Source organism: Antechinus flavipes, chromosome 2 (assembly GCF_016432865.1).
Source record: "Antechinus flavipes isolate AdamAnt ecotype Samford, QLD, Australia chromosome 2, AdamAnt_v2, whole genome shotgun sequence".
NCBI lineage: Eukaryota > Metazoa > Chordata > Mammalia > Dasyuromorphia > Dasyuridae > Antechinus > Antechinus flavipes.
Window position 1 is genome coordinate 339,543,763 of NC_067399.1, and position 109,878 is coordinate 339,653,640.

A 109,878-nucleotide genomic window follows, 5' to 3' on the forward strand; every position below is an offset into this window, starting at 1 on the left:
GTCCAGATCTGGACAAAATTTTACAAACGGAGTCAGATAAAAAGAGCAGATAGTGGAATCAGTTCCTTTCTGGTTCTGGACTCTGCCTATGCATTAGTTCTTTGGGCTGGCCCAACCAGCAGTTGACTCATATTGTTCTTAAAATCCCTAAAACCCCCAGGGCTTTTTCACATGAACTGTCTCCTAGCCAGTTCTTTCCCATCCTGAACTTGTGCAGCTGATGTTTTGAACTTAAGTGCAGCATTTTCCTCGGGAACAAACCCAATAAAGAGTGGCAATGGAAAATTAGAATGTTGAGGTGGGCCTTCCCTCTTCGTTTGGGGTTGATGTTATGGACAATTAGGGCATTCTGCAGCACATCCTTGATGTCTTTGTTTTTCCCCAATTTTTGTACAATAATTTGCATCTGGAGTGAAAAGGGATTTCAGAATTCATCTGATTCAACCCTTTGATTTTATAGTTGAGAAAACTGGGGCCCATTGCAGTTAGATGACTTATCCAAAATCACATAGGAAGTAAGCATCAGGTCCTCCAGGTGACTCCACAGCCCCACCATTGACTTTGTCTTTTTTTTTTTTATTATGAACTTGACAAGCACCAACAAACATGAACATTTCCACACACAAAGAACAGAAAAAAGATTGCATATGAAACTTTAAATCTCTATTATATATAATTTCTCTTTTTTAAACATATGTTAAACTCAACGCAATAGTACCAGTACTGCCTTGCTTATCTATTTCCTTCTGAACATCTCAATTTTCTTCTGTGTATTTTTAAAATAATTCATTGATATTCTTTTCTTTTTTCATATCTCAATGACAACCTTTCTACCCCCCAATTCTCTCCACTATTTAAAAATCCCCCTCTATAACAAATAAATAAGCAAATTCATACATTTAAAACATGTTTGAAGGTATGACTCATTCAGCATCTAATGTACATCAACTTTCCATCAAGGGTGTAGTAAGGACATCAGTTTTGTGTAATTGTGACTAGTCATTGGAACTGATCTGAGCGCTTAAGTGTCCCAAAGATGTTTCCCTCTATAACATTACAATCATTAAATACATTGTTCTCCTTGTTCTATTTCACTCTATCAGTTCATATAAATCTCTTTTGAATCCATTTCTTTTGCTATTTCTTACAGTGTAATAACATTTCATTACATTCATATGTCATAATTTGCCATTCCCTAGTTGTGGGATGCTCATTTTGTTTCCAGTTCTTTGCTACAACCAAAAAAATGCTGCTATATTTTTGTAGAGATAGCTTCTTTCCCTTAATTTTATTATCTCTTTAAGGGTATATATATATATCTAGTAGTCATATTGTAGGGTCAAAGTCTAGTGAGTTTGGGATATTTTTTTTCAAATTACTTCCAAAATGATTGGACCACTTCACAAACAATATACTAATATGTATATTCTCTGATACCAAAAATTGTCATTTTATGTTTTTGTCATCCTTGCTAATCTGGTGTGTGTGTGATATGGAACTTCAGAACTATTTTAATTTACACTTTTTATTTTTAGAATGTAGAACAATTATCATGGTTATTGTTTAGATTTTTATTTAAATTTTTTTTGGTTTAGATTTTTAAAAGAAATGTCAGTCTGTATCCCATGACTATCTATTGAGGAATGGCTCTTTTTCTAATATATTTGATCAATTTTCTATATATCCTGGATATCAATTCTTTATCTGAGAAATTTGCTGCAAAGACTCTCTGCTTACTATTGTTTTCTAATTATGATGTCAATAATTTTAATTTTATGTAATCAAAATTGTCTGTTAAATTTTGTGATGATCTCTATTTCCTTATTTGATTAAAAAATCCTACTCCCTTTACCCACAGTTATAAAAGGTATCTCCATCTGAGCCATATATCTATTTGGAATTTATTGTATTATATGAGTGTGACCTATTGATCCAAAGCTAATATCTGCTAGATATCTGCTTTCTAGTTCTGCCCAAAATTTTTAATGAGTAAGTCCTTTCCCCTAAAGTTGGTGTCCTTGGATTTTTGGAATGATCTGTTATGTTGAATTGTTTCTGAGACTTGTCCTAATTTGTCCCACTGATCAACTTTTCTATTTTTTAAATCAACACTGAATAGGTTTTTTTTTTTTAATGACTCTTGCTTTGTAGTAAAGTTTAGGATCCATTCTCATTTCTAAAACAAATTATTTAAAAATTTTATTTTTTTGTTTTTCCAGATAATTTTGTTATTATTTTGTCTAGTTCTATAAAGTAGTTTAATTGGTATGGCACTGAATAAGTAAATAGATTTATGTAGCATCAGCATTTTGATTATATTAGAATGATCTAACCATAAGAAATTAATATCTTTCCAATTACTTAAGTATTTTATTTTTCAAAAATGTTTTGTAGTTGCATTCACATAATTCCTAGTTATATCTGTTGGTAGTTGATATTTTTATATATTCTGCTGTTATTTTAAATGAAATTTCCTTTTAAAAAAATATCTTCCTGCTTGATTTTGTTGGTAATATATAGAAAAGCTAATGATTTGAGTGTGTTCATTTTATATCCTGAGAGCTTATCTAAATTATTATTTTAATTTTTTTAGTATCTTTAGGGTTCTGCAATTAAATCATGTCATTTGTGAAAAGTGATAATTTTGTTTCCTCTTTGCCTATGCTTATTCCCTCAACTTTATTATATTGTCTTATTGCTGTAACTAGCATTTATAGAATTATATCAAATAATAGTGCTAATAATAGATATTGTTACTTTATCTCAACCTAATTAGGATGGACTCTGGTGTTTCTCCTCCAGTGCAATTAATGCTAGTTCCTGGTTTTAAATGGATACTATTTAATATATTAAGGAACAGTCCATTTTTCCTATGCTTTTAAAAAAATATAAATGGGTGTCATGTTTTATCAAAATCTCTTCTGAATCTACTGATATCATCATATAATTTCTTTTTTTTCAATATGACTGTTGTTTACAGTTTTCCTAATGGTGAACAGACTTTGCACTCTTTATATAAATTCAACCTGAATATATTGTATAACCTCTGAAGTTTAAGCTGGTTTTGTTTGTAATTATTTCTTCCCAAATATATGTTCCCTCTTGATCCCCTTCCTCTCTCCTTGTCCCCATAAGATTTGCAATCAAATTTAATTAATGTCTATCCCGAACTTGGGTGCATTCAATCCTCTTGTTACCCCAATTATGAAAAATGGTGAGTTCTTCCTCAGTCATCCTCATTTCTTCCCAAGGTGTTCCCCTTTCCCTCCCTTTTCTTTTCTCTTTAAAAACCAACAAAATAGAATAAAACCACACCAAGTAAGTGTGTTTTCTTAGTCTTTAGCATTATATAGGTTCCAATTACCATTGCCTTGCTTTTGACTCAGGACAACTCACCTTCTTTTCAAAGATTTCTGATTATATCATTTTCACTGTGGTAGAAGAACCTCTTAAAAAATTCCTCTCTAACCCTCCCTCCCAACATATATTACTGTTCAAATCCCATTTATACTTTAACAACTAATCCAAGCAGCAGGCTTCTCTGAACTTCCATCTCCTTTTTCCAATATCAGGAATAGATAGGACCTTAAAGATCACTTAGCTCAACTTCTTCATTCTAAGAAAATCAAAATATAAGGAAATACACAGAAGTTGGCCACATATTAGCTAGAATCCCGACTATATCACATTGCCTTCCTACTTGTTTCAAATGGATAAATGCCCAAGGACAAAAATACATAACAAAAGTAGGACAGTCTTTTTGATACATGGATCCCATGGAAGGGGCTTCAATATAATAAAATCATCCCCATTAGTGGCCATCCAGGCAAGAGTAGGGGATCCATGTGAGCAAAATCATGATGATAGAAGTTGGTGGAATCCTCAAGGAATCCCTAAAAAAAAAATCAACATTTTGGGGGATGTCATAAGGGATAGAAAACTGAACTTAGATTCAGGGAACACCTGAGTTCAAATCTTGCCCTTGTAATATAGTACTTCTGTGATTCTGGGTAAGTTACAACCTCTCAGTTGCCCCAGGAATTCTTCAAGGCTTATATAAAAATTGCAGAAAAGGTACCCACTGAATCAGCAGAAAAAGTAGAGCAGGGAGCTTTCTCCATTGAAGAAATATTAGGTTGGGGACGGGAGGTGGGAATAAGGGAAGATTATTAGACTTAGAAGGCTTGGGATTTAGTGCTAGCTTTGTGCTAAGCACTGATCACCATATCACTTTCCTTCTATCAGACTTAATTTCTTCATTTGTAAAATGAACAGTTGGCTTAGGTTATCCCTGAAGTCCCTTCCAGCCTTAACATTGTACAAATCTATCAGAAGGCAGGCCCAGGTGCCTTGAACTCATTAGGACATCAGATGAGGATAATGTCTCAACTTCCGAGAGCTCTCCAGTCATTTATTCATGATTCATTAGCCTCCAGAGGGGTATTAGACAGAGCTAGAGGGCCCAGGGCCCTTAGCTTTGGGAATACAAGGGGAATTCCACTAATGCCATCTTGACCATTTCATTTGAGTAGGACTCGGGGAATGAGGAGTGAGGAAAAGAGCCCACTGTGGAGGACTAATCTCAGGCAAGTGGTGAAATCTCAGAGGTTTGTCTTAGGTGTTTTTATCTTCCCCTTTTTGTGTCCTTTTTAATCCTCCTTAAGCAACTTGTCCTCTCTTTGCTTTTTCCTATCAAAATCTGCTTTTAAGAAAGAAATATGGAAAACCCCCTCATACTCAAGTCCTGGTCAATTTTCACTGCTCATCATCCTTTAATGGTTATGTAATGCCCAAAAAGCTTGGTCTGGTATTTTTGCTGCTGCTTCTACAGCTTTATTTCACATACTCTATTCCATGAACTGGCTGATCTGCAATCTTGTCTTGCCACTTTGTGCACACAGTAGGGCTTAATAGCTGTTTGTTGAATTACTAAATACATACTGAAGTGTGAATGATCTGATGAAGCTTAATAAGGGAACCCCTTGAGGTATTTACATTTTGACAACGTATAGTTTTTGGATCCCCTTTAATTAGTGGCATTTGCCACATTTGTGAGCCAATGGGAATAAGTGTCTTAAAAAGGAAGGAGTCATCTACTCAGAAAACTCATGGTATAAGTTGGCAGATACCAGGCCCTAGCTAACTAGTGAGCCCAAGTCCCACTTGGTTCACAACCAAAAAGTTTTCTAGTGTGGCCTTAACTTCTGAGTCTCAGTTTCTTCATTTATAAGATGTCAACCTTTTTAGGATTGTTGTGAGGATAAAATGAAACTGTGTGTGTGTGTGTATACATATATACACATAGATATACATATATGAGAATATATTATATATGAGCTTTGCAAACTTTAAAGCTCTAGATAAATATTAGTTATTATTTTTATTATTATCTTGGACTTCATTGTGGAAAGAGCGTGCTGGTATACCATCATTCAGCTTGGAGGCTGGTGGTGGGCTGGGCAAGGGGCAAGGAGAAGAGTAGGTCAGAGAAGGGCCACTTTCTTGAGTTAACTGGCAAGAGTAAGGAAAGCATCTTTTCTGGTTTAAAAGTCTTTTAGGACTATTCAACTGAGGTGGGGGGGAGGAAAAGAAAACTTATCATCCTCTTCTCATCTGCCCAGGGCCCCATTCTTGAGAAGAAACAGGGCTCATAAAACAGAGAAAACCCTTCCTTTGAGTTCACAAAGCCACTCTTTCTCCATAGCAGAAAGCATTATAGCTCAATTAAGCTCATCCAAGGAGATTCTTGGAATTTTCTCCCTCACGTAATTAAGTAAGACTGCTTAGGCTCCCAGCCCCATCATGGTGGGTGGTGTAAATGACATCCAAATCAGTTTATACTTACCTAACTGAGATGGACACTAGACAACGTTAAGCAAAGATACTCTAGTAGAGTGTCAAAAAGTTCCAAAGAAAAAGTTCCCTAAGAAAAGCCAGGAGGCAGTCCCAAGAACTACTATGAGATGAGGATAGTCCCATGCAGTGGGTGGGTTGAGAAAGGTCCCTGTCTATTAGCACCTTTGTCAGAAATGGGCTTTGTTTAATGAAACATGAAGTGTGGCCTTAATGGTACTTGACTGAAACAGGCCCCCACAAATCCTACATAGAAGGAACAAAAACAGTCCTAGAATACAGATTTCAGCTTAATTTATGTTTATAAAGTAAAGGCAGTGTGGTGGGGGCAGAAGACTGGAATTGTGGTAAAGAAGACCTGACTCAAACTAATGATGTGATCCTGGACCATTCACTTAACACCTGGAAGTCCCAGGTGTCTCTCTTTGAAACTATAAATTAGAAATGGGCTATCTGCATTCTTCTAGGATGGAGGGGAAAAAAAAACATATCAATGTAATCATCAGTGCTAACTTGTTGATGTATGTGTAAAAGAGGAAGAGAGAGTAGAGGCCATGGGGGTGTGTGGGATGGGGGACATGGAAGTCTAATGAGCCCCTGTATTTAGTTCTAGAGCTGTATTCAGCTGTACTAAATTCCTTTCAAAGGACTCCCTAGCCAGGGGCCTTTAGACTAGATATAGAATTCTGGGAGGAATGGAAGGCATTGGCCAAACATAAATAACCTACCAATCTAGCTCAGGGGCCGTCTTCTCAGGTATGGAGGACAATCATTATTGCTACAAATAAGCCCAGGCCATTGTGAGTCATTAGCATCAAAGCGAGAAGAGTGGAGTAAGAGAATAGGAAGTGGCTCACCCAAACTGAAGAATGACTCACTCTCCAGCTCACCTGGGGAGGGAGGAAAGGAGGGCATAAAAACCAGAAGCAGCTTTTCCTCTAGAGAAATCTGGGGATTTCCACGAGAATCCTAGGGCCAACTATCTGTAATGCAGCACAAGGTTCTTGGAGTAAGCAGATGGGGCTTCCATTTCTAGGTTTGTGGGCAAGCAAATATGAGTAAGGAAAGGGATCAAAAGGAAGAGGAAAAAAGGGGAGTTGTTTGATGATAGAAGTGGATTATGTGGCAAACTAGAAAGTTTGGAATCCGAAGACGCGGGTTCAAATTTTAGTCACTTAAAATGAGCTGTTGGACAAGATGACGAAAGATCCCTTTCAACTCTAAATCCAGCTGGAAAGGTTGCTGATTAAGGAGTCCCCGATCAATTTGACAGGTAGCCCAATCAAACTGATAAAATTACAGGATCTGTGTCAGAAGAGCATCTTCTATAGTAGCCCCTTACTGAAAAGACACAAGATTCTCCTCTGAATGGTCTCAGGGACTACAGCTGTCTCTAAGATGCCTGGTGCCCAGCAGTCTCTTGGCAGAAAAATCCCCTCTTCCTCATGGTGTTTTATGATGAGCTCAGATGTCAATTTGGCTTTTTGGGAGGTACTCTTTTGGATTTCCAGACTAAAATGCCAAATGATAGGGAAAGGTGGGAAAAGAGATTTCCACCCTTCTCACTCCCTGTAAGCAGAATGTATTAATCGCAGCAGAAGCACTTGGCAATTTCTGTTCACCCTGGCAAGACTGAGTTCCTGTCTGTCTCCTTTTTTTTTCCTGAGCTCAGGTCAGGGACTAGTGATCTTGAGAATGGATATTTCCAGTTTTGGGGTTATTACCTTAAGGATAATCCTGAGTTAGAGAGTTTTCCAAGTTCTAGATTCCCAAACAAGAGTTCCTGAGTTTTATAGATTTTCTCAGTGTATGCAATTTGAAAAGGATAATCCTAAATTGGAAAACTAAAGCCACGTTACATGGGCTAAGAGATCTGGACATTGCCAATACTAAGTAATATTGCTACAAGTTGCTTGTTTTGTGATAGAAGGTAAATGGGGAGCGTTTATTAAGCAGTCTCAAAATGCCTTTTCCTTTAGGGAGTTAGGACATTATATGAGTGCTTTATCTGTATCTGTACTTGGGCTCTGGTGATACCCTCTTTATTCATTTTAATTAAAATTATCCAAATGCATTTTTTTTTGTGATAGAGGAAATATAGTCTCATACCTATCCTGGATACAGAATACCTGTGCAGAAGTGGAGAAACTTATTACCCACATATGGGAACACTTAAGACACAAGCCATACCTAAGCTTTATTCAGGATATCTACCTCAGAGTTGGGTTAGGAGCCAAAGAGTGACAAGGACCCTTTTGGGGTCAGCCCCCAGGATGAAGCCTGGTTTCTGAGAATCCAGAGTCTTTGAAGAGAGCCCTGGGGCACAGGATACACTATGATTCTTACAGTGGCATTAGCAGTGACTCGGTCCAGACTATAACTATATGAAGATTGGGTGATTGGTGGAAGGTGGGTAGCAATTATGAAATTTATAGCTAAAGGAACTACATGCTTCCCTCTCTAATCACAGGGGTCCTCAAACTTTTTAAATAGGGGGCCAATTCACTGTCCCTCAGATTGTTGGAGGGCCGGACTATAGTAAAAACAAAAACTTTGTTTTGTGGGCCTTTAAATAAACTTCATAGCCCTGGGTGAGGGGGATAAACGTCCTCAGCTGCTGCATTTGGCACGCGGGCCATTGTTTGAGGACCCCTGTTAGGCAGTCTGACATAAGGACTATAAGAAGCTAATATGGAAGTCAGGAAAACCTAGATTAAAGTCTTTTTTCTGACACATACTACACAAATCACTTAATTTCTTAGTGCCATAGGAAGTTTTTAAGACTCAAGTTATAGATGAGTTGCATCAAGTTTCTTCAACATTGACAGTTCCCAATGTTGATGAAATCATAGGCCCAATCTCGCCCCTCAACCACCAATTCTCATGATTGATTGATAGAAAGCAATTTATACCCCATAACCCACTTTCACCCAGGAAGAAATGAGTGTTCTATGTCCTTGTGGGAGGGGAGGACAATCTTCAAATAGGATTAATCCCTATTTTTGGAGAATTTTTCCAGGAAGCAAAACCCAGAACTTCTTATGTCATTGCTCTAAGCCTAGGACAACAGCAAACATTTGTGCGCTAAATTAATCCCTCCAAGCTATTTTTTCCTACTCCCCTCCATATTCCCCACCCCCAACCTCCAAACTTTGGTCCCACCTGTGAGTGATGCTGTCTATACAGACTGGGTAGGACAGCAAGGACGAGGAGTTTCTTTCTACAGTTGGTAGTCTTGGCATTTTTAATGATTTATAAAAAGGGATGATACTAATTTCTACCTAAGTGTCCTGGAATCAGGAAACACTGTACCACAGGGCATAGTAGGGTTAATTAACTCCTTTGTGCTGGTTGGGTGAGCTGGAAGTGAGCTAGGGTGAATACCTGTCCACTGCCAGCAATGGACACGTCCCAGGAGTGGAAGGGCTTTAGGGGCTGGGGGACTAAAATCATGCCTCCATAGAGTACAGTTAATACTGAATAAGGAGTTCACAGAGAGAGCCCTGTTTATGGGGACAAAGGGCTAGAAGTAGCAGCCCTGAGAAGGCAACATGGAATTGGGGGCTGTGAGATAATGAAAACCAGCACCAAGTTCTGAGCCTGTTCTCATCTGAATATTCCAAAGTATCACCTAAGCCTAAAATATTACCTCTCTCCTTTGGGCTCCTTTCTCAAATTCTGATTTCCTAAAGTAGAATCAATCTCATATTCATTCTCTCTCTCTCTCTCTCTCTCTCTCTCTCTCTCTCTCTCTCTCTCATTCAATCATGGCACAGATATTCTACAAATATCCTTCATCTTTTAGATCCCATCCTCCATCTCTGCCCCTTTCTCCCTTCTCCCTACAATCTTTATTTGGAAAACCTCTCAAAAATTCTTCCAGGACACAAGATACTACCTCTTCAGGCCCTACTGGACCTAATTCTTACATGGATTCAATGGGTTGTGAACCTCCAGCAAGGCTGTTAGAGAGTGGCTATGAGAAGGGAGAAGGGAGCCAGCACCGGGGGACACCGTCACAAGCCCAGTGCCCATGATGCCAGATGCTTTCACAGTAGACAATTTGGGAGGGAAGATGCTGCCTGTGTCGTCTCCCTAGAACATATGGCAAATAAGCAAAAAATAAAGATGGGTAGGAGCAGGTGGAGAAGATTTCTCAGGTTTCTATCTCTGGGAATTTTTCTGTTGGCTTGTAAGGGAAGGAGACAAGAAAGGCAGGCCGCCCTTAGTTCAAAAATAAAAAGGAAGAAGAGGGGAAAAAGGGGAAACTCCATGGAGCACTTGAAGATTAAGTCCTTCAAAAGTCCAAGTTTGATGGGGATCCAGCACCAGAGTGCCCCAGAAAACACCAAGAAAGCAGCTTTGGGGCTACAGGGAAGGGGGCAGCAGGGAGGGCCTCTGCCTCCATCTCCTGTGCATGCAGAGCATGGCTGCCAAGCTGTCTCTCAGCCATGGCCAAGCTCTTTCTGATCCTTCAGCTCCTCGGGCCCCATGGGAGGTATTGGTTGCAAGCAAGCACCTGAATATTGCCTAATAGAACAAGCCAACTGCTAACTTCACCCAGACCAAAGGGCAGTGGTGGGTGTGGGGGGAGGGAGCCCAGGAAAAGGGGTGAGGGAGGTCTCCTGGGTGACCTCCAGGAATCACCTGTCACCCAGTTTTTAAAGCCCACAGTCAGTGGGTGGGGGCATTATTTTTCCAAGTCCCAGGACTCTGCTCTCCTCTTCTGCCCTAGGGAGCTATTCGTGCCCACCGCCTGTGTTACCCCTGCGCACACACACACACACACAGGGCTCTGGTGAGGGGCACGGGTGCAGACTGTGTGTGTCTGTGTGTGTGCAGGGCAGGGAGAAGCCCTGGGGGAGGGAGAGCAGCTCCTCCCGTTTGGTTTTGTTCACGGGGCCGCTGTCCAGGCCGGGGGACACCCCTCAGTCCGTCTTGACGTGGCCATTGGCCAGCGCCAGCGGGGCGGTGGGGCCGCTGGGCTCAGCGTGCTGCTCGAAGCGCAGGCGCAGGGTGTTGCGGATGATGAACTGCTCCATGATGAGGGCTCCACAGAACCAGGGCACGGCATACTCCAGGGTGATGAGACCCATGAAGTCAAAGTCAAACTGGGAGTAGTCCCAGGGGCAGGCATTAAACTGGCGAAGGATGTAGCCCGTGGTGAACTCCCAGAGGTATGTCCAGAGGGTGTAGATGAGGCAGCGGACCAGGATGTGGCAGCGGCCCCGCAGGCGCAGGTACATCTTCTCCACGATCAGGATGGAGGTGCCGTAGATGAAGAGGGCCCAGACACTGGTGACCCCCGGGAACTTCCAATTAAAGTTCACCACAAACTCCCAGGCAGCCGTGAACATCACCTCGCAGAAGTAGCCATGGATGGCGTAGAGGTACCAGCGCGACAGTGCCGTCAGGGGCTCCGCAGAGGCCATGCTGCCTCCTCACAGTCCCCAGCCCAAATGCTAGGGGACAACAAAGGAGACAAATCAGCAGTCAAAGAGTCAATCAGCCTTCCCTCCCCCTTACATCGCCAGCTCTCAGGCACTAGCTTATCGTGCAATATGGCGGTGATCTGAGTTCTTTGTTTCTCCTTCTGCTCCCAGTGGCCACCTCAGAGTCACAGAATCAGAACTTTAGGGTTGGGAGGGACCTTAGAGACCACACCGTGTAACCCTCTTATTTCTTTTAATTTCATTTTAATTTTAAGGAATTCTTTGTTTAATTTTTAAATTGATAATGGTTTGTTTTTATATCACCTACATTTATATCCCTTTCCCATCCCAGAAAGTTTTTCCTTATAACAAATAATAAATTCCAATATTCCTTATTCTAATGACACAAAAAAAGAGGGGAAAGAAGAATTCTGACAAAACTAAACAGCGTATCAACCTTGTTTGGTAAATATCTGTAGCTCTCCAAATCTATACTCCCTCATCTCTACAAAGAAGGGAGAGAATATATTTTGTCTTCTCTTTTTCAAGCCAAATTGTATCCTTAAAATTATACAACCCAACCCACTTATTTTAAAGATGAAGAAACTAAAATTCAGAGTTAAAGGGACTTACCCAAAGTCACACAGCTGATTAATGGCAGGGCCAGTAGAACCCAGGTCCCCAGATCTTTTGACTCCCAATCCAGGGCTTTTTCCGCTGAGCTATGATGCTTGTTTCAGGAGTTGCCTGGTGCCATTTTGGGGGAATATTTTATCACTCATTAGCAAGGGCAGATATGGATAATATATTTGAAAGTGCTTTGAAAACTATCAAGTGCTATTATAAATGGTAAGAAATGAGTATTACAGATGGACAGGAAAGGAAGAAATCAAATGACTTAATGCTGTAAGGATTCATAGAGATCAAGACAAGGAGTCAGCATGGACCTTTCCCTTCAAATGAAGGCTGAATGACTAACTTGTTAGGGTTATAGTCTAGGGTGTTTCCATGCAGATAGGAGATGGTTTCTGAGGTCTCTTCTAATTCTAGATTCAGCCTTTCTTGTGTAGATGCAAAGGTTCCCAAACTTTGTTATTTCATGCTGTCCTTAGCATCTAATTTTTTTCAGAAGCAATCCCTTGCCAGTTTCATTAGGTCGAAAACTTTAAAGTATCTGATGGTGCCCCTGTAAGTTTGCTACTGCATCCTCACATGTTGAGGCACATGGTTTGGGGACCATGGATGTAATGGAAAGAACAATGCAGGAGCTCTCAATCTACTGACTAATTCAAATCTCACTGACTGTATAATCACAAACAAGTAACTTTCCTCCTCTGCATCTCAGTTTCCTTATTTGTAAAATGAGGACAATGGCATAGGTCAGAGGTTCTTAACTTGGAGCCTGTGAAGTAGTTTAGATAGCTAGCTAGATGGATGGATGGATGGATGGATGGACAGATGGAGAGATGGATTTCTATCTATCTAGATTATAGATGGATAAATAGATAATTGTATTTCAGTATATTCCTTTGTAATTCAATTCTATATATTTTGTTTTAGGTATCTTAAGTCACTAACTTAAAAATAAGGCTTTCAATTTCACTAGATTGCCAAAGAAGTCCATGATACATAAAAAAGTTAAGAATCCCTGGTCTAGATAATGGCTAAGATTCTTTGCCAACTCTAATGTGTGTATATTTTTTAAAAGGGGAAATTCCCCAACAGCTCATTAGTTTCTTATAAACTTTGATAACTTACTAGTTGGGATTAAGATTAAGCTATTAGCTAATTTTTGTTTTCTACATTCCTACTTTAGTATCAATAAGGCAGCCAGGTAGTGTAGTATTGGAGTAAGGAAGACCTGAGTTTATCCAGCCTCAGATACTTATTAGCTATGTGACTCTGGGTGTATCACTTAACCTTTGTCTATCTTCCTTTCCTCAAATGTAAAATGGGCATGGTAATAGACCCATTTCCCAGAGATGTTCTGAGGATCAAATGAGATATTTGTAAAGCACTTAGCATAGTGCCTGGCACAGAGGAAGCATTTAATAAATGCTCAATCTCTTTCAACTATATGGCTAGTAAGTGACAAGCCATGAACAAGTTGACTGGCTCATTAAGAGATTACATTGCATGCTTCTGAACTTCGGTGTTCCCTCACTCTTCATGCCCCATGGTGACTCTCCATCTTTATTTTAACCTGGGCTCATCATGACTCCTTCAAGCATTTTTGCAACAATTTCCGACTTCAGAATACTTTACAACCAACTCTTCCTTTACATTTGTCTCTAATAGCTGAATTACACAGATGTTAGATACCCAGTTTCACGATAGCCTGAGTTTTAATTGGTTGAAAGCTTATTGGACATAGGTAAAAAAAAATTAAGAGATAAAAAAATAAGACGACATACTTTTGTTTTTCTTTCTCATCCTTAATTACCTCCCTTCTCTAGTCTAGTTATCTTTGGGTTTTTTTTAAATCATATATTGTTTTTTTTATGTGGGAGCTATAATAGAGGATTCATCATAGAGTCAGGAAGACCTAAATTCAAATCCAGGCCGATACACTTACTAGCTGTATGACACTGGGCAAGTCACTTCACCCTGTTTGCCTCAGTTTTCTCATTTATAAAATGGGCTGGAGGAAAGAATGGCAAACCATAACAGTATCTTTGCCAAGAAAACCCCAAGTGGGCACAACTGAAATGAATGAACAACAACAAAGTCTAAAACCATAAGTTATAGATGAGTTGCTTTAACAGTAGAGGAATTTTCTATGATGGGTCCAAACATTGATGAAATCACAGAGCTAGGCCAAAAAAGAATGTTGTCACCTCTGTAGCTATAGCTGTATCCCCATTCTATCAATCTCCTAGTTCAAGCCCCCTTATCACCCTGAAAATCTTCCTATTCCTGCCTATAACATTTGCCTCCTCTGAGCTTATGCTCAATTAAAAGCACAGCTAATAAATAGCTAATATATGCAGAATTCAGTGATGAGTCCTTAGAAGATACTGTAATACTTGGAATATTTCATCAATATGGGAGAGTTCCCAATGTGAGAACACTCTTTACCAATACAGATCACAGATTGACCATCTACTACAACTTAGTAGATAAATTTCAGGGACTTGCCTGAGGCCCAAACAGGTTATATATTTGGCCCGGGATCAAAAAGTTAGCAAATGTCAGATTATAACTAGTTTTTTTCTGATTATAAGCTCATTTTAAAAATCCAACTTTTATGTAAAAAAAAACCCAAATTGATTATATTTGTAATTTGTTCTGGTTGAAAGTTTATTTAAAATTGTCTAGCAAATAAGTTAGCATGAACTTATTTCAGAATCAGGAAAATCTGGGTTCTAGTTCTCACTTCAATATACATTGGGTATGTAACTCTAGGCCTGGACTGGGTACACTACAGCCCAAGGGTCAAATCTAACCCTTCACCTATTTTTGTATGCCAAAATTAAGAATGGCTTTCTTTCTCTTGTTCATTTTTAAACATATTTAAATGTGATAAAGCTTTATTTAAAAATACAAAAGCCATTTTTAGTTCTTTGACCTTACAAAATTTGACCCCCTCTGTCATTTGCCAACTCCTTTTGCTGTTCAGTCAAACCCTACTCTTCACAACCTCATTTGGAGTTTTCTTGGCAAAGACCCTAGTGTAGTTTGCCATTTCCTTTTCTGGTTCATTTTACAGATGAGAAAACTGAGTCAAATAAGGTTACAGAGCTATTAAGTGTCTGAGATCAGATTTGAACTCTGGAAGATGAGATCTTCCTTACTTTCAGGCCTGATCCTCTATCAACAACTGTCCAGACTCTACTCTAAGAGAGTTCTCTACTCTAAGAAAGTTACTTAACCACTTAGTATTCCAGCCAACTCTCTAAGAATATATAAGTTAAAGGTCTACAGTCCTCATTGAGGATTCCCTGGTTCCAGCCAATTCCCTCCCCACACTGTAGCTGCTTTGTATGTACTTCATTTATAGCTGTTTGCATTGTCTCCTTATTAGAATGTAAGCTCCCTGACAGCAGGAATCATTTACTTTTGTCTTTATATCTTGAGCACAGTGCTTGACACACTGAAGGAACTTAAAGAATGTTTGTTGATCCATACCACCAAAATCACAGGTCTGGTTCAAAAAGAAAAACAAAATAATGATAATGATTACCCCTTATATTTTGTATAGTGCTTTGTCTCTTACAACCATCTTGTAAAGAAGATATCACTGTGCCCATTCTCGTTAAATGTTGGAGATGGGAGAAAAAAAAAACAACCCCAAAACAACCTTGGAGATCAAGACCTTAACCCTCTCAATTTACAAATGAGGTTAGAGAGCCAGGCCTAGATCTCAGGTGTCTTAAGTGACTCCTAGTTATTCTCTTAGCAAGGTGGCAGAGTGATTAGGGCACTAACTCTAGAGTCAGGAAAACCCGAGTTCAAATCCAACCTTGGACACTTTCTAGCCGTGTGTCCCTATGCAAAGCCTTTTAATCTGTCTGCTTCAATTTCTTCATCTGTGAAATCAGGATAAGAATAGCACATAAAGAGCAGGTTTGACCATCTCTCTCTGCCTGTCTCCCTGTCTCTCCATCTCTCTGTCTCTGCCTGTCTCCCTGTCTCTCTCTCTCTCTCTCTCTCTCTCTCTCTCTCTCTCTCTCTCTCTCTCTCTCTCTCTCTCTGTCTCTCTCTCTCTCTGTCTCTCTGTCTCTCTCTCTCTCTCTCTATCTCCCTGTCTCTGTCTCTCTCTGTTTCTCTCTCTCTGTCTCTCTGTCTCTCTGTCTCTCTCTCCATCTCTCTCTCTCTCTCTCTCTCTCTCTCTCTCTCTCTCTCTCTCTCTCTCTATCTCCCTGTCTCTGTCTCTCTCTGTTTCTCTCTCTCTCTCTCTGTCTCTGCCTGTCTCCCTGTCTCTCTCTCCATGTTTCTCTCTCTCTCTCCATGTTTCTCTCTCTCTCTCTCTCTCTCTCTCTCTCTCTCTCTCTCTCACACACACACACACACACACACACACACACACACACACACAGAGTCAATAAATTCTACTGGCTGTTTATCAACTGTAGGATCGAATATAAAATCCTATTGGGCTTTCAGATCCCTTCACAAACTGCCCTTCCCTGCCCTACCCCCAACATCCCTGATCTTCCCAGACTTCTTACATCCTACCCCCTTCCAATCCAGTGACACTGACCTCCTTTTGGTTCCCCAAATAAGACTGTCTCCTGAAGCTGACGTTTTTACTGACAGTTGCTCATGGCCTAGAATGCTCTCCTTCCTCCTCTCCACTTCCTGGCTTCCTTCAAGATTCCACCTTTTACAGGAAATCTTTCCTTTATTCTAGCGCCTTCCCTTTGTGGATTGTACTATCCCGTACATGGCTTGTGTGTACACTGTTGCTCACATGTTGTTTTTGTCCCTGGACTATGAGCTCCTTGAGGGCAGGCTCTGTTGTTTGTTTGTTTTAATATTCCCAGTACTTAATATAGATCCTGGCACATAATAGGTACTTAATAGTGTTGACTGATTGACTTATCTTCCTTTAAGAGTTGTTGTGAGGTTAAAATGAGATATTTGTAAACCACTTTGAAAACCTTAATGTACTAATATTATAATTATAATTATATATTTGTGCAATATATAATTATAATAGCTAGATCAATAATAATCATATAATTGATATAATAAAAAATATAAAATTATTATTAGTAATGATTATTATATCAAAGCTGTCCCTTTCCTCAGCTAAGGTTGGCTAAGATTCATCTAGGAAACACTAGAGCAATAGGAGACTAATGTAGTCTTCCATCTTTGGAGTCAGGTGCACTGTAAGGCAGTACCTGAGGTCACTGATTTTATCAGAGATCCTGGCTGATATGGACCTAGCCTTCCCAAGTAAGCCTCCAGTCCAACTAATTCACCCTTCAAGGTCATCTTCCATTTGAAGTCTAGTCTCCCACATACTCTGATTCAAACAACAATGATAGGCTAGCCACTTCCACTAAATTATAAACTTGTTTTGACTTTTGTATTGATACCTCCAATGGCCTAGTACATTATTTGACATATTGTAAGCACTTAATAAATGCTTGTCCATTGAATAAAGAAAATAATCCCATTATCTATGCAGGAGGAAAAAAATTATTTTAGATGAGAACAAATATGATTTTCTAGCACCTGAGTGACAGATGGGGAAAGGCTTCATTAAATAGGGCAATTGGGCTTAAGAGAAGATAGATTGGACTCTTGAGCTGTCTTGGAAAGAAATGGGGATCTTGTAATTTGATCATTATAGTCTTGGTACTGAATAAACTAACAAGGAAAAAAGGAATTAACAAGAGGCATTTGCCTCCAACTTGATGTATAATAAAGATTAGAAACAGATAGTATTAAGGTCAAAATATGCTAAAATGATTTCCTCAGACCAGAGAAGTGATTTCTTAGTTCAGGAAGAATGAAGAATTCAAGACTCAAAAAAAAAAAAAAATGGAGCCCGCTCTAGGGAACAGATTCTTAAAGATATTTGAAAGTGGGAGGAATGATCCTAGAGGATAGATTTTTGAAGAAATTATTTAAGAAAATGGCTGGGGAGAAGAGTTCATTTGGGAAATAATAGAGATTTTTATTTCCTCTCCTAGGTAGGCAACTCCCAGACAAAGTTCCCACTGAGCTTCAGCCACATCTATATTCATCTATGATCTTATACTTTTCAACTATCCAACACAAAAAGGATTTGGGCCAGGACCTTCAAGATGAAAATGGATTTTTGTTCTCATTATAAGAGAACTGACTTATTTGGTACCTTGGGCATAGAGGACCTGGCCTAGGAACTCTTACTGGACTGGATGCCAGATGCTAAATTCTATATAATGACTTCCTTCTTCATTCAACTAAAAACTCTATCTTTATTTGATCTATGGGGAAAAAATTCTCTGAGCACTCAAGAATTTCTGCTTCTCCCCACTCTGTTCCTGAGGTTTGCCAAGAGCAGATGAGATATAGAAATATCAACCTTAGAGTCTTCAATGGTTTCCTTCCAAGATCAGATGAGTTAGAGTAGAGCAAGAAATCTCTAATGGAATAAAGAAATACAAAGGAAAGGAAAATAAGCAGAAAAGAAAAAGAAAAGGTGGGAAAAAATGAGATGAAAAGCTTGGTTTCAGTTTCTCAGCAGTAAGAAAGAACAGGATGGGAGAGAATGGTTTGTTATTGTTATGTCTGACTCTTTATGACCCCATTTGAGGTTTTTTTTTTTTTTTTTTTTAGCAAGGATACTGAAGTGGTTTGCCATTTCCTCTTCTGAGGAACTGAGGCAAACAAAGTTAAGTGACTTGCTTGGAGTCACACAGCTAGTAAATGTCTAAGGCCAGATTTGAACTCCTGACTCCAGGCCCAGGGCTCTATGCCTAGAGAATGGTATAGGCAAGGTAGACAATACTAATTCAATAACTACACCCCTATCTCAGAGGGTGATCACCCTGGGGGTGGGAGGTAAGAAAGATTTAAATACCAGACTAAGGTCAGAGGAGTGAAAGTCAGGGAAAGAAGACTGAAATAGTATCACTGTTATTTGAGACAGATTATCTAGAGTGGGGGGTTGTGGTGAGGAGAGGCAGACTTGTCCAAGTTTTTAGAACTCAACTTCCCCAAGACCCTACTAATTACCATATGGACTATGCTTGAATCTTAAACTATTGGGAGCCAATTCACCCTCTGTGTCAGGGTTTATCATGCCCAAATTCCTGCCCCTGGCTCTCCACCCAGATGGACCCCAATTGAGTTGATTCTTCCAAGAGATAGAAATGCTTATTTTGAGAACTCAGTAGCATCTGGGCTCCATGCAGGATGACAAATACAGAATGGGGGTGGGGAGGAGAGAAGGATGGGAGTATAAGAAGAAAAGTGGGATGGTGTGGTATGGGGTATTTGCTTCAGGGAGCAGCACTCTCAAATTCAAGGACCTCCTCAAAAAGGGGAATAGAAACACAGGTACTAAGGAAGGGTGTGGAATCCAAAGTGCCATTATAAGGGCAGGTGAATTATTGCCCCTTAAGTATAGGAAATCATAAGGTGAAGGGAGAGGAGTGTTTATACTTAAGAGGTTCCTGTCCTTATGGTCCTTGAGTTCTCTCACCTAATGCCTTTTCTTGGAGTTTGACTCTTACGTCACCTTGGGAATGAGGTATTGTTTGGACTCCTTCTATAAATTAGTGGAGCTGAGACACAGCAGGTGATTGAAAGAGAGCAGAAGATACAGGCATGGATATGAGGCTGAAACCAGGGAGAAATATCTTTCCTTTCTTTCATCAAAAGCTCTCAATTCATGGCAGATTTGGTTGTCTCTCCTTCTCCCTAAAAGGAAAGGGCATCACTATCAGATCACTCAGTAGGAATTTCTCCCACCAAATAGGACTATATTACTTTAAAAAGAGTATTTCTTCCATTTTTACCCCCTTTCAGCTCAGGACCTCCTCAAGGACCTCTTATTTGTTTTAGCTCTTACCATCCTCATCCTGAGGCACCAAAATCACTTCAGTTCCATGCATTATGCATGTGAGTTGTCCTTCCAGATGGAGATCACAAGAGAGAGATCCAGAGACATGGGATGGAATGGGGTGAGAAGCTAGAAGAAGACTATGGTTTCTCCATCTGAGAAGCCAAAACTTACTTGAATTTCTCCTATAGTTTCTGAGACTTGACCAAGTTCAGGGAGAGTATCTGACCATTTAGGCTAGATGAGAAGAAAATACACGTAGTCATCTTAGACACAAAAGATGGATACGTGAAGAAAAACGGAATCAGAATTTCAGAGTTAGATGGGACTTCAGTCTCTGTCTAATCCAACTCATATAATCTACCAAGAAAGTGGCCATCCAGTCTGAAACCTCCCAATGAAGCGAGAACGCTCTACCTCCTAATGCAGCTCACCTGTGACTTTGGGATGTCCAGGTGTTAAGAGTCGAGCAGCTCTCCAAGGTAGCTATCATTCTCAAGGTTTACAGGAAAATCCCCCACAAGCAGCACTCTCTGTTTTACTGTTAGGTTCCTTCCTCCAATTCAGTGAATCAGGACCATTGAGTATTTTTCATTCCCAAGAAATTAGGGTTGGGAAGTGGGGAAGGAGTGCATTAGGAAGCAAGAGACATGGACCTCAGTTTCTATGATATGTCTCTGTCTCTCCTGGAGGCTGAATTTTCATATGTTTCAGATGAGGTCCTTCCAGGAAACAAAGTTTATTACACACAGGATTATATGTGCTAAATATACACAGGTCTCCGTGAGTTAAATACACTCTGCCCTTTCCTCCTCCTTGTGAGACACACACACACACAGGTGGCCATGAGCCCACACACCAGGACACACCTCTAACACACTCATAGAATATTTCAGGAAAGCTCTGATATTTTGTATCAAGGCTTAGATGATGCTGTCCCAGAGAAGACAGGGTGGGCTGCCTTTTGGCTTGCCAAGGGGCAGACAGGGTGGTAAGCCTGCTTAGGAACATTCTAAATTTGGCAGCAGAGTGGGAGGGGAGATTATTCAGGGGAATCATGGACTAAGCAGAGCCAACTGCCGAACAAAGGGTATGTTTGGTTTGGGTGGGGCTAGAGCCACCTAGAGCTGGAGGGCTGGAGTCATCTCTAAAATAGGATGAAGGTATATTACAGGTCTATACTGCTTTAACCCACTCACCTGTTCCCTCCCCACTTTGAGATACAAAAATTCCAGCCATACCATGCTTTATGGAATGAGATATTTTTATCAGCACCTAGAAGGTACAAGAAGGCACCTCAGGCAACAACTAAGGGACCTCCCCAGACAGTCTATCCTCTAAGCAGAAAACTATCACAGACATCCTATTAGTTAGCTCTGTCTCAGGCTTTCTCTTCTCAGGGATAGAATGCCTCTTAGATACTAAGTGCAAGATTGTGGTCCCTTTTCAGAGTCAGACAAATAAAACAAACCATTTTGTGACATCCCGAGGTTAGAAAACACTAGAGAGATCCTATAGGGATAAATTTGATTATAATAACCTGGGTGAAAAGGTAACTAAGATTCAGACACTTGGTTTTAAACTCCCATCTACAGGGAGAAATACCTTTCTACTCTTTCAACAAAAGTCCTCAATTCATGACAGATCTGGCTGCCTCTCCCTCTCCCTAAAAGGAAAGGGCATCACTATCAGATTACCCAGGAGGAATTTCTCCCACCAGATAGGACTATATTGCTTTAAAAAGACCCTCTGATTTGCTTGAGGCATCTGACTTGAGATCCCCAAAGACACTAATTTCTAAACTTAAAACATTCCTATATTTGCCCCGGATCCAAGCTGTTTCCCAGTCTCTGAGGTGGGAGGGGTACAAGAGCCCCTCACTCATCATACACTGGTCTGTGGATGGCAGAATCAGACAGAACTAGAACTCAGAACATCCAACTCCTGTGGCTGGTTCAGACTAGGGAGCCCAATGTCTCACAGAATTAGGGACGAGCAGCAGGGGCTGTAACATACTCACTTATCACACACTTGAACGCTCTGCACAGCAGAGACATCAGGATCACTGTCCAGGAGTATCCTGAGTCAGGCTTCTTCCTAGTGGGAAACGGGGACGTGGTGCCATCCTCAGAACGGGCAAGCATCAGCCCCAGGATTGGGAAGCTCCTTGGTTACTGCAGGGGAGTGGGCTCCATGTGTCTCTGGGGACAAAAGCAGAGATCCCTGATTACCTATTAGATTGTCTTTGCCCCTTTGCTCTCCAGAATAAGATGATTCCCAGTTCCAGGCTGCCAGCCCAACTGGAAGAACCAGGATACAAACTTGCACGATATTCCAGACTGCCCAGCTTCCTCTGGCCTAGCAAGGCCTCTTCCCCAGAACTCCACAGCCCTGTTTCTCCCACCCTGTTCTGTTGTCCGGTTGCCAGTGAGGTCAGAGGGTTAGGACAGGATTTTTCTAAGTATTCCACAGACAGAGCGCTAATATTCCACAGAAACATGCCATTGGTATTTCCCAAGCAGAGCTAGTCCTTACCCGCTTTTGCACAATTATTTTAAGTTTGAATGAGGAGATTATTTCTAAATATAGCTCCTTTCTCTTTGGGTCTCTGTTCGTGTCCCTATTTCATCTTGCCTCTTAAGACCATAAGCTCCTAGAGCAAGGTTTGTGTGTCCTGGACCCCACTGGCAGTCTGGTGAAACCTAGACTCCTCAAAATAATGTTTTAGATGTTTACACTAAAATACATAAGATCACAAAGGAAACCAATTATGTTAAAACACAATTATGACATTTTTTTTACACATTCATAAACTCCTAGATTAAGAATCCCTCCCTCCCAATCCTCATTAGGTAAAGAACAGGCATATTAATTAGTCAGCTATGTTGTAAATGGGTCCAATACTGAAGTCAGGAAGTCCTGAATTCAAATCCAAACTTACTGTTTAATGTTTAATTTAGGTCACTTAATTTCTGTCTGCCTCTGTTCTGTCAACTGCTAAATGGAGATGAAAACAGCATCCATCTCTTAGGATTGCTGAAAGAATTAAATGAAATAAAGTGTGTGTGTGTGTGTGTATGCTTTGTTATTATTTGTCTTACAAGAAGCTGCCTGGCATAGTACTTACAGGACCTTAGCTTTGGGAAGACCTGGATTCAGGTACTATTTCTCACACATATGAGTAGGAGGAAAGACACTTAATATCTCTGTGCCTCTACATCCATAGAGGGAATTTCCGGAAAAGGGGACAAGTATTATTAAGTGCCTACTATGCGACAGGCATTCTGTCTAGGTACTTTACAACTATTATCTCATATGAATTTCCCACATTAGTGAAATTATAGACTGGACTCTCACTCTTTCATACCCCAACACTTCATTTATATTTATACTTTGCAACTTGATTGAGTTACTATAATTTTTAAGTCATATAAAATTTCTGTGATTTCTCCCTTTTCCTCTTTCCCCTTTGAGCTTATCTCCAAATTATCCAGTATATGTCTTTTGTTCATAGTTGTTTATATTCTATAAACTCCTTGAGGGCAAGGACAATTTTTGCCTTTTAAAGAAAAATCCCCTGCATTTAGCACAGTACCTAGCACACAGTAGGTGCTTGTTGAGTTGACTCGGAAAGATCTAAAAATCTCTGAGCTTCAGAATTGTACTGAGACTAAAGTTGCAGGTTCCATCTCCGTATAGACCAATAAAAAGCCTTACATACCAGGTGCTTCCCTAAAGCCTGGCCTTTGCAGAGTTGGAGCCATTCCCAATGCATAGACATGTTTTGTAGTTATGGGAAGCAGGGTGGTCTGTAGAAGAGCTTCTCTACAACTACTGTCTTTATTTCCCTGGCTTCAACTTGGAAGAATGGTGGTAAAAAAAAATTCACCACCATATCTGATCTCTAGCCTTGGCAAAATGGAGGACTAGCTGAGTTCTCGAGAGGAATTTCTTTCCAGCAGAAGCAATTTCCAGACACTTCTCAAGGTCCTTCTTCATCTATTAAAATGAGGAACATTAGAATAGGTAATCTCTACCATTTTATGACTACCAACTGCCTCCTTGAGTGACCTCTTTCAGAGAACCCAGAAGAAGGAAGAAGGGAGAGGGGAGAGATCACAGAAGGAAAGAGGGAAAGAAGAAGTAACGACAGAGAAATTGAGATGAAGGGATCCAGGTCTCCAGGGGGAGTGTAGTTCCCATGCTCCCTTTCACTCCATTAATGAATAAAGCCTAGGGCTATAGCCTTGGAGCTGTCCAGGGGCTAGGTCTAATAGGCTGGAGGGTAGAATACCAAACACCTCCCAATGCTTTCCTTTACCGAAGGAACTCTCTATTCTTCATCTGCCACCCTGTTTGGTATCCTAAAGCCTGCTTTCCTACCTCTTTTTGTGTGGTGTTGGATTGAAGTGGATGGACTTAGGACTGTCCAATGGGATAAAACAATCACAAAAAAGTCACCCATCATGAGCTATCTGGGCACTGGGGAGGATGTAGGAAAAGAACTGCTCTGCATTCTTTTGCCTTCAACATAAAATCATTTTTCCTCCCTCGCCTCCTCCATAATCAGGAGCCCTTCCCCACCCACTCTGGACAGCAACTCTCTGCCACCCTTGACCCATCTGCAGACATACCTCCAGCTTGGTTCTGAGGGTAGATTTTGCTTTATGAACAAGGAAGGAAGAAGTGGGAGGTCTCGCTGGGCACACTCCTGTCCCCTGGAAGGAGGAAGGGGCATTTCCTGGATATTTCCCATACATCCCCTCCCTGCTTTAGATCTTTAGAATCTAGTTTTGCCCACTGGCACTGACTCCATTTCTTGAGGCCTTAGCATATCACATCTGCTGCAAGAGCCAGGAACTACCAACATGAAGCAGAAACCTGGGGGCCACATCCTGTTAGTGAAGCCCTCTGGGATCTGTAGTCAGGCCCATAGCAGCAGTCGGCCTACTAGGAAGCTCTGACTGAGAGTCAATGCAACAAACATTTATTGGACAGTTTGTATGCTTAAGATTGTGTTAAAATGTGATAGGTAGGATGCTCGGTGTGGCTTAGTGGACTAGATCGGGGTTCAAAATACTGCCTCTGTCACTTACAAGCTACATGGCTCTAGAATTTTACTTAATCTCTCTGAATTTCAGATTTTTTTTAAAAAAAAGCTCATCTATTAAGTTAGAGATAAACTTTATGTCAAATGAGTTGGTGGAGGGAGTTTTTTGACTAGTGAAGTCAGCACAAGGCACTGTGTAGGCACTAGGGACCAACAGTTCAAAAAGCCATAGCTCTACTTAAGAAAATCTTAATCTAGGGAAGTAGGAAGAAGAAGGGAGGCATGAATGAAGAAAGGAAAGAAAGAAGAAAAAAGAAGGAGGGAGAAATGGAGAAAGGGGAGGTGGGATGGAGGAAGGAAGAGAAGGAAGGGAGGAAGGAAGGGAGTGAGGGAGGAAAGGAAGAAAGGAAGGGAGAAAAGAGGGAGGGGAAGAAAAGAGAAAAAAGAACAGGGAGGAAAGAAGGAAGAAAAAGTGAAATGGAAGGAAGGAAGGAAGGAAGGAAAGAAGCATTTATTAAGTATCAACTGTGTGCCAGATACTGAATCAACAAACAGTCCCTAGAGAAATAAGCAAGAACTTCAGGAACTTTCACCTAACAAATCTTTATCCGAAGAATAGCAGATGCTGAGTGAGGGATGATTGAACCCCATGCTGTTTCTGCAAATCAGGTTTATCATCCTGGCTGTTACTGTGGGCAAGTGTGGGACTACAGGAACAAGAATATTTTCAGAACAGCATGGCTAGAGCTTACAAGAGGAAGAAAGGAGTCTTTAAGGCTGAGGCCCCAGACAGAATTCAGAAAACAACAGTAAGCAGGATTTGAAGCCTGGGGTAAATTACCCACAATTTGGGATTAAAACTTAATAATATTATTAAACTGCTAAAAATAAAAGAAGCCAAATCAAAAATAAAAATGAGTAAGCAAAGTGAAAATAACTTGACCATTTTGGTGTAAAAGAAGATCTGTTTAAAAAAATCACTTTTACCCTAAAGAGTAATGGTCACAAACTAAAAGGAAATTCTGGAAGAACTTAAAAAAGGAATTCAAAAATCAAATAATAGAGAATGAGGAAAAATTAGGGAAAAAAGTAAGAGAAATCAGAGAAAAATTAGAGGAGGAAGCAATCCAAGAAAACTATGAAAAGATAATTAACCAATTGGAAAAGGAAATACAAAATATTAAGGTAGAAAATAATTTCTTGAAAACTAGAATCAGGAAAGTGGAAGCAAATGACATTATAAGATACCAAGATATAATAAAACTAGAAAAAGATACTTAAATATTTTATTAGAAAAACAACTGATCTGGAGACTAGATATTAGATAACCAAAAAGTTATGATTAAAAAAGTCTTGGATACAAAATTATAAGAAATTATTAAAGGAAATTGCCCTAAAGTTCTAGAACAATGAGGTAAAGTAGAAATAGAATACATCAATCATCACTTAAAAGAGAACCTAGGGAAAAAAAACTTACAGAAATGTCATAGTCAAGTTTCAAAACTCCCTGGTTAAAAAGAAAATATTGCAAGCAACAGCAACAAAACAATTTCAATACTGTGAAAAAATAATCAGGATTTTATCAAACCTAGCAGCTTCTACACTAAAAGACCATAGGTCTTAGAACATTATATTTTAAAGAATAAAGGAGCTGGGGTTTTATCCAAGATAATCCAACAAAACTAAGTTATCCTGAATGAAATAAAATACACATTTGATGAACTGAAAGATTTTCATGCATTTGTAGCAAAAATATCAGTACTCAATTGAAAATTTAATATAAAAGATCCAGAAGAAATAGAAGGAAATCATTAAAAACTAATTATAAATTACTGATAAAGATTAAACTTTACTTATACTACATGAAAATGTTATCGGTATTCTTAAAACTGTTATCATTACTAACGTAGTTTGAAAGAAAGGTTGTAACTGAGTTGTGTATGATGGAGTGATTCTAAAAAGCAAAATTGGATGGGGAAAGGTAAAAAGGAGCAATTATAAATATAAAACAACGGGAAAGGAAGAACTAAATAGCAGAAACAGGTAGGAGTAGAGGGCTTGGAACCTTCTCTCCCCTGACTGGGAGAGAAAACAAAATGTACATCTGAAGAGGTTTAGAAATCTTTCAAACTTCTAAAGAGGAGAATTGGGTGGGAAAGGGGCTTTTAAATAGTATATAGAATAAGATTAAGAGGACTGAACCTCTAGGGAGAAGACAGACAGGATGTGCAGTTTTGGGTTTTATTTGCATAAATATGGTTGTTGTTCATTTAGGTCTGATTCTTCCTAACACCATACTGTTCATGGGATTTTCTTGACATAAATACCAGAATGTTTTGCATGATTACACACATATAACCTATATCTAAATGCTTGCCTTCTCAATGAGGGGATTGGAAAGGAAGGCGAAAAATTGGAATTTAAAGCCTTATAAATAAATGAAAATTTTTTTATGTAGAACTATGAAAAATAAAATATTATATATATTAAAAAGACATAAGATACTGCAATGATTTTGCCATTTTCTTCTCCTGTGGATTAAGGCAAATAGACTTCCTCTAGGGTCACACAGTTAGCGAGTATCTGAGACCACATTTGAACTCAGTTCTTTTTGATTATGGATCTAGCACTCTATCCATTGAACCATCTAGCTGCATCCATAAAGGTCATAACTGAAGTCATAAGCATAAGAGATCACTAAAGGAGCAAGAATATTGAGAGAAGTGAGGGTAAGGACGGAGCCTCCAGAGGCATCCACACTTGGGGAGAAGGAAAAAAAAAAGATGAATCAGAGCACATGAAGAAACAGTGGTCAGATAAGTAGGAAGAAGGAAAGTAGCCATCAAAGCCAAAAATTCAGAAAATAGCAAAAGATGGGGGTAGTTAATAGTAACCAGTGCTATGTGGATGTCAGCTGAAAGAAGACTATTGGATTAAGAATTCCAGAGATCTCTAATGATTCTGCAGACATGGAAAATCTACTAGGGAACAAGGCAAAAGAGGGAAAATGTCAAGAGGCTTTGACTTACCAACTAGTGTACCTGGTTCCAGCAACAAAGGGTGGAGAGGGTGATGCTTCTCAACGAGGACTTTGTCATTAACCTGACTCAATTAATCTTTAAGACTCCTGATGGGAGAGGGGAATGATTTTATTTTTTAAAAAAATCTCTCTATGTCTGTCTCTGTCTTTTATATTATCTGCTTGTTTTTTTTTAAATTTTATTTCTATAACATTAACTAAAAATAAAATTCTTTATAAATTTAATTTTTATTCTTTAAAAAAAAATGTTGAGTTTCAAATTTTCTTCCTTCCTCCATCCCCTCCCCCATCCACTGTAAAGGCAAAAAATATACTCCTTGTGCAAGGGAAGCCAACCACAGTAACGTATGAGTTTGCTTACATTTACTTACACTCCTAGCTCTCTATCCCACTTGGCCATCGCTGTGTCCAATTTAAATTTCATTTCTCCTTACAGGTGTAGAGTTAGCTAGCCTTTTTCAGGGGCAGAACTCAGAAATGAAGGTCAGATTAACAGCTATAAAGTCCCAGCTCTCCTCTCAGATCTCCTCTCATATATATCTATTATTTCTCAGCTCTCAAACCTTAGGGAACCTGATGGAGCACTCAAGCCACCCAGGAAAAACCCAGATGCTGGTCCAGGTTCCTGACTGCCTTCTTCAGAAACATAAACAAAGTAGCCCGAAGTCACACACCACGCCAAAGAACTTGGAAAGGAAGCAGGGGGAGTGACCACAGCTGAGTTGCTGCAAGTTCCTTACCTGCGATCTACTTCCTTATGCTGATATGGTACACTTGACAATCGCTGCCTAGGGTTGGGTGGCTCTGACTGGGGTAACAGCAGCACAAGGCAGATTTAAATAGCTGCCCCGGCCCTCCTGGGGGTGGGTGGAGCTCCAAAGCCGACTTCTGGGGCACGGCTCCTTGCCCCTCTGCTTGCCATTAACTTGTACTTCACCTTCAATCCTTGCCATTTATGTCATCTATTTAAACTATCTATACCAACTATTTGTATTAGTCCCTTTACCTTATCTCTCCAATAGATTATAAAATCATTGAAATACCTTTTGGGAGACTTGATGGAAACATAAATAAAAGGAAACACAAGTATTTCTTAAAATTATAAGTAATAGATAGGAAGCAGTCTGACATAATATTGTCAGAAAGTATGTATTTAGCACCTACCAAAAGGCAGGTACATGGCTAAGTACTTTACACATACTATTTCATTTGATTCTCACAACAAAATGTTCCAAGATAGGTGTTAGTATTATTCCCATTTTACAGTTGAGGAAACTGAGACAGAATCAGAAAATATCTGAAATTGGACTCAAACTCGGTTTTCCTGACTCCAGTCCCAGTGCTTTGCTCATTGCACCACATCACTGATGTGGAATTAAGAAGAACTGGGTCTGAATTCCACCTCTTACACTGCATAATCATAGGCAAATCACTTTACTTCTGAGCCTCAGTTTCTCCATTTGTAAAAGGAGAATAACAATACTTATTATATATGATATATATGACACATATGACATATATAACAAATATAACATATATGCATATATAATAAATATTATTAATATTGATGATATGACAATGACAATGATAGCTATCTCACAGGACTATTTTGGATCATGTATATAAAGTACTTTGCAAAACCTGAAGGGCTCTAAAAATGCCAGTTATTATTTTATTCTGTAGAATCCATTACCTTCATTACCTTGTCATGCAAACAAACATGCTAGAGCTGGTTTTAAATTTCTGGATGATAGCTCCATCATCTGAGTATTAAGAAAAAATTAAAATATTCAGGACACCTCCCTGAAGGAATATTCATCCGGAAGATGTAAAAAAGAAGCCTGGATAAGGAAGAGATTGGCTTTAGGAACACAAATTAGGAAGTTATGACCAAAGAAGAGATGAGGAAATTTGGGGAATTGTGGGTACAGAAAGGTACATATAGCACCAGCTATGATAACAGTGTTGTCTGGTTTAATTCTATTTTTCTTACAAAGTAGGGGTGGGATATTCAGAAATTATTGTAAAAAGACATCAATAAAATATTAATTTTAAACCTATCTAGGGAAGAGATAATGTGGAGTTGAAAGAGAAAAATGGCCATGTGAATAGAAAAAGAAAGCTTTTGCAAGAGTTATGGCTGTAGCAGATTTGACAGGACCTGCCAACCAACTGGATGTGGAGGGTGAAAGACAGGGGAAAGATGACCTGATATTTGAGGGCTAGGTTACTGAGAAGTTAGCACTGCCATCAATAGAAGTGGGAATGTTGAAAGGAAAGACAGAGTTTTTTTGGGGGGAAAGATGAGTTCACTTTTGAAGATGTTGAATTTCACATATTAGGGGGAGATAAACATTTATAAGGCAGTAAAAACTCAGGAGAAAGAACAACATAGAATGTATGGATTGAGAATGTGATAGAAGAAAAATGATCAGAATCTCCCACAAAATGCATTTCTCAGAGATAGAGACACACAGAGAAAAAACAGAGAGACAGGGAGGGAGGGATGGAAAGAGGGAAATATTTCTTGAACTTTTAACTATAAGAAAAAGTGAAAGAAGGGATAAAGGGAGTAAGGTCAAGAGGCAAGGTCAAAGCAAATACGGAAAGATTTGTTTTCTCATAGTTTCTTTGGCTATAAAGATTTCCTGGCATCCCAACACATCCCAAGAGCTCAGGCTCTTGCCTGGGTGAAGTGCTGACCTCAGGTTTAGGTTAAGGAAATAATAAATGATCACTCTCCTAATTATTACCACATGTTTACATGTTGAGTAAATATCTAATTATCACACATGACAAAATCATTTTCCTAAGAGACTTAATCAGCAACTGCTGGTGGAAAATTGTTTCTGCCTCTATTCATGTAGTAAAAAGCATCTGATTCAGGAGTCAGAGCACCTGAATTCAAATCCCTATGTGATGTCAGGCAAATCACTTTACTTAGCTGGGACTCAGTTTCCCCATCTGTAAAATGGATTAGATCATCTCTGAAATCTCTTCCAGCTTTTAGATATAAGATTCTATGATCTTTCTCTTCTACTGAGGACTAGCTATGTAAGCTAAGGTATGTAATTGATTCTTTCTTATTTGAACTATTACTAAAAAGAAACAAATAAAAAAAATTCTAAGCCCTAGAGTTTGAAAACTGAGAAAGCTCAGGCATTGTTAGGAAGACTTTTGGAAATAAGCTTAAATTGTCCCTCCTCTCTCTTACACTCCCTCAACTCCTTTTTCTCTTTCTCAAAACAAAGATTAGGCAGCCACAGAGTAAAAGGAGATCACTATATAATAAGGAATAGATCTTGGCTTATTTAGACCAATATCCTCTTTTTAGAAATGAAGAGAATGAGTCCCAGAGAAATGAAATGATTTTGCCCAAGGTCACACAGGTAGAAAAAAAAAACGAATGAAAATTTGAAGCCAGGTTTTCTGACTTAAGATTAAGCCATACCATCCAAAATAAACAAAAAATAATGTTGCACAAATTTCATAACTAACAAAAGCTAGGAATGGATGAAGTTCCTATATATATATTTATGAAAATAGCTGGCATTTATTATTTAACCAAAGTTATTTGGTTTAATCCTCACAACAACCCTGGGAGGCGGGTGCTATTACTAACTCTGTCTTACAGAAAAGGAAACTAAAGCACATAGAAGTTGAATGACTTGCCCAGAATTACATAGCCTGTATCTGAGCCTAGATTTGAACTCAGGACTTTTTAACTCCAGGCCCAATACCTTATCCACTGTATTACCTAATTAGTAATATTAGCACCTACCAAATTGCCTCAATTCTTTCCATTAAAGTATCTATCTTCTTTAAGCCTTCTAAGGGAGTCTTAAAGTATAAAAATTATTCCACAAAATCCCTCCATCGCTCTCTCCACAAGGCCCAAGGCAATTACTTTTATTTAGTCTTCAGTAAGGCTGGTCCTAAATACAAACAATTTTTTAAAAGATGCCTTTTATTTTTATATGTCATTTCTAGATCTTTGCTTCTACATCCTCCCAAGAATTGTGTCCTCCCTTTTAATATGAACAGTTAAAACAAAAACTAACGATATAGCAAATATCTGACAATGCATGCAAATTCTTTCCTTATTTTCCTCCCCCTCCCCATGCTGAAAAGAGAGCAACATTTCATCTCAGGACCAAAGCCAGTCATTACAATTATTCAGTTCGGCTTTTTTTTTGACCTCTTCATTCACATTATTGTGAAAAATGTGAATATTGGATCTGCTCATTTTGCTCTATATTAGTTCATACAAATCTTCCCTAATTCCTCATATTTATCTACATTTCTAACTGCATAATATTATTTCATTACATTTATTCAGCTATTCCCTAATAGATGAAAATCTATATTGTTTTTGATTCTCTATTAACAAAAAAAGTGCACATATTTCATAAGTAAAAAAGCTAAGATTGGATGGATCCAGCTAAAATATATATTTTTCACTAGGGGCATACTGCCCCTATTCCTCTTGGTCCCTTCTATTTGGGGGAAAAGGGAATACAAATGAATGATGTCTGGCCCTATTACATCTTAGCTGGAGGAAGGAAGGTCTGCAGGGACTCTGCCTCATCATTTTTGGCTGACTGCTCATACCCCATTCTTCAGACACCTGGCTCTTCCATTCTACCATATGCTTTTTAGTCTGAGAACCAAGATCACACTAACTTCTCAATATCTCTCCCCCTTTTTCCTGCCTTTAGTCTCTCAACTTCCTAGCTTTATCATCTTGCACTCACCAATCCATACCTCCCTTTCCCCTTCCTTCTTCTCCATTCTGCAAAACATGACAAACCCGAATGTCCCTGTTTAGAAATAAATCAATCCCTTGAATTATGGCCCTTAACTTCATTCCCCTTTTTTCTCCTACTTCCATCCCAATCTTTGGCACTCCAGATAGGGCACACTGCTGATCCTTCACTGAAAGGGTGGACAGCTGCCGTGTTCCCTAATTAGATCTCTGGCTGTCCACAGGGGAAGCAAGGCATGTTACTGTAAAGAGACATTTCAACTGTTCTTCATCAGCAATCTCCTATGCAGATAGCCATTAGGCAGCAGCTGGGCCGTGCTGATCATCCTTCTCATGTGAGGCAGGACTTGGCTGCTGGTACTAACTCTGCTGGAAAAGAAAAGGTGGCGGGCGGATTGTTTTGCCCTAATTTTCCTGTAGCACACAACAGTACGGTGAAAAGAAATCTCTCTGGGCTCTTTCCACTCAGAGCCCCAGGCCCTTCTGGGCTACCCAAGAAATCTACTCAGACTCCTGGTATCCACATAAGTAATGACAAAGACCCTGTCATAGTCCTACTATGGGCAGAGAGAGCCTGACAGGATGGGCCCAGGACCATGGGCCTACTTCTCCAGGGCCACTGAGGGTCATATGTTATATGACCAAGTTAACCAGGAAGAGGGATATCACCTTGGGCCATCCTATAGCAAGAACTCCTATAGCTTTTGGCATTTCTATACGAATGCTTCCTAATTAACTTTGCTTGCATAGAACCTTATTTCCAAAACTTCATTTCCTGACTTGGCAGAAGCTGCTTCACATCTGGCTGTGTGTGCAATGTCTAAAGATTCCACCTCAGCTGCTCTGGGCCAGGGGATGGGGATGGGAATGGGGAGAAATATGATATGGTGAAAAAAAATCATTTAATTTGGAGTCAAGGAGACAAATTCAAGTCTCAGCTTTGCCAACAATTTTGTATAACCTTGGGCCACTATCTTAACCCTTCTGAGTATCAGTTTTCTTATCTGTTAAAAAAAAAAGGTCTAAAAAAAAGATGATCTAATCTTTTTGATGGATCTCTAATCCATTCTGGCTTGAGCATATAAAAAGAAATGGTTTATCCCCTTGTGAACTCTATAGAATGGAGGAATTGGGGATAAGAAATGTTAGATTTTGGGGAAGATGGATCAGATCCCAATATAATAGCTGTGGCCAATTACTGTTGATGTCCAGGTTTCCTTGATTGGTAAATCTATCTCCCTTCCCCACCAGGAGCTGTAAATATTTTTTTTCACCTGTAGTTCTGGATTTCAGCAGCAAATATCTTCTGAAATTTTAACATATTTTATTTAACTGGCAGCTGAAGGTTGACATGACTTATGATGGGATCCCATGGTGTAACACTCTTTTAGGAGAAATCAGAGAGGTGGAAAAACTCTTATGAACAAAATTCTAAAGATAAAATAAAAATGAACAAGGGACAGGGTAAGCTGTCCAGATCTGTGTTGATTAGGGTTATATGTGGTTGAGTGAGGAAATGATTTATATATATATTTTTTATTTTTAACTAATTTTTATTTTTAAAATATAAAATTTATATTTTAAAATTTATTTATGGAATTAAGAATTGGTAATTAACGTTGAATATGAAAGAGTAGCATAAGGAGTCCTAAAGCTCAGAATGAGATAAGGCTAGTAATGGGGGACAAGAAAAATGATGATTTTGAATTATACTAGGGAAAAGAGAAAGACAAAGGAGAGGTAGATGGGAAGAAACTCAGGGAGATGGGAAAAGAATTGACAACAGAAGGAATCTAGAGCTACTTGAATGATTTTGCTTGATTTCTCTGCCAAGAAGAATGACCTTTGGACTGGGACGAATAGAACAAAAACATTTAATATAGTATTGCAACCCAGATAAGTGAGGAGACAGTAACAGAACCCTTAATTGCCTTCAAATAGTACAGACATCCTATAACTTGAGAGTTCCACAATCTCTTCAGTCACCCAGATTTATCATTCCAGTTCATCTTTGATACTTCCCTTATCTCACCAGATACATTCTATAATGCTGTCATAGATTTTGGGTTGTAGATAGAATGTGGGATTTGGAGTCAGGAAGACTCAGATTCATCTTCCTAAGTTCCAGTCTGCCCTCAGACACTTCCTAGTTGTGTGACCCTGAGTAAGTCACTTAACCCTGTTTGCCTCAATTTTCTCTGAGCTAGAGAAGGAAATGGCAAATCATTCCAATATCTCTGCCAAGAAAATCTCAAGAGGGATGACAAAGACTGAACATGACAGAAAAAAACTAAACAACAAGAACTTGTTAGATAGGTTTTCTTTACTTTAAGCTGAAGTTTTCCCTGAAAATCCCACTCAGTATTCCTCTGTTGCCAAACAGAATTAGGCCTCCTCACTAGGAGAGAAAAGGTCTATCTCATTTCTGTCTCTGAATCAGCAAAACCTAGCATAGTGCCCTGTACACAGCACGCTTAAGTGTGTGCTGAATTGAAGTAATAAGACCCAGAATAAAGATGTCCTGGGTTATGCAAACAGCTGGCATTGAGAGTTGAGCTTCCATCAGTCATTTCTAAAAGGTTGCTGTAGAATGGGGCACCAGCAAATTTTGTTTGGATTTCAAAAATGGGCAAGAAGGTAGAATTTGCAAATTACAGGCTGTTAAGCTTGACCTCAATCCTTAGTAAAAATTCTAGAACACATTGCTAAATATTAAATGAGATGGTTCGTGAACATTTCAGAAAAGAAAAGCAACAATCACTAAGAGTTGGCAGGACTTTATTAGAGAACAGGGTGTGCTAAACTCATCTTGCTTCCTTTTTGACAAGATCCCTGGGTTTAAAGCAAAGGGAGGGGGCTGCTCTAAGTCTAGCATACCTAAGTTTCAACAAATCATTTCACGAAGGCACTCATACTAATCTTTTGGATAGGATATAGGCTATATATTGATTAAATGCATTCAGAGCTAGTTGATTGGCCAGATTCAGAGTAGTCATTAACAAGCTGATGTTAATTTATAGGGTGGTTAATGTTAATGGTATATGCCCATTTGGAGTACCTCAGTCATACATCTCTGCTTGGTCCTGAACTATTTCATATTTCTATTGAGGTCTATGTTAGGGGCCTCTGCTGCAATTTGGTGAAACCTATGGACTTATTCGCAAAATAATATTTTTAAATGCATCTAATAAAATCCACAAAAGATTGCAAAGAAAACCAATTTTCTTTCTTTCTTTCTTTTTTGCTGGGGCAACTGGGCTTAAGTGACTTGCCCAAGGTCACACAGCTAAGAAGTGTTAAGTGTCTGAGATCAGATTTGAACTCAGGTCCTCCTGTCTTCATGGCTGGTGCTCTATCCACTACATCACGTAGTTGCCCCAGAAACCAATTTTCTTAAAATACAATTATCATAATTTTAAAATAAACAAGGTCACAGATCCCAGGTTAAGAAGTCTTGATTCAGACCAATAGACAAATGATATGCTTATTAAATTTTGCAGATGACAAAGTTGGAAGGGATCACTAACAAATTACATGACGTAGTCGAGATCTGGAAAGGGTGACGAGAAAGATGGTCAGGGTTCTAGACACTTAATGTATGAGAGTCAAATGGAAGAACTAAAAGTATTTATCCTGAAGGTGAGATGGGAAATAAGACAGACATCTTCAAAAGTGAAGGGCTGTCATGTGGGGAGGGAAATTTGTGATGTTCCTTTTGATCCCAGAGGGCAGGACTCAGAATGGAAGATGCAAAGATACCAATTTGAGTAAAGGAAACACTTCATGGTGATTTTATTGTTGTTGTCACGTCCAGTATGATTCTTCCTGACCCCATTCGGGCTTTTCTTGACAAGATACTGGTGTGGTTGGCCGTTTCTTTCTCCAGCTTATTTTACAGATGAGGACACTGAGACAATAGAGTTTAAGTTAATTACACAGGTAGGTAGTGTTTGAGGATTTGAATGCAAGTCTCCTTGACTCTAGGCATTCTATCCACTGAGCCACCTAGCACCCTTCATGACAATTACAGCTGTCCAAAAGTGAAATGGGCTTCTTCAGGAAACAATGGGTTCTTGCTCACTGGAAAGTCTTCTAGCAAACTAATTTGTGTCGTGTTGTGATACTCCCTCCCATCTTGACAATTCTCTGATTATTGCTGACATCCAAACACTACAAACCTTCTCAAAAATGTACCAAGCAACTGGAGGCCACTAAAAGAATCAAAAGTAACATAATAAGCAAATGATAAAAAATTGGCTGACATTTATATACTGCTTTGAGATTTTTAAAGTGCTTTATTAATGCTCATTATTTTATTTGATCCTCACAATAACTGTCTAAGGTGGGTGCTATTATCAGCTCATATTACAGATGATGGAAATTGAGGATGTAAAGCGATTTGTTCAAGGTCACACACCTTCTGTGCATCACAGAAAAGTTACCTGGAAGGTAACAATCAAACATATCACCCAAACACTGTCCTTGGAAATTGACCCCAAAACTTCTTAAAAGATACTTCTCTTTCAATTTTCTGCCTTGAGACTTAGACAATTCAGAGTGTGCTACAGGCAAAATAGCAAAACTAGTACTATTGAAGTATAAGTGTAACTTTCAGGCACAGAAACTGTTTGCAGTCTATACGAAAAAAAGCGTCAGAAGGGTCAGAAGAGGAAATGGGGTTCTTAGTGGACCTTGGCTACTAGCTGCTGATATCAATCCCTAAGTCCTGCTCCTGTGTACACCATGGGTGTCAAGAGAGGGGTAGACAGGGATTGCCTTATTGTAGGAATGGAAGAGATTTTTTAGGGTTCAACTGTATACTTGATCACAGATTCAGACAGTAACAAATATATGTGAATAAGTGTAAAACAGAAGAAGAAATTAATCTATCAGCCAACATTTAATAAATGCATATGATGTTTCAAGTACTCTGCTAGGTCTCAGAAATACAAAGACAAAAATGAAACAGTTCTTTATCCTCATTTGGGAAGTCAGCATCTAGAATCAGAAGGACTTGGGTTTGTTCTGGCTTTGCTACCTGTGTATCCTTGAACAAATCACTTATCCGGTGTGGGTCTCAAAGAGAGGGGCCAAGAATAGATGTCTTTTAAGATCCTTTCAATTTTCCTATATGATAGCTGATAGAGCTGAAGTCCACCCCAGCCTTCCTAACTTAGCATCTAAGTTTCCAAAGGGTATCCATAGCTGAAGCAGAGGAAAGTTTCAATCACTACCATTATTAGCTCATGAAGGAGTTTCTGGGAGAAAGATCTTGACTTAAGTGTTCATTCCCCAAAGATTAAAAGGTAAAAGGCCATTTTTGCAAAGAAGGAAATATAAATATGACTTGGGGAAAAAAGTGTTCAAACTTTTAAAATAATTAAAATAAAAATAACTGGTAGGATGCTACTTTCATTTATCAAATTGAGAAAAAAACAGAAAATAAAAAGTAAAACCCAATGCCAATGGGGCTTAGGGAAAGAGGCACACTATATTTAGTGTGGCAGTACTGTGAACTGATGTCTTCATTTTTAAAAGCAAGCTAAATTACCAAACTGATCATTCCTTTTGACCCAGTGATCCCATTACTAGGGCTAGGGCTACAGCCTTAGGATGTTATTCAAAGGAAAAAAAAAAAAAAAGAACCAGGTTTTCTCTGTCCAAAAATACTTGTAACTGTTGTACTTGCAATAATGGAAAAACTGGGAACTACCTATATAATTGACAGTTGAGTGATGACTGAATAAGTAATGGTATATTAGTGTAATGGAATGTTATTAAGCCATAAGAAATAACAAATACAAAGAATATAAATAAAATAAAAGCTCTTACAAAGTAATGCCAAGCAAAAGAAGTAAAACTGTAACACCACACACACACATAACATACACACCACACCACCACACACATTGACTGTGACTATATTAAAAACACACACACACACACACACACACACACACACAATAAAATTTGATACACAAAAGAAAAAGATGGGAAAGGTATGCAAAAGTGAATGACATATTATTGATTATTTTGTTCAAGTTGATCTACTTTAACAAAACAGAAACAACTTATTTGTTTAATTTTTTTATTTATTTGAACAATTAATGAGGAAGCAGTATGGTGTTAACAAATAGAGTACAGCACTTGGGATCAGGAAGACCTGACTTTATACAAATCTCAGATAGCAGGTTGATACCTTCCATAAATCACTTAATCTCCTATGGCCTATTCAACTCCCTGAGGCTTGTCTACTAAGTCATGGAGGAGTTTTTAAAATTTTTAAGAAAAATTTAATTTTTTAAAGAAAAAAAAGGAATATGTAATATCAAGAGACAAATATTAGAATGAAGGAATAAAAAATGAATTAGGAAAAAGTAGGGGCTGAGGGGCTTTAGGCCGAGGCTTTCTTGCTGTCTGTTTGGATTTAATTCTGTTGATTATTTTTGACTTTCAAGGATGGTATGACTGTGAGTATATCAAAAGTCAGAAAAAAGTAGGTGCAAGCTTGACCCAGGACAGCTCTCAATAACCATGCAGTTCTGGCCCCCAGCCTAGTCTCTCTCCTTGGGGAGCCCCATCCACAGGGCAGGCACCTGGTCTCAATGACATGCTCAAAATATGGCTTGAGACAGCACTTAGGCAAGAGTAATTAAAGGGGATGTTATCTCAGTACAGCCTCTTATTACTGAGTAATTAGACTGCTGAAAATAATTAACATTCCTTTTGACAAAGAAAACAAAGGGCCCATTACATGCATTAAGACAGCACCTAACCATAGAAGGAATGACTGGAGGAGGGTGAATTCACCCCTCAAGCTCTACACACACCCAGGAAGGTATCTTGGTGATTCAAACCAACCTGGGCTTTGAGCCAGGCCACAGGACAATTCAATGGGCCTGATCCTCCAGGTGAATGTGGTTCAAAATGGCTGTCAGATGGAATGAATAAAATGAAGGACTGTAGAGATACCACAACTGTAATAAAACTTGACATTTATTGTATACCAACATTGCAGAATCATTGGGAGATATATAATATTTAAATAAGATAGGGTTGCCCTCAAGAAGCCTGTAATCTAGAAGGCTAATATCAACACTGATTATTAAAATAGACAATATTATATGATGCATTAAAGATACAGAAATCAAAGTTTTATATGACATCCAAGGGACCAATCCTATTTATTACTGAGAGAGACAGATAATGTCTTTTCCTTTAGATTGTGAGCTCCTTGAGGGCAGGGACTATCTTCTGTCTCAATTTGTACACTACCACAGTACCTGGTACATACTTTATAAGTGTTTATTGACTGATTGCCTGTAGTAGAAAAAGAGCACTGGGCCTGGGGAAAGAAAAAAACCAGGTTCAGATCAAATCTTGTATAAGACTCTGTATAAGAGAGAATATTGTATCTAGCCTCACAGAGTTGGATGAGGATTAAGGAAACTAATTATATAATGCTTTGCAAACCTGAAAGGATCAGATTCATGTCAACTATTTTGCCAAAAAAATTGGTAAAAAACTATTCAACTGTATTTTCTTCTTTTGCATGAATCCACCCCAACCCATTTAAGTAGGTTGGGGTAGATTCATGCAAAAGTCACTCATGATATCTTAAGCATGGCAGGCTCCTTTCTACCTATATACCTTAGTTTGCCATGGTTCCTCCTATCTAGAATGCCCTCTTCCCATCTATTTCTCAGTCTTATTCATCTTTCATTAACTCTTTGCTGAGTCTACTGCAAATCCAATAACTTTCTGTCTTCTGAGTTCCTATGGCCCTCTCCATCCAAACTAGCCATTAGGATTCAACTACATGTTGTGTCATGATACTTCTTGAAGAATTGTTTTATATTACTTACACTTGTTTCACTAACTAAACTGGAAATGCAAATCAGCCATGTAGAATCTGCAGAATATTGGGAGGCCAAAGGGAAGGAATAGGCATTTATTAAGCATCTACTATGTGCCAGACATTTAGTGATTTACAAATATTGTCTCATTTAATCTTCACATCAACCTTGGGAGGTAGGTGCTAGGATGATAATACATCCCCCTTTTACAATGAGGAACTTGAGGTAGACAGGTAAAGTGACTTCTACAGTGTCACAAAAGCTAATAAGTGTCTGAGATTTGAACTCAGCTCTTATTGGTATTAAGATGGTCTTTTATTTCAGAGGAAAACATGAGTTTGTTAAAAGTACTATATAATCTCAAATGCAATTCACCTCTTTTAATTCAATTCCAGATCCAGTTCATTTTTTATACGCAATATAATTGCTATGGGCAATTCACCCGACATAGTATGACCATCAGGACAACAGAACTACTTCATCCATTTGAGTTTTTCCTGTATAAGTAGTTAGAACAACTATTTAAAACTGATTATAGATCTCATAAAAGAAGCTTTGAGTATTCTGAAGTACGATGTAAATAATAAGATCCAAACACTAGCATCTGGAGGACCTTCATCTGGACTGAGCCAGACATCCATCTTCCATGGCAGTGGCAAATATTTTTGGTGAGCACATGCGTCCCTGTTTTATGCCTCATTTGATAGCTGACAGTTTTCCAACAAAGTTATCTCTGTTGTTGCATCTTTCGAGAAATTTTAAGTATACTGTGCTGGATATGCTTTGCTAAAACATAATTTTTTTTTTAAGAAATTAATTTCTGTTGAGAAGTAAGAGAGAAATATGATCAGTTTAATTCAAACAAACATTTGCTAAACACCTACTCTGTGCAGAGCACTGTGCTAAGCACTAGGGGAAGATACAAAGTTCAGTTAATACACTTATAAATTCAATTTAGTAAGTATTCTTACTTGATTTTACCTTAAGTGTAAGGTGTCAACCTTGCCCTCACAGAGCTTACAATCTAGCAAGTAAGGCTCTGAGGCTGAGCTGTACTGTAGAAAGTCTTTTTCTTAGAGGGATTATCAATCAGGCAAATGAATCAAGCCAGCTCAAGGTGGACTGAGAAGATCAGAGTGGGCTCTGCCCCCCACCTCTTGTGCTGGGATCAAGTCATACCTCATAAAGCTACTCTAATTCAATTACTGTCTCGTTTCTCTCTGTCTCTGTGTACAGCTGTTTTGTATTGGATTATGTGATTTGATACATGGAAAAAATAATTTTAAAGCTACAGTTTTCATATTCTCTATTTCACCTTGCAAAGCAGTTTCAACTCAATCAACCAGAATTTATTAAGTACTTACTAAGTGCCAGACACACTTCTAGACTCTGGGAGCACAAATACAAAGGGAAGAAAATCAATTTTTGATTTTCAAAAACCACCTTGAAGATGGTGGTGGGAGACAGGGAAAAGAATGACTGTTCTGGTGGAGTCAGAACCTGGATTCAAACCCTACCCGTGAGCTTGGACAAGTCATTTAACTTATTCTTCAGTTTCCTCAGCTGTAATCTAATTCCCTTTGACTTTTTCACGGAGTCTATATTCTCCTGGAAGTTGATCCTCTGCTTCTCCTAATTATCTTCAGGTTATGATCTGCTTCCACCCACCATCTTTAATCCTGCTTTAATCTGCTTCCACCCACCAACTTTAATCCCCATAGCCCAAATGATCATTCTAGTATTTATTACATACCTATTATATGCCACAATAATAAAAGTTATACGACTAATATAAAATAGGGCATAATATAACATAGGACAGCTGGATGGTACAATGGATATAATGTTGAACCTGAAGTCAGGAAGATATCTTTCTGAGTTAAAATCTGGCTTCATCCACTTACTATATGTGTGATCCTGGGCAAGTCACTTAACTCTGATTACCTTGCAACCAAAAAAAAAAATGCCTTAGTTTCCTCATCTGTAAAATGAGCTGGAGAAGGAAAAAAAAAAAACTATTCCAAGATCTTTGCCAAGAAAACCTTAAATGAGGTCATGAAGAGTTGGACATGACTGAAAAAATGACTGAACAACACTACTCCACTTTGTTAGGTGCCAGGATACAAATGCAAGTAATGAAACAATTCTTGTTTACAGAGAAACAAGAACATTTACAGAGTGTCCCAAAAGTCTGTGTGATTTTAAGTTATTAAAGCTTAAAGTGTATACAGAATAAATATAAAGGGAATAAACACAGCTTAATAGATATTAAGTTTATAGTGACTATACAGAATATGAAGATAATAAATACAAATAAATAGAAAGTAGTTAAATACAAGAAAGTATAAGTACATTGAATATAAATATAAAGAGAATAAATACAAAGAAGTAGAAAGTTCTTAAATGCAAGGAAATTTAAGAGGAATGGAGAGATTATTGAGATTAACAGTCTCTTCACTCTATATTTTTGGGAAGAAGTCAATAGCCTTCATCATCTTATGTTAGTGTATTCAAAATCTAGTCACTTTAATGTGCAAACAAATATAAAACAAAACAAAATGCTTCAAAGGGTAGTCCTGCCAAGGAGAAAAAGGAAATTAAAATAAATATTACTCAGGCAAACATCAAGTACCTATCATATTTTGCAAAGTACTATGCTAGATTGCTATATCATCAATGGAGGCTGTTAGCAGAACAGAACAGTGGAGCTGAAAGAAAACAAAGGAAAAAATAATTTTCAAAACTGTGAAAATGTAGTAAAACCTTTTTCCAGTGGAGAGTGAAATACATTATATTTGTATTTTCAAACCATACCCAGGCACATTATCTCCTTTCATACTAACAATCCTCAAAGGTAGAACAGGTATCCCCATTTTAGAGAAGAAGAAACTATGATGCAGATGGCTTGAATAAACATATAACTAATTGTTGGAGCCAGACTCAACTCCTTTCCTTGTGTCTTTTCCTCTAGTTCTAGAATTCTTTTACAACACAGACCACGTTAGCAATCCGGGGAAACTTGTAGATACCCTTCTGAGAATAGTTGGTTGGTTGTTTTTTTTTTTTTTTTTAATGTGTGGAATAAAATAAGATTACATAGGAAACCGATTATATTAAAAAGTTATCAAAATAATTTTAAATATCCACAGACTCTATGAAATCTATTCATGAATCACTTAGGGATGCCCTTAACCCCAGATTAAGAATTCCTCTACTGGTTCATTAGGTTGTCTCTAGTAAAGGAGGGAAAAATCTGGAAGTAAAAACAATATTCAGAACTAAGTCATTTTCAATAATTCAAGTCCCCAACCTCACAGTAAACTAAGGGGCCTTTTTTTTTATGTTATTTTGAAGACATTAAGCTAGAAGAATCACAGTTTAACTACAGTACTTTAAAAGGCTGTCCACATGTAGTTGTCTTGGGACATATTGCCTCTTATGATTAATTCAATGGTCATTTTAGCATCACATTAGAACTACAAAAAGGTAAGAGACCACAAGTCAGACATGGGACCAGCAAATAATAGATGGCTAGATGCCCTGGAAGCAAAGGCATGTTTAATGGAAAATCAAATATATTAGTGTTAGGTTTGGTCTGGGTGGAGCAAGTATTTTCCTTGAATGCCTGGAGAGAATGCTACAGGACAATTGTCTGTCCTGTGTGCTTCATAGGTGTTATAGCATCTAGAAGAATTGTAAACAACAAAAGGAATCAATAAATTTTCTCAAGGAACCTCTAAGGAAATATTAAGTAAGGTATATGTTCTGAAAAGTTGTAATCATATTAGGAGAGGAGGAACAACAATAATAATGAGAGAAATTTGAAAAAACAACCCCAACCAAAGCAGGGGGAAGGTGAGAATAGACAGATGATTGGATCCAACTTAGCTAAGAGATCATGAGTATTATAGTAATACAGAGATATTGTGAGGGGGCAGGAAGTCAAGTGAAGGTGTAATTCCAAAAGAAGGTAGCAAAAACACCAGAATGGTGTTCAAATCCTGAACTTTCCATTAGCTGGTGCTGTGACCTCGAATAAGTATTTTCTCTTCTCAGTTTTTTCATTCTAGAAGAAGACAGCTGTAGGGATTATAGATTCAGAAAATGTCAGAGCCACAAAAAACATCAGAGATTTTACAGATGAAGAAGGAGAGTTGAAGAAGTTAAGTAGTTTCACAGAATTTCAGAATTGAAAGGATCTTTGATACCCACTGAATCATGTCCATACACAAAAGGGATGCCCATTAGATCAAGCCTGACAAGAGTTCGTCCAACTTCTGCTTTAAAGATCCCCCCAAAGAGGAAACTCACTGCCTTTTGAGACAGCTAATTTCACTTTTGGATAATTCAAGATGTTTGTGTTCTTTTTTCCCAGCTATCAAACTTAAATTGTCTCATTGCTTCTGATTCTGTGCTCTGGAGTCAAAAAGAACAAGTTTAATCTGCCCGCCACAAAAGAGACTTTCAAAAAACTAAACACAGTTAACCTGTCCCTACTGTCTGCAACCAACCCTCATATGATACGGACTCAAAGTCCTTCACCATCCTGACTGCTCTCCTCTGGTCACTTTGCAGGTATCGATGTCCTTCCTAAACCATGGCAGCCAAAACTAAACACAATAGTCCAGATGAGGTCAAGATAAGGACAGAATACAGAAGATCATCTCTCTATTTCTGGAAACTGTACTTCTTTTAATGCAACCCAGAAACACATTAGCTTTCTGGCTGCAATGTCACATGGCTACTTCATATTATGTTTGTAATCAACTGAACTCTACTAGCTCTTTTCCAAGACTACTGCTTAACCAAGTCTGCCCCATCTTATACTGCTGAAGTTGATTTTCTTTGTCCCCAAGTGTGCAACTTTACATTTATCCCTACTGGATTTCATCTTATTAAATTTAATCCAATGACTCACACTGTCAAAAGCTTTGGGGATCCTGGTGGCTACCTAATATGTTAATTCTTCCTCTCACCTGTGCCATATGCAAATTTGATGAGTATACCATCTATGCCTATATCTACATCATTGATAAAAATGTTAAACAGCCTAGAGCCAAGCACAGATTCCGCCACACTGTTATTCGAAACAGTAACTTTTTGAATCTTGCCATCAAACAGTTCTAAGTCTTGAAGTAACTAATTGCCAAATCTAGTGGCCATTTCTCAGTGCTCATTCTTCTTCACCTTTCTGCATTATATTGCTGACCACTCTCTTTTCCTTGATGTTATATTCTTTCCAGTTTTTGTGACTTTTCTGGTTCTCTTTTCTACCTCTGATTACTCTGTCTCCTGGCTCCAAGAATGAGTTTTCACTGGCTGTCTACAATCCTTGGAACTCTCAACCTCCTTATTTCTTATTCCCAGTTCAAATCTCAGCTAAAGTTCCACCTTCTGAAATCATTTCTTCCTTATTCCTTAATCCTAATGCCTTCCATCTGAAATAATCCCCAATTTATCCAAATATACTTTTTTGTATAACACTGTTTGTATGTGGTCTCCTCCATTAGACTGAGTTATGTGCGAGTAGGTCCGGGGTTTTTTTTCTTTTTTTTTGGCCTTTCTTTGCATCCCCAGTACTTAGCACACTGCCTAGCCCCTAGCAGGTACTTAATAAATGCTAGCACACTGATTGCATCTGATTGAATTATTGTCTGATCCATATCTCTCCATCTTCTTCAAAAAATAGCATGAAATACTTTATCAAAACTATATCCAAATATGACCTTCACCTATTACTTTAATAATCCTGTCAAAATAGGAAATGGAATTAATCTGGCATGACCTATCCTTGATAAAGCCATGATGCTGACCCTTTGTAACCAGTATTTGTCTTTCTAGGTGTTTACCAATCATCTCTTAGATGATTTATTCTAGAATTTCCCCAGGAATCAAAAAAATCCAACGGAAGCTTACCAGCTCATAACTTGCAGACTGTTCTCTTCCTTCTTTCCCCTCACCCCGCCCCCCCCCCCCCGCCTTTTTTTTTTTTTTTAAGTTAGGGCATTTATTTCTCTCTATATACTAGTGTTCCTCTTCCTGTTTTCTGTAAGTGTTTAAACAATGCTACATAGTTTGACCTGTTCACATCTGCTATTTCCCATCAGGACCCAAGAATGTTGCTCATCTGGGCCACATGACAAGAATTCATCAAGAACATCTAGAGGTTATCTCTTACTATCTTCTTAATATCTTGGGCATAAACAACCTGTTGGTCATTTTTGTTTAGTCATTTCTAGTGCAAAGATCATTTTCCTTGGCAGAGAAAATAGAAGAAAGATAGGAAGCAGATCTGCCTTTTGTCTGTTGTTCATTCTTATCATTCCATCCACATCAAGCAATCATTTTATCCCTTTTCTTCCAATATAGCTTAAAAATAAATCCAAAATCTTTTTGCTTTCATTTTCCTTATCAGTCTCAATTCATTCTGAAATTTAGCATTCCTATCACTTATTTTTACAGAACCATGTCACATTCATATTTTTTTTGGTTAGGGACCTTGTTTCTATCTTCTACATTTCTTTTTAAAGTATATGTAAGCTGGAGAGTTTCCTATCAAGACACATTGGTCTCCTCAGACAAATTTCATTTACCCTCCAAAGTAAAATTGTTTCTCTTAGTATTTCAGAATTTCACTCTTGAATATTTCCCATCTCTTCCTTCTGGGATGCTTCCCTAGAAGCATCTTACTCCATGGGATCTTACCATTTTTTTTCTCTACACCCTTTAAAGTCTGTTTTCCCAAAAACATAGGGGAAATGCAGACCAGTGATGTCAAATTCAAATAAAAAGAAGGGCCACTAAATTGTACCTAAGGATCCTTGTGGGCTATGTTTTTTTTTTTTGGGGGGGGAGGGGGATTTATAAGGCAATTGGAATAAAATGACTTGCACAGGATCACACAGCTAGTAAGTTTCAAGTGCCTGAGGTCATATTTGAATTCAGGTGCTTCTGACTCCAGGGCTGGTGCTCTAGCCACTGCACCTATGAGTTATACCTTGACTTAGAAAACCACATATTAACATTATCTATGTTCTACTGGATTCTTATTTATTTTATGAAATATTTCCTATTTGGTGAGTATTGCAAGCTGCATTTATAGATTGTGTCCCAATTCAAACCCTAGGAAGATGGTCACGTCCCCCAGGGTTTCCATCACTACACATAAACAAGTAGTTCCTCATTGGTGAGAATCATATCCAGATTAAACTTTTCTCTTGTGGGTTCCTCTACTTTTTGAATGATCCAATAATCACTAAAGAAAGTCAAATCCACTCTGTTTTTAGCAGAGAATAAGTTTTAATAGATTTTTTGATAATTAAAGTCACCCATAGTTAAAAATACCATGTTTCTGTGCCAAGCTATTTCCCAAATACTTTATCTATTTCCTCTGTAATCTACTCCAATGATAAAGTCTCTTTTATTTCTCCTTTCACTGATCTCTACTCAATACTTCCTTATCATACTTCCTCCCTGTGGCTCCTAGATTTCCTCACAGAAGTATAACTTCTTAAAATACTCTGTTATCCTCCTCTCCACCTCTTTAATCTATGCTGTTGTTGTTTTCTAAGTTTCATTCCATCAAATCTCAAAAATATCTGTGAGGTCAAATTTGTCTTATGACTTTTCGTTTGTTGTCTAAACTTTGCACATTTATGTTCGGATAGTTAAGGTCATGGGCTTTACCACCCAGATTCTTTCTTAGATGTTCTGGGTCTTTCAACTGTCATTCTTCTTCCTTCTTTGTAGTGACTCTGTATGACATCTTGCTTGCCCAAAAGACACAAAGAGTTTGTGGAAGGGGGGCAATAGAATTTCAATCTTTTGACTTCTTGTTTAGTTTTTTTCCATTATAGTATATCATCCCCCTCTTGTAAATTCCTGTCTCTTTCCTACTACACTCTAAGCCCCACTCTCCATTAACAAATTTGCCATCAATATAAAAAAAAATTTAGCTTATTCTTGTAGTAGATATGGAGAGATGAACTAGAGGGATCCCTCTGACACTGAAAAACTCTGGACACAGGAACAGCTGCCAGAATCAAGTCTGTGAACGTCTTTCTGTCTTGACTGGCTTCCAACAGTGCCAGCTTGGAAATGTTGATCTCAATAAGCTATGTACAGACATGCAGCACGTATGTCTATGCTGTAAACAATAGCAATTCAGCCAAGGAGAATGACAGTAGGAGGAATAAAAGCCTCATTGGCATTCAATTCAAGCAGGGTAGGAAAACAAGTGGGACAGACTTGTGTGTCTATGATGCTTGACCACTTAACAGTTTGCAAAGATTTCAAAACACTGCCATTTCTTCTTGCCCTATAAAAATGCCAGTGGTATTAGTGACCCCACAAGTACCAGTCTAACATTGAATTCCTCCTTAGGATCCCAGAGTTAAAATTACCAAAAGGTGGGGCAACTCGGTGGCTCAATGGATAGAGCACCAGCCCCGAAGTCAGGAGGATCTGATTTCAAATTTGTCGTCAGACACTTAACACTTCCTAGCTGTGTGACCTGGGCAAGTCACTTAACCCCAATTGCCTCAGGAAAACAAAATTGCCAAAAAGGAAAGGTCTTCAAAGACAGAATAATGACAATAGGGTAAAATTTTACAATTTATAAAGGAATTTTTGCATTTGAGTCTCATAGCATTGCTATTAGGTAAGCAATAGTTTGTATACTGTTATCTTTCCTTTCTTTCAGATGGGGAAACTGAGGACTAGACAGCACAGAAAGTTTAGGCAGAACTAGAATTAATATCCAGGTCTCCAGAGTCCCCACAGTGTTCTGTCCAGATACAGTCTCTTTCACAATTGCTATGTGAGAGTCATTTTGAATCCCAATTGAATGATATGGATAGTAAGTCCTATAGGAGGAGTGGGGGAAAATATGGGCTGGAAGATAGATATCATTTCTAGCTTGGAGTGGTCAAGGAAAGCTGCACAGAGGAGATGGGAGGTAGTAACTTGAGCATTGAAATATGGGCAGGACTCAGGTAGGCAGAGTGGGACAGGAGAATTATTCCAAGTAAAAGGAATATCCTGAGGATAGGTAGAAAGAAGGAGAAGCTAGCTGGGAAAAATTCTGTGGGCAGCTTTAAATACCAAACTTAGGAGTTGGATGATATTCCATATTGAACTTTATTGTTTATTTTTAGCCAAGGGATAACATAATCAGAAGTGAGCTTTCATTAGCTTCTTTGGGCATGATGTAAAAATCTAGATAGGAGGTGATGAGGTTTGAACTAAGGGGATGTCAGTAAGAATGAAAAGGAGGGGAGAATAGACCCATTTCCCAAACAGATAAATACCAAAGTATATGAGCAATTTACCAATGCAGATGATCAACAACCACATGAAAAAATGTTCCAAATCACTATTAAGAAAAAATGAAAATTAAAATAACCTGAGTTATTACCTCATACCTACCAAAGTAATAAAAATGGAACTGGTCAATGTAGAAAAGACTGTAAGAATATGTGCATATTAATATGCATTTGGTAGAACTATAAACTGATCCAACTATCCTGGGAAATAATTTGGGATTATGTGAGAAAAGTTTACATCCTTAGATCCAGTAATCCCTCTAAGAGACATATATTCTGAAAAGGGAGATGACAGAAAGATAAGTTCCAAATATACTAAAATATTCACAGTAGCACTTTTTGTAGAAGTAAAATGCTAGAAAGAAATTAGATGTTCATTAACTGGAGAATGACTGAACAAACTGTGGTATTTGAAAGTAATGGAATATTGCTGAACAATAAGAAACAGCAGTTAGGTAAAATTCAGAGAAATGTGAAGATTTGTATGAATTGATGCAGAGTAAAGTGTTGGAAAACAATACATACAATGACTACAATAACATAAATGAGAAAAACATACTAAAATACACTAAAATTAAGAGAAATACAAGTTACAAAGACTCTGAGTTATTACCTCAGACTGTAATCAAAGTAGCAAAAATAATAAAAGAAGAAACACCAATTCCATCTTTGGCCATCCCAAGCAATGGTCGTATTAGTTCCAGAGGACTGATGATGAAACACATATCCTTTCCCTTTGTAAAAAAATGAGGACTGCACATATCAAATGAAGCATCCTCTGTCAGCTACAGTAATGTTTGGGTTAATTTAACTGGTTAAATTGATTTTCTCTTGTATATGGGAAGGTTCTGTGGAAAGGAGTTTATTGAGAAGTGACTATTCAATTAAATGGTATCATAGATTGAATGCTGGGATTGAAGTCAGGAAGGCTCATCTTTCTGAATTTAAATCTGACTTCAGGTATGTACTAGCTGTGTGGACAAGTTATTTAGGTAACTTTGCCTTAGTTCCAAATGAGTTGGAGATTGAAGTGCCAAACCATTCCATTATCTTTTCCAAGAAAACCTCAAATGGGGTCACAACATTACTGAACAATAACAATAGGATACGATGCAAAGTACCAAATTTCCCAATAAAGTATTTTTTTAAAAGAAGAAAATGGACATGAGAAACCTTGTTTCATCCTACAGTTTTGGGACATCATAATGTCAAACTCAAATAGAAACAGATCTCTAAATACTAACTTAGAAACCACAAATTAACATTATGTTTTATTTATTTTGTTAAACATTTCCCAATTACAGTTTAAACTGGTTGCAGCCACACAGTAATTTTGTGGCCCTGAATTCAATATCTCTATACTATGAGACACTAGTTCAGTCTCAACCTCCTATCTAGGGATTTAGTTACTTTTCAGCAAATTTTGTAGATCTTGCAAAATCACAGACCAAAGTAGGCCCTGAAGCCATGACAAAGAATGACCCAAGTCAACTGAAGTGGTTTAGAATTTCTGGGATCAGGCTCAGTAGAACCCTAACACATCAGAGTCACAAGGCCTTTAGTCATCACTGTGCCATCCTTATCAATGCAGTGATATTACATTCCATCTCATGCCAGTTCTAGGGCTTAAACTTAAAAGTCCCTAAAATAAACAAACCCCCAAATAGCTTCTTTATGAGCACAGAACATAAGCCACACCCACCCAATGAGCACAGACATCCAATGGGTAAGATAGAGAAAATTACTAAAGCTGTGGAAAATGGCAAATCTCCTACTAGACAGGTGGAAATACATTAGACACTCCACAGTTCTAGAGAGGGAAGGATGGATTTAAAAGAATGTGATTATCCACATTTTAAAAAAAAAATCTTACAACTGTATAAATATGTGTACATATATTGGATTTAGCATATATATATGCATATATATATATGTATGTATATTTTACCACATTTAACATATATTGGATTACTTGCCATCTAGGGGAGGAGGTGGGGGAAGGAGAGGAAATTGGAACACAAGGTTTTGCAAGTGTTAATATTGAAAAATTATCCATACATGTTTTGAGAATAAAAAGCTTTAATTAAAAAAAAATAAAAATAAATCTTAAAAGGTGGGCTTTCTCCACCCCTTCCCAAAATGCCTTCCTGGATTGTACCCTAGCTCAGAAGAATAAATCTTCTTTGACTTATAATAATAATAGCTGGCTAGGACTTACATAATATTTAAGGTTTGCAAAGCACCATATATATATAAAATCTCATCTGATCTTTACATCAACTCCATGAGGTATATGAGATAGCTACATTATATATGTATATATTAAGTATATTATAGTATATATAAATATATATTATATGACATATAAAAATATATTTTATTATCCCTGTTTTGTAGATGGAGTAACAGAAATCCAGAGTATTTGAGGCAGAATTTGAACTTTGTTTTTCTGACTCCAAGAAGAGTGCTCTATCTACTGTGCTATCTAGCTTATCTCACTCATCTTCTTCCAGTTTGACGTCCTTCCCCATCCTTGATACCATCTTACCAGGTCCACCATGTATAACTCTGGATAGGCTAGGTTATTCCCCTAGAAAAACCAAAACTCACAAGACTATCAGAATTTTAGAGTTCTTTGTCTCTTAGTTATCATTTACCTGATAAATCAACTCATTTCAGATGGATAAATTGAGGCCCAAGTAGATTAAACCATTTTCTCAAAATCCGATAGCTAGTTGACCCAGCTAAGACGTGAATGTTCTTATTGCTTCAGTCCAATGCACTTCAAGTACACAATACCCTTCAAAGTAAAATTTCAATATCTTCAAATCACTTTTCCTCCTAAAAAACTTACCACCCTAATCTCTGTCATTCCTTCCTCCATTCCTCAACCTAGTAAACTATGAGCTTTTGAAGAGAAGGGACTAACTGCTTAACTTTTTTTTTTTAATATCTCCAAGCATTTAGCACAGTGTCAGGCACATAGTAGTCATTTAATAAGATGCTTATTGATTGACCATAAGTGTCCTCCAATTGGTGGAAGCAGTTTATAACCAAAACTGGACTCCCCTCCAAAAAAAAAAAGGAGGGAAGTAGGAGATTAAAAAACAAGATAATACCAGTTTTTGTTCAATTGTGTCTGACTTTTTGTGACCCCATTTGGGGTTTTCTTGGCAAAGACATTGGAGTAGTTTGACATTTCCTTCTTCAGCTTATTTTGCAGATGAGAAACTGAGGCAAATATGGTTAAGTGACTTGCACATAGTTAAATGTCTGATGTTAGATTTGAAGATGAATGGATATAAAAATTAAATGGGATCTGTAAAACACATCCCACTGGCAAAGGAGTTCCTTAGAAGAAAGAAGGCTGGCTCCCCCAGCAGTAATTCCCAAGGCCATTAGTCTACTTTCTGACTTTAGTGTGCCACCTTTTTGAGCATTTCTTAAAGCATGGCAATTTTCAAATAAGAATTTGCATGCATAGCACCTTTCAAAGGCATATCATATGTCATGTTATCCACAACAATTCCCTTCTCCCTGATCTTAATATCCTCAACCCAGTGAATCTAAGATCACTTAAGCCTCATTTAGTAAACAAGGTTAATACCTCAGCGGTCTGAGTTACCCAAGGTTGGGTAATAGAGGGAGAGAGATCAGGAAATAAACCTGGATTTCTCGATTCTTAATCCTTTTGCCAATAAATAGCTCTCACACCTTTTACACACACACACACACACACACACACACACACACACACACACACAGAGTACTGTTCAGTAACCTAGAAACACATATGTGTTATCATATCTAGTGTCAAAGCTGATTGTTTAACATTTATTGACAGAAACTGTATAGGGCATGATGATTCTAGTAGTTTTTGAATTGCTAAAGGAAGATCATCTTAACACTGCAAGTGTTATACTCAGAGAATAAGTATTTCTTATGCACATTTATAATTTTAAAAACTTTATTATTATCTTTTATTTTCACAACATCAATATTTCCTAATGGATCAATCTTCCTTTACTCACCCTTTTTCTCGAATCCTTTCTCCCTCCTTCTTTCCTTCTTCCTCCTTCCTTCTTCCTCCCTCCTTCCCCCTCCCATTCTTCCATCCATCCATCCTTCCTTCTTCCCTCACTCCCTTTCTTCCTTCCTCCTTTCTTTTCTTTCTTTTAATCTTATACTTTGAGCTAATTGGGAAAAGTTAATTAACAAGTGCCTTCCTTAAAATAAAAAATTAAAAAGAGAGGGAGAAAAATTAGCCAAGAGTAATCAAATCCAAATATATATATATCCTGTTCATTCACATATGTTTTAAAGAATGAGACAGGAGAAATTCTAACTCATCCATTATTAGGACCCTGCCTCATCACTTCCTAATACTGGAATTTCTTTCTGGCAAGAAGAGAAGACAGGGATAAGGCATGAAAGTTGACCAGGGACAGCTGTAAGAATGGAGACAAGAGTTGTTAGCAATCTAAAAACAAACCAAAAACAGTTGTAGATTTTCCAAGGGCTAATGTCTGTTATTTCTGAGGTGGGTTCCTGGCTGCTACAAAGTCTAGTCTCCATCAAGTACACAAGTTACATATCCAAAATGATTGAATCTTGGGAAGCGTAGTTTCTCTTGAAGAATGAATCACTGCTTAGAAAGCTGAGTGAAGAATCATCTCTCCGCTGGTCTGTAAACTTTTTTGGCTGCCAGCCTTAGATCCTTAGGCTTGGGCTTCCAAGGCCTTACTGAAACTCAGGTCAAATGACCTTTCTGACTAGAAACTTTCCATTTTAGAAACTCATGTGATTCTTGGGTCATTCATACATAAAAGGAAAACAATAAATGAATGAATGAACCTGCTAGGAAATATTCAAAATTAAATGTGAATAGTTAAACAGTTTATCTCCATATAAACTAGTGAGTTTGAGAAAAAAGGAGAGCAGGATGTGCTTTCTCTGATTAATCCCCTGGTATCTCTCTCAGATCATCTACATTAAATTCATGATTGAAAGCTCAGAGAGTGGGTGTGTGTGTGTGTGTGTGTGTGTGTGTGTGTGTGTGTGCGCGTGCGCGTATGCACCAATCTTTTTCTTTTTTCCTCCCTTTCTCTCTTCCTCTTACTCCGTTTCTTTTTCTTCCTTCCTCCCTCCCTCCCTTCTTTCTTCCTTCTTTTCTTCCTCCTTCCCTCACTCTTTTCCTTCCTTCCTTTTTTCCTTTTCTCCCTTCATCTCTTCCTCACTCACTTTCTTCCTTCACCTCTCTCTCTCCTTTCCTCTTCCTTTTCTTTCCTTTCTTTTTCTTAGTGTCTTTTCCTTCCTTCCTTCTCTTTTTCCCTCCTTTCCTTTTCTTTCTTTCACTTTGTTTCTCTTCCTTCCTTCCTATTTTCCTTCTTATGTCCTTCCTTCCTTTTCTTCCTCCCTTTCTTTGTATTTCTTTTCCTTCCCTCCTTCCTTCCTTCCTTCTCTCCCTCTCTTCCTTCCCTCCTTTCCTCCCTTTCTTCCTCCTTTCCTTCTTTCCTTCTCTTCTTCCCTTCCCTCCTTCCTTCCTTCTCTCCCTTCCTGCCTTCTTTTCCCTTTCTTCCTTTCCTCCCTCCCTTCTTTTTTCCCTTCCTTCCTTCCTTGCTTCCTTCCTTTTCTTCCTTTCCTTCCTTTTCCTTTCTCTTTCAGCTGGTTGGAAAGAAATAGATACTTAGTGAGGCAAATCCTCCTCTTCCAGATGGTTAATCTCAGAGACGTTGCCCCTTCTGCAATACTAGAAAAGCTGAGAGATAGCAGTCCTAAAATGGTAACAAAATCACCATCGAGAAAACAAAAGGGAAGATTTATTCTCTGTGGTCTTAGTGGAGGAGTGAAGAGAATGCTGAAAAATGAGAACTGATGAGGAGGGTTAGTTTGAGCTTCATTTTTTGGGATAGAGAGCTATCCCTGGAACCATAGGATATACTTGACAGTTTTCTCTAAAGGGAATTCAGGTCCTGGAACAAACTACACTGAGTGAGCTTCTATAACATTTTTGTTGGGGTGGTTGAGTCATTTTTCAGTCATGTCCAACTCTTTGTGACCTCATTTGGGGTTTTCTTGGCAAAGACACTGGAGTGGTTTATCATTTCCTTCTCTAGCATATTTTACAGATGAAGAAACTGAGGCAAAGAAGGTCACACAGCTAGGAAGTATCTGAAGTCAGATTTGAACTCAAGTGTTCTTGACTCCAGTTCTAGAGCTCCTTCCACTGTGCCACTTATTTTTAGACATTTTTAGACAGATGAAGTTGAATGTGCTCCCCTTGAGAGCAAAGCATGGTACAAAAGTTCAATATGCAAATCTATATGGAAGGCGGGAAGGTTCCATCTATTTTGGAGAGGTGATATATGTGTAGATAAATCTCAGGTATTTCTCAGCACCAAATGGCAGTGCTACTTCTTTCTGCATCTAATACCATCTCCCTGAATCATTAATCAACAAGCAACAGATAGAATGCTAGGCTTGGAGTCAGAAAAACTCATTAAAACAGGAATTCCTAACCTTGAGAGGATCTGGGGAACTAGAATAGGGGGAAATATAATCTTTATTACAATAATAATAATTAATGTTCATATATAGCTTTAAAGTTTGCAAAGCTCTTTACATATATTATCTATTTGCTTCTCACAAAACTTTGAGATAGGCGCTGTTATTATTATCCCTACTTTACAGATGGGGAAACTTAAAACCAGATTAAATGACTTGCCTCATATGTGTCTGAGGAAGGATTTTAATTCAGGTCTCCTTCTTCCAAGCCCAATGCTATCAGACTATGCGACCTAGCTGATCGAATAGGACTTGTTTCTTTTATAATCCTATGTATTTTATTTTATGTATTATTCTGAGAAGGGGCTTCATCCGGCTGCCAAAAAGAAGCTATTACACAATCTTAAGAACCCCTGATGTAGAGGATGGTGTCTTGAACCACATCTGGAAGAGTCTTTCTAAAGTTCAGGACCTAGAAAAATTGGCCATTCCCACAGGCTACCTCCCTCCTTCCTTCAGATCCCTCCCTGGTGCTAAGTGGCTTATCAGTTACTAATGTATGTAAAATATTCATTCATTCCACAAGCATTTAAGTGACTACTATGTTCCAGGCACCCTGTTAATCCCTGGGGATTTTTTTTTTTTTTTACACCAGCCCTGTGCTTTCATTGGTATAAGAAGCTTCCCATGGGGATACTCCCTCAATCAATTTAGTTCACTCTCTGTTCTGCAACATAGTCTTAGAAAGTTCTCTGGGGCCCTGAGAGGTTGTTACTTGACCAGACTCGAAGAGCCAGTATGTGTTAGAGGCAGAACTTGTAACAGGTCATCCTGACTCCAACACAGTTACTGAGTTACTGGATGGTTCCTTAGGAGTTCCAGTTACTGGATGCTGGAGTGGTTTGCCATTTCCTTCTCCAGCTCATTTTACAGATGAGGAAACTGAGGTAAACAGGGTGAAGTGACATGCCAAGGGTTACACAGCTAGTAAGCATCTGAAGCCATATTTGAACTCAGAAAGATGAGTCTTCCTGACTCCAGGCCCAGTGCCCTCCAGGCAACCCAGCTGCCCTCAGACTCTATGACATATTCTATACAAAACAACCTCTTTTGCACTGTACTAGACAATGAAGAGACAGAGGAAACAAATAATATTAAAACTGTCCTTTGCTTAAAGGGTTTATATTGTAATCTGGGACAGAAAGACCTGATTTTTAATCTCACCTCTGACCCTTAGTAGCTGGGCAAGTCATTTAACCCTTTTTACCTCCATTTCCTCATCTATAAAATGGGGATAATAATAGCACCCAATTCCCAGGGTTGTTGTGAGGATAAAATGAAATAATAATCATAAAAGTACTTAACATAGTGTCTGGAACATAGAAAGCATAATGTAAATATTACCTATTATTGCTATCATTATTTTTATTAAGTGCTATATAAATTTTACTGTTATTATTATTGTTATTATTAATAAAATGTTTCAATTTAGAGATCAGAACAATGGATTTCCTATAATCCCTGACTCTCTATCTCTATTGAGTTCTAGAAAAAAGTCATCATCTCCAAATATATATTCATAGTAAAAGATTATAGTAAGGATAGTAGCAGAAAATTGGGATTGACAACTGAAAAGAGGACCATGGTAAGGACAAAAATACAATGTGTCATAGTGAAGAGAACACAAAGGTAGGCATCAAATAATCCAACTTTGACGTAGTTTAGCTCCTTGTTGCTTGTGTGATCTTATACCAGTCACTTCCTTTCTTCTGACCTTCATTACCTAGTTGTAAAGAAAGGAGTCAATCCTGTATGTGCCAAAATGTTTGTGGCAGCCCTGTTTGTAGTGGCTAGAAGCTGGAAAATGAAAGGATGCCCATCAATTGGAGAATGGTTGAGTAAATTGTGGTATATGAACGTTATGGAATATTATTGTTCTGTAAGGAATGACCAGCAGGATGAATACAGAGAGGACTGGCGAAACTTACATGAACTGATGCTAAGTGAAAAGAGCAGAACCAGGAGATCATTTTATATACCTCAACAATGATACTGTTTGAGGATGTATTCTGATAGAAGTGGATCTCTTCGATAAAGAGAGCTTTAATTGATCAAAAATGGACAGAAGCAGCTACACCCAAAGAAAGAACACTGGGAAATGAAAAAAAACTGCTTGCATTTTTGTTTTTCTTCCCGGGTTATTTATACCTTCTGAATTCAATTCTCCCTGTGCAACAAGAAAACTGTTCGGTTCTGCACACATATATTGTATCTAGGATATACTGTAACCTATTCAACATGTAAAAGACTGCTTGCTATCTGGGGGAGGGGGCGGAGGGAGGGAGGGGAAAAATCGGAACAGAAGTGAATGCAAGGGATAATGCTGTAAAAAATTACCCTGGCATGGGTTCTGTCAATAAAAAGTTATTTAAAAAAAAAAAAAAAGAAGAAAGGAGTCAATTCGATAATACTTTTTTTTTTTAATGTGCAAAATAAAACAAAGAATTACAAAGGTAAACTAAGTATACTGAAACACAGTTATCAAAATATTTTTTAAAACAAACTCAATGGATCCCAGGTTAAGAACTTCTATAAGGAAAGTAGGAAGGAAGCTTTTATATAGTGCTTACAATGTGCCAGGCAGCATATTAAGTGCTTTATAAATATTATCTCATTTAACTACACAACACCTCTGTTGAAGTAGATGTTATTATTATTTCCATTTTACAGATGAAAACGAGTCAACCAGAAATGATTTTCCTAAGTTCACACAACTAATAAATATATGAAGGTGTATCTGAATACCTGGCCCAGTGCTCTATAGCATCTCCTAGCTGTCTCGGGACTAAATGATCTCTCCTCTCTCTAAATCCTATAATCCTCTTTGATTTCTCCCCTCCTTTTAGCTATGGCTAAATCTCTAATCCTTGATCTGATTCCATTTCCTGCCAAAGGAAAATAATAACTAAAAGCCCAAATATAGCAAAACCAAGATGGTCAAAATAATCACAAGAACAAACAACAATAATGATAGCTGGCATTTAGATAATGTTTTTGTTTGGTTTTTCATAGTGTTTTAAGGTTCGCAAAGCTCTTTCCATACATTATCTTATTTGATTCTCACAATAGTCTTGGAAAGTAGGTGAGATTATTATGCCATTTCACAGATGAGGAAATTAAAGCAGAGAGAAGTCACTCTCATTGTCACACAGCCAATACATACCTGAAGCAGGTCTGAATTGAAATCCTCAATTCAACTCTAAGGCACTGAATCACTAGCTAGCCTTAATAATTTTTAATTTTATTTTATTCAATATTCCTTTTACTCCTAAATGAGTGGAGTGGTTTGCTAGAGACCTAATTTTTTTTTGCTCAAAAGAGATGGCAGGATCTTTCTCTGCAAGGTATTCCTTGAACCCAGATGATGTCACAAAGGGTATTATATCAAGTGCTTGTTGGTGTACTTTGGTCATAATTTTTTTTAAATGCACCTATAGCATAAAATAAACTAAAAATCAAATGTTTATATACAAAAGACAGAAAGGAAAATATAGTGGAGTCAGAGGAAGAGAAGAAGGCATAATGAAAAAATTACAAATATAAAAACAGTTGGGGGGGAGGGTTAGATTTCCACCTCCATCTCTATCAAGGACATCAAGATCTGACAGGTTGTACAGATAAGACTCAAGCTGCTTTGCTTGCTGTCCTTACCCACCTGGCTAAGAAAACAGGAGCCCAAGATGGGATCTTTTTGCTGATGACATCTGACTCTGTTACAGGTACAGAGCTTAGAGGACAATTTTGTCACTGATGCATGAGGCACAGCAGAACCCATAGTTCTCAGGGTTCTGGCAGAACTGCAAACCAGGGCTGCCAATAAAAATCAGGAGGACTGGGTCCAAAAAGGAGCTGAGAAGCAGAGGCAAAGGGGGCATTTTTATGCTGCAGTTAGGATTTTTCTGACAGTAACAGCACTTTTAAAGCCAGCACTGAAGTTTCTCTAATGCAAAGGCTTTAATTTAGTCCTTTCTGGCAAAATAAAACCTTACTTAGCATTTAGGACAAGATTTCTTAACCTTTTTGATGTCATGGACCTATTTGGCAGCATGGCAAAGTCTAAGGACTCCTTCTCAAAATAATGTATTTTTTATTTTAACAGCATAATTTTAAAATATAGCACTAGAAAATACCAAAATTCAGTTAGAAGTTAATTTTAAAAGCTATTTTCCCCACCCATGTTCAGATTCCTTGACTCTACAGACCCCTTAAGGATTCAAGGACCTCAGGTTAAGAATCCCTGCTGTAGAAGAAATATATAAAAAATAATACTATTTTTAAAAATTATAAATCTCAAACATACTTAACATTTTTCATTCAAGGCCTTCAAATCACTAGATACTTAAAAATCCACATTTCAACTATACAAGAGAAGATGAAAGAGTATAATTTCTCTCAATTTTACAGGTGTTGAAACTGGAGCATAGGAAGACTCAGTGGAAAAAGCATTTGATTTCAGCAATGCTGGTCAGTCTCTCCCACTAAAGGGGGTGAGGCCTCTGAATCCTAACCCAAGACTCTGAGAAAACAGTCTGGGCTTTCAAATATCAAAACCAACACCCAACCTTAATCAGGGATTGAGTCCTGGCTAATCCTGGCTCTTTTCCAAAGAATGGGTCACTAACTGTTAATGTAGATGTTCTCCAGACTAGCACTTCTCTCCAGTTACAAGTAAAAATTCTTCATAGGTTCCTCTGACTACAATCATCCTTCATTAGTTCCTCTGACTACAAGCCCACCAAGCAACCATAAATTTTTATTAGCATTTTGTTGCTTTTTCCTCAAATTCTCCTTGTCCAGGAGCCCCACCCTCACCACTTTTACCTGAAGTAACAAAGACCATCAATCCATCACTCAACCACTAGGGACCAGAAAAAAACAACTGATCCAATCACAAACATTACTACTTAAAACACCCTCAATGGTCCATGGAACCTACCACTAGCCCAAATGGGTCCATTTTCCTCTCTTCCTTGAAGGTCACTACAGAAATAGAGTTGTTGACTGACTTGGCATGTCAGTTTAGCAAGCCAGTCCTCTGTCCCATAAACTTGAGGAATTTAATTTACTTTGCTGCATTCATGTAAAGGCTGAGGTTCACTCAGCTCAGTTAACCCTGAAATCTCACCTGTCCCCAATTCCCTTTTATAAGCAGAGAGTTAACCCTGCTTTTCATTCAGTAGATAACTTGAGTTCTAAAAAGGCTCTTCTTCCTAGAAGGTGAATGAGAAATCAGGACAGCCCTGTCACAAGATCAGAATCAGCAGCCATGAAATCTACAATTTTCCTGGAGAAGAAACCTTTCCACTAAAGACCGGATTTGGTTCTAGTATTGCAGGCAAAATGAATGTACCTCTCCCCTAAGAGACATCTCCCACTCCACCCTCAGCACTGGCCTTCTCCTCCCTCTTGTGGGAAGAGAAAAGGAAAGAATGAGACCTCCCAGTGACTCTGCTCTGAATAGTAAAGGCAGGCAATTTGTAACTAAAGCACAAAGAACTCAGGAGAACTAGGTGTACCATAGAGTCCAAGGTTACACAGTGGGAATAGGCTTTCTGACTCCTCTCCCTAAGAGATAGACTGAAGCAACAGCAGGGGAAAAAACAAAGCGGAAAAACATCAAGCACCTGATATTGGAGGGGGGTGGTCTGGAGAAGGAGAATGGGGTGAAACCAGACAGTCCCTGTAGAAAACTGGGGTCGGGAGAAGAGGGAAGGACAAGAGAAAGAGGAAAAGGGAAAGACTTAAAAGAGATGCTAGTGTCTGAGTGTCCTTGCCAGAGAAAGGTCTGTGCAGTCCCTGGCCTCTCTTATCCCCACCCCCAAATCTCCCTGCTGTGTAACTATACCCTCAAATTATAATGAAAAGATCTTGTCTAGATGTAAAAGGGGTCTGGGATCGGGCTGCAGTGCAGGGCACTCCCTTGGCAGATGGAGGTGTCTATGTGCAGACCTCCTTCTCCAGTCTCCTCCTCTCCCCCCTCCCCCAAACACCTGCCTTTCCTTGTACAGGAATGATGATTCTGGAAGGCTCCCTGTCTCCTTTTCCCCCCAAAATCCCTCTTTTTCACCAGTGCTGGGGCAGTAAAGACCCATCCGGGGAAGGGGGGGAGGTTGGCACAGTTTTTCCATGGTCTCCCCTTTCCTCAATCTCCTGTGCCCTTAGCTGTCTGGACTCGAACCTTTCAAACCCTGGCACGCCCCCAAGTCTGTCTCCTCTCTTTCCCCTCCACTACGATCCCAGCTCCCTCCCTCTCCCCCCCGCCCGCCCAGCTCTACCTGGGCCGCTACCCCCGAGCCCATGAGGGTTAGAGAGGACCGCAGGCCATCCCTCGCGACTGTCCCGCTATCCCAGGGGAGGTTTGCCTTCTACGACCTACTACAACAGACGGTGATGAACGTCGAGCTCCGGTTCCTTTCCTCCCCCTTCCCCGACGCCCCTTTGTTCCAGGCGGGGGAAAGTTGCCAGTTTGCACCTCTCCTTCCCTCCCCAACCCCCGCAGGAAAACCAACCCTAAACTCGCAATTTACTCGGGAGTCAGACTCGAAAACGAAAGCAAAGGAGGACCAGGGATGAAACACCCTACAGCGTGCGCGCGCACGCACAGCATACATTCACACACTCACAGACCCCAATAGATCCACACACACACACGTCACCCCTTCCGATGCCCACCAGCCGCCTCGCCCTCCCCTTCTCTCCCCCTCCCTGCCCGGCACTGGCCACCTCCCCACTGCAGGAGGCCTCTCCAAAGGCACCAAGAGCACCTACCAGTGCGGGGACCGGTGGCTGAGATCCCTGGCACGGGGCTACAGGGCCCGCCGGGCCAGCCGTCCGCTGCAGGTGCTGCCCAGGAGCGAGCTCTTAGCCCCTCTGTGTGTCCTCCTGCCGAGGCTGGAGCGCTTGCCTCCTCCGCCTCCTCCCCACCCCCACGGCAGCCTCCCGGGCGCGCACTGGCTCGCTCTGGGTCGTCTCTGCGCTGCGCCTCCTTGTTCCGCCACTCAGACCCGCATTGTCTTTTCCTGCTTAGGACGATGCCCCGAGAGCGAGAGGACTACTGTGGCCGTGGCTGAAGATTTCAATGTACCAGTGGCACTCACCCATAGTATGGATGCGGTTGCAGACTGCACATGCTCTCTTCTGCCGGTCGGCCTTCCCCCAATCCTGTCTTAACTCCTTCACTGCTTGCCTTGGCTAGCGCCTGGCAGGGTCTGCCTCCTCTTCTTCCTCTGCCCCTGGGCTGGAAGTTCTTGGGGGATTGGAAAAGAGGGAGCCTCAGGTGAAGATAGAAGACAAATTTCTGTCCCCTGTTGTGTGATACAGGTGGACACTAGCCTCGATTCCCTTCTTTTTCTTCCCTGTTCATCCCTTCCAGACCTTCAAGAACCCCAAGATTCTCTTTTCCTTATATGTTTTCTGTATTTCCCAGTTTGTAGTAATATCCACTGTGCATTTTTATCCCAAATGTTTCAGCTTTGGATTTATCTGTAGGCTGGGGCTACTTAAAGTAGATGCCATCTAGCTGCCAAGTGAAAAAGGTTTGCTCTTTCTGGAGATAATCTGGTACAGCGGAAAGTCGGGGTGTCTGGAGCTTCCATACAAGAGCTCAATTTGCTGAAAAACCTGGAAGGCTGTACCTCTTGGGCTTTTATTTTTCCTTTGCTGGGTGGGAAAAAATCTTTACATAGCCCTGCTCATGGCTAGTGATGAGGCAGATGTGACCTTTGACTGCCAAAAGTTATGTCATGTCACAAGAGTAACAGGTGATCATGGCATGTTCTTTTTAATTATTCTGTTATTTATGGGATTTTGTGTGTGTGTGTGTGTGTGTGTGTTTTTTTGCCTCAGGTTGTTGATAATTTGAGATCTCTGTGCCCCTCCCACTCACTGGGACTGCACCAAAAGCATGCTCCTAGTAAAATGAAGCTCTTTGAATGGAGGAGAGTGAAAAGAAATCTCCCTAACACATTCCCTTATTCTGTCACTCCTTCCATTCAGAGTAAGGAGCAAACAGAAATATTACAGGCTCTAACTTTGGGCTTTCTGCCCTTGATACAATAACTTCCAGCTGATGGCATCTGTGGCTTGATGCTGCATTTTGTCCCTGGAGTTTCAATGGAGAAAAAGTGAGATCATCCTGAGACTCAGAACAGGGAATCCAGAGAATAGTCAATCAGGGACCAGTATGGAGAAGTAAGTGGACCAGGTAGCAGACACAAAAAGCTTCAAAAAACTTGTAGTCCCTGAGAAGGCTAGGAGACCAAACACCTCCTGGTATTGCAACAAGTTTTAATGTTCTAATCTAGGATACAGAGCTGGGCCTTGAACTGCAGTCCCCATCTCCTTATGCCTTTTCCATTATTTGCAGGGATGGGAGGAGATATAGTTGGGCATAAAACTTGTGTAGCAATATTGAAACTTTTCCCTTTATGTTTATGTTGTACTAAATACACTATTTGGCTACTAAGTATTTATTGCTTGTATAATAGGCTAGTAAATTTATCAAATAAGAATGGGTCTCCAGGGCTTTATATTTTGTCATTTTAATAATTTCAAACAATATTCTTGTATAAGAATTCAAAACCCACTCAGTGACAGTCATTTGACTTTTTATTGTGTGGTCAATTGGGAGGTTTCCATAGCTGTTATAGAAAAGATTTTGCTATTTCTTCCAGTTTTTCCCCTGTATTTCTGCAGCCTTATCCAAGGCAAGTCTTTGTGGACTGCTGATACTATTGCAGTGCCCCAAGTGTCATATGGAAGATCCATAAAGTACACACAGCATACTGCCCTTTCAAAGAACCTCTAATAGGTTTTGTCCTACAAAATGGAAAAACAAAACAAAACACAACAGAATATCTGGTATCTGTGACCCAGTTTAATTAAGTTGGAGGAGACATACCAGAAGGCTAGCTGTTTTTTGGTTGTTGTTCAATCATGTCCAACTCTTTATGACCTCATTTGGGATTTTCTTAGCAAAGATACTGGAATAGTTTACTATTTTCTTCTCCAGCTCATTTTATAGATGAGGAAACTGAGGCAAACAGGGGTAAGTGACTTGCCTAGGGTCACAAGGTTAATAAGTGTATGAGATCAGATTTGAAGTGATAAAAATGAATCTTCCTGACTTTAAGCCCAGCATTCTATCCACTATGCCACCTGGCTTCCCCTGCCTGTATAAATTTGTTGTCTGCTATCTCAATGCCTTTTCTGATAAAATTGCAGATCTTTACAAATATTCAAGCAAATAGAGGATGATATCAAATGTGACCTTCCAGATTTTTCCAGATTTTCCAGTACTTGGAAATATTTGGAAGTACTTTTGTTTTAGGAATGAAATTTATTGGCCACATTGAGTTCCAGGGACCTACTGACCTGAGTGGCCTGAGACCTTGTCTCAGTGTTGCTGTGTTTATTTAGAGGAAGATAGAGAGAGAAGGCTCCATCCTCTCTCCACTCCTTTTAGAATATGACAAAGACAATTAACCTTCAGAGACTTCAGAGGAAGGTGCTCTACTAGGAACTTGAAGTTCATCTAGTCAGGGTCTATCTTTCTATGGCCAGGAAGCCTGACGACTTCTCTCCACTCTCGACTTTTTGTGAATCCATTTGTTCTCTTTCAACTACTTGATTTGGTGATTCTCCCTCAGTCCCCCTCAGTTCACTGGTTTCTTTTTACCTTAAAGATAAATAGCAAAAGTGCAGATTTATTTGAGGATGGGTGGGAGACCCCAAACAGAAAGTTCTCATCCCACTTCCATGTGCAATGCATCTCTGGAAAACTACACCCTTGTGGTCTCAGCAAAAACTGAAGCAAGGTCAAGAAAAAAAGACAAATTGCATGAGAGTCCTAAGACCTAGCTATGAAGCTGACTTAAGGTGTTGCTTTTTCTGGATTCTTGACCAAGTTTCAAATTTCCCTACAAGTATTCAAAGATGGATATAAGAAATAAAGGGTCTCCTAACTTGAGAGAGAGAGGATACTCTCACAGCAATTCTGGTAGAAAAATCTTTGTGAGCCATCAGGTACATTGCTGATGTACCTCATTCTTGCTGATTCAGGGTGACAAATATCAATATAGGAACTCTTATTTTTCTAGATCACCTTTAGGAGTCCCCAGTTAGACCCACTTCTCCCTGGGTCCATGGCATATGCAGCCAGACAATCTAGGTTTAGGGGTTGACCCTGCCAATAACTAGTTATGTGACTTTGCACTATTGATTTAGTCTCTCTAAACCTTAGTTTCATTTTCTTTGAAGTAGGAATGATAATATTTGCCATTCTTAGGCTTCAATGGGCTGTGAAGATCAAAGGAGATGAAACCTTTAAGATTTTTTAAGCCTCTAAGGCAGCATTTAGCTCTATCAAATAAAATGTTTTTTTATAATCAAGAAACAATAACCACAATGAAATATTATATTCTCTTTGTCTTTTGTTCAATTGTTAAATGGTGGAGATGTTATTTGTTGTTGAATATTGCTTGCAAAAATTTACTTGTTCTCTATTTACTTATGTGATGAAAGAGAAATATAACATGCCAACATTTTGCTAGCGTTACTGTATTGTAACAAGATTTGGATCATGAAAGTCTACAAGAAAATTAACAATGGAGATCTCATAAAGGGCAATAGACAGGTATATAGTGGGGCTGAGCAGGTTGAAACATGTAACCAATGAGACATTTGAAAGAAAAAAAAGAACAGGAAAAAATATACTCATCAAGGAAATTGTAACACATAGTGATAATAAAGGAGAGGATGTGAACAGTAAGGGTGCTCCACTGTGGCAAACGCATGGTTACATAAAAAAAAAGATTTACATAGGATAGACAAACATGCACTCAATAGAGTAATCTGTATCATTGGGGGGAAAATCCCAAATCAATGAGATCTCAGATATATATGAGTATTTAAATGCCAGTAGTTTATCATTAACAATCATAATAATTGTAATTAATCAACAAGCACTTAGTAAATTCTTGATATGAGCTAGGTACTGTGCTAGATAATAAGGGATACAGATATAAAATTATCTATTATATTTGCAAACTAAATTTAAATATTTCCTATAAAATATGTATACTGACAAAAAAAAGAGGGAGGAGAATTTTGGAGAGGGATAGTTCATTTCTGTAAAGTCTTTTGGAGACAAGGAAAAAAGAGAAACAGAATTTTATTCATTCATTGGATAAGGCACCTTGTCATGGCAAGAGGAACCTGTATGAGATAATTGGAACAAGTAACTGACTCCCATTCCCATTCAGAAGGGAAACTGGGGATTTTAACTGTTGTTCTAAAGAGAACTCAACTATTCTGTGTCATTCAAAGAGCTGAGTTGATTCCCTCCTGAAGAGAACTATAGTTAAATTGCAGGTCTGCTGTTTGGGAGGAGATGATGCATGATGATTGGTCAAAGGAATTCTAGTCAATACCTTCCTCCCTCTTCCCCCCCCCATTTTCTTAAAGCACAAAGGTGACTCTAGATATAATATAATCTCTTACTAAGATGAACTATTGTTTAAATGTTCTACATTTTGTATTATTTGTTAAATGTTAATAATTTATATGGAAGCCTATGAGTTTGGGGTTTGAGAGTAAGAGAAGAAAATTTACCTATAAAAGAAGATATTTCCCTAGTTTTTCTGGGTGAATGCTTTTAAGTCATTAATCAACTAATTAATGAGAGGTATTTGGCATTTTTAAATATTGCCAAGGCAACTTCATATTTACTATATTTCCTTTGAACTTGGTGAGAAAACTATAATTAATAGGTAATATGTTATAAAATTATTATATATAACAATACATTGATAATTATATCGTGTTACTATATAATTATGTATTAATTACATATTACATATAGTAATTAACAATTACTTCATAAATTTATAAAATTCAGCATCAGTTTGAGAGTTGGGAATTTAGTATATTTATCCTTAAGAGTATCTGAGAGGATTTTCTCACATCCTACTTTGTAGATCCATACCTTCCAGTGGAGTTGTACATGTGAGGTCTTATCCATGGGATTGCTACCTGTGAGTTATCAAAAACCTGTTACAAAAATAATTAACATAGTATATAGATAGAGATAGGGAGATGGATGAATAAATGAATAGGTAGGCAGATAAAGCATTAATTATGTGCTTACTATTTGCTAGGTAGTGCTAAACACTAAAAAGACAAGATTTAACCTCAAGGAGCTTACATGCTAATAGAAAAAGACAATACATAAAAAGGAAAAGAGAAGATGGGGGAGGTGAGTATCCACTCTGGATCCAGGCTGCAGTTAGGGAGATGGAGAAGTCAAAGAAGGAGGAATATAGTACGGAGGGAAATAAATGTGGCCTGAGACACTCATGAAATAGGGGTCCAGAATAGAGACAGAATAATTAGAAGAGAGGGCCTTAGGGTGAATCAGACTCCTGTTGAGGAACATTATACTGATTGCATCAGAATCTTCTTTATGAAATCCAGAGCTACTCAAAATTACCCACATAGGGGGAAAAACAAATCAACAAACCCAAAATGAGTGGATTAAAAAGGTCCATTTTGCTCAATTTCTTAAGGAAGAAGTTGAGCAATAAAAATGAAACAAAGAGAGTACTGTATAGTATGTGTCAAATGCTTTTTCAATTCAATTTAAACAGAATTTATGGAGTACATACTAAGTGTGAGACTTTGTGTTAGATGCTAGGAATACAAAAATGAAGATGAAACAATCCTTACCTTCAGTGGGTTTACATTCTTTTAGAGGGAAAATAACATAATATATACAAATAGATGTGATACAAGATGCAATGTGATAAAGATAAAAGAGGGATCTTGATAAAATCCTTTAAGAAACTACTATGTGCCCCTGATTGAAGAGCTTATTATATGCAACTTACTGTGCTAGATGCTAGAGATACAAATAGAAAAATAAAACCATCCCTGTTCCCAAGAAGTTCACATTCTAATGGTGACGATAACCGGCAAGTCAAATGGAAGTCCCAGGATCTTTAGATTTCAGTGACAAAGCAAATGTTACGTGATTTCTGATATCCAAATTGGGCCTATAGAGACTATATCAGGGGATAGAGTCATTTCTTGGTTGGGAATTGTATAAAGAGAAGAAAGAGTTTTGGCTGTTGTGCCATCGGGAGTCAGAAAGCAGAAATCAAGGATCATAGCAGAGTGTGGGACCTAGTTTCAGTTTGCCTCATCTAAACCTGAAGTAATAGTGAAGCAATCTAGACTGTAAGAATGGGATAATTGATTTATTCATCCTCTCTCCTATTAAAGCAAGTGATTAAGATGCTCAATCAATCCATTCATTCATAGGTCTTAAATTAAGAGGGAAAATGGCTTTAAACTGGAATGACTTTACTCAGGTCACTAATTCAGATAGGTTGAAGAAACTTCATCATGCATCAAGGATCATCTATAAATTAAGAAGTGAGTTGATAAAGGATTCTTTCCAGAAATTGAAGCAAGCAAAGCATTCTAACATACCCTTCAGCCTGTGTCTTCTCCAAAATGCCTTACTACCCTTCTTGATAGTCTCATTCCCTGACATCTCTCAAATCTCTTCTTAATTTATAGATAGTTCTTGTTACAAACATCTCCAGTAAAACTGAATTTAGCTTCAATCACAAAGACCAGGGCTAATTAGAAATAGATATAAATGTAAAGTTAGGCAGGAAATGGAATTTCTAACTAAATTTTATAAATTAAAAAAAATAATAATAATAACAGAATATTAATGATGAAGGAGCTCCGAAACTCTCTAAAACTAGTCTCCTAGAAGCCAGCCTGCCTGAAGGAAACATCCTAACAGCTTCATTCTGTTTTCCTGAGGGGGCACCACCCCCATTGATAACACTCACTACTGATAAAGCTTCCCATTGAGTTAAAGATCAAGCCTAGATCAACCCTCATTCAATTCTATTCAAATTTCAGCTCAAAAACAGTTTTAAAAAAGAAACTAAATATAATGAAGAAATAGTATGGATTAAGAGAAGCTTAAGAGAGAAACTCAGAAGAAAGTAATTTCACAATAATTACAAGTAGAGCCTCAGAGTAAAAAATGATTGGACCATATGAACTTTAAGAGTGACTAGAAGAAAATGAACCAACAGGAAAAATGAAGTTAGGACTTTTATGGAAAAAAAAAAGATTGAAAGGTAAATAAATAGCGGGACCTGAACAATATTTTAATAAATCATAAATGAAAATTACCCGAATATCATTGGAAACAAAAGACAAAGTAAAAATGAAAACATAGGCACCAATCACTTCCTGAAAGAAATCCCAAATTGAAAACTCCCAAGGTTATTGTAGCCCAGATTCAGAGCTTCTAGTCAAAGAAAAATACCACAAAGAGCCAGAAAGAAAGAATTCAAATACTAAGGAACCACAGTAAAAATCATGCAAAATTATGCTGCAATTACTATAAAGAAGAGGAAGTCTTAGCGAATCAAATTGTAACAATTGCCTAAGTCATACCTACATTGTACTTGTAGGTCATCCAATTTCCACTTATCACTTGAATCATTGCTATTATTCTTTCCCCCATCCTCAAGCCTTACCCCACCACCTCCACTCCTCCAAAAAACAACGAATCCAACTTGAGAAGTCTTTCTGGCTTTTTCTTTTTTAAATATTGAGATTTTTCTGCCTCATTGGCTAGAACAGGGTCTAAGTGAAGGAATATGAGTCATTTTTGATCTCATCAAAGTACAAGGGCCAAGTCCTGCTGTAAATTGTTGATCTTGCGTTCCTCTCTCTAGTCTGGAAATTGAGCCATACCCCCATACCAAAATAGCTCTTCTTCCCTTTAGTCTTGGGGTTGAGATTTTCAATAGCAGTCTCTGACAACTGTGAAAACTTCTTTCCTACCCCTCCCCCCCATCACCTACTCACATCTGTCTCTAATGCAATAGAGGGCTATAATCAAATGATTTATATTTTATTAGTAAACTTGCTATCATTATTTTAATTAATAGCACATAAACTGTTTATTAAATACTAATTATTTAATAACTGGAGAAATCTCCTTTCCCATGAACAATTACTTTGACACCTATAATTAAATAACAAAATTATTGATTAGCTATATTAACAAATGAAAGCAATTAAACATAAAACATATATAACCTACTTATGATGTTTTGACTGTGATTAATGTTATAATGTTATGCCACAGTTCTCTTTAACTGTCCTGACTCAGTTTCCTTGTACAAGTTTCCCTTGTCTCAGTCTTCCTAATTACTCCCCTAAACTATAAATCTCCCTCTGGTCCATGAAGGCTGAGGACCAATTAGTCTAAGGATATAAATTGTTAACCCAAGCAAGATAAACAAGAGAGTAGACTTCCTGATTATCTTCTGTCCTTGAGAATTTACAACATCCCTCTAAAATATTCCAAGGTATTTCACTAACATCTTTATCTCTGGGTATTCAGACATCCTGTCTCTGGGTTCCTCTTTGATTCACAGCCTTTTCCAGCTGGGCTTCCCGCTCTTTTCTACTCTTGCCCTCTTCTTTGTCTCCAAAAGGTATATAAAGGTTAGAGATTCTCCATTCATTGCTGGAGAATGGCGGCTGGCGGTGGATGCTGGACGCTGGATTCTTTGAGATGATAGTCTCCTCCAGACCTGGGACCAACATGAATTCCTTGGTCCCAGTATATCTTTATCTCTGTCTGACTGGATAATTTGAGACGAGAGTCCTGTCCAGTCAATCTTACTCTCCCATTAATAAAATATTAAAAACTCTCTAATCTCTCTCCTGCCTCAGTTTCTCTGGCATTACAATAACATATGTGATTTCAAATTCAGTGTAATAGTATTTAATTCCTCCTTCCTATCTGGAAACTCAGCCTTACATTATTTAGTTCTCTCCCAGTAATGAGTGAATTCGTTTTAGAATCTTTTTTTTCATATGAAAAGCTAAATTGGCAGTAGGGCTGAACATGGAAAAAAATTATTTTGGATTTGAAAATGGGAGTGAATTATGGATACAACATTTGGGGGAAGAAGAAATCAACATCTTCAGGGGCATCCAAGTCCTGGTATTCCACAAACGAGTCATAGTTGCCATGGCCAGTACCATATGGGGCCACCATATGGGGGTCTTCAGTAGGGACTATGGAACAGACAACTGCAGCTCCATAGCCAAGGAGAGGTGACCAAAAATGACCAAGGCATCAGCCCCTGGGGCCTCTGATGTGATTAGGGGAGTCCTGTCAGTCTTGAGGGAAATATTAGAGCAGGACCAAAGGGGTCAGTGCTGGCCAGCTTCAGTAAGGAAGTTGTTGAAAAAAGACACCTCCTTTACTTCCTCAATTTTTTCAGCGTGCTTGTTGAAGATGTGCTTCCAAATAAACTCAAAGCCCTTGAACTTTTTACCCCTGAAGGATCATAGCCACTTTCATTCCTGAGTGTTAGAAGAGAAAAAAAATTTCCACCTCTTGCTCAGGGTTTTTTCAAGCAGCTTTTAAATATTTCTTCACAGGATTAGTTCCTTCTCTTTGTCTTCCCTTGAGTAACCATAGGACACAATTTTTTACCTTTTTTCATATTCTTTATAATATTCTTTTTTTCTAGTAAATTTATTTATTTTAAAAACCATAGGAAAGATAAAAAAAAAAAACAACAGAAAAAGAAGTGAATATAGCATGTGTTGATTTACATTCAGTCTTCTTAGTTCTTTTTCTGGATGCAAATGGCATTTTCTGTCCAAAGTCTATTGACATTGCTGTGGATCACTGAACCACTGGGAAGACCCAAGTCTTTCAAAATTTATCATCTTGTATTCTTGCTTAGTATTCTTTTTTATAAATTTATCCTCGTCTTGTAAAAGAAACTGTTAGTGCTTACAAGAAAGAAGCACATTTCTACCTATTTCTTTTTCTTCTTCATAGACTCTTACGAAAATCTTTGGATTACATGGACCACAGATAATACACATATCTCCATCATCTCTTGAAATCTGTCCAAGCTCATTACTTCTATGAAGACAAAAGGAAAAGGCTTACAACCAAGAATAAATTACCTTGGAAAATGGAATGCAATACTACAGGAAACAAAAAAGAACACTTAATAAAATAGAGAACTTTTAAATATTTCCAATAAAAATATCAGATATGAATAGAATCTTTGAAGTAAAAGTATAGCAGGCAAGAGAAACCCAAAAGGTACATGTGAGCCACTGAATGATGAGAAAGTACTTACATTCTAATTAAGGGAGAAGAAAGAAGTATCCTTTCAGAACCAGAATATCTTTTAAAGTCACAGATGGAATTAATAAGACAGACACAGAACTGGGTGGTGATTTGGATTATTTTAAGAGAGGAAAGAAAAGGGATGGAGAAAAGTAAAATTTTGGGGAAGAAATGAAAAAGGGGGAGGAACTTAATATTTTGTATAATTAGTGTGTGAGATACAGGTGTACATACAAACATGGAAGAAAGGAGAGCAGGTATCACTTGAATCTCACATTATCTGTACCTTAGAAAAAGATTAAACACACACACACAAGCACATACAAATGAAGAGCTTGGTATACACATATATTAAATTCAACAGGGAACTAGGCAAGAAAAGAAAAAAATAAGTGAAAGATTGAAGAGGAAGAGTAGAGTTAAGGAAATAAGTCATAATCAAAACAAATTTCAGCTTTGAAGAACAGATCATAAAAGAGAAATTAAAAGGAAATTGAAAAATTTTAAGAACCATGCATCAGAATCTGGGAAAATCTGGGAGAAAAAAATCAAGATGGGCAGTGGGACAGAAGCAGGTAACTTAAAATATAGTTCACTAGTACCATAGTCAATATATGAATTAGTTTTGCTTGATTATACAAATTTGTTACAAGGTAGGACTTTCTTGAAGAGTGGAGAGAAAATTATTGAAAGGGTGGAATGGATGGATAATGAGAACAGTTTGTAGCAGAGATTGTCCAAAGGAGAATTGGGTACAAAGCCAGTGGAGCCTCAAATAGCAACTTATATGACCCAGACCATTAGTGAATCTACCCAGAAGCAGCTTTCCAATGTGTCTTCTCCAGTAAATGCATACATAGAATCTGGCACAGAGAATTTTCAGTAGTATAGTGGATAGAAGGCTGGGCTTGGAGTCAAAAAGACTTATCTTCTTGAGTTCAAACATGGCCTCAGACACTTACTAGCTGTGGAACCCTAGACAAACCACTTTACCTATTTGCCTCAGTTTCCTCACCTATAAAATTAGCTGGAGAAAAAAATGGCAACTACTCTAATATCTCTGTCAAAAAAACTATAGATGGAGTCATGAAAAGTGGCAGAAAGACCTAGTAGTAAAGGGCACTGTCAAGGTCCATCTGCAAAGACCTTAGTTGATGGAAGCTCATTATATTTCTTGTCTTGGTGAGGATTGGGAAACCCCCGCATATCATCAGAATGGGGGCTGGAACAGCTGGAGCAGATCAGAATCAGTGGGGACTGGGAGAACCCAAGTTGGCTCAGATCTGAGGGGGACTGGGACAAGCCCAGATCTCCTATTGGAATTCAAAGGGGTGCCTTTGATCAAGATTTGTGAATCAAAGGCCCTGGCATCCTGGACTGATATGCCTCAGCCAGGAGGGGCTGGGAATCTGAAAGGAATCACAGATCAATCTGAAAGGAATCACAAATCAATAGGAAATACAGTTTCTTAAAGGAACCCCAACCCACTTCAATATGATAGAAGCACCAGTCAGGTGGGATGTTTTTATATAGTCTGTTATTTCCATATATACTCAATAAATTTCCCTTTACTAAGTCTTATTAATTGCTTAATAATGATACCAAGGGAATATCAACTGATTAAATGATGCTGAGAAAATACTAATTAACCCTAGTAAATAATATTGGGACAGTCATTAGTAGTGACTAGTTTTGCAGACAACACACTGGAATAGGGGCTCAATGCATTAGAAGAACTTCACTGAGTTCTGAGTGAATGTAGTTTAGGTATCCAAATCTACTAGTTTTCATATGATTTGGAAACAGTGCTGTATTGGCAAATGTTTAACAATTGGCTCCACAAAAAGCAAAACAAAAAAGATTTACACAGTATACTTTTAACTTAAACTGCACTTTCTGCACTGTCACTTTCTTAAGTTCAAATAGTAAATTCATCCTTAATTTGAAACCTTTCCAGATTTCCAAGGCGTAAATGTTCACACTAAAAAAAAAAAAGTAATACGATAAAATACAATAATAAAATATACAAAATTAAATAATAACAATGAAGATGATCCAGTGGAATACAAAGTTATTAGTGCCATGAACTATTTTTGTGAAGTCTTTATGTGTCAGCTGTCTAGCACATTGTTTAAGACATAGTAAGCTGTTACTAAAAGCTTGTTGGATAACATAGGACTTGCAAGTTTTCTTCTGATCATGCAGAAGGAAGTGAACTCTATAAAGAATATAAAATGTTTGAAAATGAAAAAAGTTAAATTTCTCTCATAAGGTGCATTAATCCATAAAACATATCTATAGGCACTATGGTCAATTAGTCCAGGCTCAGAAGCCTTAAGACATGTAAAAAATAAAGTCAACCTAAAAAAAATTTCTTTTTTTAAATTAAAGAAAACATTTCAGCCAAAATACAAAACCACAACCCTCTCCATCTCAATCTTCTCATCTCTCTCTTCCCCCAACTACTTTTCGTTTGGATTGATCACTGGAATCATCAAAATGTGGGGACAATTTAGGAAGTATAAACCATTTTTGCAGAAAGATATATAACTTAATGAGACTATAATAAGGAGAAGGACCCCCTTTTATGGAAGGTAGTAAAGAAGGGAAAGGGACTCTTAGCTGGGAAACTCTAAGTTTCCAGCTACGAGTCAGCTCAGGTGCTGAGCAAGCCTCTGCCCTAGAGATTAGAAATCAAATACCATTCTCTTTCCCCCCTCCCTCCAGTCTTTGTAAGTGCACCCAGAATAGAGAGAGAGAGTTTAGCTGTCTGGGAAGAGACAAAGAGGTATTGTAAAAAAAAAAAAAAAAAAAAAAAAAAGGCTGGTTATGAGGTTTCTTAACTAAGTACTTGCATGCTGATAGCTAAACAGTTCTGCAGCCTACTATAATCTTCCTATGAATTGCATCAGTTCATAGATGCAAACAGGAAGTTTCAGATACACCTAAAGATTTCTGAAGCATCCATTCAGCAACCCAGGCGGCTGACATTTCAATTACATCCTTCCATCCCTCAGATCCTAGTTTCCACTGGATGTTGAATGTGTAGATTGATGGTAGAAAGTGAAACCATCTTTTTCTGGAAGCAATAATCTCAGTTTGTAATTTTAGCCACATTGAGTTAAAGGATTCCAGCTCAGAGGTGATTCAGACCAGTTCCAATGGTCTTGTGATGGAGAGAACCATCTTTACCCAGAGAGAGAATTGTAGGGATTGAGTGTGGATCACATTGAGTATTTTCACCTTTTTTATTGTTGTTTGAATTTTGTTTTCTTTCTCATTTTTTTTTCCTTTTTGATCTGATTTTTTTTTTTTTTTTGCACAACATGATAATTGTGGAAATATGTATAGAAGAATCGCACATGTTTAACATATTGAATTACTTACCATTTAAGGGAGGGAATTGAGGAAAGGGAAGGAAAAAAATTTGAAACATAAAGTTTTGCAAAGGTGAATGTTGAAAATTATCTATGTATATGTTTTGAAAATAAGCGTTAATCAAAAAAATTTTTTTAAAGGATTTCAGCTCATAGAAATGTGAACATAGGAAGGCATTGGAGATTAGTATCTGCAAACATATATAAAGTTTCCTGTGATCATCTATGTAGGCCTCCAGGAGTTTTGGGATCCTTGTATGTACATCTAAAAAGACAGCATTCCCCCTTTTTGTCCTAAAGATAGAGAATCCAAAATCTTATAGGAGGACATTGAAGAAGGAATCATCATCCCTTTATCCCAAATGCATTTGGAGCTGACTGCTTGAGGGGGGAATGAAGAAGCAACACCGAAACTCTAAAATTCCATGAAGGATAAAATCCCCTTCATCTCTGCCTCAGTGAGGGACCCCACCCAAGGGAACAAGACAAACAGTTTCATTCTGTTATCTAGGTGGGGTTGGTTCAGTCCTGAGCAAAAGAATTTCAGTCCTATTTCAATTCTATTCAAATTCCAGCTCAAGCTGAAACCCAGCTTGTAGATGAGCCAATTTGGGCTGTCCCAGCCCCCACTAAGACCCAATATAATAGCTTCCTTCAAGGAAGGTCTTTTGCAGATGGACCCAGATAGCTCACTCAGCTACCAGGACCCTTCTGTCCACTGAGAACTGCATTGTCAGTGCAAAACCTCATTTTCCAAAGATCTGCCGCCAAAGAAGTCAGTCTCTGGATAAACTGATTTCTATCGAACAATAAACTTTCATTTTGCAACTAATAATTTGGGAATGAGTGAATTCTTTCACTCCTAAAACCTGCGGCCAATTTAAAGGTGATTCTTAACAACTCTCTTATAGCCACTAATCTAGACCACTCAAACTGCATCAACATGAACAGCAAGTTTGGGGGAGATGGTGATGAAAGACAGACAGACAGATAAAGAGAGGTACCGACAGATATACAGAGAAAGAGACACAGAGAGGCAGAGACAGAAAGAAACAAGACAGAATCCGAGAGAGACCAAGCATGAGCAACAAAGAAAGACAGAGAGACAGAAAAAAAAAACAGCAGAGCCTTCTCCCTCACAGAGCCATGTGCTCCTGTGTCACCACTGCTACTGTGGCTGCTGGTATAAGCTTTTAACTTGGAAGAGGGAAAGGTAGAATAAGAGGATATCTGCTCCTTGTCTGCTACCACCACGATGGTGAAAAATCCACCCTTCTGTCTCCTACTTCCCTTTCCTTGTCTCCTTTTAACAATCTGTTTGTTCACTTTCTGTATTGACCAAATGTTCTCAAAAAGAAACCAGTTTCTCTAAGATAGCATTCTTTGTGTGTGGGTGTGTCTCTGTGGGTATTAAAGGAAGCAGTATCATGAAGGGCCATGGTTGCCTAAAGCATACATATACAAAAAATATTGCCAGAGTGTTCTATCTGGGGACTCAAAACAAACCCAAGAAAGATCACTGATAAATAGTATTACAAAAGGAAGGAAAGGGGGAAATAACGAGCAAGAGTTACTTTCCTCTGTCATACTTGTCAAAGATCCATCACTTTTCACCTCTCCCTTCCCCACCTCCACCTCTTCCCCTCACCCCACCCACACAAAAAGAGCTAAGTGGAGGGAGGGAAAGGTCAAGCTTGTGAGGATACTCAGAGAGGAGTTGGGAGAGAGAGAGACACCATTCACACAAAGATTGGGCCACAGTTGCTGGTTTTCTTCTAGTCGTTCTAGAAAAAAGGAAAGGAAGGAGGGAGGGAAGAAGGAAGGAAGAGAGGAACACACAGAGAGAGGAATACAAATAATTTTTTATAAATTTCAAATTTTCAAAACACATGCATATATAGTTCAACATTCATCCTTGCAAAATCTTGTGTTCCAATTTTTTTCTTTCCTCCCTTCCCCCCCACCTCCCTCCTAGATGGCAAGTAATCCAATATATGTTAAACGTGTGCAATTTTTCTATACATATCTCCACAATTATCATGCTACACAAGACAAATCAGATCAAAAAAGGGGAAAAAATGAAAAAGAAAACAGAAGGCAAGCAAACAACAATTTTTAAAAAGTGACCACAGTTCCTTCTCTGGGTGCAGATGGCTATCTTCATCATAAAGCCATTGGAACTGATCTGAATCACCTGTTGAAAAGAACCACATCCATCAGAATTGATTATCGGATAATCTCTCTGTTGCTGTGTACAATGTTCTCTTTGGTTCTACTCACCTCACTTAGCATCAGTTTACGTAAGTCTCTCCAAGTCTCTCTGAAATCATCCTGCTGGTCATTTCTTATAGAACAATAATATTCCATTAGTCATATGCTATAACTTATTCAGCCATTTCCCAACTAATGGCATATACTCAGTTTCCAGTTCCTTGCCACTACAAAAAGGGCTGCTACAAACATTTTTGCACATGTGAGTCATTTTCCCGTTTTATGATCTCTTTGGGATACAGGCCAAGTAGGGACCCTGCTAGATCAAAGGGCATGTATAGTTTGAAGAAAAAATAATTTTTAAAACCCCTACTATGTTCCAAGCACTATGCTAGGTGCTTTACAAATATTAGCTCAATCTATCCTCACAACCACCCTGAAACATAACCCCATTTTACAGTTAAAGAAACTGGGGTTGCCAGTAGTTAAGTGCTAAAAATCTGGACTTATACTGTTTTGCTGATTGTCTAGACTTGAAGAAAATGTTACTCATGCAAATTAAACTAAAAAGTATGTCCTACATATAGTTTTTACCTGGAGAGCCAGTTGTTAAACATCTACTGGTTTTCCTTCACTTGAACCACATGGCCAACCCACTTCCTTTTCCATATAATATTCGTTTCATCACTTCTTAAAGGCAAGTCACCATTGGAAATATGTTGCAGTTTACCCACATCCTTCATGTGTTTCTCAATTCTCTGGGTCACCCACAATGTTAATTCCTTAAAGATTTTGGTACTCCAAGATTGACAGCCATATAATACGTTGTGAGAATGTTTGCACTGAAAATATGGGTCTTTATACTGGGAAGCAGCTTTCAATGATCTAAAGTGCTGTACACTTTACAATCCATCTTGTTATCTATCCTCTTTTTAATGGTAGATGAAGAATCATCAGAAGACCACAAAACCATGGAATTAGATTTGGAAAAAACCTTAGAGAATATCAGGTCTAATTTGTAAAACAAGAAATCTAAAGCACAGAAAAGGTGTTTGTTTTTTTTTTTTTTTTAATTTGGGTGGTTTTTGGTACTTACTTTTCTTCAACTTTTTCCAATTGCATGTAAACATGTAAACATTTTTATAAGATTTTGCATTCCAAATTTTTCTCCTTTCCTCTTGTCTTTCCCCAACAAGCAATCTGATATAGGTCCTACATGTTAAATATATTTCTACATTAATCATAATGATGTAAACTGTGTCCACCTTGATCTTGGGGAGAGTGGACCTGCGTTAGAGAACCCCTAAAATCTCAACTCCTCCTGACCTTTGGCACCCTCCTGTTCATTGGGAAAACTCCCAGATGGTAATCTCCTCCTACAATTCAAAGGGAGATCTTGGCCTGGGGCATAATCACCACCCTTAATTGAGTGGAAAATTAATCCCTCAAACTCATCTGACGATTGCTACCTAGCTCCAGGCCACAAAAACCCAATATAATCAAAGGCTGAAACCCCAAAATTTTGCTAATTCCTTATCAAGAAACCCTGATGAGAAGTTATTTCTCAGTGTAAACCCATCTTTGCTAAAAACAAACCTTTGCTAAAAATCCTAACAGGATTTAACCCACTGAGAAGCTGATTCTTTTCAGTGTTAATAAATTCATTTTTTGCCACACACCTCACCTTTCGGGATTGCAAATTCTTTCGCAAAAGCCTGTGATACCAGCCAGGGGAACCAATTGCTGTCAGGGTATCTCTCAACTCCCATTTCTCACACCTCAACAATATTGTGAAAGAAGAATCAGGATAAAAGGGAAAATCCATGAAAAGGGAGAAACAAAAAACAGAAAGAAAACTAGTGAGTTCAATCTACATTCATTCTTCATAGTTCTTTCTCTGGATGTGGATAGCATTTCTGACTGAGTTTTTTGGAATTGTTTTGAATCATTACATTGCTGAGAAGAGCTAAGACCATGATAATTGATCATCACACAATGTTGCTGTTACTGTGTACAATGTTATCCTGGTTCTGCTCACTTCACTCAGCATCAGTTCATGGAAACCTTTCCAGGTTTTTCTGAAACCTGCCAGCTCATCATTTCTTATAATTCAATAATATTCAGATACCACAACTTGTTCAGTCATTCCCCAAGTGATGGGTCTTTCCTCGATTTTCAATTTTTTGCCATTATAAAAAGAGCTATTATAAATATTTTAATATATATAGAATAATTTGCATTTGTTATACATTTAGTGTTTTCTTTATGGATTGCTAAACTAATATAATTTTAATAACCTTACATCTTACTGATGAAACCCATAAATATTGTAGAACTTGATAGAATCTACATTATATCATCATAAAAAACAAGTATCAGGAGCATCTCATTATCTACAGAAAATTACTTCTCTGGTCAGATATTGTGCAAAATATCTTATATGATGTTAGCAAACATTTTGGATAAGTTTTCTGCTTGTTTTGTGCTTCTGCTATGGACAATAATCAGAGAACCATTGAACAAATAATATCTATGATTGTCTTTGTCAAGAAATCTTGTGTTGAACTGATGCTGAGTGAAATGAGCAGGGCCAGGAGATTATTATATATTTCAACAACAATACTATATGATGATCAATTCTGATGGAGGTGGCCATCTTCAGCAATGAGATGAACCAAATCAGTTCCAATGGAGCAGTAATGAACTGAACCAGCTACACCCAGCGGAAGAACACTGGGAGATGATTAAGAACCATTACATTGAATTCCCAATCCCTATATTTTTCCCTGCCGGCATTTTGGATTTTCTTCATAGGTTAATTGTACAATATTTCAGAGTCCGATTCTTTTTGTATAGCAAATAACGGTTTGGTCATGTATACTTAATGTGTATCATTTATACTTTAATATATTTAATATCTACTGATCATCCTACCATCTGGGGGAGAGGGTGGGGGGAAGGAGGGGAGAAATTGGGACAAAAGGTTTGGCATTTGTCAATGCTGTAAAATTACCCATACACATAACTTGTAAATAAAAAACTACTTAAAAAATAAAAGAAAAGAAATCTTGTGTAATCTTCATATTTGCATGAGGCATTTTTTGTTTGGGACAAATATTTTGAATGGATACATTAGTGAACAGAGAGCTAAACTTGAAAGTCAGAAAGACTCGAGTTCAAATTCTGTCTTGTAGAGGGCCAGTATTGATTAAGTCCACGAACAGCTAGAATCTGGTCTAGGTATTAATAACTGTAAAGACATAATTGGTAAAAGTAGGACAATTTTGATGGAGAATGCATACAACAGCAACAAGGCATTTTAACTATACTATTTACCACTCAACAATGAATTAAAGACATACTTGAAGTAAATATTAGTATGATAATTTCTGCTATTTACTACTCTGTTTTGACAAGTACTTTGATATTGATAAAACATCACACACTATTTACAATTCTGTTGATATTGATGAGCATCACACCTGGGCTATTTATAATTCTGTGTTGATAAATATCTTGATATTGATAGTTAAAGTAGAGACAAATGTCAAAAAAATGTCAAATGTCAAATGGAATGTACATTAACCGTGGAGGAATATGATGTCAACTGAAGGTAGCTAGTAATAATGTAACACTAGCCTAAAAGATATATAAACCGGCACTCAGATTAATAAATGGAGATTGCAAAGCATATCTTTTGCCTGGTCTTGGGTATTCATTTCAGATTCACACTCTCAGTTTTCATTGGAGCTGGACTCCAATACTGTCTCAAGCACTTGGTAGTTGTTTGATCCTAATTCTCTTAAAATTTTTCTGTGCCTCAGTTTTCTTAGCAGGATCTTGTCTTTTCTATATCCTTTTAATTGCATGAATATTTTTGCTATAGGAATACTTATGAAGAGATCTTTCTATTTTCTTCTAATATTTTCAGTAAGGACATTTAGCCTACACATGCTGATCACTATCATAAATATTTATAAAGACATAAAGTAGATTTAGTAGTTATTGATATGCTCTTCATATGAATTCAATAGTTATTAATAGTCTCTCAATTACCTTTTCTGGGTATTAATATTGTTGGTGATCTTTCCCATTCTTTTGCTGTAATTCCCTTCCTGGCCTATTTTGTAAGGTAATCTTTTTTTTTTTTTCAAGAGATACATATCAATTGATCCTGTGGAGCAATTTGGAACTATGCCCAAAGGGCCATCAAATTGTGCATACCCTTTGATCCTGTAATACCGAAGAGATCATAAAAAGGAAAAAAGACCCATCTACAAAAAATATTATAGCAAGTAGATTTGAATGATACAAAGGAGCAGATTTCTTCACCATCCCAATATACTCTCCCACTTTCTTGACCTTTGTGCTCTAGTATAACCTGTGTAAGCATCTTAGACTGAAACAACTAAAACTCATCTGGTTGCCAAAAAAGCCGCTATCTACTTCCTTGTCTCCTGTGGTTTGGATAAATTCCCTGGGCCACAAGTACACACAAACACTTCTGTCAGCTATTTGTACTGACCTATTGGAAAAGAAAGAAGGAGCAGAGAGAGAACAAGCATTTTTTAAAGACCTAATATATACCAGGATCTGTCATAAGGGCTTTACACATATCTTACTATTTATAATATGTAATGTTCGGACTAGCTTTCTGGAGGTCCTTTGGATCAACCCAAGTCCTTGGTCTTAGTGGAGAAGTGATGAAGGCAGGAGAGCCAACACAAGGCTGGTCAAAAATGGAATGTCTCATTTCTAGTCCTTCTCAGCCCTTATATACCTTAGTAATTACATCATTACAGCATACTATGTATGTGTGAACTAGAGAACCATTACATCACCATACTAAGTTCTAAGTATATATGTGAACTAGAGAACCATCATCTCATCAATTCCACTGAGTTAACACCTTGTTTCAAGTGTGCTTCTCCAGAGTTCCAGCTCTCTACAATAATATATACTGCATATTATACAATTTATGTATATATATTATAATATATTAGTATGTACCTTGCATATACTTTAAATATTATTATATATCATATATTATTACATATGTAATATTCTACATACAGTATGTAGAATATATTATATGACATATAATTATATGTCAATAGTGACATGTACTGTCATGTAATGCAGGAGAAACTGAGCAAGACAGAGATTAGAGAGTATTTAATAATTTATTAAATGAAGAGATATACTGGGACCAGTGGATCCATGTTTGGTCCTAGGGCTGAATGAGATTATTGGCTCCAAGAATCCAGGCAACAATCAGAATTCTCAATGATGTATATACACGTGGCTCAGAGGAAGAGGCAGGGGCGGAGTCAGGGTACTGAGAGCAGGACTGGGACTCTGACTGGGAGGGGTGAGCCTCTGGAGAGGGGGGTGACATAATCAGGGGGAGGCATCCCCGACTTGGGGAGAGACATCTTGACAAGACAGTATCTGATATTCTAATAGCTTGGGATGGGGAGAGGCATTCTGATGATCTATCAAGTATTCTGATAAAGAGGGAGGGGAGGTTTTGCAGAACTGAGAAGCAGGGATACTGAGGCAGGACTGAGGCAGGATAATTAGGGAAACTGAGTCAGGACAATAAAAGAGAACTGTGGCATAACAGTCATATTATCATATACTGCATATATTATAATGTAGTATATCTAATATAGTATAGCATAGTACTGTAATGAGGTAACAGTAGCAATTCCTAGTTTGAAATAAACATGTGGCAAACTCACATTCTCTTTGCCAGAAGTTAGATTTATTTAGGAACAGAGGTTACAAACAAAATAAAGAGGTAAAATAGGCACCAGGAATGATAAATATGAAGTAGAGTTGGGAGAACAATAGGGTTATCATTATCAAGGAAAGGCGTTTGGAAGAATCCATTAAAGGAATATGCCATGAGGAGGGAGTATGCCATTGACTGGCAGATTAGCTCCATAGGGCATTAAAAGGAAGGCACTGTGAGGAGGGAGAGAAAGAGTACATCATAGCAGACTTAACAAAGATCTTCATTATGAACCTTGGGGTTTTTTCAAAAGAGGAAGGGAAGTACCAGGAGCTCAGAGCAAGGAGGAAGCAGATGGAATGCACCTGGCAGACCAGGACCTGTCTTAAAATATGCTAATCAATCTCAAAGGTCATTTAAAGATGCCCAGACGTTTGAGGAATAGACAATGGAGGCTAATAAAAAGTTCCATCCTTAACTGAGTTGCCCATCAATTGGGAAACGACGGAATAAATTGTGGTATATGAATGTTATGGAATATTATTCTTCTATAATATATAAAGTATATTCTTCTATAATTTTTTTCTATTATTTCTTCTATAAGAAATGATCAGCTCTTCAACAATGAGATGAACCAAATCAGTTCCAATAGAGCAGTAATGAACTGAACCAGCTACACCCAGCGAAAGAACTCTGGGAGATGACTATGAACCACTACATAGAATTCCCAATCCTTCTATTTTTGTCCGCCTGCATTTTTTTATTTCCTTCACAGGTTAATTGTACACTATTTCAAAATCTGATTCTTTTTGTACAGCAAAATAACTGTATGGACATGTATACATATATTGTATTTAAATTATATTTTAACATATTTTACTTGTATTGGTCAACCTGCCATCTGGGGAGGGGTTGGGGGGAAGGAGGGGAAAAATTGGAACAAAAGATTTTGCAATTATCAATGCTGAAAAATTACCCATGCATATATCTTGCAAATAAAAAGCTATAATTAAAAAAAATGATCAGCATGGGGCAGCTAGGTGGCACAGTGGATAGAGCACCAGCCCTGAAGTCAGGAGGACCTGAGTTCAAATGTGACCTCACTTAACACTTCCTAGATGTATGACCCTGGGCAAATCACTTAACCCCAATTGCCTTAGCAAAAAAAAAAAAAAAAAAAAGAAAGAAAGAAAGAAAGAAAAAAGAAAAAAAAATGATCAGCATGATTTCAGAAAGGTCTGGAGAGATTTACATGAATTGATGCTAAATGAAGTGAGTAGAATCATTATATGTGTGTGTGTATTACATATCTATTTAAGTCTATATATAATACATATTTCTATATATTATATTACATATTACATATAATATATAGAAATATGTATTATATAGAGAACATTATATACAGCAACAAGAAGATTATATGATGATCAACTGTGATGGACATGGCTATTTTTAGCAAAGAGGTGATTCAAGTTCCAATAGACTTATGAAGAAGAGAGTCATCTGCATGCAGAGAAAGGACTATGGGGACTGAATGGATCACAACATAATATTTTCACTTTTTGTTGTTGTTTGCTTGCTTTTTTTTCTTTCTCATTTTTCCCTTTTTACATCTAATTTTTCTTGTGCAGCATGACATATGTGGAAATACTGCACATATTTAACTTATATTGGATTACTTGGTTTCTGGGGAAGGAAATGGAAGAAGGGAGAGAGAAAAATTCAGAATACAAGATTTTGCAAGGGTGAATGCTGAAAACTATTTTTGCATGTATTTTGAAAATAAGCTATTTTTTAAAAAGCATTCTATCCTAACAAATCATTCTATACAAACAAGATAGTCTGGGACTTCGTTATTCCCAATAGCCAAATGAGCTTCCTGATAAGAGAAGAGAATAATCTCAAAGTCTACTTCATTCCCCACTCTTAGATTTATTAAAAAATTTTTTTTTCAAAAAGTGTGTGTGTGTGTGTGTGTGTGTGTGTGTGTGTGTGTGTGTGTGTGTGGCTGAGGGGGGGTAGGAATGGAGGTGTCATCATGAGATTTTGAAGACAATTATGAAGTTTTTGAGGTCATTTTGAAAGCCAAATCCAGACATTTGTTATACTTAACAAGTGTAGAAGTTGTCCAGAAGCTGAGTCGATTTGTTCCTTACTGAGGACCCTCAAACAAATGGGACCCAAAGTCCTTTGAGGTATGGAGCAATGATCTCATCTTCTGAAACTACTTCCTACAGGGAATGGGCATAGAGCTGAGTCATCCTAAGAGGTTCCAGTTTGGAGAGGTGCTGAGCTTGAGGACTGGACCAGAAGCTGATTGAAGCAGCATTTGGTGGGATTCTGAGTCAGATCCCTGAAGATCCCTATTTAGTGCTGATTATTTGAACATGAATTGACCAAAGCTTAGAAGAAACAAACCTAACAAGCAGAGATTAGGAACAGAAAATGACTGGTTGAATGGGTCTCCAAAGAGAGAAATTCCTCTTGTTAGGGCCTTCATAAATGTTTAAGAAAGGTTTGTCTTACAGCCTATAGTTGGCCAAAAAATCCTTCCCAATTTGTGTAAGCTCACAAGGTGAGTCAGAGAGAACTAGGGCGGGGGAGAGACAGAGAGTACTTAGAAGCAGAACCCTCATTCTTGGAAAGTGCTTATATCTTCCCTGAAGATTCTGTAAATAGCTAGTTAGGTATCACCTCTATTAAAAGAGACTACATTATCTTCAAGGAGAAACCTTGCACTCAATTGAGAAAGAAATCCCAGAAGTAAAAATTAAAGGAAGAGGAGATGGGGTGTAACTGCAGAGACCTCCATCAAAAGTCTACTTACAAACAAAAGACCCATTTAAGGATATTTATTAGAAATGGGATACCAAGCCAAGAAAGTAGCCAAGATTTCCATGAAGGAGACTGCTTTGGGAATCTGAAGTAAAATTTAACCCAAAAGTGATTTTCAGAAAGGGGGATCCCAATAGGCTAAAGTATTCATAAAATCCTTCCTTAACAGGTTTCTCAATTACCTGTCAAAAGCAGGACTTTGTGATAGAGAGGTTAGCCCAAACTTCTACATGAAGTATATGTGTGAAGTCTCTCTGCCAATTTTTTCCTAAACAAGTCCCTCCTCTGAACAGGTTTTAGAAGTGGGGGGATGTTAATGGCACTTTCAGGAACCACTTGGGCACAAAATATCAGACCTTGGGCATGTTTGATAACCTACTTACTAATTTATTTCACAAGAGACTGAGGGTAATTCTTTTTAGCTTAGTATAGGCCCAAGAGAAGTTTCCACTGGCTTGTCTCTAAGATTACAAGTTGATCTGAGGGCCATCCAGTGGGGGAAGAATATATCCCTTCTCTTTTTCAAGGGCCTGTTATAGAATAGAATATAAAAATTAGAGAACTGGGGGAATAAGAAGACCAATATAATAGATTGTGACTACATCAACAAATCAATTTCCTATGGCTTGGTCTTATTGTATGTCTATATTACATAGTAACATATCCATGTTTTATGTATGCTATATATGCATGCTTCTATATATACATAAATACACATACCAAGCTGATTTGTTATGCAATTGGTACTCATTAATAAATTGATATGCTCAGAAGCTCAAAGCTTTGTTTCCTCAGTTATTTCAGATTTCATCAGCCATGGCTGGCTCTGGCAGATTGCTCTGCCACACAGGATTGGGAAAGCCATTCTGGTGACCTGGATACTCAAATGATAGTATCGCTGCTAGACAAGTCAACCTACTGACTTCTTGAACTTGCTCTCTGACAAGTCACTTCAATTTTTCATCCCTTCCACGGGCTAGCACTGTGTTCTCTCTTTCTGAAGATTGGCAGAAGCCTTTCCTGTTTAATTTCCTCAAGATTTTGACTCTGAGGTTTTTCGCAAAGCAAATGATGAGGTGAAATCTCAGGATCACACAGTTAGTAAGTGCCTGAACCTGTCTCCAGGTCCAGTGTTTTTATCTACTGAATCACCTAGCTGCTTCAATGAAATCTTAGATTGTATTAAAAGCAATACTGTATACAAGACTAGGGAGGTGATAATAAAATAAAATGTTCTGCTCTGATCAGAGCATTTAGGAAGAACATTTCTAAGCTGAAAAGCATCCAGGAGAAGAAAGCCTTAAGGTCATGCCATATGAGGATTAGTTAAAAGAAATGAACATGGGTAGCCTAAAGAAGAAAAAAATTTAGGAGGGACATATTAAGTTCATGTCTTTAATTTAAGTATCTCTAGGGTGAGAAATTAAGCTTGTTCAGCTTAGCTTTAGAAGAGTGAATTAGGATTAATGGTTAGAAGGTAAAAAGATAGAATTTTAGACTTGACTTTGACACTTGAAAACATTTCCCAACAAGCCAAAAATGTAATGAACTGTCTCAAAAGATAATAGAACCCTCATCCTTGAAGATGTTGCAATAACTGGATGCTCATTAGTTAGTTAGATTGTAGAGGGTATTTTTGTTCATGTATAGGTTATATTAAATAAATTCTGAAGTTTCTTCAAACTTGGAATTTATGTGATTGTATAAAGGTAGCCCTCACTATGCAATCACACTTTGCATATTGTTACAAACATCTTGAAAAACCCCTACCCTATTCTGATAAAGGCCTCATTTCTAAAATATATAGAGAACTGAATCAAATTTATCAGAATTCTAGCCATTCTCCAATTGATAAATGGTCAAAGAATATGAACAGGCAATCTTTAGATGATGAAATTAAAACTGTTTCTAGTCATATGAAAAGATGCTCTAAATCACTATTGTTCAGAGAAATGCAAATTAAGACAACTCTGAAATACCACTACACACCTGTCAGATTGGCTAAAATGACAGGAAAAGATAATGACAACTGTTGGAGGGGATGTGGGAAAACTGGGACACTGATACATTGTTGGTGGAATTGTGAACTGATTCAACCATTCTGGAGAGCAATTTGGAACTATGCTCAAAGGGCTATAAAACTCCATATCTTTTGTTCCAGCAGTGTTTCTACTGGGCTTGTATCCCAAAGAGATCATAAAAGAGGGAAAGGTGTAAAAATGTTTGTGGCAGCCCTTTTTGTGGTAGCAAGAAACTAGAAACTGAATGGATGCCCATCAATTGGAGAATAGCTGAATAAATTATGGTATATGAATGTTATGGAATATTATTGTTCTATAAGAAATGACCAGCACGATGATTTCAGGGAGACCTGAAGAGACTTACATGAACTGATGCTAAGTGAAATGAGCATATACATGGCAACAACAAGATTATATAATGATCAATTCTGATGGACATATTCTGTTAACAGTGAGCTGATTCAGGCCAGTTCCAATGGTCTTGTGATGAAGAAAGCCATATACACTTAGAGAGAAAAGTGGGAACTTAATGTTGGCCACAACATAGTATTTCCATTCTTTTTGTTGTTATTTGCTTACAATTTGTTTTCTTTCTCATTTTTTTTCTTTGCTAATCTGATTTTTTGTGTGTATGTGTGTAGCATGATGTTTGTGGAAATATGTATAGAAGAATTGTACATGTTTTACAGATATTAGATCACTTGCCATCTAGGGGAGGAGGTGGGAGGTAGGGAGGGAAAAATTAGAACATAAGGTTTTGTAAGGGTGAAAGTTGAAAATTATCCATATATATATATTGATAATAAAAAGCTTTAATTAAAAAAAGCATATTTCACATTTCCTACAAGATCATAGAGGTTGAAGTAACTCTCTCTAGGAAAAAGAAAAAAAATCTAACTCAGTAGAATTCAGGTTCCTTGAGAATCAGAATAATCTCTTGGTATTCCTGCATAATTGCTTACATGTAGTTTAAGTACTTAATAAAAATGACTTCAAGTTAGTTCAAGGTTTTATTCCTCAACCTACTTCCAACTTCTTTTCTTGCATTTTGCCAAAAGGAATCATAGGTAAATATGTAAAATATTCATAAAAATATGAACAGGCAGTTCTCAAAAGAAGAAAAACAAGCAATCAACACACATGAAAAAATATTGCAAATCATTAATAATAAAATGGAAACGAAATTAAAATTAAAGCAGTTCAGATATTCTGTTTTACTCATCAGATTGGCAAAGATGGAAAAATGGCAATTGCTTTAGAAACTGTAGGGAGACAGACACTGACACACTTTTGATGGAGCTATGAAGTGGTCTAACCATTCCAGAAAGTGATTTGAAATTATATCCCATGTTGTATGCACAACTCTAATGCCAGTAAGTTCTTAGGTCAGGTTCGATGTTGGGATGAAATGTGGCACTCTCAAATCACTGAATATTTAACGAAGGAGGAGTTCTACTTTCCTCTAACACAACAAGATCATACAACAAAAAGGATAAAGTAGTATTTAGCTTTTCTGATGATAACCCATCCCCTATCCTTCTCATCTCTATCTGGAAATGAATTTGGTCAGTAAATCATCAGGTTTTGGTGACTCACACTTACTTACATGGTCTTGAGCACCTATCACAAATGCCATCAAGACTTTGAATGCTCTTGTAGGAGGTGGAAGCCACAATCTGTTCCCATGGGTAATTTTCTCTTATCACATCCCCAAAGTCAATAAACTGTGCATACACATTGAATCAGAGATACCATTATTAGGCAGTATTCCCCAAAGAGGTCAACCAGAGGGAAATGATCCATATATACAAATACACTTACATCATCTCTTTTTGTTATAGCAAAAAACTTAAAAGTGTCTATCAGTTGGAGAACAGGTGGATGAATTATGGCACATGATATAGGGACAAGGACTAAATCTGTGGTTTGATTGATTTAGAACTATGACCAATTGAGGAAGTTCTCTCACTGTATGTCAGTTGCCCAGGGCACTGAGCCCTTTAAATCTATTGGCCAGAATCACAAAGCTAGTATTTATCAGAGACAAAATCCAGGTTTTCCTGGCTTTGAGGGCAACTTTCTCTCCCCTACGCTATCCTGCTTATATCAATGTAATGGAGTATTATTTGCACCAGAAGGAATGATGCATATGAGGGATTCAAGGTAACCAGAAGAAACTTGTAGAGAAACTGATGCAAAAGAGAATTAGTAGAATCAGGGGAATAATTTACAGAGTGACTACTATTATTTTCTCATTAGTTGGAGAATAGTTGAACAAATAAGGGGAAAACAATTCTGAAAAGCTTCAGAACTCTGAACAATGTGGTGATTAGTAATGAAGGCTAATGATTAAGTATGTTTTCCATCTTATCAGACATGAAAGAACTAAGAGTACAAAATGATCCATGCATTTTCAGATTTGGCCAAGGGTTTAACTATTTTGCTTCACTATATTTATTTGTTATGAGTGGCCCTTTATTGGGGAAAGGGGGAGCTGATGGATATTGATAGCATGTACGAAAAAAAGAATAAAAGAAAAGAACATCAATAAAACATTTGAAAAATATACAGAAGAGAATAGAAAGAAGTTCAGAAGAGGGACAAAAAGAAATAGGAAAGTTTTGGAATTATTATACTAAATATAGACTTTAAAAAGAAAACTATTCAATAGATGTTTCACTTACAATTCACTTTTCTATTTTTCAAATAGTAAAATGTTTATGTATATTTAAAAGGAACTATAACTATCTCCTTCCCCAAAGTTCAGTTTCATTTCCACTTCCTCTTATAAACCTGTGGCCAAAATGTCCCTTTTGTTTTTTGGGGGGGATATAGGTTTTCAAACGTCATAGACCCTAAAAGAAGAGATCTGTGATGTCACTTTGATTACAAGTTGGTGGAAATTCTTGATACAAGACATAAGGAGGTAAGAAATTTCTATTAACAGAGTCAGCTAGATTGGAAAGTGGTGGACTAGGAGTCAGGAAGACTAGAATCTTGCCTTTCTCTTTACTATATTACCTGTATTACTTTGAGCAAATCATTTAATCCCACCATGTTTTAATTTTCTCTTCTATAAAATGAGGGGATTGGACTGGATGTTCTCCAAGCTCCCTTCCATCAGTAAATCTTTGATCCTATGAACTAAATAATTGAATTTTCCAGGGAGAATTTTTAAAAGGTCATCAGGGAAAAAAAGATGCATCTGTTACTCTAAGACTTGTTGCCTATTTTCATTCCTTTTTGAATGCCTAAAATATCTTTATTTGAGTTGCAGGAAAGATTAAGCTTGTTCACAAAAACTGTTTATTTGATTAATTTGTTCAGTAACAAATTTTTTAGGTAAATTAATATGTAAATAATATGTAAATGTTTTTCCTTTCAAGAGATTTCACTTTCAGAGTCAATTTATATTTTGTACTGGTCCATATTCAGAAAATTTATATATTATTGAATTTAATATATTTTAAAGTCAAAATTTTGGCTTAAAAGAAACCTTTTCATTTTGGTAGACATTAACCCCAGTGAGTTCAGTTGTTCTCCTGTTATATGGGTTAAAAACCATTTAAAGTGATTTATACAAGTCACTCCACTTATAGGAAACAAATTAAAGACTTGTCTATTTTGGAGTTGGAGGGGCATTCCAGTTCAGTAAAATAAAAAGGGTTCTGGGAACTCAGGAGCCTCATCTCGTTTTTGCAATTGTTTGTGGACAAGCTACTTAATTATTCTATGTTTGAGTTTCCAGCTCTGCAGAATGGAATGTTAATACTGCTTACCTCCTTAAGGTTCTGTTCTGGATTGGAACCAAGTCCCTAATCCCTGCCCTAGTTACTGCTCTGTCACTAGGATAAAATTGTTCTGGTTGTTTCCCTGAAGCTCTAGGTAGGTTTTCAGATCATATAACCAAAGACATTGCAGAATAGAGGTAAGTAGGGAATGGTAGGTTGAGGGCGGTGGAGTAGGAAAAGAAAGAAATCAAGATTTCTTCATGATACAGTGTGAGTTTGAATATACCACGTCATTTCTTCTGCCTCTTTACCTTTCCCAGGCAAGCTAACTCAGTTGCCTAAATAAAGCATTTGTACCAAGTTTATCCAATCTTCCCAAGAATTCCCAGGGTCTCACTCATAAACCTTGTTCTTTGAACTACCACCCAACCCATTTCATACTTCTTTTTAGGCCCTTACAAGAACTTTTGACTGAATAGGTCATTTCCTTTTGGAACTTGGTCTAGGATTTAGGCCAGCTTAATGCTCTTTGTCCTTTGTCTGGCTCCCTAAAGACCTGGGCTGCTTCCAGTGACTCCAAGGACATGCTGAATAAGAATTTAGTAATGATCTTGTGGTAGTCACTTCATTGTTTTTTCATGAGGTAATGGGTACACAAGGACCATCTGAGATCTCTTCTTGGACTTGCTGCCTCTATAGGTTTTCTTGTCTGGACAGCAGTCTCCAGATTGCCCATCATTCCAGTTACCTCATATTTGTCTTCACTGTGATTCAAAAGAATCAGTGTTAGAGGAAGGAGACTTTATGTCTTGACTCATTAACCAAATGTGATTATATAAATTGTTTTGCTTCACTGTTCTACCCATTTTAAATATATATATATAATGCATACAAATATGTAAATATATGCTTCGTACACACATATATATTGTATATGCATTTGTATTGTATCTTTGTGGACAAAGATAATTTTCCATTTTGTTTTTGTATCTTCAGAGCTTTGAATATACTAAATATATTATATTTAGAATATATTAAAACAGAACTTGGATCTCATCAATTTGATTCAAATTAAAACTCATTTCCCCCTTCCTATCCTGAGAGACTCCTATCCATGTCCTCCCATAAGAGAGTCTACTCAACACATGGGAGGCTTTCCTCATTTTTTTCCTAATATCATGATGATCCCAGAGAAGAAGTACTCAGACTTTTCTGTCATCTCTTGACCCCACTATATGACCATCTCGCCTTCTCCTTCCTAGTATAAATTTTTCTGATATCTTTTACTTTTGTTCTTTGAAATTTCTTATCAAATATATGTTGCACCTTGCTCATGCATACCTACTGTGTGCATTTCCATTATCTTCTGAGTGATAATTGTTCTCAATTTTTCAGAAACTATAATATTGCATGTCTAGTTGCCAAACAGGAGAACCTACTGCTTTTCAGTAACAGTAACAAAATATTGATATTAAGAAGCTGGGCCTTGTTTCTGGGGGAAGCTTGGGGTCATTAAAGGAACTTAGCAGTTTCTCAAGAATAATCTAGGAGAGAAACTTCTCTTCAACTCTGAGCCATATTCATTAACTATCTGTCCTAGATAGATATAGACATGGACAAACTCTGTAGGTTGTACAAATTTGTGTCATAATTTGAGCAACAGAAAATTTCCTCCACGTGGTGTCTCATATGTAAATAATCAAAACATTTACTTTGCACATTACAGGTGTTTGATAAATGTTTATTGGGTCAAGATTGGACTATGCTTCAGTTTCATTGTCATAGCAAGGAGGCAATATTTCATAACTTTATTTTTCTTCTTACATATTGTTATGAAGAATAGTGAAAAAAAATTAAAAACAAGGTTTTATATAGTGATCACTATTTGAACCTCAACTGCCATAAACCCTAGAATATACCCATATTTGTTCAGAAGTCAGAACAAAGTCAGTAAAACAAAGTTGGTAGCTATTTAAGGTAACTCCCACTTGCTATGATGGAGAGTGGAAGCAGTAATTTTTTAAAAACAGGTCAGTTTTTAATAGTTTTTAACTTTTATGAATGCAAATGCATAAATATACTATCAGAGATAGCTTGGACACATATGGATTATGTGATTTTTGGCAAGTCACTTTTTTTAAAATATAATTTTACAAAACTATAGATTGCAAAGTGGTTAGTAATCTGCTAGAAGACATAATTCCTCCCTAGGAATTGTCTGTACCAATGGAATCGTGAATTCATTTTTTTAGTGCAGAGATTTTTTTTGTTCTTTCTTTTTCAGTTCCAAATTCTTTCCTTACAGCTTTCCCCTTCTCCACCCATTAAGAAAGCAAGAAAAGTGAAACTCTTCACATACATGCATATACATATATTTAACCCATGCAAACAAATTCTTTAACTACCAGGTTTCAATTAAAAAAACACACACAAGAAAACAAAGAGAAAAATGTGCTTCAATCTCTACTCTTGAGTTCATCACTTCTCTATCTAGAGAAATTTTTCATTATGAGCTCTTTGAAACTATGGTGAGTAATTGTGCTGATTAGAGTTATTACATTTTTCAAAGTTTGTTATCATTAGAATATTGCTGTTACTGATTGTTCTCCTGATTCTGCTCACTTCACTCTGCATCAGTTCAAACAAGACTATGTGAGGGGTGAAATCTGAAGTAACTGAAGAAAAACAAGATTCAAGTTTCTAAGTGTATCAGTTTATTAAATAATTCATGTCAATTGCATAACAAATCAGGATTAGATTTTCTCCTGGCACTGAATCCAGGAATACAAGGAGAGATAGATTTTTATGCATTAAAAGAAAACAATTAACAGGATCTAAATTAAAGGAACCATAACTATAAGATTAGGTAGGTAATCTCATTTCCAATTGGAAGCAAGATTAGGAAATTTCCAAATTGGGAAGGGGGGGTGAGCAAACAGGTGTAATTCCCTGATATTCCTAAACCTTTTTTTCCCTTGATATTCTTGGCCTTTTGTTCCTCCAAATGAATTTTATATTATTATTCCTAGTTCTATTAAGTACTTTTTTAGTAGACTGATTGGTATGACACTAAGTAAATTAATTTAGGTTGTATTGTTATTTTTATTATATTGGTTTGACTAATCCTTGAACAGTTAGTATTTCTCCAAATATTTAGATTTACATTTCTATGAAAAATGTTTTATAATTATGTTCATACAGTTCCCTGTCCATGTCTTGGCAGATAGTCTCTCATGTATTTTAAACTGTTTGTGGTTATTTTAAACAGAATTTCTTTTTTCAATCTATTCCTGCTGGATTTTATCGGTAATATATAATGCTGATGACCTATATGGGTTTATTTTATATCCTGCAACTTTACTGAAGTTAATTGTTTTAGTTAGTTTTTTAGTTGAATTTTTAGGTACTCTAGATTATCATATCATTTTCAAAAGTTTTCTTTCCTCATTGCCTATGCTTATTTCTTTAATTTCTTTTTCTTGCCTTATTGTGATAACTAGAATATCTAGTACAATATTGAATAGTAGGTGATACTACTAGTAAAGTGATAATGCACAATATTGCTTCAACTCTTATCAGAAAGGCTTCCAGCTTATTTACATTACAGATAACACTGACATTTAGTTTTAGATAGATTCTACTTATTTTAAGGAAAGCTCCATTTATTCATATGCTTTTGTGTGTGTATGTGTGTTTAAACAGAAATAGGTATTGATTTAGCCAAAAGCTTTTTTCTGCATCTAATGAAATAATCAAAGAATTTTTTTGTTGTTTTTATTATTTATGTGGTCAATTATGTTCATAGTTTTCCTAATTTTGAACCAGTCCTGATTCCTACTATAACCTAGCCTGGTTATAGTGTATGATCTTTGTGACATATTGTTGTAATCACTTGTTTAATAGTTTATTTAAAATTTTTCAATCAATATTCATAAGGGAAATTGGTTTGTAGTTTTCTTGCTCTGTTTTGATTCTCTGATTCAGGTATCAAGACTATATTTGTGTTGAAAAAAGAATTTGGTATAGGACTCTTATTTTTTTTCAAACTGTTTATATAATATTGGAATTAGTTATTCTATAAAAATTGGGTGGAATTTGCTTGTAAATTCACCTGGTCCTACTGTTCTTTTCTTAGGGAGCTCATTTATAATTTGTTCAACTTCTTGTTATAAGATATGGTTATTTAGGATTTTTTGTCTCCTGTTCTGTCAATTTGGGCAATTTGTTTTTGTAAAAAAGTTTTCATCCATTTCATTTAGATTGTCAGTTATATTAGCGTGTGATTAAGCAAAAGAGCTCTTAATAATTACTTTTATTTCCTTTTGATTTATTGTAAATTCACCTTCTTAATTTTTGATGTTAGTAATTTGGTTATTGCTTAAGCCAATCAGACAATAGTTTAATTTATTTTACTTCGTTGTTTTGTTTTTAAATCAGGTCTTGGTTTTATTTACTAGTTCAATGGTTTTTTGCTATTGTCTTTTTTTTTGCTTTTGATTTTGCTAATTTTTCTTTTGATTTTCAAGCACTCTATTTTTAGCATTTAATTAAGGGTTTTTAATTTGTTGTTTCAGTCTTATTTTGTTGTTGTTTTTAGTTGCCTGGCAATTAATTGATCTATTCTTTCTCTCTTTTATTCATGAAAATTTTAAAGACAGATTTTTTTCCTAAGTACTGCTTTGGCTGCATCTCACAAATTTTGGTATGTTGTCTCATATTGTCATTATCTTCAATAAAATTATTGACTCATCTATTCTGTAGTATTAGATTATTTAGTTTTCAATTGCTTTTAAATTTATGCTTCAAAGTCTATTAAATATAATTTCTGAGAGTTTTTATTTGGGGAGTTTCTCTCAGGAAGTAACTAGTAAATTCTTTCCATTTTTACTTTGCCTTTTAGTTCTAAGATAACTGGACAGTTGTCCTTTATAATTTCTTAAAATGTGATGTTTAGGTTCCTTTTTGTTCATGACTTTCAGATAGTCCAATAATTATTAAATGATCTCTGCTTGAGCTATTTTCCAAATCGTTTTTCCTATGAGATATTTCACATTTTCTTCTATTTTTCATTCTTTTGACTTAGTTTTCTTATTTCTTGATATTTCATGGAATCATTAGCTTCCATTTGGCTAATTCTAATTTTGAAGGAGTTATTTTTTTCTAGTATTTAAAAAAACTATTAATTCTCATTTATGATTTTCTTGCATAGTCTTAAATTTTTCTCTATACCTCTTATTTGGTTTTTAAAATCTTTTTTGGCATATGTGTGTATATGATTTTTTAAAAACTTCTAAGAATTCTTGTTAAGCTTGTGTCCAATCTAGATTTTTCTGCTTCCTGGTTCTTCTAAATCAGTTTATGTGAGAGGCTAAGGATTAGAACTGTATCTCTCCCCACCCCATCCCCCACTCCTCCCAACTCCTCTACTCTTGGGCTCAGAATCACATGGCTAAGTTCTTAAAACTCATTCCTTGTTCCATACACAGTTAGAACTTTTCTTGTTCATAACCTCTCTTCTCCACCCTAAAACTGTGACCTGGAACTAGGTAATGGGTGACAGATTTGCAAGATGTCACTCATTTTTGCTCTCAGTCCTAATTCAGGGGTCTCTTTATACTCCAGTGTTTCCTGCTCTGGAGTTTAGCTTCAGCTCCTTAATGCCCTTCAGCACTAGAATACTCCCCATTTCTGCTGTTGCTGCTACTGTTCCCTGCTAAGTTCCTGGCCAACTCCAACACTTGTGAATGCAGCCCTCTCTAGTTGTATTCCAAAAAGTGACTTGTGATTTTTTTCTTGGTTTTCTTAATCAGAATTTGGTCTGATGTTTTCTAGATTGTTGTGGAAGAACTGCATTGGAAGAACTGAATTAAAAAATACTGACGCTTACTCTGATATCACTTAGATGGGATGTAAAACTGTGTTCCCTTTGATCTGTAAAATTAAACTCTAAAATTGTGTACCCTTTGATCTGTAAAGAAGAGAGATTTTAGTTTCAGGCCCTCCTGGGAAGCATATCTCCCAGACAGATCCTTCTGGCTGGGCCATTTCTAAGGCAAATCACCTCCATTGATAACTGGATGCCCATTCAAATTCAGGCTAAAAAAGCCTTCAAAGCAATTTCATTTGGGAGATCCTGGTCTGATCAGCTCAAACTGCCCCAGCCCCTCCACTAAGATCTGCTCATATAATAAGTTTCTGTTTACTCATTTCTTTGCCAAAGATCCAAAGTAGCATTCTTTGCCTCTTTGGTATAGCTACAAGGACCCTGCCCACTGAGAAAACATTCTCTTCTCAGTGTCAACCTCCATTTTCCTAATAGGACTTTGCCATTAAAGAAGTCAGTTTTTCTAGCAAACTGACTTCTCATCCAACAATAAATTTCTATTTTTGCCACCTAAAACTCTTCAGGTTTGTTAATTCTTTCACGAAGAACCTGCGCTACTTTACCTCTATATATGAGTTCCTAAAAAAAAAAAAAAAAGGAATGCAGATAATTTTCATGAGAAAAAGGAAATAAATATTTAAATACCTGTGACAAGCCAAGCCTCATGCTAAGAGCTTTTCTAATATTATCTCATTTGATCAAAATCACAACAAACCTGTGAAACGGGTGCTACTTTGATCCCCATTTTACAGTTAAGGAAACTAAAGCATTTAGAGGCAAAGTGATTTGCTCAAGATCACAAAGCTAGTAAGTATCCGAGACTGAATTAGAATTCAGATTTTCCTGAATCTAGACCCAACTTTCTATCCACTTAGGTCAGAGCTTCTTAAACTTTTTTCCATTCTCCACCCTTTTCATCCAAGAAATTTTTATGCAACCCCATCTTGAATCTGAGCTGAGGTGTTTCTGGCAGTATTCCTGCATACACAGTGCAAAGTATATGTTGTATGTTCAGAAGCAAGCCTGCAGGGGAGTCCTGTGATGCAAGAAGTGCCAGATTTTGAATTAATTGTTGGTCATTGGCTACAGAAACCTATTAGGATTGCCAGATTTTTTTAATCCCTCACATTCAGTTATGCAATTCCATATTGGGTCATTTAAGAAATAAAGCTTTAATAAACTTTGACTTATGTGTCTAAATGCCAAAAAGAAATCTTTTTCCATGTCTCAAAGATAATTAAAAGTCAAATCACATCAGTTATAGTGAAAGCACAAAGCTTTTCCAGCAGATTGGATATATCATTTTAAACCTTTCCCTTTCCTGGTTTTCCCTCTCCTAATATCAGAATTAGTCAATGAACATTCATTAAACACCTATTATGAGCCAGGCACTAGGCTAATCACTGGGAATACAAAGAAAGACATAAAACAGAACCAGTCCTGAAGGAGCTCACAATCCAGTGGGGAAAGAAGTGGGGGAAGAATACCTCCTTCTGGGGCATGATGAAATCTTGGAGCCAGGTGGTTAATAATCTGAGAGGTTACTGAGTTGATCCCCTTTTACAGAATGTTAAGTTTCTGAAAAACATGAAATTCAGGAGAACTTTTCTGGTGGGAAAGAATAAGATGAATTCCCTGAATGCTCTCCTCAAACAGGATCTTTCAGAAGTTCCCAGTTGTTCTGCCCCCAGAACTAGTGAACTAGAATTAGTGAAAGAATCTAAGCATATTTCTGATCCCAAATAAATATATATGTGTTTGTTTATTAATTGGACCTTATTTCTTATAATGAGATTTATTTTATTTTATAGTACATTTTATTATGTTGATTATTATATTTAGTAATAAATAATAAAACATAATGGTATTTTATTATAATATAATTAAAATATCATATATTTTATTATATTTAAAATTATCATTTTATGTGGAATCAACGATCCCACATAAGGATGATCTCCTTTCCTCAACTGGCAGTTTCTGTTGCCAGGACCAGGCTACCCCAGAAAGGGTATGCATGCAGTCAGCGGGAGAGCATGTACTTCTCAGAAGATGATGTCTTCACTTGAAAACTTCAAAAGGAGGAGAAGCCATTAAACCCTGAGTCAAATTATTTTCGTTTTTGAACAGCTTGATTTTTGTTTTGTTTTTACATAGGTGGAATGATGGAAAAAACACTGAACTTCAAATCAGGAAGACCTGAGTTCAAATTCTGATTAAAATACTAGCTATATGACCCTGAAGTCATTTAACATCTGTTTTGTTTCCTCTGTAAAAAACAAAAAATGTCTAATCCCTGAATTGGGTGATAGTCCTTCATACAGCTAGTACATCTCCCTTGAATCCTCTTCTCCAGTCTAAACTTGCCCAGTTCCTGCAACCAATCCTTATGACAAGATCTCAGACTCTTCATGATTCTGGTTGGCTTCCATGGGAAATCATTCATCTACTCAACCCTTTCAAATATTTACTAAGGGCCTTTCATTTGTCATGGGGATACAAAGCCCAAAATATACATATACATAAGTATATGATGTATAAATATGTATATATGTATATATATACAAATATGTGTGTGTGCATAAAATAGACCCTGCCCTCAGTAAGTTTTCATTCTGTTGGGGAAGACCTTGAATAATAAGTTCATACTCTGTTAGCCAATGATAAGTTGCTAAAGGTTTTGAGTAGAGAAGTGAAATGATCAGAATGGTACATTTGGAAGATTACAAAGAGCACAGTGATGTACTAGGAAATAATCCAATCATTCTGGAAAGCAATTTTGGATTGTATCTCCCAATATCGTTAAATTGTCCAAACCCTTTGATACAGCAATATTGCTACTAGGACTATAATCCTAAAGAGATCAAAAACAGGGGGAAAGGACCCATAATATGCAACAAATTTGTGGAGTAGCACTTTTTGTTATGCCAAAAAATTATTAAAAAGTGCATACCCATAAAATGAGGAGTAGATGAATAAATTATGACATATTAATGTAATGGAATATTACTGTGCCATAAGAAATGACAAAGGGGGCAGAACTGGAGAAATCTGGGAAGATTTATATGAGGGATACATAATAAAATAGACACATCTAAAAAAATAATTTAATAACAATTCCAATAATACATAGAAAAATAACTTAGAAAAGCAATAATCAATGTAATGACCAATGACAACTCCAGGACACTGAGGATAAAACATACTTCTCATTAGTTCTTGGCAGAGAGATGATGCATTGTTATGAAATACCCCAGTTTCCCTATGCTCTGAGTGGCCACCCCCCTTCCTGGCCATCAGGACTGAGAGAATTGGGGTCTCAAAACTCTGGCCACTCTTACATTCCAAAAAGTCATAAAACTCAATATGGCTCATCTCAAATGCTTGGGTATCTCCTGGACTCAGAATATTTGTCTCCTCCTCGACAATCTTAGCCCCCAATCTGTCAGGACTAAGTTATAGTCCTTTCCTGGAATTTCCACTCATCCAGTGCTCTGCCCCCCCTTGTCTTTATTTCCCTGATAGCTGGAGTCCTATGAAAGTCTCTGGAATTATTTGCTGGTTGCTGGATGCTTTGAGACAAGAGTCCCATCCAGCTGGTTAATATGGTTTTTCTAGTCCAAATTCTCCACTATTAAAATATTAAAAATCTAATCTCCATCTTGCCTCAGTTTCTCCAACATTACATTTCTGGAGGCCCCCTTGAGATATGAGATCTAAGAGAAAGATTAGAGATTAGAGATCATCAAGTCTCCACCAGAGTCTTGTGCCAGCTGGATCTGGACTCCTTTAGGGAAGCCCTTCCAGAATCCCATGGAGAGAGCTGTTCCAGTCATAGCAAGAGCTCACCACGAACATCTCTATTTCAGCTACGTGGAGTAACTAGTTTGAAATACCTGCAGGGTAAGTTTTCTCTCTGGTCTGATTGCTAGCAAATCTGGGTCCCCAGAAAAAGTTGGGTTGATAAGCTGTACAACTCTGGGAAGTGCTAAAAGGGATGCCTTTGTAGCACTACTAATCTGGATGCCTTCTGGAACAAATCTGGGTGCTTCTGAGCACAATTCTGGGTAGTTTTTTTTAAACACTACTGATCTGGGTATCTCGGGCACAAATCTGAGTGCTGGGTATTTTTTTTTAACATCTAGACACTCTCTGTGAATACAAATCTGACACTTAGGCATCTTCCTTCTTATGTTCTGTCTTATATAATTAGATGAAGTATATTGGATAATTTGTAAACATTACAAATTATGCTTTAAATTTTGTCAGCTCTTTTGAATATGTGTGTGAGTTTTAGGAAGTTATTTAACTGTTAACTATATTGTGAATCTTAAAAGTTTTGAAGGAAAAGAAAACTAAGGAAAGGAGAAAAAGGGTGATTTTTTATAAATGGATAAGAAAGAATGATTTGCAGAAACATTTGACAGTTTGAATGAAATATCTAATTAGAATATCACATAGAAAAGTATTGATTTTGTTTAAATAATTTTAATTGGTGTGTATGTTACAATTCAAAATAATTGTAAATTATTTGAGATTCCTATCCAACTTTGGGATGGGTTATGTTACATTTATCTGGCTATCATTTGTTGAAAATTGTGAAATTGATAATTAAGTAGGTGTTAATCATAATATGGAAGCCTAAAAAGTGTTAAAGATTATTGATTTGATAGGTTGTTGGAGAGAGCATAGTCAGGAAGAAAAAAGAGGGATAGAACTTGTTGGGAAGGGAGATAAAGATAGTGTTGGTAATTGAGGAAGAGAGAGAAGGAAAAAACATGTTGAAAAAAATGGGGAGGACATTAGATAGAAAGAGGCAAGTCTTTTAATGGAAGGAGCTTGCCATTTGGTTGGAGAAAGAAAACACACTGGCTGGCTAAATCCTGAGAAGGATTTGGCATCCTCAAAGTTAATTATAAAGAGAAATATAGTGAGGCAGGAAGAAACAGGAAGGGATCTTTTGGCTTCAAAGGTGAGAATTTAACTCACCTTACTTCTCCACTGCTTGTGGCTGCTTATTTAGAAGTGAAGACAAACTCAGCTGGCCCTCTGCTATAGAAAGCATTTTATTGTTTAAAGGAACAGCCTATTTTTACATGGTGTTAATCACTGAATGTTTCTTTCTTTAGGTGCATAATGGTCTCTTTTTTAAGGAATATGATAACAAATGTGAACTATAATTTGATAGGGTTATTTCCAAAAGTTTAATTAATATTTTTTAAGAATAAAGAAATTATTAATGTTTTTTTATTAAAGCTTTTTATTTACAAAACATATGCATGGGTATTTTTTTAACAATGACCTTCAACATTGACCAAAGCCTTCTGTTCCAAATTATCCCCTCCTTCCCTCCACTCCCTCCCCTAGATGGCAGGTAGTCCAATACATGTTAAATATGCTAAAATATATGTTAAATGCAATATATGTATACATGTTTATATAGTTATCTTGCTGCACAAGAAAAATTGAATCAAGAAGGGAAAAAAACTTAGAAAGAAAACAAAATGTAAGCAAACAACAACAGAGAGAGTGAGGATGCTATGTTGTAGTCCACACTCAGCTTCCATGGTCCTCTCTTTGGGTGGAGATGGCTCTCTTCATCACTGAACAATTGGAACTGGTTTGAGTCATCTCATTGTTGAAGAGAGCCACATTCATCAGAATCAATCATTATAAAGTCTTGTTGCTGCCCAGTACAATGATCTCCTGGTTCTGCTAATTTCATTCTGCATCAGTTCATGTAAGTCTCTCCAGGCCTTTCTGAAATCATCCTGTTGGTCATTTCTTACAGAACAATAATACTCCATAATATTCATATATCACAATTTATTCAGCCATTCTCCAATTGATGGGCATCCACTCAGTTTCCAGTTTCTGGCAACTACAAAAAGGGCTGTGACAAGCATTTTTGTAATCTCTTTGGGATATAGATCCACCCACAAAGGGTGTGCACAGTTTGATAGCACTTTGGGCATAGTTCTAAACTGCTTTCCAGAATGGTTGGATCCATTTACAGTTCTACCAACAATGTATTAGTGTCCCAGTTTTCCCACATCTTCTCCAACATTCATCATTATCTTTTCCTGTCATCTTAGCCAATCTGACAGGTGTATAGTGGTATCTCAAGTTGTCTTAATTTGCATTTCTCTGATTAATAGTGATTTGGAGCACCTTTTCAAATGACTTACAAATAGTTTCAATTTCTTCATCTGAAAATTGTCTATTCATATCCTTTGACCATTTATCAATTTGAGAATGGCTTGAACTGAAAGGTTCTTTTATGTGGAATTAGGATAGTCTGTATTAGTTTTAATTGATTATATTGGGTCATCTTAAAGTCATTATTTAAAGGGACTCTGAGAATAGTAGTTTTTGCCTTTGTCCCTTTGAACATGTTTTTGCTATGGACAATATGCAATTTAGATTTTTTTTTTGTATTGGGCATTTTAAAAGCAAAATTATTTGTGTAATATTGATCTTATAAATCATCTATTTAGATATGAAAGATAAGCTATGAACTCTCTGGTACGAATCTCTTACTGTTATCAATATAAAGTCAGGTAAAATCCCGTTTAGTATTCATCTGAGATTTGGTTAATGGGATTTATTATTGGAGGTAAAATTTCTTGGGCCTAATATTATTTGGGAGTTTTAAAGCTCTATCATCTGAAAGTTACTGGGACTATTACCTGAAGCAAAACTGGATTAAGGCTATTTTATCCTGTGTTATTTATGTGCTAAAGAATCAGTTTTGATTGATTATAGCCATGTCCCTGCCCTTTTTCCTCCTATGGCTGATTTCTATGATCAAAGCAAATAGTCAATAGAAACCATTAATACAATTCAATTATGTCATACCTTGCTGTTTCCAGCTTTCATTATATCCTGTCATCTATCAGTTACTAGATATTTATGTCTGTAGATATTCAGATTTTTAAAGGTTTCTAATATAATGAAAGGATAATTGACACAATTGTCTGTGAGATCTAACTAGTGTTTTGTTTATTGGAACAATAATGTTTGTCTGTCCTGTGAGACAAACATGTCTCCTTACATGGGAAGCTGCTGGCCAATCTCTATTGACCTCTCCATATTCTGTAGCAGTCCTTATGAACCAGTCTTTCTGTCTCAGACAGATCAAATATCTTTGATCATATTTGTTAGATTTGGGTTTTATTCTAGGTTTTGGTTGAGTTACAGCTGTGCTGACCTGCTTCTGGGACCTCGATCAGCTCATTGGATGCTTCCAGCACACCACACTCCCCCCTCCCTGGAATAGGATTCAGATCTGCACCCATTCTCAGCAGGAAGCAGTTTCAGAAGATGAGACCATTGCCCCTGCCCCTAATGGACTTCGAGCCTCATTGATTTTGGGGAACTGAAAGTGGTTGATGAATGACTGCAAAATTCTGACTGGGTCCTCTATTGCTGTGTATTTAGGATTTAGCATGAAAAATGTTGGGTTAAATTTGGGTAACTGTTGCTGTAAAAGATGCTTATAGTATGTATCTGCATTATCTAATTGAATACAAAGGAACACCACTGGGAAAGTCATAAGGATCCCACCTTAATGGGAGGTCACGGTGTTCCTCCCAATTCTTGCCCTGATATTAACCTCCACCTATATCAATTCAGGATCACATTTCTCTGAGTAACTCGGCATATTCCTTGCAGATGGTGTGTTCCTGACTTGAGGATCCATCAGACAATCATACCTGAATTCAGAACTCCTAATAAAATCAGCTACAGTCCCAAGAGATTTTATCTCAAATAGCAAGTCTCATTAATCGAAGTTTCGGGTGAATTTAGCTCTCAAGGATCTCATATCTTAAATAAATATTGACTATACCTACTTACATTGAATTATTATGCCCTGAGTGGCCACCCCTCTTCCTGGCCATTAGGACTGAGAGAATTGGGGCCTCAAAGCTCTGACCACTCTCACATTCCAAAAAGTCATAAAACTCAATATGGCTTATCTCAAATCTAGTCTCAGACTTCCTATCTCTTGCTCAACGATCTTCTTGACCCCCAATCTGTCAGGACTAAGTTATGATCCTTTCCTGGAATTTCCACTCACCCAGTGCTCTGCCCCTCCCCCCTTGCCTTTGTTTCCCCGATAGCTGGAGCCCTATAAAAGTCTCTGGAATTATTTGCTGGTTGCTGGATGCTTTGAGACAAGAGTCCCATCCAGCCAGCTAGTATGGCTTTGTTAGTCCAAATTCTCCACTATTAAAATATTAAAAATTTAATCTCTATCTTGCCTCAGTTTCTCCGGCATTACAATTAGTGCAGAACAACATACATTTCCCGACACACTTAGCATATGTATCTGTTTGCTTGATACACTTATTTGTTATAAAGGAGGGCTTTTATTGGGGAACTGAGGGGGGTTATTATGAAGAGTTTAGGAAGAGTGATAATAATACCAAAAAGAGAAAGAAAGAAGAAGAAGAAAAGAATTCCACTGAAACATACCCAGAGGGAAACAGAAGTCTTGAAGATGACACAAACAAAAAGAGTAGTGTTGATGCTATTATGCTAAAATTAGTATATACTTTTAGCCATATATGGTGGATTCGTGATTTCATATGCAGTTCTCTTTTTCTGTCCTATATATAGAGAGTTATTCATATTTGTTAATAACTGTTAAATTCACAATAAAATATGTGTATTTTTAAAATATAATAACTTTAAAAATTACATGAGAAGGAAAAGCAATATGGTATAATAGACTTACCACAGGATTTATAAGATATAAAGAGCTATAAGGGATATGATTCATCTTTATTAACATATCATGGTTATTGTTATCACTTGGAGTCAGAAAACATAGGTTTGAATCCTAGTTCTCTTACTTACTAGCTATATGAATTTGAAAAAGAAATATTTCTCTGGTCCTCAGTTTCTTATCTGCAAAATGGCAGAGTTGGACTAAATCAGAGATAAGCAAGAGCTATCATGTGGAGACTCTCTGATTATTAAAAATGAGCACTCACATCTTAGAAATAAGCAAATTCTACAAATCAGAGCTTGAATTAATTGTTTTGTACCCTAGACTTGAGAAAGTGATGGAGAAAATGCATAATGCAGATTAAATTTAAATGTGTCCTATGTGTATTTCCCACAACTCCCCTCTTAGAAAATTGATTGTTAAACATTTACCAGAATGTCCCTGGATTGAATTCATATAATCAAAAATTCTTCAGTGTCCTCAATAATAATAAAGTGTATAGGGGACCTGAGGTGAAAAAGTTTGAGAACTGCTATCCAGAAAAAAAAAATGTTTTCATTTTTCAGATGAGGAAACTAAGATTTTGAATCCTACATCCAAAATGTTTATTTTATATCTGTTAACATACAAATCATCACAACTCCAAAGTGAAAAATAAAGCACAGAGTAATTAGGTCATATTCACAGTTATGGAAGTCAAAGCAAGGGCAAGGAACTTGGTGAGTTAAGGACAAAGGGAAAAGAATCCTGTTCTCTTTGTCCCAGACGAGTTTTCAGCAGCAAATCTGACTTGGCACAAGTTATTTCAGCCACTAGATGGTGCCAAGAGACAATCTCTTCCCATTTCAGGCTGCCCAGGTCAGTTTCTGAACATAACAGGACAACCAGGTAGAATCAAAATATCTGCCTCTGAGCCCTATCCAAAACAGAGAAAAAATAACACAACACACATACACAGCCCTAGACACTTTCTCAAGAACCTTTCATTAATCTGTCCCTGTCTCTGTCTCTGTCTGTCTCTCCCTATCTCTCTGGCACTCTCTGTCTCTCTGAGCCTGTTTCTCTCTGTGTGTGTCTCTGCTTTGAATCTCTGTCTCTCTGTGTGAAATTGATCATCTATAAAGATAAACTACAAAAGCTGTGAAATGACAGGATTGCTAAGACCATCCAAAAAGCCAAACAAGAGTTCATTCCTTTACTTCCAGGGGGAAAAATCACCTTTCCTCCCAGCTACTAGTGGTAAGCTTATATTTATTTCGTATGTACTTATATGCACATATGTTGGTGTCATGGATAAAGTGCCAGGTCTAGAGTCAAGAAGACTCATCTTCCTGAGTTCAAATATGGCCTCAACTAGCTGTGTGACCATGGGCAAGTCACTTAATTCCATTTGCTTCAGTTTTCTCAAATGTAAAATAAGCTGGAGAAGGAAATAGGAAATCATTCTAGCATTTTTGCCAAGAAATTCCAAATGTAGTCATTAAGAAAACAACAACTCTCTCTCTCTCTCTCTCTCTCTCTCTCTCTCTCTCTCTCTCTCTCTCTCTCTCTCTCTCTCTCTCTCTCTCTTTCTCTTTCTCTCTCTCTCTCTCTCTTTCTCTCTCTCTCTCTCTCTGTATATATATATAACCTGTTGTCTCTCAGGATAGAATAAAAATTCCTTAAGAGACAGGTATATTTCATTTTTTTAATCCCCTGTACCTATCACTGATATATAGTAGGCATTTAATAAATGTTTGTTGATTGTCTGATCTTTCAT

The 109,878-nt window shown here is 37.5% G+C and overlaps 1 protein-coding gene across 5 annotated transcripts; it reads right to left on the reverse strand.

Moving 5' to 3' along the window:
• Positions 1 to 641: 641 nt before the first annotated feature.
• Positions 642 to 63,460, reverse strand: TMEM229B (transmembrane protein 229B). 5 transcript variants are annotated; one of them, XM_051977872.1, is made up of 4 exons: positions 63,155 to 63,460; positions 21,809 to 21,989; positions 11,919 to 12,032; positions 642 to 11,315 (listed from the first exon to the last, which is right to left on the reverse strand). In XM_051977872.1, the coding sequence occupies exon 4, from the start codon at positions 11,283 to 11,285 to the stop codon at positions 10,782 to 10,784; it is 504 nt and encodes a 167-aa protein (XP_051833832.1). In that variant the 5' UTR covers positions 11,286 to 11,315; positions 11,919 to 12,032; positions 21,809 to 21,989; positions 63,155 to 63,460; the 3' UTR covers positions 642 to 10,781. The 5 variants fall into 5 exon arrangements, with proteins under 5 accessions (XP_051833832.1, XP_051833830.1, XP_051833834.1 ...); XM_051977870.1 differs by lacking the exon at positions 11,919 to 12,032; XM_051977874.1 differs by lacking the exons at positions 11,919 to 12,032; positions 63,155 to 63,460 and adding an exon at positions 28,619 to 28,677.
• Between the last annotated feature and the right edge of the window lie 46,418 nt (positions 63,461 to 109,878).

Coding starts and splice junctions, on each gene's coding strand:
- TMEM229B (XM_051977870.1), bottom strand. CDS start 11,285: ATGGCCTCTGCGGAGCCCCTGACGGCACTGTCGCGCTGGTACCTCTAC.